At 33.6% G+C, this 123,533-nt stretch overlaps 1 protein-coding gene across 25 annotated transcripts; it reads right to left on the bottom strand.

Annotated features, from left to right (window-relative positions):
• Positions 1-15,478: 15,478 nt before the first annotated feature.
• Positions 15,479-96,164, bottom strand: LOC129968584 (fibroin heavy chain-like). 25 transcript variants are annotated; one of them, XM_056082622.1, is made up of 4 exons: positions 94,151-96,164; positions 93,851-93,946; positions 89,429-93,712; positions 15,479-17,453 (listed from the first exon to the last, which is right to left on the bottom strand). In XM_056082622.1, exons 1-4 carry the CDS (start codon positions 96,144-96,146, stop codon positions 15,586-15,588), a joined length of 8,244 nt encoding a protein of 2,747 aa, XP_055938597.1. In that variant the 5' UTR covers positions 96,147-96,164; the 3' UTR covers positions 15,479-15,585. The 25 variants fall into 25 exon arrangements, with proteins under 25 accessions (XP_055938597.1, XP_055938593.1, XP_055938594.1 ...); XM_056082618.1 differs by having other exon boundaries at positions 89,429-93,136; positions 93,173-93,946; XM_056082619.1 differs by having other exon boundaries at positions 89,429-90,442; positions 90,491-93,946.
• Between the last annotated feature and the right edge of the window lie 27,369 nt (positions 96,165-123,533).

Here is a 123,533-nt window from a genome sequence, read left to right on the forward strand (position 1 = left end):
ACCTGAATGGTCGTCATCAAAAGGAAAGGAGAGGAATAGAGGTTAAAATGGCAATGGTTATCATCTGTACAACCTCCCCCGCATCCTAATATCTTGGTCACAAACAATTCAAAGCACGAGAGAAATATCAGTAGCAACACTGAAACCGATTTGAGTTTCACTACAATAAAGAAATATATTGATGTAAAATATGGTTAAAATATTATTTTTAAAAATTGATTAAAAATGGAAAAACGATTATTCGACAAAAAAACTGGTATAATCTAAACGATTTTTTTTTAATTTTAAGGTAATGTTGATCATGTCTATATGATAATTTTTTGAATTTAATAAACGCTGGATCAAGTTTAAATGGATCAAATATTCATTAGACCCTATAGCAGGAATTATTTGTTTAAACTATGTTGTTTCTATGACTGATGACATTTCTCATTTGACTCAAACATTTGATATAAGTTTAAAACAAGATTCAATGCACCATTTAAAGCATGCTGAAGACCATGCGACCATAGGCAGATGTGTTTCTTGAAATTCATAATTGTAGGAATATGCTCCTATTTTATCTAAAGGGCTCAGTAAAAAAACATATAGTAATAAGAGAGTATTGTTGAATTATTTTAAATTCCCAACTAATACTTCTATTAAATAATATTTATATACTTTTCTGAAATTTATACCCAATTAAACTTAAAAATTTTACCAAAAATTCTGGATAGTACATTTTTTATTTCATTTTTTTCAATTTCTACGATAAAAAAATTATGGATATTTCAGTTATATATTAATTCAGAAATGAACTTAAAATCCAGTAATTATAACAAAGAATAAAAAATACAATTCTTGTTCTCACTGAAACCCTATACGAAAGAGGGGAAAAAATCATCGTGAGAAAATTTCAACATTTTCAAATGGCAAGACCGCCTTTTTTTTAATTGGAATATGCTTTCCATAGCAAAAAGGAATAAATAGAGTTGGAACGGTACCTGTAGCTCGAAAATCACCGGCACTAGATAGTCTAACAAGAAAAGAGAAAAACAATAACAGCAGGGAATCAACAAAGAAAAACATTTTATTGTGTTTCAAAAATTCTTTACTTGACCTAATTCAACCACGATGAAACACTGCAAGCTGCAGATGGTGCCTAGAACCAAAGTACTTGCCATGGCGAAAGGAATCTGTTGAACTTCGAGTCCCTTTTAGGCACACCATAGTTGTTTTCTCTTTTCTTCTTAGTTTGTCTAGAGCTGGTGATTTTTCATGAAATAGATACCGTTCTAACGCTATTTATTGTTTTTCTCCTGTGGGGAACATATTCCAATAAAAAAAATTAGTGTTGCAATTTGAAAATTTTGAAATTGCGTGACTGTAACCATAGCTGTTTCAGTTTAACTGTTGTTTTTCGTACGATTCTTGATCGCATACTTCAAAATACCTTGAATCATACCGTTCCTGTGAATGGTATGAAAATTACTGTCTTATATATATAGGGATAGTTTTTTTTTTTATAATCATTCTGTAAGTTAAAATAAAAGGAAAAGAAATACTGAGATCGAATCAAGTTTAATTTAAATATCGAATATCTGCATCCACAGCATGATTTTATCACATACGTAAGAAAGCTATTTACGAATTGATATTTTTATTCGGAAGCAATTTATATCAGCTATTGTATCAGAACTTATTTATGAAGCATCTTCTGAGTAAATACAGTGTTCTGTACTAAAACAAAAGAGCATTATAGCAACAAAATAAGCTGATGTCTTTTAGAAATGTTTCCTTTTACGAACTTAACAGCCTTTCAACGACAGAAACCTCTATAGCCGAGAAGATGGGCACAAGAAATATCCCATTTCTCTTGATGCTCGGTATTTCAAGATAAAAGATCTGTTGGATGTATTTGCATTTATTATGTGAGGAGAGTTTTGTAAATATGCTTTCCAAAATATATTTATCTTGTCATGACAGGCTTTGTTCCCTGCGTTCGTTTCGTATTATCATGCTTAGCTGCACCTGAACATCGTGAGAAGTATAAGTTGTTTGTTTATTTAGATGCCTAGATACTGGTGCTTCGTATACTAGTTCTTTTTATATTTTGTCTGAAGTATAATGTACTTTTATGCCATATAATGTCAGTTTCGAAATATCATCCTTAGATTTATTTAAGCGTAATATTTAGAATATTATAGTATGTTTTTTTAAATATTTGATAAACAGTTCAAACACTTTTTGAATTTAAATCGCAGTTTATCTAGATGTAGACTTTTTTTATTGAGTTCATTTCTAGTTTTGCTATTTTGGTAAATGTTCTTAAATACAGTTTGAAACTCGTCTATTAAAAAAAAATCATTGTATTTATACATTGAAAAGAATTCTAAATATAAATTCTGTATAAAGTGTTTTTGTGTCACATACGAAGTGTAAGTGTGTCACATGCCGAATTTCATTGATTTAAGTTAAACAGTTTGTTAGTTTTTGATTTTATAGGAATGTGAATGTACAAACCGATTGACAGTGAACCTTTTTTACAGATTTAACTCAAAATTTGACAAGAATCTCTATTTTTGATGTTAAGCTTGTTACCGTATTTAATTTATCTAGCTCAGTAAGTTCTGAAGCAATCGAGTTCACTTGCATTTGATGTGCCAGGCAGTCAGATTTTCTATGAATCTATTTCGGTTAAAATTTGATATAAAACTACAAATTTGATATCAAGAATTTTGAAAATTTTGTAAAGAACTTAAGAATTTTGTTGCTGTTGTCGTTCGCATGCAGACAGACAGAATTTCAAAAAATGTGTTTTTTGGATTCAGGTTGGTCTGAAACCAGGAGCTTTATCAAACTTTCGATTTTGAATTTGGTGACTCGTATAAGAGAAAGTTTTAAAAAATTAATTTTAAAAGACCATAAATAATTCTTAAATTATAAGGTAAAAGTAGAAAGCCAATATTTAATCTTTAAAAAAAATGCTTTATTAAATACCAATGCATTTCTCAGATATTGCCTAACATTGCCCTTACTTAGCAAAATATTTAAAATTTTATTGTATGATAAATGTTTAAAATACATAGAATTTTATTCTAGAACATTATTTTGTTTTTATTTCCAACTAAAATATTTTATAAAATTTTTCTTTTTATTAGTTCGTCCTTAAAAAATTTATTTACGAAATCTGTACTTGGTTTGAGATCTAAGTTTAAAATATTAATTTTTACCATAAAAATTTAATAATTCAGAGTATCTTCTAATGTTAAAACTTTGATTCAAAGCATCTTTCTTCTTTTTCCTTCTTTTATCATTGAAATTTCATCGAAAATATAAATGCTTTAGGGAACAGCATTAAAACATTATTTTTTCCCATTAATGCACTATTTTATCTTACACCTTATATACTGAATAAATAAATACATTCAGAAAATCCTTTCATTCGAAATGAGAGTTGAAAAATAAATCAAAGATTCTTTGGAATTAAAATTTAAATATTTTAAAAAGAATCGTTCATCTGGAATAAGCTGAAATTATATGGTAGAAATATTACTTTGTATTATTTCCTAGGTACAAAAGAAAAATAGAGAAATAAAAGAACGGTTAAGAAAATCGAAATACCTAAGATAACTGATTAAAAAAGAATTATGACCTTATGAGAAAGAATTATATTAATATTAAAGGTGAATTCGAGACCCTTTTTTAATGTCATGATTATAATAATTTAAAATCAAAAATTTGATTTGAATGTAACATTTTTAGAGAATAAAATAAGAATTAATGAAGTTCAAATGATTAAATTCGGTATAGATGAAAATCAAAAAAATTATAAGGTCGAAAATATTGCCAAAATATCAAATACAAAACATACAAAAGTGATAATTGATACTATATAAATACAAGAAGTTGACAATTGATACTATATAAATAGAAGAAAAATTCAATGTTTTTAATAAAATTAGATGAATAATCATACCAATATTTTTTTGTTTCAAAATTAAATACCTTTTTAAGCAGTAACGGAAAATGCCATAAACATTTATAGTGTTTTCCGTTACTTTTACTTTGTTGTATACAAAGAGAAAATATAATATTCATCAAAATATTCGAGCTAGACACAAGTGTGACTCAAAAATGTTTTGAGCTAGACAAATGAAATTTTATAAATGGTCTACGCTTGACTTGGCACAAAATGTGTCGATTTTTATCAAATTTTAAAAGAAATTCATTCGCAGAAGATCTGTCTGGCTGTTTGAGTACAAGTAAACACCATAATTACAAAATGTAAAGGACTATGTAGATAAAATTTGTACTGGTTTAGCATCTAAATTAAAGATTCATATCAAACATTAAACTAAATCCATAAGGAGGTTGACCGTCTGCATTTTTGTAAGCATTTAACTTTTACAATAATTCAAAAGCGCAATACCTTAGATAAATGAAATTTGGCATGCAGTTTCAATGTCTAAAGTGTAAATCGTATCCAAATTATGATCCAAATCTATAAATACAGACAGATATGAGGGTTACTACATATCTGTATTTATAACCTACTACTTCAATAACGCAAAGACTACGTAAATGAAATTTGGAATACCATTTTTTACATAAATTGCAGTTCCTTATCAAATTTTAAATAATGAACTTCTGTTGGTCTTTAAGTTCTCATGCATATAAACGCGATAATTCAAGAAAACAAGACTTAAACAAATGAAATTTGCTATTTATTATTAAAATTGTATTAGGTATCAAATTTTAAATTGAATTGGTCCACAAAAAAGGAGTCTAAAAAACATATTCCGCTTTCTTTAGTAGACAACGAAGCGCAAAATTCTCACTTGCGAGACACTGGAAATAAAAATCTGAGCATTAGGATTCATAATCTTGAGAAAGGTACATAATTTTATGCTAGGGTGGTGAATAATATCTTTAATAAAGAGTATATGAGAAAATATTAGAGATACTACACCCGTTGGTTTTTATTTTGGTATGTAACAAAAAAAACTGACATTGTGAGAAAAAACGCAAATAATCAATATCTGTTATTTAAAAAAATATTTTCTTGATCCACGCCAAATAGTATAAATATAAGTGACCAATTTTTACAACAATGACATATTTTTGTCCTCTTGCAAAACAGATGAATTTCGGAGAACTTAATGTAGAAAATCCAAATGCCAACGTAGTGACAGGACAGTCACCAGAAAAGGCATGACTAACCACCTGGACTTTCGAAGATTTAATTTTCAAAATGGGTTTTCATATAGAATTTATAGAATAGACTAATAGAGACGATCTGCTTCATTTTATCTATATTTTTCACTTGAATATAATCCTCAGAATTCACAGAAAAAAAACATTTAATTTCCTTATTTCCTCATTTATCTTTTGACTGAAGATTACTTTTATTTTATAGTTCTTTTTTTTAATTTTATATTAAAACCTTACACATATAAGGGGACAGTGGACTTTGAAAAAAGCAAAAATGGATGAAAAATGACCTATTATTTTTATTATCTCATCATCAAAATCTATTTTTAATTTCAATTTAATTAGTGTCATAAAATGTATTGTTCAATAAAATGAATATTTTAAAAGCACGGTGAAAAATATTCATTTTAATGACTTTTCACAAAATGATATAGTTAAATTTAAATATCTTAGAAATGCTCCAGGTTTCCTAAGGAAATTAAATAAAATTGATAATGAAGATTTGAGATAAACATTAAAAGAAAATTGAGTATGCATTTTGTGTTTCGGGAGTTTTAAGATAGTTAAAAGTCAATTTTAGTTCAGAAGAAAAAAAATCTTATGAAAATTCTGTAAGTGTGCATAAAAATATTTCAAAAAATTTGCATTTTATTAGAATTATAAACACAGTTTTGTTCCAAATAAATTTATATTGAGTAATAATAAGAAGAAAATGAAATCGACTGGAATATATATATAAATGATGCATTAGTTTTTTTAAATAAAATATTTCGTTTTAAAAAGTTTTTAAAGAAATTTTACGCATTTATATTTTAATAGCTATGCATAAATAATTTCATAACCCTAAAAGAATAATTCGCAAAAGTGTCTAATAGAGTCCATCGTCCCCCTTAATTTTATTTCCCCGCCGCAAGCTATACATTTTAATTTAGAAGTGGCAAAAATATCCTTTCGAATTCCAGTTGCATATTCCATAAAATATTCAAACTCAGGATCGACGGTTAGTTTTGAATGCAAATAATTATTTTGTCTCTGCATTTAAAGGCACGCGGTATTCCCAATCTCGATTAACGGAAGTCCTCAGAGAATCCATTAAAACTGGTCTTTGACCATTCATCTATAATTAACTATGGAAGATTAAAAGAAAGCATTAAACAAACTCCAATAAATATTGGAGTGATTAATACTGCGCACTCGAGCAGGTGAATTGCACAAAAATTTATTAAAGAGATGATTGAAAATCTTATTATGAGTCCATTTCGCTTTAAAGCAGAGAAAAAGAAATATAATTTGTAGGCGGATAGCACTTTAATGATTGTGTTTGGTTGCAAGTATCGGATCTTTAGCGCCATTTTAAATTAATGCAATTTGAAAGATTTTTGCATTATGTGCGGAAGAATTAATAATGGATTTTGTATTCAGATGTCGAAATTTGTGGAATTTTCTGGAAGGGTTCAAAAAAAAAATAACAATTTTTTTTAAATATAGATAATTATAAAGATTCAATTTCTAAACAAAATATGAAATACATATTTAATTTTAGATACATTTCGTATGCATTGATAAGTTCTGAAAATTGTACTATTCTAAGCAATTGAACTGACAGGCCAGTTACGAAACATTCAAAATAGCATTCTATCCTTTAAGCCACAAGTAGCTATATTTTCTGTAAAAACACGTTTTATGTCTTGCAAGCCCCAATGTGCCATGGCCCCAGTGGTAGGGACAGCTTAAAAAAATTCATGAAGATAAAGATATATGTGATGGTGAAAAATTTCAGTATTTCCTGCAATCAACACAAAAGCGATCGCCAACAAGGCAGTTAATAGAATCTTTCTCACCAATAGGACAAAATAATGAGAAAGCTGTCAAATGCGTAAAACAGTGCTACGGAAGAGATGATTTGCTGATCGAAATTTTCATCAGACAACTTCTTTCGGTTGTCATAAATAATGCGAATCCTTAAGGTCAAAAGTATTCTTTAGTTAGACTGAACTTTAAGACAGCTCAGAACAATAAAATCATTAGGAGTTGCGAAAAATAACTTTTCAGCTCTATTGCTTTTTATCCCCTTGCAGAAGAATCTTGCTTCCCAAACGATTTATTGAGAGTTTACGAACACAATCAAACTGAATTAATTACAGCAGAAAGTTTAGGGTGTGGTGGGCTCATCTTTTGAACTTTCATAAAAAAGAAATCGAATCGGTACAAAAATTGATTACTGCGCGTTCTTCTTTCAATTTAGAAAAACATAATAAAAAATGATGAATCATCATGTTCGTGTAAAAGTAAATAAGCCATATCGTTTTGATTTATTTAGTAATTCGAGAAGGAATTCGTATCCAGTTGATTAAAAAAAATAGGAAATGTGCCTTCTCTGCGATAAATCGCATGACTCAAGATAGTAGGTTTGCAAAGATTTAACATATGAAAAAAAGGAGATTCTTTAACCGAGGAATTTGTTTCCGATGTTTAAATTCTAAACACAGATCTATTGTTCGCAAATAATTAATTATTCTAAACGCAGTGGGAAACATTAGTCTATCATGTGTCAAGTTCGGAACAAAAGTAAGAATAATTTTTTTTTCTTACATTTAGAATTTTGAATTTCAGGCCTAGAAATACCAAAACTAATATTGCGATTGTTTATCACTGAATTACTGCTTTTCTTACTGTTTAATGTAAATGGTGTTCTTGTATTGTTTGCCACCGGATTCCAAAACCCTCTTCGCATGCGTTATGATGGGTTTAATTCGACAAAATAGAGGTGATAGGATACATGAAAGGAGTAGATGTTTACACTTTACAATACAGTAAATTCTAGAAATGTGCACTTCGTTCCACGTACCACCCCTTAATGAGGTAGTATCGTCGAAAGGTGGTCGTTTCGTATTTTCGTATCGAACAAAGTGCCGATTTTATCATTTAACCTATTAGACATTCTCACCGCGCAGACACGAATATATTTTTGGATATTATTCGTAACAATATATTTTATATGTCTATACTGGTTATAAACCTACAGCAACCCTCATTAAATATTACATTTTTTTTTATATTGAATGTTCGATGTCAAGTAACTGAGCAATTAAAATGTCACGTAACTTCATAATCATGATTCCTTCGAACAATCACATGTTAAAGTCGTGTTATTTTAATGAACGTATACTCTCTTCTTTTTGTACATGAACTTTTTCAATGGCAAGTAATCCCATGACATCATAGCGCTATTAAAACTGCAATTATCTGGCTCATCCTAATTCTAACTTTCACAGTATTACAAATTCACTTTTAATTGTCTTGTAAAATACACAGATATTGAACAGAATTCTCCTTTCCAAGAATTTGAATGTCAGGTGAACAAAATAATTTATTGTTGGAAATTAGGCAAAAAAAAAGAGAAATATTTAAGAATTTTTCCAATAATTAAAAAAATTTGCACGGCTATTAAATTGATATCATTAAAAAGTTTTTTTTAAAACGGTTTAATTTTAAAACTATTTTTGTGTAATAATAATATCGTAAATTATCGCGAAATACCGCAATCTTAAATTCATTTTTAATTAATTAAAATTTCAAAAAAATGTTTCCATGATTGGCATTTTCACTCTCCAAGATATGTGTGTTCCAACTCATATACAGGCATACTTACATTTATTTTTATTGTTAGTAGAGATATAGTTGCGTTTATGAAAAAATGAATACCAATGCGAAATATACAAATAAATACGAAAAATAGAAACTAAAATTGGAACCTATGCGAAATATAGAGAAAAATATGAAAAATAGAGACCAAACAATGATACTCCCTAGCAGATTTGGCCAAAATTTAACGCACATATACAATTTAAAGATAAATCTTGAAATAGCTCTTTGAATTTTCAAGTCAATGTGTTTACATGCATACGGACAGACAAATAAGCTCTTCTTCGATGGATCTGTCAAAGTTTTGATAAAAATTTACGAACTTGGTTTAAATTACTTGGTAGTAAAAAGATAGACAGACATGATTCCACAAATGTGTTTTCCAGATTCAGAAATCTCAGAAAAGTCTGAAAGGTGGGTTAAAATCTCGTCATTTGACAATTATATTATTTTCTCTTTGTATATGGAAAAAGCAATCAAAATAATTCACGAATTCTCAATGCTAAGCTTATCTCTAATCAATTAAATATTCCCAAATTGCCTTTCACCCAATATCTTCATAAACCCTTTAACTCACAAATGATAAAAAGTTGTAGCAAATATTTTTTAGATGCAGAGACTAAGTAGGACATGTAAAATATATTTACGAGTTCTTAGAAATTTCATTTTATTAATAATTTTTTTCATTAGTTCATAGAAATTTATTTTAGTTTTACCCAGAAATCTGTGTACAAAGGCATGCTTATATACTTATGTAAAGCATTTGGAATTCTACTATATCTTCTATAATTTTTCCTCAACAATTTCTTTCATAATTTATAGCATTACAATGATAAATTGAGGGTATCATAATTTGTTTTTAGATCGAGTAGCAACTGAGACACCATTTGTCCTCCGAATTCATAATCAAAACCATTGTCTGCTTATTCTGTGTTATTAATATTCAATTTTATGATCATATATCCAAAATTAATTTAATGTAAATAGTTGTTATATAAGTCCTAATTTATTTTGATAACAAATTAAGAAATTTCCGGAGATCTCTTTTATTGACTTATGAAGTATCGATGTTATTGTTAATATTTTCTTTAAGCAAATTTTTTGTACTTTTATTTATTTTGAGTATACCGTGCATATTATTCTGTGTATATTATTTATTTTGTGTAAACAGTTACCGAGAATATTCTAATTTGATTTTCCACTTTTTTTGAACGAAAGTTCGATCACTTTCGAAATTTTTTCTAACAATTCTAACTTTTGTCTCTTCAATGTTATCGCTACCTTTTCCATCTGTTACGATGTGAAACTAAAATCTCGAAAGAAAAAACTCTACCTTTTCTTTCGTTTAGAATGGTTCTCGGACATTTGTATTGACGTCGTTTCACAGTTCAACATAGCTGTTTATTTCTTTTAATCTTCCTAAAGACTTTAGTTTTGGAGAAACTTTTTGAATGTGAGTTTTGTCTGCGACGGAAATTCTACTTCGACTTTTAGGACAGGCATTTTTCTTTACTGTAGAGTCGAAGTATGGGAATTTGCTTTCTCAACTGTTTTAATAAGACAAAGATATCCCCTCAAAGAGAAACGAAATGTGATATTTTTAAAATTTTTATTTAATCTGTTCGAATGTTTAAATATTTAAAGGAAAACTTTGTTTTGAGAATAAGTAAAAAATATATAACTTAATGTCTTTGGCTCAGTAATTTACTGAAAGGCATATTATTAAAGGTTGAAGGAATAACTTATCACCATGAAATTTTTTTCGCCATTTTTTTTAATAAATCTATTTTGAATTTTACGAATATATGAATTAACTGAATCAAATTTACAAACGTGGTATTCCATTAATAAAATTAGTAAAAAAACAATTTGTCTTTCTTTCTTAGCCGTTTTAACCTTTTAGATGGAAGAAATTTATGCTATGTTTTAAATTAATAAGATAAAACGATTAAATGATTTCGAAAAATGAAAGAAATTTCCGCTAATTTACTTAAAAATTCGGAAGATTACTGTCATTTTATTCACCCAGTTGTTACTTCCTCGGTAAAGAATTTGCAAGTATTTTTAATTTAATATGTTTATTTCATTATGATAATCTCTATCGAAAATATGTTTAATGGTTAAATAAATTTAACAAAATGCAGGCAAATATTGTGAACATTCTTTTACAACATGTTTTCAAAACAGACATATATACTTTGATGTAGCTAAATTTAGTGAATGCACTATAAATCACCTGGCTAAGAAAATTGTTTAACTGTATATTAGGTTTATTTAACGGTAAAATATCTGTTTTTTGCAATCTAATTCATTTGGCTTCGACTATTTCACTAATGGAATTTTTCAAAAAACAAAAGTATGTGATGGAATACCTTTTTAGCTACAGTAAAAGAGCATTCCCAAGTATACATTAAACTTGTTAAACAAATGAGTCCCTACTTTTTTAAATCCTTATTTAGTATGATAATTATGCAATCGAGGAATTTAATTTTTTTTTCTTCTCTATAACTTTTCTAAAACTATACATCAAGTACAATACAAGCAAGTACATCTAAATTTTGATTGGACTGATTATAAAAATTTCTTCATGTAAAGATGATTAAATATAGTTATTCATAGAATATTCTTATATATAGCATGTAGGAAAATAATGACTACATTTGAAAAAACAATTTCGGACGTGCGGGGAGAGGAGGAATTATTTCCAGTAGCTCCAATGTAAAAAAAATGCACTTAATGATAAGAACATGTCCCTAAACATGAATACTGACATATCAAATTCAAGATCTAACTGTTTTTCAGTAAAATGCATTGGTTTGTAAGTTCAATAACTCATACATAAATAAGTTCATGGGGGTTCATAAGGTTAATAAGTTCATCAAACGTTTAATAGGGAGGCGGGGGTGGAGAATAAGTTCATCTAACTCTTTGTTTTCTTGTAGTAGTTTGTGTTTTCATGTGTGAGTTTTTTTAATATATTACTAAACATTGAATGAATAAATAAGTTTGTGCACGGATTAATAAAATTTTATTTCTGTTTTCTTTAAAACAACATAATCATATCTATTCCGCCTTTTATATCTTCTATTAAAAAATTTACTCCGGATTAATAGTAAAATTAGTAATAGTAGTAGTACGGATTAATAGTAATAGTGCACGCTCTCTTATTCGCCTCAGAGTCGAAACCTATCTAAATTCCTGTTCGTTGGTGCAATCGTTATTAAAAAAAATTTTAAGTAAGTAATTACACACAGAGATATCGATTGTTGGCGAAAATATCGAATATCTTTTTATTAATTATTCTGCATTTCTGTAAAGCGTATTTTAAAAAATAGTTTATATTCAGTTTCTACATTTATTTTACATAGCCGCCACTACATAAGCATGCATTCATTACAATTCGATAAAAAAATTGAATGCATCGTTTATCATGAATGCATTCACACTGATTACATTTAGAGACACATGAGTGTGAAATATCTGAAATTAATATAAAATGTCCTAATATACCAAAATCGGGTAATAAACGGTCTTCGAAATAAGAGCGACAAAAAGGAACGCTCAATGGTAAATTTTTTCATGAAAATTACTCTCCTGAAGATAATGGGATCCATAATATTCTTCAGGGTGCAGCTGCCAAAGATAAGTAATCCTAATGCTTTTCTTTCTGAAAAAATTTTCGTAGTCGAAAAAAATATATTTATATATATTTATTTTGTTTGTTTTAAGGTTGATTCCGTTTTTAAAATAGTTGGGAAAGTATATTTTTTCCAATGCTATTTTCAAATTTTCTGAAATTAAACTATTCATTTAAAATCTCATATTTCTTCAGAATATAAAACTAACGAATGTTTGTGACAGTTTTGAATTATTTTTATACGTTGCTTGTTTTCAAAGAATTTGAAAAAAAAAAAAGAAAGGGGGGGGGGGGGAATGCAAAGCCGTCGCCGATTTTGTTAAGTTTCAACTTGAGAATCAAGCAGATGAGGGCATTTTTTTTCTGTGTCCACATTTTTAACTTTTGATGCTTTTCCCATTGATATAATTGGAGGAATTTCATTAGAAAACTAAGGAAATATGTAATTTAATGAACAGAACTATATAAGGGCTCAAAATTATTAAAATTAATATTAGTCCATCAATATTAGAAAAAAAAATGTTAAGAAAGCCATTATGACCAAATTACCTAGAATATTTAATTGAAATTTTTTTAACCATTAATTCTAATGAATCAACGTCGTGAAAGCAGATTTGACTCTACTAATACTAAAAGAAAATGTGCGAATGTGTTGGCGCAATATAGGACATCCAGTTTCACTCTTAACTACCAAATTTTGTGAGTATATTTTGGATTGCGAGAATGTCTCCCAGTGTAATTTTTAAATAAAGGAATAAGCAGCGTTTGTGTATTGCGTTTTTCAGAGATAAAACAAAACGGAATTTTACAGTATTTAAATTTTTAAAATATTTATTCTTTTCAAAACAAATGCTTAAATATTTATGTGTAGTTATAACTGACTTTTAAAGATGTGTTTAAGAATATGCAGTAACATATTTCCATTGTTGTAATTAAAGCTCAAAGTATTTTCAATGTTATTATGAATATTTAATATTCGTTGCAGTGTGTATTTCTTTTATTATTATTATTATTTTCCTTTGTTATATTTTCTTATTTCGAATCACATGAACTTCTATTTTAAATTTTGTAAATATTTGATAAAAATTGCTATTTATTGAATAGTTAAATAAAAATAAATTTTTCTAGGTAATGAGCATTACTTTTTGAGACAATGAAATATTATATTTATATATATGTATAACAAAAATTTTTAATTACTGAATTCCAAATGTTTTCATTTATAAAAATATAGTTACTGTGATTAAAAGTCTAAATTTCATAGCTGAAAAATCCCACACATATCACACTCGATTATTCTGACCCGCTTTGAGACACTATGATAAATCCGAATGAATGAACGTGGCGACATCATATGCGAGAACTATGGTTCAATCCTAATGACCATTACTAGCCTCTAAATAACTTCTCTCGGAGAAGGCACTTTCCTGCATTGATAGAAGGTAGGGACCGTCACAACATTTCTGCACCCACCAGGACGACGAGAAAAAACCACCTTCTCATCTACACATCTGAAATGCATACTTTATGCATACATCCTTTCAGATGTCTTGAAAGAATAGCTGTGTCACCTTTCCGCTCTTAATAAGTTTAATCTGTCCTTGCAAACAGAGCAATTAGAGTTTGCAAGTCAAGAATTATAAACATGAAATTTTATTCAAAATAGTGAAGGATATCGACATAATTCAATATAATATTGATATGATGTTGATATATTTTACGGAACGAAGTGCATCACTTATACATTACGCAAGTGCATCACTTATTATATTACGCGAGTACAGTTAGAGAATTCAGATGCGTGTTGTTAAATGTATTTTGCGTAGATTAGTGAAAAATTGAAAGTAAGAAATTTCGGAATGGAACTCATTTCTATCTGAATTGTTTCCATTTGCATGATAAATTTGAAACGAAAAAGCAATTACAGAAAAAAAAAGACAATTTCAACTGGAAGTATTTTGGATAAAATTTTGACATGAAGAAATGAACGTCCATTCATTTAAGCTTTATTTCAGGATTTAAAAAGGACTTTCGTCTTATTGTTTTTATGTCGAAGAATCGTGATCAATAAATGATTAAATAAATGTGTCATAGGAATTACATATATTTTTCATTAAAAAGATTTTAAATAAACTGATTCGAAAACGGTCATTGTTCATTTAAAGGGGAAAAAAATTGGGAATTAGAAAACTCGAAAAATATCTATATTAGGGAAATTTCCTAAAAGAAATAGATTTGTTGATATGAACCAACCAGATGTTTAGAATGTTTAAAAAAATGAATACATCCTTTGCAGGCCGACAGATTATCTTCAGCTTAATAATTTTAGAAATTTCAGCTAATCAAACTCTCATATTTTTAGCCCTCACTTTCTGAAAATGATAATCCGTCTGATCACAGGTATTTTAAATATAATTCTTCCGGAATATATGAATTCACTCAGAATCGCAAACCTCTGCACTGATAGTTAAACGGGCAAATAAATCTCAAATTTTTCAAATCTTTTTCCCGATTTTTTCCTTTTTATTCCTTCGACGCTTACACAGCAGTGCGTTCTCAGTTCGATGCAAAACAACGTATTATAACTATAACATGTGATATTACCTAGATAGCTCTAATGGATCTTGTAATATTGGCTGATTATGCCAAAATGAGCACAAAATTTCTCATGCATGAACCAGTTTCTGATAATATACTTTTTTAAGAACAAATATATTCTACGATACAAATTCTTCAAAAGAGTCCGACGAACATCTAGAATTTATTTACATTTTTGTTTTATATTTTTAAAATGATCCTGTGAAAAATATATTCTGTAAAACTGAGATGTAAGTTTTCAGCAAAAAAATAAATTACATGAAAGAAATGCAAAAGAAAGATAGAATCCATGGAAGTGACAAAGAATTCAGCTGAAAAGAAATCTTTTCCCTGGACACTAAAATAAAAAGATAGATAAAGTAAAATTGTTTTAAATGTACTAAAAATTCACACAAAAACAAAAGGTTTTTGGCATAAGAAATTTATTTGCATTTAATAAATGTAATGATAAAACGGTTAACAATTTTCCGAAGAACATTGTGATTTTATTTAGTAAGAGGCATTTATCTGATTTAACCAAGAATAGGCGCCATTGCCTGTCTGACAGTAGCCAGAGATGCATCAGCTCCATTTGGGTTAACAGGACCAATGGAGCAATTATTTATTATATGAACAAGAATAGAAATCAATTCCAGCAAACCTTGGATTACAACGTCATTAGCAGAGGCACCATAAGCAGAAGCGCTAACTTGGGAGATAATATTTGATGCTACATCGGATAGAGCGGACGAACCACCATATACAATAGGTCCAATGTTAGACACTATTCTATTTACCGCTTCAGGGGATGCCAGACCACTCAGTGCACTACTATACGCACCAGCTTCTGTTGCTGCACCAGCCGTTCCATATCCATATCCACCGTAATTTGCAGTACCAACTCCACTAGAAGACGAGACACTTGAAGATGCTGAAGCTCCAGCCGCAGCTGATGCACCAGCGCCAGCTGCCGCTGCGCCACCGTATCCAGCTCCTCCTCCAAGATCGTAAGTTCTTATAGTTTGGGTTACCGAAGAAGAGGCGCTTGAGGCAGCAGATGACGCTGTACTTTCATTAATCGCACCAGATTCCGCAAGAAGTTTTCCCATGTTATACGACAGAGCCTGAACAAAAGCAGCCTGGTCGCTAGCACTCTGTGCCATGGAAGCAGCCATTCTGGCCATTTCGTTAGACAAGTAGTTAGCCGTATTAGCATCCAAGCCCAAGCTTTGAGCTGCAGTAGCAGCCATTGAGGATGCAGTCGCTTGAGCAGAAGAGGAAGTTACAGTTTCAGAGGTTAAAACACCCGAGGATAGTAAATTCTTGGTAAACTCTTGAGCAAAGGCATCTCCAATGACATTACCAGTTCCTGCACCAGCTCCTGCGCCAGCACCATATCCGACGCCGCTTCCAGCTCCGAAACCAGCACCGTAACCTCCTCCGTATCCGGCTCCAAAACCAACACCTGATCCAGAGCCAGTTCCCGCTCCAGTTCCATAACCGCTTCCAGATCCCGCTCCAGCACTTGATCCAGCTCCAGAACCAGCACCATAGCCACTTCCATAACCGGCTCCAGAACCTGATCCAGCTCCGGCTCCTACCCCAGATCCAGCACCTGCACCAGATCCAGCTCCTGCTCCAGATCCGGCTCCAGTGCCATAACCACTTCCAGATCCCACACCAGCACCAGCACCCGATCCAGATCCTGAACCAGCACCAAAACCTCCACCATATCCAGCTCCGGCTCCAGCACCTGATCCCGCACCATAACCTGCTCCAGCTCCCGCACCTGATCCAGTGCCTGATCCAGATCCTGCTCCTGCACCTGATCCCGCACCATAACCTGCTCCAGCTCCCGCACCTGATCCAGCGCCTGATCCAGATCCTGCTCCTGCACCTGATCCAGCGCCAGCTCCTGCACCTGATCCAGCGCCAGCTCCAGCACCATAACCGCTTCCAGATCCCGCTCCGGCTCCAGCACCTGATCCCGCACCATAACCTGCTCCAGCTCCAGCACCATAACCGCTTCCAGATCCTGCTCCGGCTCCAGCACCTGATCCCGCACCATAACCTGCTCCAGCTCCAGCACCATAACCGCTTCCAGATCCAGATCCTGCTCCTGCACCTGATCCCGCACCATAACCTGCTCCAGCTCCCGCACCTGATCCAGCGCCTGATCCAGATCCTGCTCCTGCACCTGATCCAGCGCCAGCTCCAGCACCATAACCGCTGCCAGATCCCGCTCCGGCTCCAGCACCTGATCCCGCACCATAACCTGCTCCAGCTCCAGCACCATAACCGCTTCCAGATCCTGCTCCGGCTCCAGCACCTGATCCCGCACCATAACCTGCTCCAGCTCCAGCACCATAACCGCTTCCATATCCTGCTCCGGCTCCAGCACCTGATCCAGCGCCTGATCCAGATCCTGCTCCTGCACCTGATCCAACTCCAGAACCAGCACCATATCCGCTTCCGTAACCGGCTCCAGAACCAGACCCTGCTCCGGCACCGGCACCCGATCCATATCCAGATCCTGCTCCAGCGCCAGATCCAGCTCCAGCACCTGAACCAACTCCATAGCCACTTCCGTAACCAGACCCAGCTCCAGTACCGGCACCTGATCCGTATCCAGATCCCGCCCCTGATCCAGATCCAGCTCCCGCTCCAGCACCTGATCCAGATCCAGCTCCCGCTCCAGCACCTGATCCAGATCCAGCTCCCGCTCCAGCACCTGATCCAGCACCAGCTCCTGCTCCCGATCCAGCTCCAGCACCTAATCCTGCTCCGTAGCCTGCACCTGATCCTGCTCCGTATCCTGCACCTGATCCAGCACCGGCTCCGACACCATAACCGCTTCCGTATCCACCTCCGGCACCTGATCCAGCTCCAGAACCACTTCCGTAACCGGCTCCAGCACCTGATCCTGCTCCGTAGCCTGCACCTGATCCTGCTCCGTATCCTGCACCTGATCCAGAACCGGCTCCTGCTGCCGATCCAGCTCCAGCACCTGATCCTGCTCCGTAGCCTGCACCTGATCCTGCTCCGTATCCTGCACCTGATCCAGCACCGGCTCCGGCACCATAGCCGCTTCCGTATCCAGCTCCGGCACCTGATCCAGCTCCAGAACCACTTCCGTAACCGGTTCCAGAACCTGACCCAGCTCCGGCTCCTGCACCCGATCCGTATCCAGCTCCCGCTCCCGATCCAGATCCAGCTCCAGTTCCTGATCCAGCTCCAGCACCTGATCCAGCTCCGGCTCCTGCACCTGATCCCGCGCCCGCACCTAATCCAGCTCCGGCTCCTGCACCTGATCCAGCTCCAGCTCCTGATCCAGCGCCAAATCCGTATCCAGCTCCAGCTCCGGCTCCTGATCCAGATCCAGCTCCGGCACCCGATCCGTATCCAGCTCCAGCGCCATATCCGTATCCAGCACCAGCACCCGACCCAGATCCGGCTCCTGCTCCCGATCCAGCTCCAGCACCTGATCCCGTGCCGGCTCCAACACCATATCCACTTCCTGATCCCGCTCCGGCACCCAATCCGTAACCATATCCAGCTCCTGCTCCCGATCCAGCTCCAGCACCTGATCCTGCTCCGTAGCCTACACCTGATCCTGCTCCGTATCCTGCGCCTGATCCAACACCGGCTCCGGCACCATAACCGCTTCCGTATCCCGATCCTGCACCTGATCCAGCACCAGAACCACTTCCGTAACCAGCTCCTGAACCTGACCCAGCTCCAGCTCCTGCACCCGATCCGTATCCAGCTCCCGCTCCAGCACCTGATCCAACGCCAGATCCGTATCCAGCACCAGCACCTGATCCATATCCGGCTCCTGCACCCGATCCAGCACCTGAACCAGCTCCTGCTCCTGCACCAGATCCAGCACCATAACCGCTTCCAGATCCCGCTCCAGCACCGGATCCAGCTCCAGAACCACTTCCGTAACCGGCTCCTGAACCTGACCCAGCTCCGGCTCCGGCTCCCGATCCGTATCCAGCACCTGATCCAGATCCCGCTCCTGCACCTGATCCAGCTCCAGCACCTGAACCTGCTCCGGCTCCTGAACCTGATCCAGCTCCATAACCGCTTCCTGATCCCGATCCGTAACCAGCTCCAGCTCCTGATCCATATCCAGCTCCTGCTCCCGATCCAGCTCCAGCACCCGATCCAGCACCTGATCCTGAACCAACACCAATTCCGGATCCTAAACCAGCGCCATAGCCACTTCCGAAACCGGCTCCAGAACCTGAACCAGCTCCTGCTCCCGCACCTGATCCAGCGCCATATCCGGCTCCAGTACCGAACCCTCTTCCGTATCCAGCTCCCGCACCTACGCCCGTTCCAGCTCCAGCTCCTGCACCTGATCCAGCGCCGGCTCCAGTACCATAACCGCTTCCTGATCCAGCTCCAGAACCACTTCCGATACCGGCTCCTGCACCTGATCCAGCGCCGGCTCCAGTACCATAACCGCTTCCTGATCCAGCTCCAGAACCACTTCCGATACCGGCTCCTGCACCTGATCCCGCTCCGTAACCGCTACCAGATCCCGATCCTGCACCTGATCCAGCTCCATATCCGGCTCCAGCACCTAATCCTCTTCCGTATCCAGCTCCAGCACCTGATCCTGAACCAACACCAATTCCGTATCCTGAACCAGCACCATAGGAACTTCCAAAACCGGCTCCAGAACCTGATCCAGCTCCCGCACCTACGCCCGATCCAGCTCCGGCCCCTGCACCTGATCCAGCGCCGGCTCCAGTACCATATCCACTTCCAGTTCCCGCTCCGGCACCTGATCCAGCTCCAGAACCACTTCCGTTACCGGCTCCAGAACCTGACCCAGCTCCGGCTCCTGCTCCCGATCCTGATCCTGATCCAGATCCAGCTCCAGCTCCTGATCCTGCGCCAGATCCGTATCCAGCACCAGCACCCGACCCAGATCCGGATCCTGCTCCCGTTCCAGCTCCAGCACCTGAACCAGCTCCGGCACCTGCACCTGATCCAGTGCCATATCCGGCTGCAGCACCTAATCCTCTTCCATATCCAGCTCCAGCACCTGTTCCAGCACCATAACCGCTTCCATATCCCGATCCAGCACCTGATCCTGAACCAGCTCCTGTTCCGGATCCTGAACCAGCACCTGATCCAGCGCCATATCCGGCTCCAGTGCCAAATCCTGTTCCGTATCCAGCTCCAGCTCCTGCGCCTGATCCAGCTCCGGCTCCAACACCATATCCACTTCCTGATCCCGCTCCGGCACCCAATCCATATCCAGCTCCTGCTCCCGATCCAGCTCCAGCACCTAATCCTGCTCCGTAGCCTACACCTGATCCTGCTCCGTAGCCTACACCTGATCCTGCTCCGTATCCTGCACCTGATCCAACTCCGGCTCCGGCACCATAACCGCTTCCGTATCCCGATCCTGCACCTGATCCAGCACCAGAACCACTTCCGTAACCAGCTCCTGTACCTGATCCAGCGCCAGATCCGTAACCAGCTGCAGCACCTGATCCATATCCGGCTCCTGCACCCGCTCCAGCACCTGAACCAGCTCCTGCTCCTGCGCCAGATCCAGCACCATAACCGCTTCCAGATCCCGCTCCAGCACCGGATCCAGCTCCAGAACCACTTCCGTAACTGGCTCCTGAACCTGACCCAACTCCGGCTCCGGCTCCCGATCCGTATCCAGCACCTGATCCAGCGCCAGATCCGTATCCAGCTCCAGCACCTGAGCCAGATCCTGCTCCTGCACCCGATCCAGCTCCAGCACCTGAGCCAGATCCCGCTCCTGCACCCGATCCAGCTCCAGCACCTGATCCAGCTCCGGCTCCTGAACCTGATCCACCTCCATAACCGCTTCCTGATCCCGATCCGTAACCAGCTCCAGCTCCTGATCCAGATCCTGAGCCAGCTCCTGATCCAGCTCCTGCTCCCGATCCAGCTCCAGCACCTGAACCTGCTCCGTATCCTGCACCTGATCCAGCACCAGCTCCGGCACCATAACCACTTCCGTATCCCGATCCAGCACCTAATCCTGAACCAATACCAATTCCGGAACCTGAACCAGCTCCATAGCCACTTCCGTAACCGGCTCCAGAACCTCTCCCAGTTCCAGCTCCAGCTCCCGCTCCTGATCCAGCGCCATATCCGGCTCCAGTACCGAATCCTCTTCCGTATCCAGCTCCCGCCCCTGCGCCTGATCCCGCTCCGGCTCCTGCACCTGATCCAGCACCAAAACCACTTCCGTAACCAGCTCCTGAACCTGACCCAGCTCCGGCTCCGGCACCTGATCCGAATCCAGTTCCCGCTCCAGCACCTGATCCAGCGCCAGATCCGTATCCAGCTCCAGCACCTGATCCATATCCGGCTCCTGCACCCGATCCAGCACCTGAACCAGCTCCTGCTCCTGCGCCAGATCCAGCACCATAACCGCTTCCAGATCCCGCTCCAGCACCGGATCCAGCTCCAGAATCACTTCCGTAACCGGCTCCTGAACCTGACCCAGCTCCGGCTCCGGCTCCCGATCCGTATCCAGCACCTGATCCAGCGCCAGATCCGTATCCAGCTCCAGCACCTGAGCCAGATCCTGCTCCTGCACCCGATGCAGCTCCAGCACCTGAGCCAGATCCCGCTCCTGCACCCGATCCAGCTCCAGCACCTGAACCAGCTCCGGCTCCTGAACCGGATCCAGCTCCATAACCGCTTCCTGATCCCGATCCGTAACCAGCTCCAGCTCCTGATCCAGATCCTGCGCCAGCTCCTGATCCAGCTCCAGAACCTGATCCATATCCAGCTCCTTCTCCCGATCCAGCTCCAGCACCTGAACCTGCTCCGTATCCTGCACCTGATCCAGCACCAGCTCCGGCACCATAACCGCTTCCGTATCCCGATCCAGCACCTAATCCTGAACCAATACCAATTCCGGAACCTGAACCAGCTCCATAGCCACTTCCGTAACCGGCTCCAGAACCTCTCCCAGTTCCAGCTCCAGCTCCAGTACCGAATCCTCTTCCGTATCCAGCTCCCGCACCTGCGCCTGATCCAGCTCCGGCTCCTGCACCTGATCCAGCACCAAAACCACTTCCGTAACCAGACCCTGAACCTGACCCAGCTCCGGCTCCGGCACCCGATCCGAATCCAGCTCCCGCTCCAGCACCTGATCCAGCGCCAGATCCGTATCCAGCCCCAGCACCTGATCCAGCACCAAAACCACTTCCGTAACCAGACCCTGAACCTGACCCAGCTCCGGCTCCGGCACCCGATCCGAATCCAGCTCCCGCTCCAGCACCTGATCCAGCGCCAGATCCGTATCCAGCCCCAGCACCTGATCCATATCCGGCTCCTGCACCCGATCCAGCACCTGAACCAACTCCGGCACCTGCACCTGATCCAGCACCATAACCGCTTCCAGATCCCGCACCAGCACCGGATCCAGCTCCAGAACCACTTCCGTAACCGGTTCCTGAACCTGATCCAGCTCCGGCTCCGGCACCTGATCCAGCACCGTAACCGCTACCAGATCCCGATCCAGTACCTGATCCTGCTCCGTATCCTGCTCCGGCACCTGATCCAGCTCCAGAACCTGACCCAGCTCCGGCTCCTGCACCCGATCCGTATCCACCGCCCGCTCCTGATCCAGATCCAGCTCCTGATCCAGCGCCAGATCCGTATCCAGCTCCAGCACTTGATCCAGATCCCGCTCCGGCACCCGATCCAGCACCTGAACCAGCTCCGGCTCCTGAACCTGATCCAGCACCATAACCGCTTCCTGATCCCGATCCGTAACCAGCTCCAGCTCCTGATCCAGATCCAGCTCCAGCTCCTGATCCAAATCCAGCTCCAGAACCAGCACCGTAACCACTTCCGGCTCCCGCACCTGATCCAGCTCCAGCTCCGGCTCCTGCTCCAGATCCAAATCCCACTCCAGCACCTGCTCCAGCTCCAGCTCCCGAACCAGCACCATATCCTCTTCCAAATCCAGCTCCGGCTCCAGCACCTGCACCAACTCCCGCACCGTATCCAGCTCCAGCTCCTACTCCCGAACCTGCTCCTGCTCCCGAACCTGCTCCTGATCCTGCGGCTGATCCAGCTCCAGCTCCATATCCAGCGCCTGATCCAGCACCGTTACCGATTCCGTACCCCCCTCCATATCCAGCTCCAGCTCCGGCTCCGGCACCAGCACCGGCTCCTGCTCCTGCTCCTGCGCCAGCGCCATATCCGTATGAAGATACAGAATTTTTTTCGTCATTATACACTACTTGCATGATTTGCGACATTTCCGTTCTGAAAGTTTGATCTACTTGTCCAGTCACTTGGAGCATTGCGCTAGTCAAACAGTTGTCAACGCTGCTTGTCAAAGACGGAGAAGCTCCATTCGGGGAAGCTACTGCTGTTTCAGCTATGGATCCAGCCACACCCATCCTTATTGTTTTAAGTTTGCTTTCTGTTACTCTGTTTCCCATTTTATTTCTCTGCATTTTGGCCGTTTCTAAGACTAGGTTCAGATCCTCATTTTGTTCATATGAGAACACACCGCTTTGTTTCAAACACCCTATAAAGTTTGAGATCACTTCTACTGTAGCGTCATTTTGTCCTAGGGCCGAAAACCCTTGAAGGAATAAAATGAAGAAAAAGAACGTTAATCGAGAAAACTGATGCATCTTGGAATATCAGATGATGTCTCTCGAACGAGTGATTTAATTGAGAATTTGTACCCTTTTTATATTAGTAAAATCGTGATCGATGTTCTTGAAACGTGACAAAATCGATCGTTAAAAGGCATCGAAGGCGTCGCCGTATTTGAACAGCTGTTCATTCCGCCAGAAGCATTTTTTCTGTTGTTTTCGTTTTCTGAGCAATTTTACATTTTGTCTTTATATATTTTTATGACGCATTCCTTCTGTCACGATACTAGGTGCTATTAAAATTTTATCTTCTTTTTTCAATTGAACTTTGAATGTTTTAATTATTGAAATCTTTCTTTTTACAGTTGCTATTTTCAAAAATAATTTACATTTAAATACTTCAATTCAATGCAGATTAGTTTTCAACCGGTTTAAAATCTATTCTAAAATGTTTTGCTACAAGTGAAAAGTAATGTGCTATAGGAATTGTTCAATGGGTCCCATATATTGCCAAAGTTGTCATGATCCATTCGCATTCTAGTTATATCTCTGCTGTGAGATTAGGATTGTTTTCTTATAGTTCACATCATCAGTGTAATGCTCAAAATCAGTATAATACTCAAAATAACCATGTTGTATCCAAAATCGGTTTATTGAATCTTCATAACAATGACTTAAAATAGTATTTAATAGTAAATTCATTATGTCTTGCATATTTTTGGTACATGTTTTTCATTTATTTCATCTGTTGCACCTAAGTTCATGCTATGACATCATGAAAAGTTTTTATACCCTCTCCGGTTATAACCTCTCTCTCTGTCTCTTTATGCATATTATATATACGAAGAGGATTACATTGTTGAATGAGTAAAATGTTCGATTGAGATCACAGATGGGTAAAAGAGATAAGAAATTTTGACGTTGGGGTACATTTCTTTGTAACTGTTAAATTATTGCAAATAAGAAGAAATTCTTTTCTTACCTCGCCAAAATACGAGATAGAAGTCGTCTGACATTAATATCATGGATTCGAAATTAGATTTTATGAAAGAATCATCATATATTCAGATATGTAGGCATATGTCATGTAGGCTGGCTTGAACTTGTTGAGGATCGAGCATTCTATCGTTTGTGAAGTATAGAAGTTTCGTGAGAGAAAGTCGGGTTATAGGTCGGGTCTTCTTTCAATGTTTCAAAATTTTGAGCCCCACTCCTAAGTAGTTTTTTTATTTCTTCAGAAGTGGGAAATTGGTTTAATTAAATTACCTACCTATAGAATTTGTAATTTTGTCATTGTTGTGACTTTAGCTATTTTTTCATTAAATGTTTATAAAGAGAAATTAAAGAGACTCTGCTTCCGCTTGCCAGCTAACTTATAGGAGATTTTTATTGCAAGAGCATTTTTTAAATTGTCTAATTTCTTATGGATCTATATTTTTTTGCAAGGTAATGTTTATAGTGTTTATAGGGGATAAAAGTCTCATCAGAATTTTTTTTATAATTTAAAAAGTAATTTTTTAATAATAATAACTATGATCTCAATCGTGATCTCAATTCTTAATTCCAGTTCTATAATCTGATTTTAAATGCCTTCGCCAATCTTAGATGCTTGCAATATTTCAGAACTCTTGAAATTCACAATTATTTAAAATACCTTTGTTTATTTAAAGATAAAGTCATGGTAAATCGTGAAATCTTTTTTCCGTAGATTTCACAATGTAGAAATATTCTAGAAGATTTTTCGATAGTTCTATTTTAGTAAATTTTATGTTTAAATCGTGACAAGACGCTCAGAATCCTGTGTTTGTGTAAACGATAACGACGCCAAATCAGATTCCAGTGTCATCTTTCCAGAATATTGACAATGCGTTTTTCCAGCTGCATATTTTGTGTATGACATAAGATATGCATATGATTCTGTATAGAAAATGAAAAACATTCTTAATGGCACTAATAAAATCAAGGAAAACGGAATAATTTCTTGCGTCGTGGATGAATTTCACATGAATATTGATGACATTAGTATGTTCAGATATTGTTTGTTAAGCTGGATCTTTTTTTATAATAGCACTCGTATTTCTGGAAAAAAAATGCCAGCCCTTTATCCAACATTGTGAACCCCGTAGATTGCCGAATCAGTGTGATGGAACAAGCAACTAATATTTCGATTTTAACTCATATATTTTTTCTATTAGCAGGAATCTTGGGCTCTACAAGGCTTGAATTCAAGATAGTTTCCCTTCTGTACTTCTTTGAATTCTTTAGATTTTTGCATTGAACTACAAGGTAAGTGTTGAATCTACAGTTATTGATAAAAACAAATTTAGAAGGAAAAAATAATATATTTCGCTTCAGTGCATTTGTGAGTTTTAAACAACAGTTTTCTTTGCACATTAAAATTAAATTTCATAAAACATTCTCGTGTTCAACGTTTGCTGAAGACTTGAACTTTTGCACATTTGTTACTGAGTGTGACAAAAATTATAAAAGTCCTCGGTACTGAGACAAAAATAAATTATCAATAACAAATCATAAAAAAATTATTAAAATATAAATTTGTCATATAATTGAATTTATTGTTCAAGAAGAACTATAATGCAATCTCGGTCTTGGCCTTTTATTTAGAAATAAAAATAGCTTTATTAATCAAAATGCTTTCTTAATTATTTTTTATGATAAATAAAATTTGGTATATGATTTTATTAATAAAATTGCCCATGTGTATAACATTTTGGAGAAAATTTATCCTAAGTTTGTTCGTCAGTCAACTTACCCATACACAGTGAATGCAATAGCTGAAAAAACATAAATAGCTTAGGTGATTACATTAAATAATGTGATCTTAACACCAGAAATGCAAGTCTGCTTTTAAATTTTTAAACTAATATCATTAAAAGATTTGATTTTCTGTTAGTTAATTTCACATGTACGCATGACTGTGATAGTTTAAAAATACAATTAGCCATGAAAATGAAATTTGTTTGCTATCTTGATGCCATGATTTTAGATCTGAATCAAAAATTTTATTCAGTCGATCAGCAAGAAGCGGCGAAAATCTGTAGGATACATAGTTTGAAACTTTCCATTATCCACAAATATATGAGAAAATCAAAAAGGGACGCTCTCGCTGGTTGAAGTTTTAAACATGTCTAAGCTAAACATGTGTTGCTTGTCCTGAATTTTCTCCTTTTCACAAAGAAATGGCATAATGATGAGAAAATAAAAGATTAAGTAATGAATACTAAGAATCGACTTTTTAAAACTGATTTTTTTAAACTTTTGAATCCAGAGATATATCGTCTTGTTTACAAATATTTATTTCATAAGCTAAACACTTTTTACCCACAATTTCGAAAAGTTTTAGTTTAAAATTTGGGAGGAGATAGTTTCCTCCCTAAAATATATCAGTAATATAAATACTTCACTTATATGCTACACTTTTATTAATATAAATACTTCGTTTGATTGTAGATAGCATTTGAATTGAGACAGTTTGCCTATTTCCACTTATTGCTATACTATAGTCATCGCTTTTACATAAGTCAGTGTCCCGTAATTATAGTGCAAGGTGTATTACAATATCCATGCTATTCTCAGAACTCTTTACAAATAGTTTTCGAATACTTTTAAATGTGTCTTACTTGAATGAACTTATCCATTGATATTAATTGGTTAAACTATAAAAGTAAACTTTCAATCACAAATTTTCATTGCAAAGATTGTAATAATCCTTTTAAGACTGTACAATATGTATGAAGTTTAAAGAAATAAAACAGATTGAAAAAATGAACATGAATCATCTTTTTCTGTTTCGAGCATAATTAAAATTACAGGAAAAAGTTTTATTTTCTTATCTGATTTTATTTATTTTCTATATTGTAATTTTTTATGTATTTTGCTTTTCAACAGACATATTCCAAATCTTTTTTCTCTTTCCTGCTGTTATTTTGCTTGGACTAAATACAATTGCATCTTTTTTTAGTTTGATTCATTGATCCATAATAATTTTTATTTGAAATTTCATAATCTTTGTATTTTTGATTAGTTTCTTATATATATATATATATATATATGTATATATATATATATATATATATATATATATATATATATATATATATATATATATATATATATATATATATATATATATATATATATATATATATATATATATATATATATATATATATATATATATATATATATATATATATATATATATATATATTTCTAGATAGATAGATAGGTGATAGATGGAGAGACAGATAGATAGATAGATATATGCTATGGGCACACACTTTATTTAAATAAATATTTAAAATTTCGGGAAGTATGAATTTTCCTGATAATTTCTTTTGTATATTTTCTCATAGTTCTTTATATATTCTCATATAGTGTTTTCCTCCATAAATAAAATAAAAAATGACTTAATTAAAAGTTGAAATAGAATAGAACTTTTGTTTGTTTGCTGTGAAGACTTCAAATATTTACTCGAAAGTTTCCAAACATTTTTTTTGCTGTAAATGTGTCTCTACTTGGTTTCTTCAACATTAATTTCACAAAATCAAGCAATAAAATTAATATTTTAGTTTTTAAAAAAACTCTGCTTCTTTTCTCGGACAATATCTTTGATTTTCTGGAGCCATTGGATTGTTCGAAAGAAGAATTTTCAAGAAATATCTGCACCTTTGGAAAAAAGTTCCGGAAACTCTTATTCAAATATAAAACTAAGACTAAGAAAGGCCAACATAGTGATAAAAAAACGAATATTATAGCGAAGAATTTTTAGCGAAGAATTTTATACAGGGACACGAATTGTCTTCATAAATTTTCATGTTTTATCTACTTATAAAAGGCTTCAGACAAATAAATACACTATCGTCATATATTATTTTTTAAAAATATTCCAAATTTAAATATATCTGCCTTCCTCTTAGTAATATCTGGCTGATTTCTTGCATTTGATTGTAGTTCGTCGTAAAACGTTTAACGTTTTGTTACTTGTATTTGCAAATTATCCATTATCATTTTTAGCAGTCTTTAATAGTATGGAATATGCTTATTGAATTTCAGTAGGCATACTCGTAATCTTTTCTATTACTTTACATAATATTCAACGACAGACAAACAGAGGCAAATTCTTTATAAAACTTTATTTTGCACCGAACTGAAAGGCAGACAGCTACATTTATTAAGAAACATGAAAGCTAAAGAATGGGTCTATATCTGTTTTGCTCGAATCTGAATAGACTTTTTTTTTTAACACAAGTATAGATTTGGAAAATTTAAGTTATTTTGTGTATATATCTTAAAATTCTCTCAAAATGGTACCTCCTCTTTTTTATTGCAAAACTTTCCATTCATATTAACATTTTTAAATTTTTCTTTTCTTATTTTTAATTTTTCAGAATTGGAAAGATTATAATTTGATAGATAGCAAACGATAATTTTAATTTTTTTAAATAGAACAAATGTTCTTCTTTTCCCCTTTAAAATAATAATCTATTTTTCATCGCAATTGTTTAAATATATTCAAGTTCCTTTGAATGTTACAAAATTTTATCCAGTTTTTCAACAGATAAAATTTTGGCATATGCAATTCTATATCAAATGTCCTGTAATGTGTCTAAATGAAAGATTTGAAAAATACGAAATTTCAAACTTTAATCGAAATTATATATTTTATATTAATACTGTCCATTTATCCATAGAGTTTCGTTTATTTTTAAATTAAAACTTTTGATTGATTTCTCAATTGAGCATAAATTTTTACATATTTTCTTTTTAAGTATTATTTCTCCTATTTATTTCGTTTTTATATAAACAATAGCTTTCATAGGGTTTTTGAAAAAGAAAATGTATTTTTTTCCTTTTAAAAACGAAATGTTAACCTTCTATACTCATTAATACTATCTATCTTACTATGCCATCTTAACCTTCTTGACAATATATTATACTTAACGAAAAAAAAAGTGCCGTTTTAAAAAAAATGGTTATTTATGCATCCGTTTAATATACCATGAAAATAGCTGCGACTGAGTTTATAAATGGTGAAATTCACTGTGAGGATTGCGTGTTAAAAGTAACATTATTGTTATCTTGAATACTTTTATGAGAATAGAAGATTTGAAAATCACTCTATTAGGAACCATTATGATATTTAGAATAGTAGAGAAACATTTAAGGAAAATGTATTATTTCCCACTTCCACTCATCCATTTCTTCGCTATATAATAATCTACCAATAGTTTGTAGTGGATGGGCTGCTAGATTTAATTTATTTATTTCCATTATTAATTTTATTAATGTTCATTATTTAATTAATTTTATTTTCATTTCATAATTTTTTTTTCTCAGATAATAGTGTCTTTTATGAAACAAATAGAGATGATTTTCCCCATTCCACTACTACAACTTCCCATTCATCAACAGTTTTAAGTTTACATTTTTTTTTTCAATAATCTAAGCTAGCACGAATATAACATATCCCCCTCCCTCAATTTATTTCATAGTGCATCTAGTTTCAGAATGGGATTTCTCTGCTTTATATAATGTACATTAAAAGAGAGAATCTCTTGAATGAAATTCGGAAATCAGTACTATATCATTTTCACAATATGAGATAATATGTGCAATTGATTTTTATATATTTCTATACCTATTTATCTTTTAAGGAGAGTGGAAGATCTCATTGCATTTTTGCGAATTATTCACTTGCAGTTATGATATTTTATATGCATATGTATAAAAATATAAATAAGTAAATTTCTTAAGAACTTTTTAAAACACAAAGTATTTTTTAATTAAAAATTGTTTAAAAGTTTCGAAAACTCCAAAATGTTCTAGGTGACCTAATTTTTTTTATTTTATCTGCTGTTTTTTTTTTTTTTTTTTTTTTTTTTTATTTTTTCTTTATTATCTGATAAAAATTTATTTGGAATAGAAATCGATATGTTTTTTTAATTCCACTTTTAAAAAAAACAAATCAATGTTAATTTATTTTTATATGTTAATTTTTTTTAAATCTTTTTATGCATACCTACTGAATATTTATAAGAGTTTTATTTTTTTTAAATCAAATTGACTTTTAACTTTTCACTACGTAAATAAACTCAAAACTAAAACTGCGTACCTAGTTTTCATTTTATGTTTAATCGGAATCTCCGCTGGAATCTGTTTAAAAAAAGTTTTGTAGTACGAGTTTTTAAAAAAAAAGTTTTGAAAGTTCGATTTTTTTTAAAATTTCATATAGTATTTCACAATGAATATTTCATCAATATTATGTATATATTGACCTCTGGTAAGTAATGGATTTTTTTTAATTTTTAAAATATTAGTGTATATTAATAATATAAAGCCTCTCATTTATTCATTTATTAAGTCAATATTGAAAGTTAAATTGTGTTATCTTCATTTAATTCCAAAATTATATTATTTAAGAAAATAAATAATTACTATTCGAGACATGTAGTAACTTCCATGATATGATTAATTTGTATTTTTTCCTAATATACAATTTTTAATAACAAATTGCAATAATAAAAAAATGGCAAAATCTTTATTTCCATATCTTTAATTATTCTTTTTTTGAAATTTTTGAATTTTTATTTTAATTAATTAAAAAATAAAGGAAATTTCGTAGTTTCTCTTTTACAATTGTCGAAAACATTTGGGAGCAAAAGCTATTTGGACATTAACTGAAAATTCAAAAAAATATTTTTTTTAATTACAGAAGTTTTTTGCTTTAGACGTTTTTGATCGTTAATAAATATTTAAAAACCTTTTATCTTGTTTCACAATAATTTTTCATTTTTAAAACAAAATTCAAATAGTTTTTGCTTTTTCTGCTCATTTAACATCCTGGTTTTTTTTTCCATTTTTGGTAATTACGATAATATCCTTCGGTTCATTTTTTCATGTTAAGTAAGTTTCAGTATAAAGCATGCGTTTCGTGGAACTTTTGAAATTTTGTTTTGCTTATGATTAAGGGAGAATCATTAAATAATTTTTTTTAAGTGCGTTCATTTTTGCTCCTTTCATGATATAATTTCATATATAAAAGTAGAAACGCAGAAATAGTGAAATGCGTAGCATAATGAGCAGAACGTGATAAATCTTCCAAAATAGTAAGATTTATATATCCATTAAAATTTAAAGATTAAAAACATCTTGCTGAGGAAGCCCTTAAACGCAAGCTGAGCAAAACATTTAGTTCAAATTTTTAGCAATCATTGATCCCGCTGAGCTAAAAGATCCAAAGACGACTAGTATCATATAATGCTGAAGTGACTGATTTTCTGAAAGACGGACAACGAATCAGAAACCGGAACTTGCGCGGTTAATATAAGATTTCTGATTACTTTAGCATTAACTTTCATTAAAGCATGAGTTTCGATAGAATTCAAAACAGTATTATAGAACTTGCTTATTATTACAAGATGACTATATCAGATGTTATGTAACGTAAAAAGTGGGAAGGTGAATTATCTGTAGTTAATTTTTTTTTTAATTAGATCCAGTTCTGTTTATGAATAGTTTAAAAATTAGCTAATGTGGTGCTTTTTTTCCAGATTCATACACTTTCAAATGCCTTCTCACTTAATCGAAATCTGAAGTGACTTTTCAGTTCTGACTACTTCCAGGTAAATTCATGTAGATACTTATCGCATGGTATTTTTGTTGAAATGATGAAATTAGAAGTTTGAAAATAAATGAATTTGTTTTTCATGATTTTCTTATAAATATTTTTTCTAGAATTCCATAGATAACGCAGACGTAGTTTAAAGACCCTATGTTATCCATTGCAAGATTGAAAAAAAAAACGCAATATATATATATATATATATTTCTTTTATAATATCCAGAGATTATGTAATAATTATGTTTATCAGGTAATATTCATCTCCCTCTCTCTCTCTCGCTCTCTCTCTCTCTCTCTATATATATATATACAAATATATATATTAAATATAATGTGTGTATGTGTTTGGCCTGTGTGTTTTGGCGTCCTATCAAAAAATTTGTTTGACTTGGAACTATCAAATTTGGCTGATATATTTTGGAAGATAAGAAAGTGCACCTCAACGTTATTTTTTCAAAATATTTATTAAAAATTAAGTGAAATTTAGAACATTTTTCCATTATAACATCTAGAAATATTATTACACAAAATTGATTTTTACACAGATATAAAAAAAAATTTTAATGTCTTTTTAATTCTTTTCATTTAATGTTCGAACAATTTCTTCATAGTTATTTTTTTTTCCCTTTTTGGATTCAGATTTTTTTCTTCTTTTTTGGTAAAGTTTCTGGCTATAGATTCTATTGTTAAACTGACATGCAGAATATTTTATTCCCTCAGAAATTTCATTATTGAAAGCTAAGAAAGTATTCTACCTAATATTTGTGTTGTTCATTTGAGGAATAAGAAGGTGAAGTTGCAATACGAGTAATGTTATTGGATAAATGAATTTGATCATTACTTTTCAATAGCGATTTGATGTCATATGACCATTAGGAATGCTGTTGTTTACCTTAAATAAAAAAAGGTATAAGTCTATTACAGCAACACTACTTCAAAGTCTAAGACAATTTAATTCTTAGAAATGTTATCTTTCTTGGATACAGACAATGAACATTAATTCACAAAAGAGTAAATTACTTTTAAACACAGCGAATATTCCCGTCGAAAGAGCTGGTCAACAAATACGTATAAATGCTTCAACTACTATGTTATATGTATAAAATTATCATTATTCGTTATCTTATTTTGAGATACGATAAATACTTTTGAATTACATTGCTCAAAACAATTAAAGGATATTGTATAATGGCATAAGCAAAGTCTTTTTGCATGAAATGGAAGAAGAGAGTTACAAATGCATTTTTTTCCCAAACTTTGCAGTATGCATATTTTGAGTCTGACGTCGAAGGCGACGCTTTAGCAGCAGCGAATTTGGTTTGCCTTTCAAGTTAATGTAAGACAAAGCAGAAAAGCATGATCGACATTCAGTAAGCTCGTTGTTTCGATGCGTGCGATGTCTCAAAGAAGTCATTTAATCGAGTCAGAAACTTGGTGTTGACCGGTTAGAGGGGGGCCAACACAAGCTAAAATAGAAGAAGCCATTGAAATGTCACAAAGTGTAATTTCCAATATCTGGAACCGTTTTGGGAGACTGAAAATGTAGATCGAAGCTCAGGTCAAGGGCGTAGACGTGCAACAACGCTCGATGAAGTCCTTTATTTAATGCTAACGGCTCGGAGACACCGAAATATGAATGCCACACTTCTTCACCAACACCTCCGCTCGGCTACTGGCACCACAGTTTTGACACAAATTGTCCGAAACCGCCTTAACGCTGCAAATCTGTATGCTCGCCGACCAATGGTGTGTGTCGCGTTAACACACAACACAACACCGCTTGGTGCCCCTGCAACTATAATCCTCTGGTTATTTAAACCATGTAATGAGCATGAAGTGGGAGAGGCATGGAAAGACGCTCTTATTCCATCCATCCCTGTGACTATTGTTCGACGTTTGACATTTATTGATTGAAATTTGGTTAGGGGATTTTAATATTGGATGGAGAAAAAGCCGAAAGCAATGAGCTGTTTGAAATAAAAATGGGAAGTAGCTTTGGAATGAAATAAGGGGTACAGACTACTAGACAATCATGATTAAAAATGTTGATATGTAAAATCATTGATATTAAACATTTCTAGAAGATTTTTGAGCATCCAAAAACATGAATGAATGAAATCATCATTATGTATAAGTTTTTATTCTGATTTTTTAAATAAATGTCTTTTTATGGATTTCTCTGTGTTTGTCATTATTAATGTTTCATTTGTTATTTTATTTATGGATGTACTGACACATTTTGATTCTCAAAAACGTTTTAGCTGCTCCGTGGATATTAATACACAAAAACAATTCGAAATTCATTTGCGACGAAAACGTTTTATGTCTTAATGATAATCCATATATTTAACAAATATATTTTGTTGCATTTTGATTATTTTAAAATAATTAGATCTCTATTTTTTTTTAAAAAATTGAGTCCTTTAGTACAAGTACACTGTATCTCGCAAATAAAGGTTTGGTTTCTTCTTCAGAGCATGAGATTACTTTTTCAAATTTGAAAAAAAATTGAGGATGTCATCTTCATTCAAAGCATTTAAATCAGACATTTCCTAATAAATGCATTCCTACTTATTCTCTTATATTTATTATTAATATTTTATTTTTCTCATAAAAATAAATTTTGGATTGAAAAAATACTTGTTTATACTAATTTTAATATTCCTTTATTTATTAGCTCTCACTGATTTAGAATGTTGAGACTTTTAAGTAAGATGGTGTAAATATTTAATGTATATTAAATCAATCACGTGTCATAAATAATAGTATCGTGTCAAACAAAAAATAAAAGATTAAAACCAACAAGCTTTTTCTAAAGACTTATTATTTGTCTATTTTGTTTTCCATTGCAACTCTGATTTAAATGAATAAACATGAATTACATCTGAAGTATGAATTTATATACATCATTGACATACAATGAATTTATTACACATTTGCAATATATTCAATATTATGAAATAATACAACAGAGTAAAATCTAAAATTTCCAAGCAAGCTCAATACAATAAGAGATTTTTATTACGTTGTAATAAATTGCTTGGAAATTTTTGGAAAATAGAAGTGCTCATATCACATATCGAATATCCAACGGAAAAATAAATTCTTTAAGTTTAAAAGAAACTACAGCCTGCTGGACCATTCAGTATATTGCATCCAAATTTTTAAAAATGTAAAAATAATTGATAAAACTCAAACAATATTGAACAGCAATAATAAAATCCTTTTCTGAAAGTGTAAAATTCATTTCAGAAATGTAGAGAAATCTAAAATATCTCTTCCAATTTCTACAATTTTCTATGTTAATTGAAAAATTAAATCAAGTAATTTTTTTGTTGTTTTTTTTGCGTCATCAGTAAATGTTTGAAATGAAAGTCTATTCTAAAAATGGAATTTGCAATAGAATGTTTCATATAAAGCATTGATAGCTTGGTATGTCAGCTAATTTGAAACAAAATGCTTAAGAAATAAAAGAGCCTCGCCTATTAAAACAATTATGCATTAGTTTGTAATGATTAAACTAGAATCCGCTGATAAAATATTTGAGATATTCTATGAGAATTCTTTATTAAAGATATTCTATGGATATGATGAACGGTTTTGGAATATGATATTTTTCTAAACATTCGACTGTAGATTTTAAGGTTTAGCATTGAGATATAAATTTCTTTTACACGTTTCTATTCCAGAATTTCTTATAATTTTTTTGTAAGTTTATAAAATAAAATTTCTGAAGCATTTTTAATGAAATTTAAGACATAACTTCAAATATCACACTTCTTCATTTAGTCTCTTAAGTTTTCATTTCAAAATCTTTTCATTTTATTAAGATATTGACACTAAATGTTTTCTCAAACCATATATAACATTTATAAAACCAGCAATTAGAATTCGCACCGTTAGTAAATAAGTAAACGATAGTTCACTCATTTAAATAGCGAAAAGGAAATCAGAGCTCAATTTTTTTTGGTGAGTTAAATGAATAGAATTTGATGGCCAATAATTCTTCTGCTTTTTTTTTAACTTTGTCAGATGAGCTTCACAAAATAAGAAAAAAATATATCGTCTATATTTTCCAATTTGACGTAATCAAAAATTGGGAATCCTTACAAAGAAAACTGAAAACATTTTCGAGAGTAAAAACTTAGAATTCTTGAGTGAAAAATATTTTATGTTTTTACAGAAATTTTTGACAGTGAAATCATAATTAGGTGCAGTTTGCCATAATTAAGATTAGCATGTAATATTTTAAACAAGTTTCACTTTTGAAACATTGCAAACCGTTAATATCTGTGTTGAGTTCATTTTGTGTTCCTTTTCTATGAGCAGGACAGAATTTTGTTCTCAAAATCATTTTTCGTAGCTTTCCGAATATTAAGAAGGATATTAATAAAATACCTTAAAATATTGAAAACTTCAAATTCCTCCAAGCGCGTTATAGCATAATATTATTTTTTAAATAGATATTTTAACTCTTCACAACAATTTTATCTGTAATTTAGTTGAAAGTACAATTTTCAATCGAAACTATATTCGAATAATAATTTCCATAGGCATTTTTATCTATTCAAAGTTTTATGAACATATACAGATACAATTAATTAGAGAAATTTATGAGTTATAGCTGTATATGATATGAATGAAATATGAATATGATCGAAAACGATTTTGTGACAATGCTGACAATATAATTAAATATTTATGGAGGAATCCACAATATCAGTAACAAGACGAATATTGAAAGAAGCAATAAAAGTATGAAGAATTTTTTTTCATATATTGGTAATTTTTTTGATAAAAAAATAATGAAAAATTAAAATCATTTTCAATTATACATTTAAAAATCTGAATACGTAACAACAATCATCTAGATCTTCTTATTAGAGATTGCAATACCGGGATACCGAATACCGGTATTTTGAACCATTTGCACAATTTTGTAAAACCGATATTCACAAGTATATTTTTCGGTAGTTACTAGATATTTTTAAAATTGTCTCCACTATATGTTCAGTTATCGCCAACATAGCAAAATAGTGTACGTTTTAGTTTTTATGACTCCCTAACGGGCGAAATTAATTTGCTAATTAATTGTTTAAATCTAAATTAGCGAAACATGGATTATCCCTGAAAGAAGATATTGTATCCATAACGATTGTTGGAGCAACACTTATGAAAAATGTGGAAAGTTGATTGGTGCAAATCAGCAATTGTGCTATGCTCATGGAACTCAATCAGGAGTAATAGATGTATTATACCAAAAAAAGAAAGCACACAAGAATCCAAATACTGTGGATTTAGAAACTTCGGATTCCAACTTTGAAGAGAATAAGAGTGAGAGTGATATTGACAATGAAGATAATGACGATGTAATTGTTGAAGAAGATATTGCTAATGAGGATGAAATATTAATTCATCAAGAATTACTTCCTATAATTTATAAAGTTCGAAAAATTGTTAAGATATTGAAACGTTTCCCCTATAAAAAATGACTTATTACTAAAATATATACTAACTGAAAATAAAACAGAATATAAGTTAATATTAGATTCTAAAACACGTTGGAACATTTTAATCCTAATGATGGAACGATTTTTGAAACTCAGAAATCCACTCCAAAAAGCAATAATCGACTTAAACCTGTAAATTAATTTATCAGATAGTAAATTCGACATAATATCCACAACTGTATCCGTTCTACTTCCATTAAAAATGACTACTGATGCATTATGTCGGAGAGATTCTAATTTATTAACAGCTAATGCAACAATCAATTTCATGTTGCAGTCACTGAAAGAACAGCACACATCACTATCTGAAGAATTATATATTACATTGAAAAATCGCACAGAAGAAAGGCATACTGAAATAGAAAATGTCTTACGGTATTTACATAATTATAATGGTTTTAAAAATGAAAATGAAAAAGAAGAAAAGAAAAGAACCAATTCAAATCTGATTAAGTTTATAGTAAATTTTCTTAAAATTCTTTACCCACAAACCTATACACATTGAAAAGGATTCGATTCAGTTATCGAAGATTATGATGACACTAATGTCGATAGTGAAAAGGAATTGAACAAAAATTAGAATCTTAAACAACTCTTGAACAAAAATTAGAAATAGCAATAAATAAATAAAAATTTCAAAGAACCAACATACAAGACAAAAATTAGCTATATCCAAATCCATCCGACGAGAAATCGATTTATTTGAAGATGAGGGATTTAGAGGTAAATACTTGGGTAAAATTATATCGCGCATTGCTAACAGTACCACCAACTAGCGTAGATGCCGAAAGTGCGTTTTCGACAGCTGGTAATTTTTGCACAAAATTACGTTCCAAGTTTAATGACAGTACAATTAATGCAATATATTTTTAAAGATCCATTTCAAAAAATTGTAATAGTACCACAGACTGAATTGTGATATTTTCAATTTTTTGTGATTTAAATAAATAAGATGTTCCTTTACATTTTTGTGATTCTTTATATACTGTTATAATTTATAAGTTACAAATTATTTTGTGTGATATTTACACTCTCTAATAAAACAAAGAAACACCTGCGTTTTCTTTCTTTTTTAAAAAATTTCTAATGCCGGTATTAAAACCGGTATCCCGGTATTAAGATCTAAAAAATACCGAATACCGGCATTGAAATTTTGGTCCGATATTGCAATCCCTACTTCTAATCTATGATAACTGACAGTTAGTCATAGATTAGAAACTTTTAAAGAGCAAAAATTTTAAAACAAACCAGACCACATCCAGGACTTTCTATGATTATTCATGATTAAGAAGTTTAAATATACATGATTTAATAAAATTATATTAAAACCATTTAATAGTATATAACAGTTTTTCATTGTTTTCAATCAGAGATAATGATGTGTTAAACATTTGTTTTTCCCCAGAAGATTTGTAATCTTTTAATAACAGCTAAAAAAACTACATTTTTTGGTCGATATTCCATTTTATAAACATTTTTTTCATACCGTCTTTTTAACAGTCAATGTAAATTTCAATCATTATGCAACTTTTATTGCTAAAAATGAGTTGCTGAAGAAACAAAACGGATCCCAAAAAAATGTGCCTTTTTTTCAAATATGTGCAAATAAGAAATTAAGTCTACTACTTATAATATAATATGCAAATACATTTACTAATAGTAAGCAGTTTTTTTATTTTTATTTTTCTGCTTATTTATTTTCAGGTTTTAAATCATAATCATTTCAAAAAATAAATAGCCTAACTTGATCAAAGAATTTTTTTTGGTGAATTTAAATTTCAGAGCAGATAGCCACTTGTTTTCTCTGTCAATAAGTTTTTGCTTCCGTGCACGAATCGCGCAGGTGTTATCTGATCGAGATCACTCAGGTGATACGCAACAGTGTTACATGCTACAAATTAAATATATGAGTCTATTTTCGTGTGAATTTTACGAGTCAAGCGTGATAAAGGGGCAATAAACGTATGTTTACAGTAAATGAGATTAATGTTGCAGAACATCCATTGCTGACGACAACGGACGAACAACATTTCACCTGTGCATTCGAAATTGAATAAGAAATGAGCGTTGCAGATTTACGACTCCCATAAAAGTAAAAAGGATGAAATATTTTATCGAACTTTATGAATAGCGCATACATATTAATGATTGAGTTGCTCAAAAATATCCATCTGTTTGTTAAGCTTTCCTTTCAGAAAAAGAAATCTTTTCATTAGATTTGTGAGCCCCGTAGATTTTTAAAGTATGGAAATGCGAGACATTCTTAGAACCAATTTTTTAGAATAAAATTTTTCGATGCTTTGATGTCTGTCCTATTTCTATAGCATCCACGTATAAAAATAGACATCAACCAACCAAAAGCCAGGCAGCTAGCAGACTTTGTGGAATACTCAGCCAAAGACTTTTATCGTTTTTTCTTTTTAAATTTTGACAGAATTTTGCAAGCAAGAATTGCTAGTAGGAATTTTAAAACATTGATAGAAGAAAAAAATTAAAAAAGAAAAAAGTTTTTCATGTAAGCAGAAAATTTAAAAAGAGCATTAATATTATATTTTGCCATTGCATTCACTCTTTCTTTTTCTTTTTATTGATTCCTTTATATTCATTATGTTAAAGCTACAAAGATCGCATGGTAAAAGTTGAAGAGAGTGAATCCAATACTAACTTTTAAAAAATTACCTAAAAATAATTTTTTTTTTATTTCGAACTATTTACTAAAACGTAAATTTTAAGGAAATAAAAAAAGAATAAATAAAGAAACATATTTGCGATTACTATTAATATTTTTTCTTCACAGCTCTTTACTCTGCTTGCGTGTGACAAGGAAGCCGGGGAAAGTCGATAACGAAGTCCACTCTTACTGTTTGGCCAGATTCAGATGCCTTCGGTATATTCGGTATCGGTCTTTGAGATAGTCACTAGAAACGTGTTTCAACAAGGATGGATGACTCAGTTACATATTTTCAAGCCATTAGATCATGTCGATATAATCCTTTGCATCGAAGTTAATCTTTGGAATTTTAAACTTCCTGACTCCACTTCTACTTTCAATACTTGCTTTTAAAACACGTCGTAAATTACATTCTCTTTGAATTTGGTGTTCATCACTTAGCATGGACAAAAGGATGACATCATGCTCATCATGGATTTTCTGAAGCAGCAATACACCCAATTCTTTGAATATAATTAGGTATATAACGTTCTTGACATCATCAGAAAAATAACGTGAATACGAGATGAGGTTAAACGGATGTTTAGAACCATAAATACATAAAGGTGTTAACTTAATATTAAACCAAATAAACACATACACTTTCACAATGCAAGCAACCAGAGCCTAAAGATATATTTTAAGGATCTGATTGGTTTGATTTTCCCTGTAAAGAACACTGTTTTTCTTCAGCGCTGTCATTGTCACCAGTCACCGTTTCTGACACAATATTATTTTTTATTTTTTGTCCATGCTTGTTTAACTTAACTATTCTCTGTACTTCTTTATTTTTTCTTGCTTCTTTCTTCCTCAAAGTCGGTACTTCCTACAGTTTTATCAGTACTTCCTAAAACCATTTTCCTGTTTGAGCGTTGATCGTTTGGAAACTTTTGTACCATCGCTGGCACTTTTTTCATTTATACAAGTACAAGTATTAAAGTTTACACACTTACAGGCAGCAATATCAAATAAACGTTTAGCGTCTCTAAATTTTGTGAGGTTGGAATCAACCTAATATGACCTTTTTCTACTTTTATACTTTAATAAATTCATTTTATCATTTGTAAAATTCTTTTGCTAGGAACAACAGGAATAGAAGCACTTGACCATGTTTATTCTATTTGGGAACTAAAGTGTTATATGGTGCACTTACAGAAGAATCCTTCTCAGAAGCAATTTTGAAGTTATGCCTAATTTAACAGAAGCTCTTCATAACAGATTCATAAGTAGCAGTTCAACTTCAAGCAAATCACTAAATTTCCCAAAAATTGGACATTCTGACCTTTGTTATGTCTTTACTACTTTAGTCTGAACCATTTTTACTCACAACAAATCTTACAAACTAACAAATCAGTTAAGTAATAGACGAAGCGGAGACGCGAACTCAATTGATCCCGGCAAAGTTACTGACTTGACACTAGCTCTGAGCACGTCACCAGACGCTGACAAATCACCTCCTCCCCTCAATAATATCAGCTCCGGTGATGACTCGGCGTTCTGGATGCAATTGTAAAATTATTTTATATTTATTTTTATTCATATTATAACGCCTATTTAAAACTTTTTATTTCATAATCTAGACACGTAAGAATCGTTAAAAAAAGTTCCAAAAAGTGTGTTTTTATGAAACTTTGACGTCCTTTCGTCACCTCAAGAGGCATTCCAATATTTTTCATATTTTTAATTTATCTTCATTATACCAAAAGGCAAATTTTCGGTGCTATAACAATCAAAAATTGAGTATTTCCTAAAAAAAAACATTGAAAATCTAGCAAAAACTTCAGTTTTATGAAATTTTGACGTCCTTGCGGTACCTAAAGACGTACTTCAATAATTTTGTATTTTTTAATTTATCTTATCTACATCAAAAGACTCGTCATCTGACCGTGGTTCAAAATTACGAGGTCCGTCCCAAAATAGCCCTAGTATTGCTTCAAACGGGACGTTAATATAACCAAACCAAACCTACATCAAAAGACAACTTTTCTGCACTATTACAAATTAAAAATCAAAAATTGTTTTTTTCGTTCCACCCTACTGACGAGTCTTAGTATTCTCGGATATTATACTGCTGCCATCCTATTGCCACTTTTCATTAGTTCGGTAAAAGAGAGGGAACCCATTTGAACAATCCAGTGAGTACCTTTTGGCAACATCATTAGATACTCATGGCTAATATCACTGTTTTCTAATTCATTAGTTTCCTCTTTTGATGGTTTAATTGCATCTTCCACATTCAGAATTGCCTAGCTCAGTGATTCTCATCCTGTGGGACGCGCCCCCCTAGGAGGCGCGAGCACACTAGGGGGGGGGGCGCGAAAATATCCAAGAGAAAATATTATTTTAAAAAATTGTTTAACTGACTGACAGGAAAGCACACACACATAGAAAACAAAATACATTTCGACATATTTAATAACTTATTAAAGTAAAATAACTTACTAAATCAAAACTCACTTAATCAAAACATAGTAAATTAAAAACAAATTTAATAATTATTAGTGACTTCCTTAGGTCTGTATTGCAGAGCAAAGTTTTTCGAAGGGAGGCTTAGTATTAGAAATAGCCACTCTCAGTTCTGTTTCTATATTTTGTCTTCAAAGAAGCCACAGCAGAAAATCCAGTTTCACAAAGGTAAGATGTTGAATTTTAATAGAATGTGAAATGTCCTTGTCTTTAGTGCAGAAAAATCATCCTTACTCCTGCCCAAAATTCAAATAGTGATTTATTGCTAAATTGTGTTTTAGTTTCGCCACTTGTCGTGAAGTCTATGAATTTTTCTTCCTCAGCAATTGAGAGTCCTTCGGGAATGTTACGAAATGGATCCCTAATCCACTCGTAATTTGCTATCAGTTTGTCGTCAGCAGAAAAATACTTCTTAAAATTCTTTGCCAGCATGGCTAAAGAATTTTCAATGGTTACAAAAACAGCTTTTACTTGTTCTTCTTCAAGTTTTAGTACAATCATCCATATTTGCAAACATTGTTAGGTTTTTTGCTTTAAATTTCTGCTCCACAATACCAATTTTCTGCAAAAAGCATTAACTTTATCACTCGTATCCAACATATGTGTATTTGCTCTTTGGAGTTGAAGATTCAAGTTATTTAATTTCTCAAATATGTCGACCAAGTACCTCAATTTCATCACAAATAAACCATCGTGAAAATTCTCGGCCTCCTGTCTGTTTTCTTCTTCTAGGAAAATAGCGATTTCTTCTCTTAATTCATAAACACGTTGCAAAAATTTCCCATGCACTGAATCCTTGTTTTTACAAAGCGCGGAAAAGAATCTCGATTTCAGGGGTCTCATTTTTATATAATTTACTAAGGTTACAACCATAGTTAACACAATATTCAAACCAGGATTCATTTCGAAGCCAAAGCTTCTCTGTAGATCATGCAATGTGTGCACTGAGGCGAATTTTGTTTTACAATTGCTTGTATACCTTGGAATCTACAGGACATTGAACGAGCACCATCGGTGCATATTCCGACGCAATTTTTCCATTCTATGTTTGCCTTGTTCATAAAATAATTTAAAATAGCAAATAATATGAGCGCTGCTGTTTTGAGTTCTATTGATTTGCAGAAAAGTAGTTATTCTACTATTGACATATTATCACAATTTCGTACATAGGTAATTAAATGAGCATCTTTATTACTATCTGTTGCTTCTTCAAGCTGTATTGAAAACAATTTGTCAAGCAACTTCGAGAAAAGCTGACACTGTACATCTTCAGCTATATTGCCAAATCGACGAGCAACAGTATCATTTGAAAGAGGTATAGGCTACAATTGTTTTGAAAAATTATCTCCAAACCTAGTTTCTACAATCTCAATTGCTGCTGGCAAAATAAGCTCTTCACCAATGGCGTGAGGTTTTTTACATCTGGCTATTTTATATGAACTTTGTAAGATGCAATTAAAGCTTTTTTATTCACAAAGTTTCTCTAAAAAATGATTTTAATTTTAATTCGAAGAATTCTCTGGGTTTGTTGACGTACTCACTATGAAGCGTTTCCAAATGTCGTTTAAGTTTATTAGGTTTCATGATGTCTGCTGCCAACATTTTTGCGTTATCTAACATTTTCCTTCTTCCTATGAGAAAACATTTGTTCCGCGCATGCTCGAGACGGCATCGGTCGTGTGAATTCCCTTCCAAAAACATTGCTTTTTTTTTCACTTCTGTTTTGTCATGCCTCTGTTTTATATCTTTTATAATTCGAAAAAATGTATTCCCAGTTTCCACATTTAGCTCACCCCGTCTAGGTTGACTTTCATTAGCGAATTTTTCTACTTTCATATTCTTTTAACGTTATCTCCCTGTTTGGCTTTCATTCCAAATATAATATTTAAATTTTCTCCGCTTTCATTTCCTTCATCTGTTCACCGCTCGCTTGCCCAAAATGCAAGATGTGGTTTCTCGCCAACGTTGGCTCGCTTTTACTCTTGTTTTAGCAGTTAGTTAAAAATAATTTAAAAACAGAATCCAAAATACTCAATATACATTCTATTATAAGCGGGGGGCGCGATGATAATTATGATTGAAAACTGGGCCACGAATACTGAAAGGTTAAGAAACGCTGGCCTAGCTCGATAAATGATTACTGTAGGGTTAATTTTTACAACCCTTTTAATATGTAAATCTTTTCTCAATAGGATATTGTTTTCAATCTCTTTTGAGTTTATTTACTCTTCATTCCCAATTTCTCTGAGTAAACCTGCTTTGCTAATATTTTTTTATATTTCTAATTCTGATTTTTAATTTAACCTGGTCTATGGCAAATTATAGGGTTTTCTTAAACATTCCTTTATCACTCTCATCTTTTGGATATATTACCCTAGTAGCACATAAATACTGTACAATATTGTGAGACATATGAGAGTAAATCAAAAAAAGGTGGTAAAAGTATACCAAAACATAATTCTAGAAGTAATTTTTCACGAGCTTAAAATAAACACAAGTAACTTTCACCAATGATAAACGCGTTCCTCCTACAGGAATGAGTTGTCTTTTTCGAAACTTCAAAATTACTCAAAAATAAGTCATTCAATTCTAAAATTTATTACAATCCAAAACAGGTCAGTATTACAGTCCAAAATCTAAGAAAAAGTTTGGAATACAAGTAAGTTGGGGGAGAAAATGCGTGCAAATACGCATCTTTTCCATTAATTTACAATTGAATTTTAATGCAAGCACATATAAATGAAAATGTATTCCAGCAATTGCAAAACTTTTTTCTCGCATCATTGTCCATATTACTTGAAATCTGCGTTGTAACTTCTAGGTTATTGTCTCTATTAGGTTTTGGACTATCACGTTAATAATGAGGGATTTTTATGAATTTTTTTGTGAAAATTGTAGTTAAAAATTTTCTTTTATACAGGGTGTCTATAAATGATGGACCCGATTTTAAAAAATCATATTTTCAAAAGTTCTCGACGGAATAAAATAATTAATACTTAAAAATAACGAGAAAAGCACGAAGTTTTTTTTTGTTACCAACAGATAGTTTTTTTAACCTTATAAATGTTCGGTATGGGACCCTTTTGTCACACGGCATACGTCCAATCGATAATCTAGTTCATTCCACACATTTTGTAACATGTTTCTGGTAATGTTTTGTAATGTTGCAGAAATGCGTTGTTTCAATTCTGGGAGTGTTGGCTGTACGAAAACACGGTCTTTCACGTAACCCCATAGAAAGAAATCGCATGGGGTTAGGTCAGGAGATCTTGGTGGCCATGTTAATAACGTTAAATCATCGTCACCCGCACGGCCTATCCATCTTTGTGGAAGCACATTGTTTAAGTAACTACGAACCGTCAAAGATCAATGAGGAGGTGCTCCATCTTGTTGGAAGATAAAATCGGGACTGTCCTCAAGCAGTTGCGGAAATAACCAAATTTCCAGCATGTCGAGATAATTGTCACCTGTGACAGTTTTTTCATCGAAGAAAAAAGGCCCATAAATTTTTTCACATGACATTGCACAGAAAACGTTTACTTTGGGTGACTCTCTTATAAACTGTTGAAATTGATGAGGATTTTCACTTCCCCACACTCTCACATTGTGACGATTAACATGTCCTGATAAATGGAATGTCAATTCATCTGAAAATACCAATTTTTTGGCAAAATTTGGATTTTGTAATTCCATTAGCATGCGTTCACAAAAGTCTAACCGACACACTTTATCATTCTCTGTTATTTGTTGCAACAACTGTAAACGATACGGTTTAAACTGTAATTTTGTACGCAAAACTTTCCATACCGATTGATGTGGCATTCCTAATTCTCGGCCGGCAACTCTCGTCGACTTCCGCGGGCTGCGAACAAAACTCTCCCTCACCTTCTCCACTGCGTCGTTCGTAAGGCTTGGCCGGCCGCTGCTTTTCTTTTTGCACAAGCAACCTGTTTCTTTAAACTGCTTGTATCATCGCAAAATGCTTTTGTTAGTTGGTGATTCTTTACCGTATTGAATTTTAAAAGCAGGTTGAACAGTAGTAGTCGAAAAAACCCTTGCGTACTCCAACACACAAAAACTCTTCTCACTCAATGTCGCCATTTTGGGCTTCTTACTCTCAGCGATCGTAAATGTGCTGTCATCTGTTAGTAACAAAAAAAACTTCGTGCTTTTCTCTTTATTTTTACGCATTAATTATTTTATTCCGTCGAGAACTTTTGAAAATATGATTTTTTAAAATCGGGTCCATCATTTATAGACACCCTGTAGAAAAACCTGGTTGCAACGGTCACAGGGGTACAATATTTATAGCAAGGATAAATATATCCTTCCCTTTCTTGTTTTGCAATAATTTTTTTTATTTTATTGCTCAGTTTTTAAACTATTTCAAACAGTTAATATATCTTTACAATTCTAATTAATCTAAAACACAGATTTAAATGACCCTAGATGAATTGATAGCAACTCTACAAATTGCTATTTCAGTATTTGATGACATTAAAATATTCAGTTGTATTTTGTGTTTCCCTATACAGACACTTACATAGTAATTATTGATCGGACAATTTCTTAAAAACACGCCTTATTATGCCTATTACATATTGTAAAATTGGTGACACTTCAGCCGTACTTCTTGATACTTGCGCCAACCATAAAGATCACTCTGTCATTGACAGTGCAACAGTAATGAAACAATGTAATAGTAACACTTTCCATATCTTGTAAGATGTCATTGTTGCTATAAGAATTATGCTTCCATAGTAATTTTGCAATTTATCGTTGTAGTGATAGCTCATTTTTCTCTACTCATTCATTTTCCTTTTGTACATTTTTTGTTACTAAGAATCCAGGTAAACTAACTGGTCACCAAAAATGGCGAGCAGATAACAATGTCACAAGCGTTCAATTTAAGAAAGCATAGACAGTCATAGTCAGGTATTTAAATTAAACCAAAGGGGTTATTTCTTTGAAATAAATATCAGAAAGATTTAGAAATATAGGAAAATGAGCTCTGCACTATTTCTAATATTTTTAGAATAATGAATCCAATTTTAGATTTTAAAAAATAGCAATAACGAAGTCCATGGCATTATATCTAATCGTAACAGTGAACCTTATTTTAATAGAAATCCAATTACTCAAAAGAAATTGTAAGAACTGTCTCGAATTCAGTTAATGCAAATTTCTATCACAACAAAGTGAGTAGTTTTTTCAATTTATTATCTTTGACGAAAATAATAGTGTACATAATGTCAATAACGGTGAGGGAAAACGTTTATTTTCTTTTTATGAAGTCATAGATGGAATCTGCCTTTCCCTTTGGTGAAGAGAAAAATACTATTTGTTTTAGATATTTTATTTCTAAATACCTTATTAAACCTATGTTAAGAGTTAATATCTGCAGTTGTCTTAAAGATTGACGTAAACGTTGCAAACTTGCGATTAATTCGTACCATGTACTAACCGAATTTATTGTTGTTGTTTTTTAATTTTTGAAGAAAATATCTTGAAGACATACTTTTAAATATAAGAAATATTATTAAATTAGCATTCATTTATTTCTTGGCATTATATTGACGACGGGGCGAAGCGAGCGCTTTGAACTCTATTGTAAACGAAGCAAGTGTGAGTGGTTGTTTTTATGTGTCAGCATTTCTGTTTTTTCTTGGATTCTAATTTTTTACATTCTCTTACGACCTATTTCATCCTCATCTATTCTTTTTAAATTCGATCAACAAACATGAATGATTTTATATTGCTTTCATTTGTATGCTAATGATCATCACCTCTTATTCGCTATAATTTCACACTCTTACAAATACATTTTTAGTCTATGCATGTGACAGCTCGTTGGATTCTAATTTTTTACATTCTCTTACATCCTGCTTCATCTTCATTGTTCTAACTCGTTTTGAAATTTGATCATACAATATTAAATATGAAATATAAAGATTTAAACAGTTATATTTTTTTCATGTGCATGCTCATGCACTTGATTCTCACGGAATCTCTTATTTTTTATGACTTTACCCTCTTATTATTAATTTTTAGCCTTTGCATGTGACAGCTAGTTGGATTCTAATTTCTTATATTCTCTTACACCCTACCTCATCCTCATCTTTCCAACTCTTTAGAAACTGGATATGGGAAGGGAATAACGGCGAGGGAAATTTTTTATTTTTTATTTTTTCGAGTCACGAGTGGTGTCTCTACCTTCCCCTTCCGATAAGCCGAAAGTATTTTTTTTTTTCACAAATCTAAATAGTTTTGAATCTAATTTTAATTCCGAACAGAGTGTAAAGAGAGCCGTTTGATGAAGATTTGTGAAATCGGCAATGACATCTTCGATATTGTTATGTAATAAACAATAAAAGTAAAGCAAGTAATCGTGCGTTTGGAAAATATCGAATGTGCGTCAACTTCATGGTGACAGTAGTTTCATATTCCCAGCTGCGCATCCAGAACTTTGTATGTGAAAGTAAGATATAAAATTTTATTCCACCTATAAAGATGGCAAAGGCGAGATTTTTGCCATAAAGTACGAATAAGAAATGAATATTGATTAGTTCTGTATGATCCAGGATATATATTTGTTTGTCAAGCTGAACCGTTTTCCCCCATCATGCGTCTCAATTCTCAAAATTATAGAGACCATTGATGCAACTTTGTGAACCCCGTAGACTCTGATTGAATCACCACGAAACAAACTTTATGACTTTATTTTTTTCTCGCTTCTGTGGTGAAATTTTACTGTGCTTCGGCATCTCCTCAAGAACCGTGCAAAAATGGTGGTTTAGAATAATATTTTTGAAAAGTATTGAAAATGTTAAAATAAATATTCGTTCAGTGAGCCATTGCATAATAAACTCTTAACCAAAGTGTTTTTTTCGGATGAGTTTCAGCACTTAAATTGAAATTATTATGATAAAGTTTATAGACATGCATATGACTTGTAAAATTCGATATGCAAAATACTTGTTTCATCGGCAACACCAAGGCTGATACCAAGAGCTACCAAAGAAGAACATTCATTTCAGGCATGCGCACAAAATTCAACATCGTGACTATTGAGCAAAGAATAGCACAAATATCGTAATTCTTAAGGAAGCCGTAATTAGTAAAATAAAGTATATTCAGTAATTCTTTTACCTCGATAAATTGCAGCATATCCGATTGAAGAGAAAATAAAAAAGTTTGGCAAAAATATACCAAAACATAATTTCGGAAGTAATTTTTCACGAGCTTAAAATAAAGACAACTAACTTCACCAATGATGAACGCTTTCTCCTACATGATTGAGTTTTTTTCTCCACAATTGCTCAAAAATGAATCACTCAGTTCTAAAATTTATTACATAGAAATTCTACTACAGAAAAATAAAAAAATATGTGTAAAAGGAATACTAAAATTATATATTTTAGTAACATTACATAACATAATATATTTATAATTATTCTTCCGATGAGACAACCATTTGCCATTGTACCGTTGGGGTCACGTGATATTCTTGAAGTAGGTGTGGTCTTTCATCGAGAGCAGTAGTTGACCTCGTGTGAACGCTGCTTTACAGACATTATTGAGTCACGGAATTTTAATCTAAAACAAAGGTTCATTTAAGTAGTGAACAGATCAAGTATAATAATATGGCCTAAAAGTATATCGTAATATATATTATATACACTAAAATAATATGGTCTAAAAGTATATCGTAATTTGATACTTACAAATACTTTGTTGGGGTGAAATTAATCACAAATAATATTCCTGGCAAACCAACTAGTTTCCAAAAATGCTAATTATATATTAATCTATTTATGCATCTTAACAACCTTTTTTGTTCGCTTCTTGAAACCAGTATTATTTATTTGGCTTAAAATATTGAGAGCTGCATTAAAATATGTTTCATTTTGTTTAAAATTATGTTGTATTTGAAATTATATTCACTTTAATATTAGAAGTGAGTGTAGCCGTGACCTCCGAGAGATAAGGCCTGCTGGCTGTTGTAATGATTCATCACGGCTAGGCGGACGCTCCGAGATTAACATAACGCGTTGCGATGTATAGCGTTATGCTTCCTCGACAATTTTCGTCAATTCTCTAAATTATTAAATGATTGCATAGATACTAATTTAAAAATACTACTTTGTATTTTAAAAATTGGCATTTAAATAATTACAATTGCGGTTTGAGAATTTCCGATATTGAATATCACAATTTCTTGACAACTTTCGTTATTAAAAACACATTCACCGAATTATTAAATAGGTGCATAATAATTGCTGATTTATGAATTATTTATTTTTTGTTTGTGTAAAATAGATGTTTACATTAAATTTTCTTTGAAATGGAAACTTTTTAGTTCTCTGGAATTTTATTTTTTTAAAAAGGAAGCTAATTAATAGTAAAAAATTTACATGTAGGAAATAAAAATTGCTGTAAACAAAAAATTTGATTATTAACATAATGAGATTATTCCTTCATTTTTTTATGTTTTATATGAATATTGGATTTAAAAATTTTTATTAGAAATGTTTGTTAAAAAAATATAGCTAATCTATGAGCTGTACTTATATAAAGAAATAACATATTTAAGTTAATAAATATGAATGAATTAAGAAATTATAAAATATGAACCAAATGTAGACACATTTTAGTAGACATTTATTTATTTCAACATAATAGCAAGAAAAAAATGCAATTATTCAGAACGCGTACATATATAAAACAGAAATACTATTAAAATGTGATTAATAAACAATTATTTTTATGTACTGTATAAAAAATACAATTATTTAGAATACATATATACAAAAAAGAAATATGTTAGTAAACATTTATTTATTTCAACATAATAGCAAGAAAAAAATGCAATTATTCAGAACGCGTACATATATAAAACAGAAATACTATTAAAATGTGATTAATAAACAATTATTTTTCTGTACTGTATAAAAAATACAATTATTTAGAATACATATATACAAAAAAGAAATATGTTAGTAAACATTTATTTATTTCAACATAATAGCAAGAAAAAAATGCAATTATTCAGAACGCGTACATATATAAAACAGAAATACTATTAAAATGTGATTAATAAACAATTATTTTTATGTACTGTATAAAAAATACAATTATTTAGAATACATATATACAAAAAAGAAATACGTTAGTAAACATTTATTTATTTCAACATAATAGCAAGAAAAAAATGCAATTATTCAGAACGCGTACATATATAAAACAGAAATACTATTAAAATGTGATTAATAAACAATTATTTTTATGTACTATATAAAAAAGGTTCATTGCTATATAAAATAGGTATTATACAAAAAAGGTTCATTAAAGGTACTATATAAAAAAGGCGTTCAGGTTTTCACTTCAGCAAATGCAATTGCTCAAGAAAAAATTCAAAGAAAAATTTACATTTGTCAGTAAATACATTTTCTGAATTTTTGATGATAGATTTAATAATATTAATTTTGACATTCAATGAACTTTATAATCTATCGCAGGGATCCTTTTCATAATAATAAATAATATCATAATAATCAAGAATGATTTAAATATCATTATATTTTTTTCATGAGCATGCGCATGCACATGAGCATCACTAATACCTCCAAATCGTGATGGTTTACACCATTAAATTTTTAGTCCATGCATATGACAGCTCGTTAGATTCTAATTTTTTGCATTCTCTTACATCCTGCCTCATTTTCATCGTTCTAATGCGTTTTGAAATTCTATCATGAAATATGATTGATTTAAGCTGCATAATTTTATGAGCATGCTCATGCACATGTTCATCACGAAAACTCTTATTCGGCGATGATTTTACTCTCTAACTCTTAATTTTTTTAAATTATGCATGTGACAGCTCGTTAGATTTTAATTCTTTATATTCTCTTAACCTTACTTTATTCTCATCTTTCCGCATCTTTTGAAATTGAATATGGGGAGGGAATAACAGTGAGGAAATTTTTATTTTTTATTTTATCGAGTCACAAAGGGGATATCCCTTCCCATTTCGGCTAGCCGAAAAATTTTATATTTGCACAAATCTAAATATTGCTGAATCTAATTTTAATACCGAACACAGTGTAAATAAATATTTTTGATGGAAATTGATAGAATCGGTGATGTCACCTTCGTTGTTGTTCTGTAATACGCAATAAAAAAAGCGGGCAATCGTGGGTTTGCAAAAACTGAATGTACGTCAACCTCATGACAACAGTGATTTCATATCTTCAGCTGTATATTCAGAACTTTGTATAAGAAGAACTTTGTATATAGGTGTATAGAACCTTATTTCACCTATAAAAAAGAAAAAAGCGAGGTTTTTGACATAAAGTATAATAAGAAATGAATATTGGTGACTTTTTAGGATCTAGAATATGCATTTGTTTGTTAAGATGATTTCTTTTTCATCAGCATATGTTTCAATTCTGAATTACTAAAACCGTTAAATCAACTTGTTGAACCCCATAGAATCTCATCGAATGAACACTGAAATAGACGTGAGTAGTCACTGGTGAGTCTTAATATACCAACCAGGAAAATCTGCAGAACATGATGCCACTGTTCTGCAGATGTCAGCTGTTGAATGGTGGAAAATCGATTTCCCACAAAGGTCTTTAGCATGTTAGGGTCTTTTTGTATCCTTGCTAAAACGATTGTTGAATCACTCCACAGGTACGTTGGAGGTGAATCCAACTGTAAAACAATCACAACTCGTTTCTTCAGCTGTGACAAGAGAACGGCGGCACACCGCTCAAGCCGCGGTATTGTGGCATACACTTTTCACAGGTGATACTCTGCTTTTGCTCGTCACAAGTTTCAAAGTTTCACTGTTTGTATGCCATTTGACGAAAAAGAACGACAGTATATCACTGCCCCTTAACACTTTTCTGAAGCGTCGGCAAAACCGTGTAATTCAATCCTTGTCGCATGCGGGTGCACAATACACCTTTCAATACAGATACTGTTTTATACTCTCGAATTCCTCAAGGAAGTGGTGCCATTTTTTGGCTCTTTCAGGTGGTAACTCATTCATCCAGTCAATTTTAAGACTCCAAAGGCATGAAGATCTCGGCTTTTGCGACGACTGGACCAAGTAGTCCCAGTGGGTCGAAAAGGCTAGCAATAGTTGAAAGAACACATTTCTTGTTGTAAGAATTCTTTAAATCAACTGCAACTAAGAAAACAAAGAAGTCCTCTAGTGACTTCCAGGACACACCTAACGTCTTTGTCTCGATGAAATTTTCAAAGTCATATCCTCCATCGATATTTGAAGCCAATTTTAAGTGGCTGCTAGACCACTTGTGAATCTGCATTCCTCCTTTCGCCAGTATACCAGAAAGTTGATTCTTCAGTTCCTTAACTTCCTCTAATGAAGATGTACCACAAAGAACGTCATCCATGTAAAAGTTCTGTCTAAGAATTGGTGCAGCTAAGGGAAATCTCTTCTCTTCATCTTTAGACAGTTGCAACAGTACTCTTGTTGCTAAAAGGAAGCACTCACTGTCCCATAAGTCAATGTTTTAAGCTAAAGTTTTTACCCGATCATCAAGATTTTCTTTTCATAAAATTATCATCAATGGTTGCTGACTCTCGTGCATGAGTATCATACGATACATCATTTTCACATCGGCGGTAAAGGCATAAGGATGTTCTCTAAATTTTATCATGATTGCAAATAAGTCATCTTGCACGTCTTCCGTTATATTGCAACGAATTGAGCTACAATCCATTCATTTGTTGGATTCGACGCATTAAAGACCACCCTCAATTTAGTGGTACTTTTTTGTGGCCGATATACGCCATGATGTGGCATATAATAACTTATCTCTGAATTGTCCTTCTCAGTGATTATCTCTTTCATGTGTCCGAAATGTTCATATTCGTGTATGAAATCTCTATATAACTTTAGGTATTGATGATCTCTCTCTAACCTAATACACAGTGCATCCAATCGTTTTGAAAGCTATGTCCCTTGATTAACCTAAACATTTCGGATCATCTTTAAGGAGCATTTTAACTATGTACCGGCCCTCAACATCCCGTGAATGCGTTTTGACGAAATATTCCTCACACAAAACTGCCTCTTTATTTTTGGTTCGCTCTAAATCAACATTTTCTAATTCCCAAAATTTTCTTAAGGTATCATTTAAATACCTTTCTTTAATTAATCCACAATGTACTTTTAACTCACTATTTACACAACTATTACTACCTGATGCCACGAACCCAAACACTTTATTTTGGAAAATAACATTAGAGTTTTGAGAATAAATTTGCCCGCTGTGTAATAATTCATAGAAAATTTCCGCATCTAATAAACAATCAATGGGACCTGGAACATAAAAAGTATCATCTGCTAAATTAATGTTCTCAGGAATTTTTCCTTCTACATTTAAAAATTTAACTGGAGTTAAATCGGTAATTTTCTCTACTACTAACATATTTATTTCCCTTTTGAAACTATTATCGGAATTTGAAATTACCGTACTTAACGCAATTTTTAACACACATGGAAAAATCATTTAAACACGTTACTAGAATATTTACTTTTTCTTTTTTCAATCCCAATTTGTCTGCACATTGCCAGCTCATAAGATGAGTCATCGATCCGCCTTCTAATAAACATCTGGCCTCCTGCCAAAACCATATGCATCTCGAATGAAACATTTAACAGTGCTCAAAAAGACTGTTTTACGGTGTCTGTAAAGTTGAGGAGACAGAGGAGTGAAATACTTTCGCATTCTCATTAAGCGATGACCCTGAACTATTGGCCGTCTCTATTTGATACGCAGTAATAGAATCACTTTCATTTTGATAATTTATTTAATGTCTCGGGAAATGGAGAAGAGTATGATGCTTCCGGTTGCATACTTTACAAGTTTTTGCCTTACATCTTATAGCTGAACAATTTTCTTTTAAACAAAGAAAGCAAAGGTGCTGTTTTTTAACTATCTCAACTCTTTCGTCAACTGGAAGTTGTTTAAATTTTGTACAAAAGGGCATTGTGTGATTTTCAAACCAGAATGAAATGACATCGGAACACTTAGACTCATTAACATCGGACAAAAAAACACTTATTTTTATGACTCTTTTTTTCGAATCTGTTTTTAATGAATTTATTTTGTTTAAAAGCTGAATTTGACTCATTTTTATTCGAACCTTTTGATAATACAAACAAATCCAACTCACGACCTAAATTTTGTGGTTTGCACCAATCTGCCCCTTGTTTAATGCTGATATAACTCATTAATTCCTGATCAAAGGAATTAAATATTTTATCTGATACTATTAATTGGCACAAATCATTAAATTCACTTACGTTTCTCAATTGACAGTAGTATTCAAACATAGAGGCAACTCTAGATGCAAATTGAACATAGTTTTCTGTAGCTGATTTTTGAGCTTTTCGAAATTGATATATACTTTCTTGAGGAGTAGGTTGAAATTGCTTTAACACTAACTCTTTCATCTTTTCATAATTTTCCAGTTTCTCCTCCTTAACGTAAACCATTAAATTTTCCACTCTTTCTCCCAAAATACTTAATAAAATTTCGGCTTTAAATTCTTCTGAAACATTTTTAGTTTTGAAAGCATTTTCTGTTTACTGAAAGAACAAATTGAATGTTTCTGTTTTAGAAGGGGCAGGAATCGTTAAAGTTTTTCACTTTTAATTAAGTTTTCTATACTAAAAGACTCGATATCTATCTTTTTTACTTGTTCTGGAGCCATTTTATTCTTAGCATATGTTAGCTCAAGCTCTTTATTAAGCTGCTCTAGTTTAACTTTTTCTAATTCTAATTTAAGTTTTTCTTGTTCAATTTGAGATTTTTCGTAATCTTTTTTAGATTTCTTTTCTTCTAAAACAAAATTACTTACACTCTGAATAAATTCTTTATCTGTTTTGAAAACGTCACTACTCTCAATTATTGTTCTTAAATTAAAATTTAAGGATTCATTGGTACCTCTAACCCTAACTCTTCAGCGACAAGCACAAGCTCGTCTTTTTTTAAGATTTTTAAGCAAAGACATTTTACAAGTATATTAGTTTGAAAACGAAACTACGAACCAAAGGAACTGCTCTCACCTGGAATTGGATACTGCATTCTTGGTTGGCACTCGCAATCACTCAAAAACACAATTCTTCACCAAATAAACCTCCGGTTTAGATTACTCTCGTACTTTTTACATTTGGAACGAACCATCGTTCTTACGCACTTAGAACACATGCTTTTTTCACTCCTGCTCGCAGTGGCCATGTTTTCTCACTGCACAAAACTCACAACACACACTTTATTATAACTCTCTCTGCCGATAGCTACAAAAACTCAGAAGATGGCGTTGGCGTCGCAACATTGACAATCCAGCTCTACTTAGTTATGGAAAAATCAAAACAATACAAAAAACTCTAAACAGACTCCAGTAAATATTGAAAGAGTGATTTATGTTTCGCACATGACCAGGTTAATTACACAAAAAGAGATAACTGAAGATCTTTATTATGAGTTTCATTTCGCTTCAAAGCAGGAAGTTGTGATTTGTAGGCGCAAAGCATTTTAATGATTGTGTTTGGATGCAAGTACCGGATCTTTAGTGCCATTTTTAATTAATGTAATTTGTTATTTGAAAGATGTTTTGAATAAGAAAGATTTTGCATTTTACGGAAGAATTTAATGATGGGTTATGTATTCCGTATAAAGGTATTTGTGGAATTTTCTGGAAGGGTTCAAAGTGAATGGCAATTTTTGAAATATAGATAATTATTTCAAAACTTCTAAGCAAAATATGAAATGTATACTTAATTTTAGTTATTAGATACGTTTCGTATGCATTGATAAGTTCTGCGAATTGTACTATTCTAAGCAATTGAATAGAACGAATTTACGAAACATTCAAAATAACATTCTAACTTTTAAGCCACAAGTAGTTAGAGTTTCTGTAAAAACACGTTTTATGCCTTGCGATCCCCAATGGTGGGGGCAGTTTAAAAAAATTCTTGAAGATGAAGGTATTGTAGATGATGACAAATTTCAGTATTTGTTGCAATCAATACAAAAGTGTTCGCCAACAAGGTAGTTCGGAGAAAATTTCTCGCCAACAAGAAAAAATCATGAAGAAGCTGTCAAATGATTAAACGGGCGCTACGGAAGAGATGATTTGCTGATCGAAGTTTACATCAGAGAACTTGTTTCGGTTGTCATAAATAATGCGAATCATCAAGGTCAAAAGTAAACTGAATTAATTTCAGCAGAAAGTTTAGGAAGTGATGAACTCATCTCTTGAATTTTCATAAAAAGGAAATCGAATCGGTACAAAAATTGATTACTGCTGGTTCTTCTTTCAATTTAGAAAAACATAATAAAAAATGATGAATCATCATGTTCGTGAAAAAGCAAATAGGCCATCTATCTCGTTTTGATTTATTTAGTAATTCGAAAAGAAATTCGTATCCGATTGATTCAAAAAATAGGAATTGCGCTCTTCGCGGCAAATCGCATATAATCAAGAGTGTGGATTCGCGAAGGTTTTAACATACGAAAAAAAGAAGGAGATTCTTTTAAATAGCGGAATTCGTTTCCGATGCTTAAATTCTAAGCCCAAAAATGTTGCTCGTTTTTGTTAACAATATAATTAATTGTTCTAAATGAAATGGGAAACATTTGCAACACGAATGATGAATATGCGAAAAATAAAACTAATAAAAAAAGTTCGGGAGAAAAATTGTTACAGACAGCTCTTTCAGTAACTCAATATAATTACGTCAAGTTTATCTACAAACATTAGTTCAAATTCGTGGAAACAGTGAAACTAAAATAATTCGTTGTCTCTATGATAGAGGGTCTCAAAGATCCTGCATATCAAAATACGCTGCAGAAAGAATGAATTATGAAGTCATCAGTGTGGAATCTATTTTGTGTTCTTTATTTAGAACGTTGTAAAAGCGTGTTTGGTGTTAAGAAGGCGGAAAACCATAAAAAGCACTTGGTTCGCTTAAATACTGGTTTCCATTGTAATTTTGAAGTGTGAGATCAGGAAATGATTTTTACCAATATTTCTAAAGTAAAATTGTCACCTTATGTGAAAGAACTTAAATCTATTAGAATATTTTTAAATGATGTAGCGCATATGATGACCAATTATTGTACCAGTCATCTCCATTAGAGTCTCATTTGTTAATTGGGGTTGACGTCGCAAGTAAACTGCTCACAGGTCAGATAAAGCAACTTACCAGGGGAGGGAAAGAGGTTGAAAATTAAATTCGGGATGAGATTTATATAATGGTAGTATACATTTAGAATATTCATTCACGAAATATTAAAGTGCAATAGCCAGTCAATTTCGAGAAAATGGCCCTCAAACTTTCAATTTGGCTTGTACACTAATAATGCGCAGCCGCTGGTTTTTATTTGTTTTTTTTCTCTTAATTATTTCAAATTAATTTAACAATTTACGAACAGTTTTAATGAATATGTTTGATTTTTATTTTTGGGCAAAAATAAATATTTCTTCGGTAAAATCCTAGATGGGCCCACCTCTTGGCGAGTTATTTGAAATCTCGCCAAGTTGACTACTAATTGAATATTTGTTATTATTATTATTTTTCAATTAAAAAACGATACTTGAAGGCCAGAAATAATAATAAATAAAATAAAATAAATATAATAAAAAATAAATGTAATAAATAAAATAATTAAATAATAATATAATAAAATAAATAAATAATAATAAAAATAAAATAAATAAATAAATAAAATATAATAAAATAAATTTGAATAAAAAAACTCCGTCTAGGTTGCCACATTGGCGACGTTATCGCCACTCGTTTGGCGAGAATTCAAAAAGACGCCAAGAGGGGGCTGTGCTAGGATCCACCCCTTCTCCTAATTCTTGGATTATAAGTTAATTTTGAAAAGAAAAAAATTATAAATATGATTGCTATTTTTTTTTTTCAATATTCAGAATTACTTAAATTAAACTAACAATATAGAGATTCATTAACGTGATACATATCTTTGCATCGAAAAAATGAATGTATTTTCTCTTAATACATAAGTTATCACTTATTTTTTAAAAGAAAAATAATTATGTTCATTTATATAGTTTTTGAATTATAATTATAATTTAATTTTTTAAGTGTTAAAATATTTATAAATATAATTTTAACCATAAAAAATATTTCAAGATAACTATTTTGATCTTAAAATCATTAAGAGTTTTACATTTTTATATTTTTATAAAGATGAATTATTTGTTATATCTCAATGAAGCTGAATTTATATCGGGAATCAAAGAAAGCAGCTGAAATTAATAAAAGTATATCAGTAGACATTAAAACATAAATAATAGAAAAGAAAGAGTAGAAAGCAGATGCTAAACTATGGAATTCAGAGGCAGATGGTTTAAAATTTTTAGTAGCATACGATAAAATTGTGTAATGTTTCTCCTGTGAATAATCATTATTTATTAATTGTGCAAGATGTCAAAATATATCTTGTTTGAAATGTTTTTAGGATACTTACCATTATGTATCTTTCACATAATAAAAATTAAGGAAATAATTTTGTGATATCAGTAATTTAATTAACATTTATTATCATTTAAGTTATATTTGCAATTATTTTCCCTGCTGAAAAATAAAATTATGATTTAAGTATTTAGTGAATGAACATTCATTTTTGATTGATAAAAAAGTTGCATATTAATTAAAACAGTCTGTAATTTTATTTACATAATTTTTTTAAAGAAAAATGCATTCATACCTATTTATTTTTTAAATTATAATTCAGATATTAAGAGAAAATACATTTATGTGGTAAATTAACTCCACAAGAGGGAGCTCTGCATTCTTCCGATGATAGCCAGCTACCAGAGGGCAGAGTTCGCAGAGGAGAGCAGAGAGAGGTCAGCCGAGAAGTGTGTAAGCGGAATTCGAAAAGATATGATCCTCTGAAAACGACCGAACCTGTAATCCTTGCGTAGAATTCATCTGCACAAACCCAATGTACCACGCGTAGGTGGGAAAGATTCTTTGAACAACATCAACTGTCCATCTAACATTACAAATTACAAATTCTCAATTGTAAAAATCATCATAATTATCCTTTCAAGAAATAGAACGATTTAGCTAATCCAAGTGGATTGATTCATTGAAATCCATCACACCCACAACCATGAGAGCTCGGAGCCGGTGAATAGCAGATTCTAAAGGTACGGTGATGCTTCTGTTTTATATTTATTCTGCCTGTCTTATTTCTGAAAATGAGTGTTTTAAACAATTTAAAGAAGTGTGATGTAAAAATAATTGCCGAAGAACTCGGTAAATCTGTGCCAGAAAATGCTAAAATTTTGGAACTTAAAAATAATTGAAAAAGCAATCATTGCCTAGTGAGCAAATAAACATGCTTTTTAGTGTTGAAAATGTAATAAAAAGTATTAAAACACTAACAATTTCTGTACCTGAGAAACCCGAGACATTGCATTTGTTTTTTACTTCCTTAGAGAAAGCATTCATTACTAAAGATGTTCCTAAGGGCTTAGAAGCCGAGATATTAATTAATTTGGAAGGGGTTAAAGCTAAAAATGTTTTAACGTATGCAACTTAGGAAGAATTGTCGGATTATGAAAAATTAAAAAAATTAATTTTAGCTCAATTTCAGCCGACTTCTCGAGAATGCTTTAATTATTTCAAAAATGCTCAAATGAATCACATGTACAATTTGAATCACGATTAACTGCAATATTTGAATATTATTGTCAAATAAGAGAAATAAAAAAGGATTGAAAAAAAATTTGTGTCTAATTGTTGCGGATAAATTGTATGAAACATTGGATTTCAGAACGAAAGAACACAGGCATCCGTGGAGGAAAAACATGGTTTCCGCCAACTCTGGTCGTGAATATGATTTATTTATTTATATCAACTCGTGGCAAATCCTTATCTGAAGTAATTCTAAAGTACATATTAATGAAACGAAAACATCAAGGCTGCAAAAGCAAGCGATGAAAAGTGAGTCACTCATTCCGTCGAAACAAAAAACAAAATGTTAAACCGGAAAGGATTTGTTATGTCTGCGGGGGAAAGGGGGAAAACATTTTTTTCGCTCGTAACTTTCCAAAGCGATTAAAAAAATCTAAAAATGAAAGTGAGGCAGAAAATCAATTTGTTATACTATGGGGAATTGGAAGTAAGCCAAAAAATATGCTATGCAATAAATTAGAATATATTGATATTCTTGTGGATGGAAAAAAAATAAAAATTCTAAAAGATCAGGAAATGAGCTTATAATTGTAAACAAATCATTTTTTCCTGCGAAAAAAACATCCAGAAATAGACAGTTAAAACTTGTTTTGGAAGTGAAGTTTCTGCTCTAACTGCAACTTTCTCATTTGCTTTTAATGAAGAATGTAAACCTATTGATCAATTGGTAATGGACGGAATTATCCCACCAAAGTTTCTGAATATTATTCAACAAAATGAATTGTCAAGTACCCAAAATAAACAGATAAATTATATTTCTACATGGATTGAGAGTAAACTTTCATTTTTGCTGCGTTAATTGAGGGCGAATCACTTGATGTTAGTCATATTGTTGATGATTGTTTACGAGATCAGGTTCTGCAATTGGTAAAAAAATTATGACCCACCTCGGGAGACTGACTAATTTACACTTAAATGTTGCACAAAAAGACGATATCGCTAAAGCAATAGTCTCGATGATTGCCGTTCGCAGAGCAAAAAATTGTCGATAAACAAATAGATGATTATAAATGGGTATAATCAAACATTCTTTTTCTGAATACGCATCTCCAATTCTGTTATGCAAAAAGCGGGATGGTACACATAGGTTATGCGTGGATTTCCGACAACTAAATAAAAAAGTAGTTAGATTCTTTTCCTATAGTTCAAGTGAAGGAGATTCTCTATCATTTAGGGGAAGCAAAAGTTTTCTCAACTTTAGATATTAAAAAATGGGGGTTTTTTCATGTTCCAGTTGAGGTTAAATGTAGCAAATATTTGGCATTAATTTTTCATGCAGGTTTATTCGAATTTTTAAGGATTCCATATGATTTGTACACGTCCTACTGTGTTATTAAGATTCATAAATCATGTTTTCTGAGATCTTATTAGAATAATACAATTGTAATTTATATGGATGATTTCATCATATCTTTCCGTAAGAAAACAGAGGATTTGGAAAAACAAACCTGTTTAAAAAGTAGCTCCTGAATATGGATTAGAAATTAATTTTTTTTTAAAAAAAGCAAATTTTTAAAACTAAAAGTTGAATTTTTGACTATGTTACTGAAGAGGGTACAATTCGCCCTTCATCAAATAAAACGGTTGTTGTTCAAAATTTCCCTGAAATTAAAAATATTAAACAAATGCAAAGCTTCCTTGATCTCACAGCATATTTCAGAAAATTTGTACCAAGTTATTCAAAAATTGCAAACTCCACTAAGTGATTTACTTCGTAGCGGTGTAGAATTTGAATTTGGGCCATTATAAAAACAGGCATTTCAACACCTAAAACACCTAATTCTACACCTAAAAGAACTTTTGTGTAAAAGTCCGGTATTACACATTTTCCATCGAGGGAAACGTCTTGAATTGCATACGGATGCTAGTAATCATGGTTTCGGGGCGGTTTTATTACAATGCTCAGATGATGGATATCACCACAACAAAAAAAGCTATCAATTTATGAGCTTGAGATCCTAGCGATTACAGAAGCATTTAAGAGATTTCGAAGTTATCTCTTGGGGACAAAATTTAAGATAGTCACTGATTGTGATGCTTATCAACAGCCGATGGAAAAGAAAGACCTGGCGCCTAAGATAAGGACTCAGATATGTTTACCTTATAAAAGAAGATGTCTTATACGTACAGGATAATGCAACTCATCGTTGTGCCGAAAGCGAAGGAACTAGAAATTATTCGCGGGATCCACAGCAAAGGACACTCTACTCTACAGAAGACTGTGGATTTGCGGAAAGAGACATCCATATCTCGAACACAAAAAAGAAAATAGATAAAGTCCTAAGGAATTGTGTTGAGTGCATCCTTTTTTAATTGGAAACGATACAAAGGAGAAGGTCTTTTGAATCCCATTCCTAAGGACAATACTTCTTTGAACACATACCATATTGATTTCATTGGTCACTTATCATCTACAAGCAAAAGATATCAGCACATATTTAAAGTGGCAGATACCTTCACCAAATTCGTTTGGTTCTGCCCAGTCAAAACAACATCAGCAGCAAGGGCATTGCAAAAACTCAGGATCCACAAGCTGTCTTTGGAAATCCTTCGAGAATTATTTCCGACACAGATTCTGTCTTTACTTCTAAAAACTTCGAGGGCTATTGCAAGGAACGAAGGTATTCGACATATAGAAATCACAACAGGAATGCCGATAACAAACGGCCAGATAGAAAGAATACATGTAACCCTTATTCCAGTGCTTTCAAAACTGTCAATATATGATCTTCCAAATGGTTCAAGTTCGTACCATGTATTCAACGAACCATTAACAGACTATCAGCAGATTTACTCCCTTTGAGTTGATTACAGGTGTGAAGATGCGAAACAAAACGTGAATAAGAATCAATGAAATCCTTGATGAAGAATTCCTGCACGCCATGATTCAAGAGAAATAAACTATGCGTGAGCAAGCCAAAGCAAACATCTTCAAAGTGCAAGAAGAGAACCGACGCCAATGTTAAAAGCATCGGAGAATTTCTCCAGTCTACAAATAAAAATAAACATTTTCCACTCTAAAATACCCAAGTCTCAAAGAAACTTGGTAGCAATTAAAAGAACCCAGTTAAGAGGAGGTCTGAAGCTAAGACCTAAATTCTTAGGACCTTATGAAGTGGTCAGGATAAAGCCACATGATCGTTACGACATAGTAAAAGTAGGATCTCATGAAAAAGCCTGAGGCAACTTCCACTTCAGCTGATCACATGAAGCCCTGGACTGATGCAGTTGCAACTTGAGATCAATGCGTTTTTCATTTTTTTTTCCTCCGTCACCTTCGTTTTTCCCCCCTTTTTATTCAATATCCTCTCTTTTTTTCCCCTTCATTTGTGTGTTTCAGAGTTCGGAGAACCTCACATGTCGATTTCTGAACGATGTGGTAAATTAATTCCACGGAAAGGCGCTCTGCACTCTTCCGTTGATAGCCAGCAGCCAGAGGGCAGAGTTCACAGACGAGAGAGAGTTCAGCCGAGAAGTGCGTAATCGGAACTGGAAAAGACATGATCCTCTGAAAACTGTCGAAACTGTAATTCTTGCTTAGAATTCATTTACAAATACCCAGTGTACCACGCGTAGGTGGGAAAGATCCTTTTAACAATATCAACTGTCCATCTTATACGAGAGAGAGTTCAGCCGAGAAGTGTGTAATCGGAACTGGAAAAGACATGATCCTCTGAAAACTGTCGAAACTGTAATTCTTGCTTAGAATTCATTTACAAATACCCAGTGTACCACGCGTAGGTGGGAAAGATCCTTTGAACAATATCAACTGTCTATCTTATAATAATAAAATCCTTCTTCATGATGGAATTCTCACTTGTAAAAACCATCATAATCATCCTTTGTTAATCAAGAAATAAAACGATTAAGCTAATACAAGTGCACTGATGCATTAAAACCCATCACACTTACATTTATTTTTCCATACAAAAAATGAACATATTAATTGAAACCATCTTTAAATTGTTAATTTAATTTAAGTAATTCTGAATATTTTAAAAGTTAGCATTCATATTTCTAATTATTTTTCTTCAAAAAATTAAATTATAATCCAAGAATTAGGAGACTAAATATGATGTTTTGCACAAAAATAGCCAATAAGATGTCCCTGAGACCGAAAAATACATTTTTGACATTGTTTGTCAATATGCTAATTCAAAAACGCTTTTAAGTAAAAGGCTGAAATTTGGTATATGGAAATAAGACGACATTTGTAGATTTTTATCAAATTTTGAACGAAATCCACACACAGAAATTATAGGGTTTTGAATAGAATTGAACCGGCTAACTGCAAGATGCAAAGAACTAGGTAAATAAAATTTCATACACAGGTTTTAACATCTTAAACATAAATACTATTTTAAATATAGAGACACTTTAGATACATTTTGAACCAAATTCATCAAATGTTTACTCATCTGTCAGTCTGACCTTTGCTTGCATGTAAGCGCAGTAATTCATAATCGCAATTAATGAAATTCTATATATTATCTTGTGACTACAGCTGAAATTTTGTGTCACATTTTAGTATATATTAGCCTTCAAAAAGTCATGCAAAATACATATTCTTGCACTGTATTCAGTAAAAGTCCTAGGTCAAGCTGCAGATCTATATTTCATAACTATCTTTCGGCAATGCCATGCAAGATATAGGCGGTTTTGCTCCAACTCTGCAATTTTATGCGGGAGAAGAGTTAAAACATTTGTTGGAGACAAACATTTGTTGTTTTGGCGTAACCACTCCCACAAACTTCTCTGAGTATTGAGAAACATTGTAAAGTCCGATCTTTTGCTAAATTATGGGATCTTCAATGTATCGGATTGGTGTTATTTTCTTCCAAACTTTTTATTTATTTTTCTATGCATCTTTACAACGTTCCCTTTAATAATAAAATGTTTCTTAATTTTAAAATAATACAGATAGATAGATTAAATTTGTTCTTTGATACCCATTAGGTACATATTTCTTCTGTAATTTTCTGAAATATTTACATTTTCTTATACGTTTTTATATATGTAAAGCCGATTGCCACAAAAATTTACATTCATGCTAAATTATACTTTGAAATCATTTTTTCCTTTGTATGCAATGAACGAAAGGATCTTCTCTTGTACGTAATAAATAAGCCATCCACTTTTATCTGTGAGGTACAAATGGGTTAAGCTTTCTTCTAATGTGCAAGTTAGTTTTCTTTCTTTCTTTCTTTTTTACTGTGGTTATGAGTTAGTGTAACTTCATTAACGCTGAATAATTTCTTTTAGTTTGATACAATACTGATTTTATTGAAAAGGGCATGTTGTTGTTGCTACTATTTTCTTTCGGCTTTTTTTCCATTTTGTATTTTTAAATATTTTATTATGTTAGTTCTATTAGTATTCAATTTTAATCTGATTGTAGACAGTATAAAAGGCTGTTGGTAAACAGTATGAAAGACTTTGGAAGATCCTATCAGAAAAATATTTTCTCGCTTTTGTATTCAGCTGTAGAAGATTCTCCCTTTGAATGAAAGACTTTAAAGTTCTTAAATGGAAATATTTTTAAAAGACAAGAAATTATTTTATTAGTATAATATTCTTTCATGTTTCCTCAAGAATTCTCCATGAATAATTCCTAGATGCGTAGCCGGCACCAATTATTACTGAATTAAAATATCAACTTAGCAGAAACATATTTCCATCATTTATATGAAACCAGCTTTGATACCAGGGTTTTAATTTCCCATACACAAAGTATTGTAAGCACTAAAATATTTTAACTTTAATTTGTGATGAATCTCCATGTTTCACTGTGTCTCAGCATCACTGTGTCTCAACACACATTTTTGGAATCTCTTTCTCTCTTTGTATGAAATAACTAAAAAATTCGTTGAACTACAGAAAAAATTTCGTATGCGATTTTTATATAGAATTTATTATTTTTAGCAACGTGTCAGCAACATCCAATCCCAGGTAGTTTTCATGTCTGAGTTTAAGTGAATTCAAAAAGACGCCAAGAGGGGGCTGTGCTAGGATCCACCCCTTCTCCTAATTCTTGGATTATAAGTTAATTTTGAAAAGAAAAAAATTATAAATATGATTGCTATTTTTTTTTCAATATTCAGAATTACTTAAATTAAACTAACAATATAGAGATTCATTAACGTGATACATATCTTTGCATCGAAAAAATAAATGTATTTTCTCTTAATACATAAGTTATCACTTATTTTTTAAAAGAAAAATAATTATGTTCATTTATATGGTTTTTGAATTATAATTATAATTTAATTTTTTAAGTGTTAAAATATTTATAAATATAATTTTAACCATAAAAAATATTTCAAGATAACTATTTTGATCTTAAAATCATTAAGAGTTTTACATTTTTATATTTTTATAAGGATGAATTATTTGTTATATCTCAATGAAGCTGAATTTATATCGGGAATCAAAGAAAGCAGCTGAAATTAATAAAATTATATCAGTAGACATTAAAACATAAATAATAGAAAAGAAAGAGTAGAAAGCAGATGCTAAACTATGGAATTCAGAGGCAGATGGTTTAAAATTTTTAGTAGCATACGATAAAATTGTGCGCTGCCCGATTTTCTGAAAGAAAAGCATAATTTTGTAGGATAAATATAATACATTTTTTAATCGATTCTTTTAATGTTTCTCCTGTGAATAATCATTATTTATTAATTGTGCAAGATGTCAAAATATATTTTGTTTGAAATGTTTTTAGGATACTTACTATTATGTATCTTTCACATAATAAAAATTAAGGAAATAATTTTGTGATATCAGTAATTTAATTAACATTTATTATCCTTTAAGTTATATTTGCAATTATTTTCCCTGCTGAAAAATAAAATTATGATTTAAGTATTTAGTGAATGAACATTCATTTTTGATTGATAAAAAAGTTGCATATTAATTAAAACAGTCTGTAATTTTATTTACATAATTTTTTTAAAAAAAAAAGCATTCATACCTATTTATTTTTTAAATTATAATTCAGATATTAAGAAAAAATACATTTATGTGGTAAATTAACTCCACAAGAGGGAGCTCTGCATTCTTCCGATGATAGCCAGCTACCAGAGGGCAGAGTTCGCAGAGGAGAGCAGAGAGAGGTCAGCTGAGAAGTGTGTAAGCGGAATTCGAAAAGATATGATCCTCTGAAAACGACCGAACCTGTAATCCTTGCGTAGAATTCATCTGCACAAACCCAATGTACCACGCGTAGGTGGGAAAGATTCTTTGAACAACATCAACTGTCCATCTAACATTACAAATTCTCAATTGTAAAAATCATCATAATTATCCTTTCAAGAAATAGAACGATTTAGCTAATCCAAGTGGATTGATTCATTGAAATCCATCACACCCACAACCATGAGAGCTCGGAGCCGGTGAATAGCAGATTCTAAAGGTACGGTGATGCTTCTATTTTATATTTATTCTGCCTGTCTTATTTCTGAAATTGAGTGTTTTAAACAATTTAAAGAAGTGTGATGTAAAAATAATTGCCGAAGAACTCGGTAAATCTGTGCCAGAAAATGCTAAAATTTTGGAACTTAAAAATAATTGAAAAAGCAATCATTGCCTAGTGAGCAAATAAACATGCTTTTTAGTGTTGAAAATGTAATAAAAAGTATTAAAACACTAACAATTTCTGTACCTGAGAAACCCGAGACATTGCATTTGTTTTTTACTTCCTTAGAGAAAGCATTCATTACTAAAGATGTTCCTAAGGGCTTAGAAGCCGAGATATTAATTAATTTGGAAGGGGTTAAAGCTAAAAATGTTTTAACGTATGCAACTTAGGAAGAATTGTCGGATTATGAAAAATTAAAAAAATTAATTTTAGCTCAATTTCAGCCGACTTCTCGAGAATGCTTTAATTATTTCAAAAATGCTCAAATGAATCACATGTACAATTTGAATCACGATTAACTGCAATATTTGAATATTATTGTCAAATAAGAGAAATAAAAAAGGATTTAAAAAAATTTGTGATCTAATTGTTGCGGATAAATTGTATGAAACATTGGATTTCAGAACGAAAGAACACAGGCATCCGTGAAGGAAAAACATGGTTTCCGCCAACTCTGGTCGTGAATATGATTTATTTATTTATATCAACTCGTGGCAAATCCTTATCTGAAGTAATTCTAAAGTACATATTAATGAAACGAAAACATCAAGGCTGCAAAAGCAAGCGATGAAAAGTGAGTCACTCATTCCGTCGAAACAAAAAACAAAATGTTAAACCGGAAAGGATTTGTTATGTCTGCGGGGGAAAGGGGGAAAACCTTTTTTTCGCTCGTAACTTTCCAAAGCGATTAGAAAAATCTAAAAATGAAAGTGAGGCAGAAAATCAGTTTGTTATACTATGGGGAATTGGAAATAAGCCAAAAAATATGCTATGCAATAAATTAGAATATATTGATATTCTTGTGGATTCTAAATAAAAATTCTAAAAGATCAGGAAGTGAGCTTATAATTGTAAACAAATCATTTTTTCCTGCGAAAAAAACATCCAGAAATAGACAGTTAAAACTTGTTTTGGAAGTGAAGTTTCTGCTCTAACTGCAACTTTCTCATTTGCTTTTAATGAAGAATGTAAACCTATTGATCAATTGGTAATGGACGGAATTATCCCACCAAAGTTTCTGAATATTATTCAACAAAATGAATTGTCAAGTACCCAAAATAAACAGATAAATTATATTTCTACAGGGATTGAGAGTAAACTTTCATTTTTGCTGCGTTAATTGAGGGCGAATCACTTGATGTTAGTCATATTGTTGATGATTGTTTACGAGATCAGGTTCTGCAATTGGTAAAAAAATTATGACCCACCTCGGGAGACTGACTAATTTACACTTAAATGTTGCACAAAAAGACGATATCGCTAAAGCAATAGTCTCGATGATTGCCGTTCGCAGAGCAAAAAATTGTCGATAAACAAATAGATGATTACAAATGGGTATAATCAAACATTCTTTTTCTGAATACGCATCTCCAATTCTGTTATGCAAAAAGCGGGATGGTACACATAGGTTATGCGTGGATTTCCGACAACTAAATAAAAAAGTAGTTAGATTCTTTTCCTATAGTTCAAGTGAAGGAGATTCTCTATCATTTAGGGGAAGCAAAAGTTTTCTCAACTTTAGATATTAAAAAATGGGGGTTTTTTCATGTTCCAGTTGAGGTTAAATGTAGCAAATATTTGGCATTAATTTTTCATGCAGGTTTATTCGAATTTTTAAGGATTCCATATGATTTGTACACGTCCTACTGTGTTATTAAGATTCATAAATCATGTTTTCTGAGATCTTATTAGAATAATACAATTGTAATTTATATGGATGATTTCATCATATCTTTCCGTAAGAAAACAGAGGATTTGGAAAAACAAACCTGTTTAAAAAGTAGCTCCTGAATATGGATTAGAAATTAATTTTTTTTAAAAAAAAGCAAATTTTTAAAACTAAAAGTTGAATTTTTGACTATGTTACTGAAGAGGGTACAATTCGCCCTTCATCAAATAAAACGGTTGTTGTTCAAAATTTCCCTGAAATTAAAAATATTAAACAAATGCAAAGCTTCCTTGATCTCACAGCATATTTCAGAAAATTTGTACCAAGTTATTCAAAAATTGCAAACTCCACTAAGTGATTTACTTCGTAGCGGTGTAGAATTTGAATTTGGGCCATTATAAAAACAGACATTTCAACACCTAAAACACCTAATTCTACACCTAAAAGAACTTTTGTGTAAAAGTCCGGTATTACACATTTTCCATCGAGGGAAACGTCTTGAATTGCATACGGATGCTAGTAATCATGGTTTCGGGGCGGTTTTAATACAATGCTCAGATGATGGATATCTCCACAACAAAAAAAGCTATCAATTTATGAGCTTGAGATCCTAGCGATTACAGAAGCATTTAAGAGATTTCGAAGTTATCTCTTGGGGACAAAATTTAAGATAGTCACTGATTGTGATGCTTATCAACAGCCGATGGAAAAGAAAGACCTGGCGCCTAAGATAAGGACTCAGATATGTTTACCTTATAAAAGAAGATGTCTTATACGTACAGGATAATGCAACTCATCGTTGTGCCGAAAGCGAAGGAACTAGAAATTATTCGCGGGATCCACAGCAAAGGACACTCTACTCTACAGAAGACTGTGGATTTGCGGAAAGAGACATCCATATCTCGAACACAAAAAAGAAAATAGATAAAGTCCTAAGGAATTGTGTTGAGTGCATCCTTTTTTAATTGGAAACGATACAAAGGAGAAGGTCTTTTGAATCCCATTCCTAAGGACAATACTTCTTTGAACACATACCATATTGATTTCATTGGTCACTTATCATCTACAAGCAAAAGATATCAGCACATATTTAAAGTGGCAGATACCTTCACCAAATTCGTTTGGTTCTGCCCAGTCAAAACAACATCAGCAGCAAGGGCATTGCAAAAACTCAGGATCCACAAGATGTCTTTGGAAATCCTTCGAGAATTATTTCCGACACAGATTCTGTCTTTACTTCTAAAAACTTCGAGGGCTATTGCAAGGAACGAAGGTATTCGACATATAGAAATCACAACAGGAATGCCGATAACAAACGGCCAGATAGAAAGAATACATGTAACCCTTATTCCAGTGCTTTCAAAACTGTCAATATACGATCTTCCAAATGGTTCAAGTTCGTACCATGTATTCAACGAACCATTAACAGACTATCAGCAGATTTACTCCCTTTGAGTTGATTACAGGTGTGAAGATGCGAAACAAAACGTGCCTAAGAATCAATGAAATCCTTGATGAAGAATTCCTGCACGCCATGATTCAAGAGAAATAAACTATGCGTGAGCAAGCCAAAGCAAACATCTTCAAAGTGCAAGAAGAGAACCGACGCCAATGTTAAAAGCATCGGAGAATTTCTCCAATCTACAAATAAAAATAAACATTTTCCACTCTAAAATACCCAAGTCTCAAAGAAACTTGGTAGCAATTAAAAGAACCCAGTTAAGAGGAGGTCTGAAGCTAAGACCTAAATTCTTAGGACCTTATGAAGTGGTCAGGATAAAGCCACATGATCGTTACGACATAGTAAAAGTAGGATCTCATGAAAAAGCCTGAGGCAACTTCCACTTCAGCTGATCACATGAAGCCCTGGACTGATGCAGTTGCAACTTGAGATCAATGCGTTTTTCATTTTTTTTCCTCCGTCACCTTCGTTTTTCCCCCTTTTTATTCAATATCCTCTCTTTTTTTCCCCTTCATTTGTGTGTTTCAGAGTTCGGAGAACCTCACATGTCGATTTCTGAACGATGTGGTAAATTAATTCCACGGGAAGGCGCTCTGCACTCTTCCGTTGATAGCCAGCAGCCAGAGGGCAGAGTTCACAGACGAGAGAGAGTTCAGCCGAGAAGTGTGTAATCGGAACTGGAAAAGACATGATCCTCTGAAAACTGTCGAAACTGTAATTCTTGCTTAGAATTCATTTACAAATACCCAGTGTACCACGCGTAGGTGGGAAAGATCCTTTGAAGAATATCAACTGTCCATCTTATAATAATAAAATCCTTCTTCATGATGGAATTCTCACTTGTAAAAATCATCATAATCATCCTTTGTTAATCAAGAAATAAAACGATTAAGCTAATACAAGTGCACTGATGCATTAAAACCCATCACACTTACATTTATTTTTCCATACAAAAAATGAACATATTAATTGAAACCATCTTTAAATTGTTAATTTAATTTAAGTAATTCTGAATATTTTAAAAGTTAGCATTCATATTTCTAATTATTTTTCTTCAAAAAATTAAATTATAATCCAAGAATTAGGAGACTAAATATGATGTTTTGCACAAAAATAGCCAATAAGATGTCCCTGAAACCGAAAAATACATTTTTGACATTGATTGTCAATATGCTAATTCAAAAACGCTTTTAAGTAAAAGGCTGAAATTTGGTATATGGAAATAAGACGAAATTTGTAGATTTTTATCAAATTTTGAACGAAATCCACACACAGAAATTATAGGGTTTTGAATAGAATTGAACCGGCTAACTGCAAGATGCAAAGAACTAGGTAAATAAAATTTCATACACAGGTTTTAACATCTTAAACATAAATACTATTTTAAATATAGAGACACTTTAGATACATTTTGAACCAAATTCATCAAATGTTTACTCATCTGTCAGTCTGACCTTTGCTTGCATGTAAGCGCAGTAATTCATAATCGCAATTAATGAAATTCTATATATTATCTTGTGACTACAGCTGAAATTTTATGTCACATTTTAGTATATATTAGCCTTCAAAAAGTCATGCAAAATACATATTCTTGCACTGTATTCAGTAAAAGTCCTAGGTCAAGCTACAGATCTATATTTCATAACTATCTTTCGGCAATGCCATGCAAGATATAGGCGGTTTTGCTCCAACTCTGCAATTTTATGCGGGAGAAGAGTTAAAACATTTGTTGGAGACAAACATTTGTTGTTTTGGCGTAACCACTCCCACAAACTTCTCTGAGTATTGAGAAACATTGTAAAGTCCGATCTTTTGCTAAATTATGGGATCTTCAATGTATCGGATTGGTGTTATTTTCTTCCAAACTTTTTATTTATTTTTCTATGCATCTTTACAACGTTCCCTTTAATAATAAAATGTTTCTTAATTTTAAAATAATACAGATAGATAGATTAAATTTGTTCTTTGATGCCCATTAGGTACATATTTCTTCTGTAATTTTCTTAAATATTTACATTTTCTTATACGTTTTTATATATGTAAAGCCGATTGCCACAAAAATTTACATTCATGCTAAATTATACTTTGAAATCATTTTTTCCTTTGTATGCAATAAACGAAAGGATCTTCTCTTGTACGTAATAAATAAGCCATCCACTTTTATCTGTGAGGTACAAATGGGTTAAGCTTTCTTCTAATGTGCAAGTTAGTTTTCTTTCTTTCTTTCTTTTTTACTGTGGTTATGAGTTAGTGTAACTTCATTAACGCTGAATAATTTCTTTTAGTTTGATACAATACTGATTTTATTGAAAAGGGCATGTTGTTGTTGCTACTATTTTCTTTCGGCTTTTTTTCCATTTTGTATTTTTAAATATTTTATTATGTTAGTTCTATTATTATTCAATTTTAATCTGATTGTAGACAGTATAAAAGGCTGTTGGTAAACAGTATGAAAAACTTTGGAAGATCCTATCAGAAAAATATTTTTCTCGCTTTTGTATTCAGCTGTAGAAGATTCTCCCTTTGAATGAAAGACTTTAAAGTTCTTAAATGGAAATATTTTTAAAAGACAAGAAATTATTTTATTAGTATAATATTTATTCTTTCATGTTTCCTCAAGAATTCTCCATGAATAATTCCTAGATGCGTAGCCGGCACCAATTATTACTGAAATATCAACTTAGCAGAAACATATTTCCATCATTTATATGAAACCAGCTTTGATACCAGGGTTTTAATTTCCCATACACAAAGTATTGTAAGCACTAAAATATTTTAACTTTAATTTGTGATGAATCTCCATGTTTCACTGTGTCTCAGCATCACTGTGTCTCAACACACATTTTTGGAATCTCTTTCTCTCTTTGTATGAAATAACTAAAAAATTCGTTGAACTACAGAAAAAATTTCGTATGCGATTTTTATATAGAATTATTATTATTATTTTTAGCAACGTGTCAGCAACATCCAATCCCAGGTAGTTTTCATGTCTGAGTTTAAGTGAAAACAATAACTACAAAATTTAAAACGCAGGTGGAAAAAATTAAGGAGACTTAGTATCTAAAAAGTAAACCAAGTCAAATTCGTGAAGGGGCTAACCATCTACATTCGCACGATAATTCAAAAATGCCCTTACCTAAAGAAATGGTCCCACGATGGGAGGGGAGACCTCGTAATTGAGGATGAGAAGTCTCCGGCATGGTGGTTGGTTCTCTCCAGCCTTGTGGGTACACGAAAAAGTGAGTGTCTGGCTCCTCCCATCAATGACGGGACTTACTTCCTTAAGGAAGGAGTGTACCCTAGTCAGTGATGGTCCTTCTGTCTCAACCACAGTTCCCGCCAGTGTTACTGTTGTGGCGGTCCGGTCATTCAAATTTTACAATGCCATCTCTGGCTTCCCGAAGGACCATCAGTGATGGTCCTTCGGTCTCAACCACAGTTCCCGCCAGTGTTACTGTTGTGGCGGTCCGGTCATTCAAGTTTTTCCGTGTGCCATCTCTGGCAGGTCGGTGTAGCCAGTTTGTTGTGACCTAAAGAAATGAAATTTCATGCACAATTTTATCATCTTAAGTGTAGATTTTTCTCAACTACAGAACCAAATCTGTTAAATCGTCGATCTGTGCTTTCTCGTGCATGTAAACGCGATTATACGAAAACACGACGATTTTAAATAAATGAAATTTGATAAATCTTTACTAAAATTGTTATTTCGAATTTTAGTTTCGATCGGGTGAAAAAAAAAATCGAAAATGCGCATTCGGTTTTCGTTACTGCATTACGAAACACAAAATGCTGGTTTGCAAGGCAGGAAGATAATATCAATATAGTACCTTGAAATCTTGATGGTCAAATTTATTGAAGACACATTCCTTAATTAACTTTGAATGTAAGAAAAAAAATTTAAAAAATTATGTACTTGATTTAACACGTTGATGGACAGTACAACCTTGGTGGCAGTGCCTGCTGAGACACTACTAAAATCCTACACTGCCTATAGGCGTAGCGTCGCAACGCATAAATATAAAATTATGTGATATGACAGAACGGATTAAGCCGTTTAAGTCGTATGGCGTTCTGCCGTATTATTTTCATGAGCTTGACGCCTGTGGGCGTACTTTCCATTAACGTGTTAATATTAGACTTCCTGTATATTTTGTGATTGGTTAACTTGGAAAGAAGCAATTCAATTGTAATGGACTCAAGGCGAGGTTTTTTTAGGGGGAGGGAGGAGAGGAGAGGGTCGAAATGATGAAGCATCAGAAAATGTACTCTGATGCGGAGAAATAGTTTTAAAATTATTTTGTACGGGTAAAGAATCTGATAAGAATGGTAAGAAATCATGCATATTCCACATATTTATTTTTCGATGAGGCATGGTTCACTGGAAAAAAACTTAGCTTTATCTTAGTCAATACTAAAATTATTATATATATATATATATATATATATATATATATATATATATATATATATATATATGTAGTGTACGGAGCGTCCCCCTGGCGGCGTTAACGGTATGGAGCGTCATCCTAGCGGCATTCGCGGTACGGAGTGTCATCCTAACGGCGCTCGCGTCGTCTCTCAACAGCCAATAAGAAGCTATCTGATTCCCGCTCTAAGAACTGTGTTCGGTACTGTACTAGCGTCCCTCGATGTAAAGCGGCCCAGCCGTTCGTCCAGTTCATTAAATTTGTTTATGTTAAATTAGTGTGTGATTCTCTTAATATGAGCCATCTCTACGCATTAATCTCAACCGGGCTTTCCCCTAGGGCCCGTGAGAGATATTTAATTTGATATATAATCCGATTAGTAGAGGCATGTTTTTCGAGCCAGGGTTAACATACCTCTACATGTGGGGGCTCGGTCCGGAGTGCAATGACCTCGGAAATAGAAAAATAATCTTCGATCCTGTAAGAAGCTGGGAATTTCACCATTAGTTTTCGTCGAATTATCTTCGGATCGGCAGTGGCCGACAAAATATTTCAAGAAAAGTCTTCGGATCGGCAGTGGCCGACAAAATATTTCAAGAAAATCTTCGCTTCGGCAGTGGCCGACAAAATGTGAAGTTTCTGCATATTATCTCAACGGATATAATTGAAGAAGAACAGGTAGGAGAATTTTCTATATCATTTTGATTAAAGAATCTTGCAAGCATTTATTTTAAGATTTGTATATTTGTGAATGACTTTTTCAAGAAAAAGAAACTGCTTGAATGTGTTTATTTTAGAAATTTCTGTTTTGAAGAAATATGAGCATTATTATTATTATCGTTATTATATTAGCATTTGTTATTAGGAAAAATAAAGGCATATTCAAAATGTTTAAAATACAAAAAAGAAAGATTTAATTATTGTCGCTGAAGCAATAGGTGAGGTAATTCCAGAAAAAACAAATATTGTGAAGCTTAAACAAATTATAGAAAATAGCCAAGCGGCTAAAGATGATTTGGAATTTGTTAAAGACATTATCATTTCAACTGTAGAGGAACGCGGAAAAATAGAGGCCGAACGAGCGCGTGAAGAGGCAGAAAAAGCGCGTGAAAAGGAAAGACAGTTTGAATTAGAAAAATTAAAACTAACTTTAGCTCATGAAGAAAGTATGAGAAACGTTCAAGCGACCGGAATAAGTAGTCCTAACGGACCTCCTCAAGAAAATCATGCTGAGTCCATCGAACAAATAATTAAAAGCATCCGCACATTAACAATGCCAATACCAACTAAATCAGAAAATTTCAATTTGTTTTTCAATATTTTGGAACGTGCTTTCGAAACAAAACAGGTTAAAACTGAATACAAAGCCGAAGTCCTTCTAAATTTGTTAGGCGAGAAATGCCGACATGTTTTGTTATACGCGAACGAAAGCGAAATAAAAGATTATGACAAAATCAAAAGAATAGTGTTAAGAGAATTCCAACCATCTGCTAAAGAATGTTGGGATAACTTTCAAGCCGCCAAAAGATTTAAAGGGGAAAATCACGTGCAATTCGTCTCAAGATTAAAAGCAAATTTAGAATATTATTTGGAACTAAGAAAAGTGAAAGATTTCGCGACCCTTTGTGAACTAATTGTAACCGATAAATTAACCAGCACTCTTGACAAGGACACATCCGAGCACATTTTGATCAAACAAGGCTCAGACTGGTTAAAACCGCTGATGTTAGCAAAAGAAATAGACATTTACTTTCGCGCAAGAAATAAAAGTTTGTTTTGGGAAGAGAGTAGATATACACATGACTACAGCTCAAGGCCGCGCGTCATTAATTCCCGCCAAAATAATGATCATGTACACGGTGGAAATATTGATAGGAAAACTTGTTTTAAATGTAATTCTACATCGCATTTAATAAAATTCTGTCCCCAAAATGTTGATGCTAGACAACATAACAATCAGGGAAGATCCCATAACTCAAATCCTGTAAACTCCATGTTAAAATCAAATGAAATTCCACAAGAATTAATAATCGCTGAGTTGGAATACGCAGATATTATTGTAAGCGACGTTCCTATTAAAGCTTTGGTTGATAGCGGAAGCGTATTAATGATTATTAATCCTAATTATGTAAAGAAATTAAATTATGTAGGCCGTAGCACAAAAATTAAATTAGCGAACAGTTCAATTGTCAGTCTTCCGTTAGTGGCGATAGATATTAGTCATGTTAATAAAAAGTCAGAAGTGAAAAGAGTTTTAGCAGCTGCTGATACTAATATTTCTTTTGAATGCATTTTACCATCTAATAGTTATTTAGATCTTAAAAATACTTTTCCCAATAAAAAAGATAATAATTCAACTTCTCTCCTAAATGAAAATAAAAGTATTACTGCTGGTTCGAAAATAAATGCTGACTCTGAATTTTATTTACAGAGTGATGATATATCTTTGAATAAAGATAAATCTGTTGATGTTAATTTAATAACTGATACTTGTTTTGAACAGAGTTTTTCTGATGTGAATTCTGAATGGTTAGTGAAGGAAGTATGCACAAATGTTTTAAATGTTTATTCTGAAAATGATTTTGATATAGGGTATTTATCTGATAAAAAATTGAAACATCGTGTAATTAATTTAATTTCAAATTACTCTCCAAATAAAATCCGAACTACAGATTTGCAAATGTCTATTATTTTAACTGATGACATCCCTGTGACTTCACCGGTTCGTAGACTTGCTCCCATAGAAAAACAACAAGTTACAAAACAAATCGAGGAATGGCTTGCCCAGGGTATCATCGAAAAAAGCTATTCTGATTATGCGTCTCCAATTGTCTTAGTGAAACGTAAAAATCGCGAACCCAGACTGTGTATTGATTTCCGTTCTTTGAACAAAAAAACAATCAAAGATAAATTTCCTCTACCAAATATAGAAGATATTTTTGATAAGTTACACTCAGGCAAAATTTTCTCCACATTGGATCTCAAAAATGCTTACTTTCATATTGATTTGACTCCTGGCAGCAGAAAGTACACGGCTTTTATTAGCCATGAAGGATTATTCCAGTTTAAAAAATGTTGTTTCGGACTTACGAATGCACCTGCTATGTTTCAACGTTACATTCAAGTAATTTTTCAAGAATTAATACATGACGGAACTTTAATTGTTTACTTGGATGATATTATTATCCCCTCTCAAACCATTTCTGAAGGTATTCAAAAATTGGAACGCGTTTTACACTTAGCCTCTGAATTTGGCCTACAGTTAAATATAAAAAAGTGTCAGTTTCTGAAAGAAAAAATTAACTTTCTTGGTCAAGTTATCGAAAATGGACAAATTAGGCCATCAACTGAAAAAACTTCAGCCGTACTAAATTTTCCACAACCACGTAATGAAAAACAAATCCAAAGTTTCTTGGGTTTAACGGGATATTTTCGGAAGTACATTAAAGATTATGCTTTAATAGCTAGACCTCTAAGCGATTTACTTAGAAATGGTGTAAAATTTGAATTCGGTCCCTCTCAAATAAAAGCGTTTGAGACCCTTAAAAGAGCATTATCGCAAGATCCAGTTTTACATCTGTACAAACCAGGTTCCAAACTGGAACTCCATACAGATGCTTCCAAATTAGGTTACGGTGGAATCCTTCTTCAAGCTGACGACGATGATAATTTACATCCCATAGCTTATATGAGTAAAAAAACAACACCTCAGGAAGAAAATCTATCGAGCTATGAACTAGAAGTTTTAGCTGTTATTAAAGCATTAACGAAATTCCGTACTTACATTTTAGGAACTAAAATTAAAATTGTCACTGACTGCTCTGCGTTCAAACAGACTATTACTAAAAAAGAATTAATTCCTAAAATAGCGCGTTGGGTTTTATTCCTCGAAGATTTCGATTATGAGATAGTACATCGCTCAGGTAGTCAAATGCGTCACGTTGATTCACTTAGTAGATACCCAACAGTCATGACTGCACTTTGTGATGATTTAACAGCGCGAGTGCAAGCGGCACAGATGTAAGATGAATACATAAAAAAATTGAAAGAATTATGTAAAGATAACAACCAAGTTGATTTCGTGGTACAAAATAACATTATGTATAAATGTCAGGACTACCGTCGTTTGCTTGTAATACCTGATCTAATGAAACACGAAATAATTAAGAACGCGCATTCAAAAGGGCACTTCGCCGTGGAGAAAACTAAAAACATTATTGAACGTGACTATTTTTTCCCGAATATGCAAAAAAGTATTGAATCGGTAATACAGAACTGTGTCGAATGCATCCTAATCAACCGGAAGCGTGGTAAACCTGAAGGGTTCTTACATCCTATTCCGAAGGAAAACTTTCCTCTAAGTACTTACCATGTTAACTTTATTGGACCCTTAGTGTCAACCAATAAAAATTATAATCATATTCTTACTATAATAGATGCATTCTCAAAGTTTGTTTGGTTATATCCTGTTAAAGGTGTAACTGCAAATGATGCAATTACGAAACTGCAATTGCAGGAAGCAGTGTTCGGAAATCCTATGCGCATCATCACGGATAAAGGTTCCGCATTTACCTCCAAGGAATTTACAAACTATTGCGCGAATCAAAATATTAATCACATTCAAATCACCACAGGAATACCTCGAGGAAATGGACAAGTGGAAAGGGTTCATGGAACTCTTATCCCCCTGCTTGCTAAACTGTCCATCAATGATCCCACGAAATGGTACACTCATGTTCAAGCAGCACAACGTGTATTTAACTCTACTGCTTCACGGAGTACAAAATTTACTCCTTTCGAACTCATGATCGGTGTGCAAATGAGGCATAAAAATGACCAGAAAATTCTCGATATCCTACAGGAAGAATATGAGCAAATGGTCATCGACAACCGCGAGGACATCCGCGAAGAAGCGCGACAGAATATCTTGCGCCTCCAAGAAGAGAATAAAAGAGCTTACAACAAGCGCAGGAAGAAAGCTACTCAATATAATCCAGGTGACTTAGTGGCCATACAGAGGACCCAATTCGGCAGTGGTTTGAAGCTTCGCCCGAAGTTCCATGGTCCCTATCGCATCACAGCGAAGAAGCCACACGAGAGGTACCTAGTGGAGAAAGTGGGAATCCACGAAGGCCCCAACCATACCTCTACAGCAGTAGATTATATGAAGCCTTGGTCTACAACTGCATAAAGCATCTACTTTATAAAATGTAAAATGTTTGCAAAAATCTAAAATTTTCTTTTTTGAGTTTTTTCAGATTCTTTCTCAGATTGACGAGGACGTCAAGATCATCAGGACGGCCGATTGTAGTGTACGGAGCGTCCCCCTGGCGGCGTTAACGGTATGGAGCGTCATCCTAGCGGCGTTCGCGGTACGGAGTGTCATCCTAACGGCGCTCGCGTCGTCTCTCAACAGCCAATAAGAAGCTATCTGATTCCCGCTCTAAGAACTGTGTTCGGTACTGTACTAGCGTTCCTCGATGTAAAGCGGCCCAGCCGTTCGTCCAGTTCATTAAATTTGTTTATGTTAAATTAGTGTGTGATTCTCTTAATATGAGCCATCTCTACGCATTAATCTCAACCGGACTTTCCCCTAGGGCCCGTGAGAGATATTTAATTTGATATATAATCCGATTAGTAGAGGCATGTTTTTCGAGCCAGGGTTAACATACCTCTATATATATATATATATATATATATATATATATATATATATATATATATATATATATATATATATATATATATATATATATATATATATATATATATATGGCTTTAGGATGGTTCTCATACATTTGTATTGACGTCGTTTAACAGTTCAACATAGCTGTTTATTTCTTTTAATCTTCCTAAAGACTTTAATTTTGGAAGAAATTTTTTAATTGAGTTTTGTCTGCGACGGAAATTCTTCTTCGACTTTTAGGAAAGGCATTTTTCTTTACTGTAGTGTCGAAGCATGAAAATCTGCTTTCTCAACTATTTTAATAAGACAAAGATATCCCCTCAAAAAGAAACGGAATGTGATATTTTTAAAATTTTAATTTTTTTAGTGTTTTTAAGTGTTTAAATATTTGAAAGAAAATTTTGTTTTGAGAATAAGTATAAAATATATAATAATGTGTCTGGCTTAGTAATTTTCTGAAATGCATGTTATTAAAGGTTGGAGGAATAACTTAAATTTTCTTTGCGATTTTTTTAATGACTCTATTTTGAATTTTTCGAATATATGAATTAACTGATTAAAATTTACGAGCGTGGTATTCCATTAATAAAATTACTAAAAAAACAGTTTGTCTTTTTTTCTTAGCCATTTTAACCTTTTAGATGGAAGAAATTTATGCTCTGTTTTAAATTAATAAGATAAAACGATTAAATGATTTCGAAAAATGAAGGAAATTTCCGCTAATTCACTTAAAAATTCGGAAGATTACTGCTATTTTATTCACCCAGTTGTTACTTACTTTGTAAAGAATTTGCAAGTATTTTTAATTTAATATGTTTATTTCACTATGATAATCTCTATCGAAAATATGTTTAATGGTTAAATAAATATAACAAAATGTAAGCAACTATTGTCAACATTCTTTTACAACATGTTTTCAAAACAGAATACATACTTTTATGTAGCTAAATTTAGTGAATGCACTAGAAATCACCTGGCTGAGAAAATTGTTTAACTTCATATTAGGTTTATTTAACGGTAAAATAACTGTTTTTTGCAATCTAATTCATTTGGCTTCGATTATTTCACTAATGGAATTTTTCAAAAAATAAAAGTATGTGATGAAGTAGCTTTTTAGCTACAGTAAAAGAGCATTCCCAAGTATACATTAAACTTGTTAAATAAATGAGTCCCTACTTTTTAAAATCCTTATTTAGTATGATAATTTTGCAGTCGAGGAATTTAATTTTTTTTCTTCTCTATAACTTTTTTAAAATTATATAATTGGAAGTACATCTAAATTTTGATTGGACTGATTATAAAAATTTCTTCATAAAAAGATGATTAAATATAGTTATTCATAGAATATTCTTATATATAGCATTAAAGAAAATAATGACTACATTTGGAGAAAAAATTCAGGGTGGCTTGGAAGGTGGAATTGTTTGCAGTAGCTTCGAGATATAAAAAAAAAATCACTTAATGATAAGAACATGTTCCTAAACATGAATAGTGACATTTCAAATTCAAGATCTAACTGTTTTTCAGTAAAATGATTGGTTTTTAAGTTCAAGAACTCATACATAAATAAGTTCATGGGGGTTCAAAAGGTTAATAAGTTCATCTAACGTTTAATGGAGGGGGGGGGGGGGAATAAGTTCATCTAACGTTTAACTAGTTTATTTTTCACGTTTGCGATTCTTTAATATCTTACTAAACATTCGAGGAATAAATAAGTTTGTGCACGGATTAATAAAATTTTATTCCTGTTTTCTTTAAAAGAACATAATCTATCTATTCTACCTTATATATATCTTCTACTAAAAAAATTTACTACGGATCAATTGTAATAGTGCACGATCTCATATTCGCCTCAGATTCGAAACCTATCTGAATTCCAGTTCGTTGGTACAATCGTTATTTAAAATATTTTTAAATAAGTAACTACACACACACAGAGAGAGATCGATTGTTGGAGAAAATATCGAATACTTTTTTATTAATTATTCTACATTTCTATGAAGCTTATTTTATAAAATAGTTTAAATTCAGTTTCTACATTCATTTTATATAGCCGCCATAAGCATGCATTCATTAATTTAGTATTACTGGCCATCTAGGCAATTCGATAAAAAAAATTGAATGCATCGTTTTTCATGAATGCTTTCACATTGATTACATTTAGAGACACATGACTGTGAAATATCTGAAATTAATATAAAATGTCCGAATATACCAAAATCGGGTAACAAACGGTCTTCGAAATAAGAGCGACAAAAAGGAACGCTCAATGGTAAATTTTTTCATGAAAATTACTCTCCTGAAGATGATGGGATCCGTAATATTTTTCAGGGTGCAGCTGCCGAAGATAAGTAATCTTTATGCCTTTCTTTCTGAAAAAATTTTCGTAGTCGAAAAAAATATTTATATTTATTTATTTTGTTTTGTTTTAAGGTTGATTCCGTTTTTAAAATAGTTGGGAAAGTATATTTTTTCCAATGCTATTTTCAAATTTTCTGAAATTAAACTATTCATTTAAAATCTCATATTTCTTCAGAATATAAAACTAACGAATGTTTGTGACAGTTTTGAATTATTTTTATACGTTGCTTGTTTTCAAAGAATTTGAAAAAAAAAAGGGGGGGGGGGAAATGCAAAGCCGTCGCCGATTTTGTTAAGTTTCAACTTGAGAATCAAGCAGATGAGGGCATTTTTTTTCTGTGTCCACATTTTTAACTTTTGATGCTTTTCCCATTGATATAATTGGAGGAATTTCATTAGAAAACTAAGGAAATATGTAATTTAATGAACAGAACTATATAAGGGCTCAAAATTATTAAGATTAATATTAGTCCATCAATATTAGAAAAAAAATGTTAAGAAAGCCATTATGACCAAATTACCTAGAATATTTAATTGAAATTTTTTTAACCATTAATTCTAATGAATCAACGTCGTGAAAGCAGATTTGACTCTACTAATACTAAAAGAAAATGTGCGAATGTGTTGGCGCAATATAGGACATCCAGTTTCACTCTTAACTACCAAATTTTGTGAGTATATTTTGGATTGCGAGAATGTCTCCCAGTGTAATTTTTAAATAAAGGAATAAGCAGCGTTTGTGTATTGCGTTTTTCAGAGATAAAACAAAACGGAATTTTACAGTATTTAAATTTTTAAAATATTTATTCTTTTCAAAACAAATGCTTAAATATTTATGTGTAGTTATAACTGACTTTTAAAGATGTGTTTAAGAATATGCAGTAACATATTTCCATTGTTGTAATTAAAGCTCAAAGTATTTTCAATGTTATTATGAATATTTAATATTCGTTGCAGTGTGTATTTCTTTTATTATTATTATTATTTTCCTTTGTTATATTTTCTTATTTCGAATCACATGAACTTCTATTTTAAATTTTGTAAATATTTGATAAAAATTGCTATTTATTGAATAGTTAAATAAAAATAAATTTTTCTAGGTAATGAGCATTACTTTTTGAGACAATGAAATGTTATATTTATATATATGTATAACAAAAATTTTTAATTACTGAATTCCAAATGTTTTCATTTATAAAAATATAGTTACTGTGATTAAAAGTCTAAATTTCATAGCTGAAAAATCACACACATATCACACTCGATTATTCTGACCCGCTTTGAGACACTATGATAAATCCGAATGAATGCACGTGGCGACATCATATGCGAGAACTATGGTTCAATCCTAATGACCATTACTAGCCTCTAAATAACTTCTCTCGTAAAAGGCACTTTCCTGCATTGATAGAAGGTAGGGACCGTCACAACATTTCTGCACCCACCAGGACGACGAGAAAAAACCACCTTCTCATCTACACATCTGAAATGCATACTTTATGCATACATCCTTTCAGATGTCTTGAAAGAATAGCTGTGTCACCTTTCCGCTCTTAATAAGTTTAATCTGTCCTTGCAAACAGAGCAATTAGAGTTTGCAAGTCAAGAATTATAAACATGCTGGAAATTTTATTCAAAATAGTGAAGGATATCGACATAATTCAATATAATATTGATATGATGTTGATATATTTTACGGAACGAAGTGCATCACTTATACATTACGCAAGTGCATCACTTATTATATTACGCGAGTACAGTTAGAGAATTCAGATGCGTGTTGTTAAATGTATTTTGCGTAGATTAGTGAAAAATTGAAAGTAAGAAATTTCGGAATGGAACTCATTTCTATCTGAATTGTTTCCATTTGCATGATAAATTTGAAACGAAAAAGCAATTACAGAAAAAAAAAAGACAATTTCAACTGGAAGTATTTTGGATAAAATTTTGACATGAAGAAATGAACGTCCATTCATTTAAGCTTTATTTCAGGATTTAAAAAGGACTTTCGTCTTATTGTTTTTATGTCGAAGAATCGTGATCAATAAATGATTAAATAAATGTGTCATAGGAATTACATATATTTTTCATTAAAAAGATTTTAAATAAACTGATTCGAAAACGGTCATTGTTCATTTAAAGGGGGAAAAAATTGGGAATTAGAAAACTCGAAAAATATCTATATTAGGGAAATTTCATAAAAGAAATAGATTTGTTGATATGAACCAACCAGATGTTTAGAATGTTTAAAAAAATGAATACATCCTTTGCAGGCCGACAGATTATCTTCAGCTTAATAATTTTAGAAATTTCAGCTAATCAAACTCTCATATTTTTAGCCCTCACTTTCTGAAAATGATAATCCGTCTGATCACAGGTATTTTAAATATAATTCTTCCGGAATATATGAATTCACTCAGAATCGCAAACCTCTGCACTGATAGTTAAACGGGCAAATAAATCTCAAATTTTTCAAATCTTTTGCCCGATTTTTTCCTTTTTATTCCTTTGACGCTTACACAGCAGTGCGTTCTCAGTTCGATGCAAAACAACGTATTATAACTATAACATGTGATATTACCTAGATAGCTCTAATGGATCTTGTAATATTGGCTGATTATGCCAAAATGAGCACAAAATTTCTCATGCATGAACCAGTTTCTGATAATATACTTTTTTAAGAACAAATATATTCTACGATACAAATTCTTCAAAAGAGTCCGACGAACATCTAGAATTTATTTACATTTTTGTTTTATATTTTTAAAATGATCCTGTGAAAAATATATTCTGTAAAACTGAGATGTAAGTTTTCAGCAAAAAAATAAATTACATGAAAGAAATGCAAAAGAAAGATAGAATCCATGGAAGTGACAAAGAATTCAGCTGAAAAGAAATCTTTTCCCTGGACACTAAAATAAAAAGATAGATAAAGTAAAATTGTTTTAAATGTACTAAAAATTCACACAAAAACAAAAGGTTTTTGGCATAAGAAATTTATTTGCATTTAATAAATGTAATGATAAAACGGTTAACAATTTTCCGAAGAACATTGTGATTTTATTTAGTAAGAGGCATTTATCTGATTTAACCAAGAATAGGCGCCATTGCCTGTCTGACAGTAGCCAGAGATGCATCAGCTCCATTTGGGTTAACAGGACCAATGGAGCAATTATTTATTATATGAACAAGAATAGAAATCAATTCCAGCAAACCTTGGATTACAACGTCATTAGCAGAGGCACCATAAGCAGAAGCGCTAACTTGGGAGATAATATTTGATGCTACATCGGATAGAGCGGACGAACCACCAGATACAATAGGTCCAATGTTAGACACTATTCTATTTACCGCTTCAGGGGATGCCAGACCACTCAGTGCACTACTATACGCACCGGCTTCTGTTGCTGCACCTGCCGTTCCATATCCATATCCACCGTAATTTGCAGTACCAACTCCACTAGAAGACGAGACACTTGAAGATGCTGAAGCTCCAGCCGCAGCTGATGCACCAGCGCCAGCTGCCGCTGCGCCACCGTATCCAGCTCCTCCTCCAAGACCGTAAGTTCTTATAGTTTGGGTTACCGAAGAAGAGGCGCTTGAGGCAGCAGATGACGCTGTACTTTCATTAATTGCACCAGATTCCGCAAGAAGTTTTCCCATGTTATACGACAGAGCCTGAACAAAAGCAGCCTGGTCTCTAGCACTCTGTGCCATGGAAGCAGCCATTCTGGCCATTTCGTTAGACAAGTAGTTAGCCGTATTAGCATCCAAGCCCAAGCTTTGAGCTGCAGTAGCAGCCATTGAGGATGCAGTCGCTTGAGCAGAAGAGGAAGTTACAGTTTCAGAGGTTAAAACACCCGAGGATAGTAAATTCTTGGTAAACTCTTGAGCAAAGGCATCTCCAATGACATTACCAGTTCCTGCACCAGCTCCTGCGCCAGCACCATATCCGACGCCGCTTCCAGCTCCGAAACCAGCACCGTAACCTCCTCCGTATCCGGCTCCAAAACCAACACCTGATCCAGAGCCAGTTCCCGCTCCAGTTCCATAACCGCTTCCAGATCCCGCTCCAGCACTTGATCCAGCTCCAGACCCAGCACCATAGCCACTTCCATAACCGGCTCCAGAACCTGATCCAACTCCGGCTCCTGCACCAGATCCAGCTCCGGCTCCTGCCCCAGATCCAGCACCTGCACCAGATCCAGCTCCTGCTCCAGATCCGGCTCCAGTGCCATAACCACTTCCAGATCCCACACCAGCACCAGCACCCGATCCAGATCCTGAACCAGCACCAAACCCTCCACCATATCCAGCTCCGGCTCCAGCACCTGATCCCGTACCATAACCTGCTCCAGCTCCCGCACCTGATCCAGATCCTGCTCCTGCACCTGATCCCGCACCATAACCTGCTCCAGCTCCCGCACCTGATCCAGCGCCTGATCCAGATCCTGCTCCTGCACCTGATCCAGCGCCAGCTCCAGCACCATAACCGCTTCCAGATCCCGCTCCGGCTCCAGCACCTGATCCCGCACCATAACCTGCTCCAGCTCCAGCGCCTGATCCAGATCCTGCTCCTGCACCTGATCCAGCGCCAGCTCCAGCACCATAACCGCTTCCAGATCCCGCTCCGGCTCCAGCACCTGATCCCGCACCATAACCTGCTCCAGCTCCAGCACCATAACCGCTTCCAGATCCTGCTCCGGCTCCAGCACCTGATCCCGCACCATAACCTGCTCCAGCTCCAGCACCATAACCGCTTCCAGATCCTGCTCCGGCTCCAGCACCTGATCCCGCACCATAACCTGCTCCAGCTCCCGCACCTGATCCAGATCCTGCTACTGCACCTGATCCAACTCCAGAACCAGCACCATAGCCGCTTCCGTAACCGGCTCCAGAACCAGACCCTGCATCGGCACCGGCACCCGATCCATATCCAGATCCTGCTCCAGCGCCAGATCCAGCTCCAGCACCTGAACCAACTCCATAGCCACTTCCGTAACCAGACCCAGCTCCAGTACCGGCACCTGATCCGTATCCAGATCCCGCCCCTGATCCAGATCCAGCTCCCGCTCCAGCACCTGATCCAGATCCAGCTCCCGCTCCAGCACCTGATCCAGCACCAGCTCCTGCTCCCGATCCAGCTCCAGCACCTAATCCTGCTCCGTAGCCTGCACCTGATCCTGCTCCGTATCCTGCACCAGATCCAGCACCGGCTCCGGCACCATAACCGCTTCCGTATCCAGCTCCGGCACCTGATCCAGCTCCAGAACCACTTCCGTAACCGGTTCCAGAACCTGACCCAGCTCCGGCTCCTGCACCCGATCCGTATCCAGCGCCCGCTCCTGATCCAGATCCAGCTCCAGTTCCTGATCCAGCGCCAAATCCGTATCCAGCTCCAGCACCTGATCCAGCTCCGGCTCCTGCACCTGATCCAGCGCCCGCTCCTGCACCTGATCCAGCGCCAAATCCGTATCCAGCTCCAGCTCCGGCTCCTGATCCAGATCCAGCTCCGGCACCCGATCCGTATCCAGCTCCAGCGCCATATCCGTATCCAGCACCAGCACCCGACCCAGATCCGGCTCCTGCTCCCGATCCAGCTCCAGCACCTGAACCAGCTCCGGCACCTACACCTGATCCAGCTCCTGATCCAGTGCCATATCCGGCTCCAGTGCCAAATCCTGTACCGTATCCAGCTCCAGCTCCTGCGCCTGATCCAGCTCCGGCTCCTGCACCTGATCCCGTGCCGGCTCCAACACCATATCCACTTCCTGATCCCGCCCCGGCACCCAATCCGTAACCATCTCCAGCTCCTGATCCATATCCAGCTCCTGCTCCCGATCCAGCTCCAGCACCTGATCCTGCTCCGTAGCCTACACCTGATCCTGCTCCGTATCCTGCACCTGATCCAACACCGGCTCCGGCACCATAACCGCTTCCGTATCCCGATCCTGCACCTGATCCAGCACCAGAACCACTTCCGTAACCAGCTCCTGAACCTGACCCAGCTCCAGCTCCTGCACCCGATCCGTATCCAGCTCCCGCTCCAGCACCTGATCCAGCTCCAGATCCGTATCCAGCACCAGCACCTGATCCATATCCGGCTCCTGCACCCGATCCAGCACCTGAACCAGCTCCTGCTCCTGCACCAGATCCAGCACCATAACCGCTTCCAGATCCCGCTCCAGCACCGGATCCAGCTCCAGAACCACTTCCGTAACCGGCTCCTGAACCTGACCCAGCTCCGGCTCCGGCTCCCGATCCGTATCCAGCACCTGATCCAGATCCCGCTCCTGCACCCGATCCAGCTCCAGCACCTGAACCTGCTCCGGCTCCTGCACCTGATCCCGCTCCGTAACCGCTACCAGATCCCGATCCTGCACCTGATCCAGCTCCATATCCGGCTCCAGCACCTAATCCTCTTCCGTATCCAGCTCCAGCACCTGATCCTGAACCAACACCAATTCCGTATCCTGAACCAGCACCATAGCCACTTCCGAAACCGGCTCCAGAACCTGATCCAGCTCCCGCACCTACGCCCGATCCAGCTCCTGCCCCTGCACCTGATCCAGCGCCAGCTCCAGTACCATATCCACTTCCAGTTCCCGCTCCGGCACCTGATCCAGCTCCAGAACCACTTCCGTTACCGGCTCCAGAACCTGACCCAGCTCCGGCTCCTGCTCCCGCTCCTGATCCTGATCCAGATCCAGCTCCAGCTCCTGATCCTGCGCCAGATCCGTATCCAGCACCAGCACCCGACCCAGATCCGGATCCTGCTCCCGATCCAGCTCCAGCACCTGAACCAGCTCCGGCACCTGCACCTGATCCAGTGCCATATCCGGCTGCAGCACCTAATCCTCTTCCATATCCAGCTCCAGCACCTGTTCCAGCACCATAACCGCTTCCATATCCCAATCCAGCACCTGATCCTGAACCAGCTCCTGTTCCGGATCCTGAACCAGCACCTGATCCAGTGCCAAATCCTGTTCCGTATCCAGCTCCAGCTCCTGCGCCTGATCCAGCTCCGGCTCCTGCACCTGATCCCGTGCCGGCTCCAACACCATATCCACTTCCTGATCCCGCTCCGGCACCCAATCCATAACCAGCTCCAGCTCCTGAACCATATCTAGCTCCTGCTCCCGATCCAGCTCCAGCACCTAATCCTGCTCCGTAGCCTACACCTGATCCTGCTCCGTATCCTGCACCTGATCCAACTCCGGCTCCGGCACCATAACCGCTTCCGTATCCCGATCCTGCACCTGATCCAGCACCAGAACCACTTCCGTAACCAGCTCCTGAACCTGACCCAGCTCCAGCTCCTGCACCAGATCCGTATCCAGCTCCCGCTCCAGCACCTGATCCAGCGCCAGATCCGTATCCAGCTCCAGCACCTGATCCATATCCGGCTCCTGCACCCGATCCAGCACCTGAACCAGCTCCTGCTCCTGCGCCAGATCCAGCACCATAACCGCTTCCAGATCCCGCTCCAGCACCGGATCCAGCTCCAGAACCACTTCCGTAACCGGCTCCTGAACCTGACCCAGCTCCGGCCCCGGCTCCCGATCCGTATCCAGCACCTGATCCAGCGCCAGATCCGTATCCAGCTCCAGCACCTGAGCCAGATCCTGCTCCTGCACCCGATCCAGCTCCAGCACCTGAGCCAGATCCCGCTCCTGCACCCGATCCAGCTCCAGCACCTGAACCAGCTCCGGCTCCTGAACCTGATCCAGCTCCATAACCGCTTCCTGATCCCGATCCGTAACCAGCTCCAGATCCTGATCCAGATCCTGCGCCAGCTCCTGATCCAGCTCCAGAACCTGATCCATATCCAGCTCCTGCTCCCGATCCAGCTCCAGCACCTGAACCTGCTCCGTATCCTGCACCTGATCCAGCACCAGCTCCGGCACCATAACCGCTTCCGTATCCCGATCCAGCACCTAATCCTGAACCAATACCAATTCCGGAACCTGATCCAGCACCAAAACCACTTCCGTAACCAGCTCCTGAACCTGACCCAGCTCCGGCTCCGGCACCCGATCCGAAACCAGCTCCCGCTCCAGCACCTGATCCAGCGCCAGATCCGTATCCAGCTCCAGCACCTGATCCATATCCGGCTCCTGCACCCGATCCAGCACCTGAACCAGCTCCTGCTCCTGCGCCAGATCCAGCACCATAACCACTTCCAGATCCCGCTCCAGCACCGGATCCAGCTCCAGAACCACTTCCGTAACCGGCTCCTGAACTTGACCCAGCTCCGGCCCCGGCTCCCGATCCGTATCCAGCACCTGATCCAGCGCCAGATCCGTATCCAGTTCCAGCACCTGAGCCAGATCCTGCTCCTGCACCCGATCCAGCTCCAGCACCTGAGCCAGATCCCGCTCCTGCACCCGATCCAGCTCCAGCACCTGAACCAGCTCCGGCTCCTGAACCTGATCCAGCTCCATAAGCGCTTCCTGATCCCGATCCGTAACCAGCTCCAGCTCCTGATCCAGATCCTGCGCCAGCTCCTGATCCAGCTCCAGAACCTGATCCATATCCAGCTCCTGCTCCCGATCCAGCTCCAGCACCTGAACCTGCTCCGTATCCTGAACCTGATCCAGCACCAGCTCCGGCACCATAACCGCTTCCGTATCCCGATCCAGCACCTAATCCTGAACCAATACCAATTCCGGAACCTGAACCAGCTCCATAGCCACTTCCGTAACCGGCTCCAGAACCTCTCCCAGTTCCAGCTCCAGCTCCCGCACCTGATCCAGCGCCATATCCGGCTCCAGTACCGAATCCTCTTCCGTATCCAGCTCCGGCTCCTGCACCTGATCCAGCACCAAAACCACTTCCGTAACCAGCTCCTGAACCTGACCCAGCTCCGGCTCCGGCACCCGATCCGAATCCAGCTCCCGCTCCAGCACCTGATCCAGCGCCAGATCCGTATCCAGCGCCAGATCCGTATCCAGCTCCAGCACCTGAACCAGCTCCTGCTCCTGCGCCAGATCCAGCACCATAACCGCTTCCAGATCCCGCTCCAGCACCGGATCCAGCTCCAGAACCACTTCCGTAACCGACTCCTGAACCTGACCCAACTCCGGCTCCGGCTCCCGATCCGTATCCAGCACCTGATCCAGCGCCAGATCCGTATCCAGCTCCAGCACCTGAGCCAGATCCTGCTCCTGCACCCGATCCAGCTCCAGCACCTGAGCCAGATCCCGCTCCTGCACCCGATCCAGCTCCAGCACCTGAACCAGCTCCGGCTCCTGAACCTGATCCAGCTCCATAACCGCTTCCTGATCCCGATCCGTAACCAGCTCCAGCTCCTGATCCAGATCCTGCCCCAGCTCCTGATCCAGCTCCAGAACCTGATCCATATCCAGCTCCTGCTCCCGATCCAGCTCCAGCACCTGAACCTGCTCCGTATCCTGCACCTGATCCAGCACCAGCTCCGGCACCATAACCGCTTCCGTATCCTGATCCAACACCTAATCCTGAACCAATACCAATTCCGGAACCTGAACCAGCTCCATAGCCACTTCCGTAACCGGCTCCAGAACCTCTCCCAGTTCCAGCTCCAGCTCCAGTACCGAATCCGCTTCCGTATCCAGCTCCCGCACCTGCGCCTGATCCCGCTCCGGCTCCTGCACCTGATCCAGCACCAAAACCACTTCCGTAACCAGCTCCTGAACCTGACCCAGCTCCGGCTCCGGCACCCGATCCGAATCCAGCACCTGATCCAGCGCCAGATCCGTATCCAGCCCCAGCACCTGATCCATATCCGGCTCCTCCACCCGATCCAGCACCTGAACCTGCTCCGGCTCCTGCACCTGATCCAGCACCATAACCGCTTCCAGATCCCGCACCAGCACCGGATCCAGCTCCAGAACCACTTCCGTAACCGGTTCCTGATCCTGATCCAGCTCCGGCTCCAGCACCCGATCCGTATCCAGCTCCTGATCCCGCTCCAGCTCCGGCTCCTGCACCTGATCCAGCACCGTAACCGCTACCAGATCCCGATCCAGCACCTGATCCTGCTCCGTATCCTGCTCCGGCACCTGATCCAGCTCCAGAACCTGACCCAGCTCCGGCTCCTGCACCCGATCCGTATCCACCGCCCGCTCCTGATCCAGATCCAGCTCCTGATCCAGCGCCAGATCCGTATCCAGCTCCAGCACTTGATCCAGATCCCGCTCCGGCACCCGATCCAGCTCCGGCTCCTGAACCTGATCCAGCACCATAACCGCTTCCTGATCCCGATCCGTAACCAGCTCCAGCTCCTGATCCAGATCCAGATCCAGCTCCTGATCCAAATCCAGCTCCAGAACCAGCACCGTAACCACTTCCGGCTCCCGCACCTGATCCAGCCCCAGCTCCGGCTCCTGCTCCAGATCCAAATCCCACTCCAGCACCTGCTCCAGCGCCAGCTCCCGAACCAGCACCATATCCTCTTCCAAATCCAGCTCCGGCTCCAGCACCTGCACCAGCTCCCGCACCGTATCCACCTCCAAATCCAGCTCCAGCTCCTGCTCCCGAACCTGCTCCTGATCCTGCGGCTGATCCAACTCCAGCTCCATATCCAGCGCCTGATCCAGCACCGTTACCGATTCCGTACCCCCCTCCATATCCAGCTCCAGCTCCGGCTCCGGCACCGGCTCCTGCTCCTGCGCCAGCGCCATATCCGTATGAAGATACAGAATTTTTTTCGTCATTATACACTACCTGCATGATTTGCGACATTTCCGTTCTGAAAGTTTGATCTACTTGTCCAGTCACTTGGAGCATTGCGCTAGTCAAACAGTTGTCAACGCTGCTTGTCAAAGACGGAGAAGCTCCATTCGGGGAAGCTACTGCTGTTTCAGCTATGGATCCAGCCACACCCATCCTTATTGTTTTAAGTTTGCTTTCTGTTACTCTGTTTCCCATTTTATTTCTCTGCATTTTGGCCGTTTCTAAGACTAGGTTCAGATCCTCATTTTGTTCATATGAGAACACACCGCTTTGTTTCAAACACCCTATAAAGTTTGAGATCACTTCTACTGTAGCGTCATTTTGTCCTAGGGCCGAAAACCCTTGAAGGAATAAAATGAAGAAAAAGAACGTTAATCGAGAAAACTGATGCATCTTGGAATATCAGATGATGTCTCTCGAACGAGTGATTTAATTGAGAATTTGTACCCTTTTTATATTAGTAAAATCGTGATCGATGTTCTTGAAACGTGACAAAATCGATCGTTAAAAGGCATCGAAGGCGTCGCTGTATTTGAACAGCTGTTCATTCCGCCAGAAGCATTTTTTCTGTTGTTTTCGTTTTCTGAGCAATTTTACATTTTGTCTTTATATATTTTTATGACGCATTCCTTCTGTCACGATACTAGGTGCTATTAAAATTTTATCTTCTTTTTTCAATTGAACTTTGAATGTTTTAATTATTGAAATCTCTCTTTTTACAGTTGCTATTTTCAAAAATAATTTACATTTAAATACTTCAATTCAATGCAGATTAGTTTTCAACCGGTTTAAAATCTATTCTAAAATGTTTTGCTACAAGTGAAAAGTAATGTGCTACAGGAATTGTTCAATGGGTCCCATATATTGCCAAAGTTGTCATGATCCATTCGCATTCTAGTTATATCTCTGCTGTGAGATTAGGATTGTTTTCTTATAGTTCACATCATCAGTGTAATGCTCAAAATCAGTATAATACTCAAAATAACCATGTTGTATCCAAAATCGGTTTATTGAATCTTCATAACAATGACTTAAAATAGTATTTAATAGTAAATTCATTATGTCTTGCATATTTTTGGTACATGTTTTTCATTTATTTCATCTGTTGCAACTAAGTTCATGCTATGACATCATGAAAAGTTTTTATACCCTCTCTGGTTATAACCTCTCTCTCTGTCTCTTTATGCATATTATATATGCGAAGAGGATTACATTGTTGAATGAGTAAAATGTTCGATTGAGATCACAGATGGGTAAAAGAGATAAGAAATTTTGACGTTGGGGTACATTTCTTTGTAACTGTTAAATTATTGCAAATAAGAAGAAATTCTTTTCTTACCTCGCCAAAATACGAGATAGAAGTCGTCTGACATTAATATCTTGGATTCGAAATTAGATTTTATGAAAGAATCATCATATATTCAGATATGTAGGCATATGTCATGTGGGCTGGCTTGAACTTGTTGAGGATCGAGCATTCTATCGTTTGTGAAGTATAGAAGTTTCGTGAGAGAAAGTCGGGTTATAGGTCGTCTTTCAATGTTTCAAAATTTTGAGCCCCACTCCTAAGTAGTTTTTTTATTTCTTCAGAAGTGGGAAATTGGTTTAATTAAATTACCTACCTATAGAATTTGTAATTTTGTCATTGTTGTGACTTTAGCTATTTTTTCATTAAATGTTTATAAAGAGAAATTAAAGAGAGTCTGCTTCCGCTTGCCAGCTTACTTATAGGAGATTTTTATTGCAAGAGCATTTTTTAAATTGTCTAATTTCTTATGGATCTATATTTTTTTGCAAGGTAATGTTTATAGTGTTTATAGGGGATAAAAGTTTCATCAGAATTTTTTTTTATAATTTAAAAAGTAATTTTTTAATAATAATAACTATGATCTCAATCGTGATCTCAATTCTTAATTCCAGTTCTATAATCTGATTTTAAATGCCTTCGCCAATCTTAGATGCTTGCAATATTTCAGAACTCTTGAAATTCACAATTATTTAATATACCTTTGTTTATTTAAAGATAAAGTCATGGTAAATCGTGAAATCTTTTTTCCATAGATTTCACAATGTAGAAATATTCTAGAAGATTTTTCGATAGTTCTATTTTAGTAAATTTTATGTTTAAATCGTGACAAGACGCTCAGAATCCTGTGTTTGTGTAAACGATAACGACGCCAAATCAGATTCCAGTTGCATCTTTCCAGAATATTGACAATGCGTTTTTCCAGCTGCATATTTTGTGTATGACATAAGATATGCATATGATTCTGTATAGAAAATGAAAAACATTCTTAATGGCACTAATAAAATCAAGGAAAACGGAATAATTTCTTGCGTCGTGGATGAATTTCACATGAATATTGATGACATTAGTATGTTCAGATATTGTTTCTTAAGCTGGATCTTTTTTTATAATAGCACTCATATTTCTGGAAAAAAAATGCCAGCCCTTTATCCAACATTGTGAACCCCGTAGATTGCCGAATCAGTGTGATGGAACAAGCAACTAATATTTCGATTTTAACTCATATATTTTTTCTATTAGCAGGAATCTTGGGCTCTACAAGGCTTGAATTCAAGATAGTTTCCCTTCTGTACTTCTTTGAATTCTTTAGATTTTTGCATTGAACTACAAGGTAAGTGTTGAATCTACAGTTATTGATAAAAACAAATTTAGAAGGAAAAAATAATATATTTCGCTTCAGTGCATTTGTGAGTTTTAAACAACAGTTTTCTTTGCACATTAAAATTAAATTTCATAAAACATTCTCGTGTTCAACGTTTGCTGAAGACTTGAACTTTTGCACATTTGTTACTGAGTGTGAAAAAATTATAAAAGTCCTCGGTACTGAGACAAAAATAAATTATCAATAACAAATCATAAAAAAATTATTAAAATATAAATTTGTCATATAATTGAATTTATTGTTCAAGAAGAACTATAATGCAATCTCGGTCTTGGCCCTACTATTTAGAAATAAAAATAGCTTTATTAATCAAAATGGTTTCTTAATTATTTTTTATGATAAATAAAATTTGGTATATGATTTTATTAATAAAATTGCCCATGTGTATAAAATTTTGGAGAAAATTTATCCTAAGTTTGTTCGTCAGTCAACTTGTCCATACACAGTGAATGCAATAGCTGAAAAAACATAAATAGCTTAGGTGATTGCATTAAATAATGTGATCTTAACACCAGAAATGCAAGTCTGCTTTTAAATTTTTAAACTAATATCATTAAAAGATTTGATTTTCTGTTAGTTAATTTTACATGTACGCATGACTGTGATAGTTTAAAAATACAATTAGCCATGAATATGAAATTTGTTTGCTATCTTGATGCCATGATTTTAGATCTGAATCAAAAATTTTATTCAGTCGATCAGCAAGAAGCGGCGAAAATCTGTAGGATACATAGTTTGAAACTTTCCATTATCCACAAATATATGAGAAAATCAAAAAGGGACGCTCTCGCTGGTTGAAGTTTTAAACATGTCTAAGCTAAACATGTGGTGCTTGTCCTGAATTTTCTCCTTTTCACAAAGAAATGGCATAATGATGAGAAAATAAAAGATTAAGTAATGAATACTAAGAATCGACTTTTTAAAACTGATTTTTTAAGCTTTTGAATCGAGAGATATATCGTCTTGTTTACAAATATTTATTTTATAAGCTAAACACTTTTTACCAACAATTTCGAAAAGTTTTAGTTTAAAATTTGGGAGGAGATAGTTTCCTCCCTAAAATATATCAGTTATATAAATACTTTACTTAGATGCTACACTTTTATTAATATAAATACTTCGTTTGATTGTAGATTGCATTTGAATTGAGACAGTTTGCCTCCTTCCACTTATTGCTATACTATAGTCATCGCTTTCACATAAGTCAGTGTCCCGTAATTATAGTGCAAGGTGTATTACAATATCCATGCTATTCTCAGAACTCTTTACAAATAGTTTTCGAATACTTTTAAATGTGTCTTACTGGAATGAACTTATCCATTGATATTAATTGGTTAAACTATAAAAGTAAACTTTCAATCACAAATTTTCATTGCAAAGATTGTAATAATCCTTTTAAGACTGTACAATATGTATGAAGTTTAAAGAAATAAAACAGATTGAAAAAATGAACATGAATCATCTTTTTCTGTTTCGAGCATAATTAAAATTACAGGAAAAAGTTTTATTTTCTTATCTGATTTTATTTATTTTCTATATTGTAATTTTTATGTATTTTGCTTTTCAACAGATATATTCCAAATCTTTTTTCTCTTTCCTGCTGTTATTTTGCTTGGACTAAATACAATTGCATCTTTTTTTAGTTTGATTCATTGATTCATAATAATTTTTATTTGAAATTTCATAATATTTGTATTTTTGATTAGTTTCTTATATATATATATATATATATATTGCTAGATAGATAGATAGGTGATAGATGGAGAGACAGATAGATAGATAGATATATGCTATGGGCACACACTTTATTTAAATAAATATTTAAAATTTCCTAAAGTATGAATTTTCCTGATAATTTCTTTTGTATATTTTCTCATAGTTCTTTATATATTCACATATAGTGTTTTCCTCCATAAATAAAATAAAAAATGACTTAATTAAAAGTTGAAATAGAATAGAACTTTTGTTTGTTTGCTGTGAAGACTTCAAATATTTACTCGAAAGTTTCCAAACATTTTTTTTTTTTGCTGTAAATGTGTCTCTACTTGGTTTCTTCAACATTAATTTCACAAAATCAAGCAATAAAATTAATATTATAGTTTTTAAAAAAACTCTGCTTCTTTTCTCGGACAATATCTTTGATTTTCTTGAGCCATTGGATTGTTCGAAAGAAGAATTTTCAAGAAATATCTGCACCTTTGGAAAAAAGTTCGGGAAACTCTTATTCAAATATAAAACTAAGACTAAGAAAACCAACATAGTGATAAAAAAACGAATATTATAAAATAATATTCGAATCCATTACGGTTGATATGATTTGTTATTGAATAATCATTTGAAAATAATTCGCCAAATCTCTGTGATAGGGATTTTAACAACCTAGACACAGAGCAAATCAAATTGCTTCATTCAATTCTTGGGCATTAAAAAGATCTATCTGATTGCTCAAGTTTTTTTCTGCTATCATCTTATCAATTTTATATAATGTTTTTTTTGTAAGTTTAATATTCATATTTTTGTTTCTTTTTTAGCCGCTTTCGGTATTTCATTGAATGATTTTAAATTTACGATAAATTTAGATTTGGGAATTGTAACAGACTTTTATTTAAAATAATCTAAGTAGTTTATGAATGATATGTCGGATGATGGAGCTGGAATTCAGTTAAAGATTTGGATTTATAATAATTTGTTACTTAATTTTTAGCGAAGAATTTTATACAGGGACACGATTTGTCTTCATAAATTTTCATGTTTTATCTACTTATAAAAGGCTTCAGACAAATAAATACACTATCATCATATATTATTTTTAAAAAATATTCCAAATTTAAATATATCTGCCGTCCTCTTAGTAATATCTGGCTGATTTCTTGCATTTGATTGTTGTAGTTCGTCGTAAAACGTTTAACGTTTTGTTACTTGTATTTGCAAATTATCCATTATCATTTTTAGCAGTCTTTAATAGTATGGAATTTGGCTTATTGAATTTCAGTAGGCATACTCGTAATCTTTTCTATTACTTTACATAATATTCAACGACAGACAAACAGAGGCAAATTCTTTATAAAACTTTATTTCGCACCGAATTGAAAGGCAGACAGCTACATTTATTAAGAAACATGAAAGCTAAAGAATGGGTCTATATCTGTTTTGCTCGAATCTAAATAGACTTTTTTTTTTTTTAACACAAGTATAGATTTGGAAAATTTAAGTTATTTTGTGTATATATCTTAAAATTCTCTCAAAATGGTACCTCCTCTTTTTTATTGCAAAACTTTCCATTCATATTAACATTTTTAAATTTTTCTTTTCTTATTTTTAATTTTTCAGAATTGGAAAGATTATAATTTGATAGATAGCAAACGATAATTTTAATTTTTTTAAATAGAACAAATGTTCTTCTTTTCCCCTTTAAAATAATAATCTTTTTTTATCGCAATTGTTTAAATATATTTAAGTTCCTTTGAATGTTACGAAATTTTATCCAGTTTTTCAACAGATAAAATTTTGGCATATGCAATTCTATATCAAATGTCCTGTAATGTGTCTAAATGAAAGACTTGAAAAATACGAAAATTCAAACTTTAATCGAATTTATATATTTTATATTAATACTGTCCATTTATCCATAGAGTTTCGTTTATTTTTAAATTAAAACTTTTGATTGATTTCTCAATTGAGCATAAATTTTTACATATTTTCTTTTTAAGTATTATTTCTCCTATTTATTTCGTTTTTATATAAACAATAGCTTTCATAGGGTTTTTGAAAAAGAAAATGTATTTTTTTCCTTTTAAAAACGAAATGTTAACCTTCTATACTCATTAATACTATCTATCTTACTATGCCATCTTAACCTTCTTAACAATATATTATACTTACCGAAAAAAAAATTGCCGTTTTAAACAAAATGGTTATTTATGCATCCGTTTAATATACCATGAAAATAGCTGCGACTGAGTTTATAAATGGTGAAATTCACTGTGAGATTGCGTGTTAAAAGTAACAGTATTGTTATCTTGAATACTTTTATGAGAATAGAAGATTTGAAAATCACTCTATTAGGAACCATTATGATATTTAGAATAGTAGAGAAACATTTAAGGAAATGTATTATTTCCCACTTCCACTCATCCATTTCTTCGCTATATAATAATCTACCAATAGTTTGTAATGGATGGGCTGCTAGATTTAATTTATTTATTTCCATTATTAATTTTATTAATGTTCATTATTTAATTAATTTTATTTTCATTTCATAATTTTTTTTCTCAGATAATAGTGTCTTTTATGAAACAAATAGAGATGATTTTCCCCATTCCACTACTACAACTTCCCATTCATCAACAGTTTTAAGTTTACATTTTTTTTTTCAATAATCTAAGCTAGCACGAATATAACATATCCCCCTCCCTCAATTTATTTCATAGTGCATCTAGTTTCAGAATGGGATTTCTCTGCTTTATATAATGTACATTAAAAGGGAGAATCTCTTGAATGAAATTCGGAAATCAGTACTATATCATTTTCACAATATGAGATAATATGTGCAATTGATTTTTATATATTTCTATACCTATTTATCTTTTAAGGAGAGTGGAAGATCTCATTGCATTTTTGCGAATTATTCACTTGCAGTTATGATATTTTATATGCATATGTATAAAAATATAAATAAGTAAATTTCTTAAGAACTTTTTAAAACACAAAGTATTTTTTAATTAAAAATTGTTTCAAAGTTTCAAAAACTCCAAAATGTTCTAGGTGACCTAATTTTTTATTTTTTCTACTGTTTTTTTTTTTTTTCTTTATTATCTGATAAAATTTATTTGGAATAGAAATCGATATGTTTTTTTAATTCCACTTTAAAAAAAAAACAAATCAATGTTAATTTATTTTTATATGTTAATTATTTTTAAATCTTTTTATGCATACCTACTGAATATTTATAAAAGTTTTATTTTTTTTTAAATCAAATTGACTTTTAACTTTTCACTACGTAAATAAACTCAAAACTAAAACTGCGTACCTAGTTTTCATTTTATGTTTAATCGGAATCTCCGCTGGAATCTCTTTAAAAAAAGTTTTGTAGTACGAGTTTTTAAAAAGAAGTTTTGAAAGTTCGATTTTTTTAAAAATTTCATATAGTATTTCACAATGAATATTTCATCAATATTATGTACATATTGACCTCTGGTAAGTAATGGATTTTTTTTTAATTTATAAAATATTAGTGTATATTAATAATATAAAGCCTCTCATTTATTCATTTATTAAGTCAATATTGCAAGTTAAATTGTGTTATCTTCATTTAATTCCAAAATTATATTATTTAAGAAAATAAATAATTACTATTCGAGACATGTAGTAACTTCCATGATATGATTAATTTGCATTTTTTCCTAATATACAATTTTTAATAACAAATTGCAATAATAAAAAAATGGCAAAATCTTTATTTCCATATCTTTAATTATTCTTTTTTTGAAATTTTTGAATTTTTATTTTAATTAATTAAAAAATAAAGGAAATTTCGTAGTTTCTCTTTTACAATTGTCGAAAACATTTGGGAGCAAAAGCTATTTGAACATTAACAGAAAATTCAAAAAAATATTTTTTTTAATTACAGAAGTTTTTTGCTTTAGACGTTTTTGATCGTTAATAAATATTTAAAAACCTTTTATCTTGTTTCACAATAATTTTTCATTTTTAAAACAAAATTCAAATAGTTTTTGCTTTTTCTGCTCATTTAACATCCTGGGGGTTTTTTTTCCATTTTTGGTAATTACGATAATATCCTTCGGTTCATTTTTTCATGTTTAGTAAGTTTCAGTATAAAGCATGCGTTTCGTAGAACTTTTGAAATTTTTTTTTTTGCTTATGATTAAGGGAGAATCATTAAGTAATTTTTTTTAAGTGCGTTCATTTTTGAATACCGCTGCTCCTTTCATGATATAATTTCATATATAAAAGTAGAAACGCAGAAATAGTGAAATGCGTAGCATAATGAGCAGAACGTGATAAATCTTCCAAAATAGTAAGATTTATATATCCATTAAAATTTAAAGATTGAAAACATCTTCTGAGGAAGCCCTTAAACGCAAGCTGCGCAAAACATTTAGTTGAAATTTTTAGCAATCATTGATCCCGCTGAGCTAAAAGATCCAAAGACGACTAGTATCATATAATGCTGAAGTGACTGATTTTCTGAAAGACGGACAACGAATCAGAAACCGGAACTTGCGCGGTTAATATAAGATTTCTGATTACTTTAGCATTAACTTTCATTAAAGCATGAGTTTCGATAGAATTCAAAACAGTATTATAGAACTTGCTTATTATTAGAAGATGATTATATCAGATGTTATGTAACGTAAAAAGTGGGAAGGTGAATTATCTGTAGTTAATTTTTTTTTAATTAGATCCAGTTCTGTTTATGAATAATTTAAAAATTAGCTAATGTGGTGCTTTTTTTCCAGATTCATACACTTTCAAATTCCTTCTTACTTAATCGAAATCTGAAGTGACTTTTCAGTTCTGACTACTTCCAGGTAAATTCATGTAGATACTTATCGCATGGTATTTTTGTTGAAATGATGAAATTAGAAGTTTCAAAATAAATGAATTTGTTTTTCATGATTTTCTTATAAATATTTTTTCGAGAATTCCATAGATAACGCAAACGTAGTTTAAAGACCCTGTGTTATCCATTGCAAGATTGAAAAAAAAACGCAATATATATATATATATATATATATATATTGCGTTTATAATATCCAGAGATTATGTAATAATTATGTTTATCAGGTAATATTCATCTCCCTCTCTCTCTCTCTCTCTATATATATATATATATCTCCTATGTCATCAATATATCTATATGTCATCAATATATCTCCACCCGTTTATTAAATATAATTTAATAAACGGGTGGAGATATATTGATGACCTACTTTTGATTAACTTCGACAATACTAATATTATTACTAATTGCTATCCAAAAGATTTAATTCTAAAAGATACAAATATAAATCAACTTGAGGCTACCTTTCTAGATTTAAAAATCGAAATTGCTAATGATAAAACAATAGTTGGTATATACGATAAAAGGGATGATTTCAACTTTAAAATAACAAAACTATGTAACTACCATTCCAATCTAAACTCTAAAATTTTCAAAAATCTTATTTTCTCACAAGTTAACAGGATCAAAAGGGTTTGCAATAATAAAAATTCTTATATTGAAGCATCAAATATCCTCCTTAAAAATTTAATTAAAAATGATTTTCCTAGAAATTACTGTAATGTCAATTTTTTAATTAAACAAGGTATGGTTTGGGATTAATCTTTTGGCTTAAATAAAAATAGAAATTTACTTGCATATTGGATCACTCAATAGATGGCGCTGGGTGCCTACCTCTGTTTACATAATTTACCGTTAACTTTCAAAAACAGGAAATCACAATCGATTGTTTAAAGTTTCGTTCACTGTTGGATGGTATGTCTTGGCCTTTTCGTTTTTAATTTTAATTTTAATTTTAATGCTGTTTTTGTTTTTATTGTTATTGTTTTTATTGTATTTTTACTTTGTGGTTTTTTTCTAATTTGTTATTTTGTATTTCCTTTCTGTTAAAATGGTATATCTCTTGAGCATAATTTCGGGGGATTTTCGGGTCACGAGGAATCATTATTAGACTTAATGTCTGTATGTCCTCACAGAAAAAATCCCTTTATTTGAATCCCTGCCTGAGGGTGACCCTTGAAAAAGTCTTCAGGCCGGATTCTTTTTTAATATTTTTTAATAATTTTTTTGGTTTAATTTTTATTTGGTTTTTGTTTTTCCTATTAACTTGATTCTAATACTTTTGTATGTATATATATATATATATATATATATATATATATATATATATATATATATATATATATATATATATATATATATATATATATATATGTGTGTGTGTGTGTGTGTGTGTGTGTATGTGTTCGGCCTGTGTGTTTTGGCGTCCTATCAAAAAATTTGTTTGACTTAAAACTATCAAATTTGGCTGATATATTTTGGAAGATAAGAAAGTGCACCTCAACGTTATTTTTTCAAAATATTTATTAAAAATTAAGTGAAATTTAGAACATTTTTCCATTATAACATCTAGAAATATTATTACACAAAATTGATTTTTACACAGATATAAAAAAAAATTTTAATGTCTTTTTAATTCTTTTAATTTAATGTTCGAACAATTTCTTCATAGTTATTTTTTTTTTCACTTTTTGGATTCAGATTTTTTTCTTTTTTTTTGGTAAAGTTTCTGGCTATAGATTCTATTGTTAAACTGACATGCAGAATTATTCCCTCAGAAATTTTATCGCGCGATTTTCTTTCATTATTGAAAGCTAAGAAAGTATTCTACCTAATATTTGTGTTGTTCATTTGAGGAATAAGAAGGTGAAGTTGCAATACGAGTAATGTTATTGGATAAATGAATTTGATCATTACTTTTCAATAGCGATTTGATGTCATATGACCATTAGAAATGCTGTTGTTCACCTTAAATAAAAAAAGGTATAAGTCTATTACAGCAACACTACTTCAAAGTCTAAGACAATTTAATTCTTAGAAATGTTATCTTTCTTGGATACAGACAATGAACATTAATTCACGAAAGAGTAAATTACTTTTAAACACAGCGAATATTCCCGTCGAAAGAGCTGGTCAACAAATACGTATAAATGCTGCAACTACTATGTTATATGTATAAAATTATCATTATTCGTTATCTTATTTTGAGATACGATAAATACTTTTGAATTACATTGCTCAAAACAATTAAAGGATATTGTATAATGGCATAAGCAAAGTCTTTTTGCATGAAATGGAAGAAGAGAGTTACAAATGCATTTTTTCCCAAACTTTGCAGTATGCATATTTTGAGTCTGACGTCGAAGGCGACGCTTTAGCAGCAGCGAATTTGGTTTGGCTTTCAAGTTAATGTAAGACAAAGCAAAAAAGCATGATCGACATTCAGTAAGCTCGTTGTTTCGATGCGTGCGATGTCTCAAAGAAGTCATTTAATCGAGTCAGAAACTTGGTGTTGACCGGTTAGAGGGGGGCCAACACAAGCTAAAATAGAAGAAGCCATTGAAATGTCACAAAGTGTAATTTCCAATATCTGGAACCGTTTTGGGAGACTGAAAATGTAGATCGAAGCTCAGGTCAAGGGCGTAGACGTGCAACAACGCTCAATGAAGTCCTTTATTTAATGCTAACGGCTCGGAGACAGCGAAATATGAATGCCACTCTTCTTCAACAGCACCTCCGTTCGGCTACTGGCACCACAGTTTTGACACAAACTGTCCGAAACCGCCTTAACGCTGTAGGTGTGTATGCTCGCCGACCAATGGTGTGTGTCACGTTAACACACAACACAACACCGCTTCGTGCCCCTGCAACTATAATCCTCTGGTTATTTATACCGTGTAATGACCTTGAAGTGGAAAAGGCATGGAAAGACGCTCCTATTCCATCCATCCCTGTGACTATTGTTCGACGTTTGACATTTATTGATTGAAATTTGGTTAGGGGATTTTAATATTGGATGGAGAAAACGCCGAAAGCAATGAGCTGTTTGAAATAAAAATGGGAAGTAGCTTTGGAATGAAATTAGGGGTACAGACTACTAGACAATCATGATTAAAAATGTTGATATGTAAAATCATTGATATTAAACATTTCTAGAAGATTTTTGAGCATCCAAAAACATGAATGAATGAAATCATCATTATGTATAAGTTTTTATTCCGATTTTTTAAATAAATGTCTTTTTTATGGATTTCTCTGTGTTTGTCATTATTAATGTTTCATTTGTTATTTCATTTATGGATGTACTGACACATTTTGATTCTCAAAAACGTTTTAGCTGCTCCGTGGATACTAATACACAAAAACAATTCGAAATTCATTTGCGACGAAAACGTTTTATGTCTTAATGATAATCCATATATTTAACAAATATATTTTGTTGCATTTTGATTATTTTAAAATAATTAGATCTCTATTTTTTAAAAAAAAAATTGAGTCCTTTAGTACAGGTACACTGTATCTCGCAAATAAAGGTTTGGTTTCTTCTTCAGAGCATGAGATTACTTTTTCAAATTTGAAAAAAAATTGAGGATGTCATCTTCATTCAAAGCATTTAAATCAGACATTTCCTAATAAATGCATTCCTACTTATTCTCTTATATTTATTATTAATATTTTATTTTTCACATAAAAATAAATTTTGGATTGAAAAAATACTTGTTTATACTAATTTTAATATTCCTTTATTTATTAGCTCTCACTGATTTAGAATGTTGAGACTTTTAAGTAAGATGGTGTAAATATTTAATGTATATTAAATCAATCACGTGTCATAAATAATAGTATCGTGTCAAACAAAAAATAAAAGATTAAAACCAACAAGCTTTTTCTAAAGACTTATTATTTGTCTATTTTGTTTTCCATTGCAACTCTGATTTAAATGAATAAACATGAATTACATCTGAAGTATGAATTTATATACATCATTGACATACAATGAATTTATTACACATTTGCAATATATTCAATATTATGAAATAATACAACAGAGTAAAATCAAAAATTTCCAAGCAAGCTCAATACAATAAGAGATTTTTATTACGTTGTAATAAATTGCTTGGAAATTTTTGGAAAATAGAAGTGCTCATATCACATATCGAATATCCAACGGAAAAATAAATTCTTTAAGTTTAAAAGAAATTACAGCTTGCTGGACCATTCAGTATATTGCATCCAAATTTTTAAAAATGTAAAAATAATTGATAAAACTCAAACAATATTGAACAGCAATAATAAAATCCTTTTCTGAAAGTGTAAAATTCATTTCAGAAATGTAGAGAAATCTAAAATATCTCTTCCAATTTCTACAATTTTCTATGTTAATTGAAAAATTAAATCAAGTGATTTTTTTTTTTTTGCGTCATCAGTAAATGTTTGAAATGAAAGTCTATTCTAAAAATGGAATTTGCAATAGAATGTTTCATATAAAGCATTGATAGCTTGGTATGTCAGCTAATTTGAAACAAAATGCTTAAGAAATATATAGGGCCTCGCCTATTAAAACAATTATGCATTAGTTTGTAATGATTAAACTAGAATCCGCTGATAAAATATTTGAGATATTCTATGAGAATTCTTTATTAGAGATATTCTACGGATATGATGAACGGTTTTGGAATATGATATTTTTCTAAACATTCGACTGTAGATTTTAAGGTTTAGCATTGAGATATAAATTTCTTTTACACGTTTCTATTCCAGAATTTCTTATAATTTTTTGTAAGTTTATAAAATAAAATTTCTGAAGCATTTTTAGTGAAATTTAAGACATAACTTCAAATATCACACTTCTTAATTTAGTCTCTAAAGTTTTCATTTCAAAATCTTTTCATTTTATTAAGATATTGACACTAAATGTTTTCTCAAACCATATATAACATTTATAAAACCAGCAATTAGAATTCGCACCGTTAGTAAATAAGTAAACGATAGTTCACTCATTTAAATAGCGAAAAGGAAATCAGAGCTCAAATTTTTTTGGTGAGTTAAATGAATAGAATTTGATGGCCAATAATTCTTCTGCTTTTTTTTTTTAACTTAGTCAGATGAGCTTCACAAAATAAGAAAAAAATATATCGTCTATATTTTCTAATTTGACGTAATCAAAAATTGGGAATCCTTACAAAGAAAACTGAAAACATTTTCGAGAGTAAAAACTTAGAATTCTTGAGTGAAAAATATTTTATGTTTTTACAGAAATATTTGACAGTGAAATCATAATTAGGTGCAGTTTGCCATATTTAAGATTAGCATGTAATATTTTAAACAAGTTTCACTTTTGAAACATTGCAAACCGTTAATATCTGTGTTGAGTTCATTTTGTGTTCCTTTTCTATGAGCAGGACAGAATTTTGTTCTCAAAATCATTTTTCGTAGCTTTCCGAATATTAAGAAGGATATTAATAAAATACCTTAAAATATTGAAAACTTCAAATTCCTCCAAACGCGTTATAGCATAATATTAATTTTTAAATAGATATTTTAACTCTTCACAACAATTTTTATCTGTAATTTAGTTGAAAGTACAATTTTCAATCGAAACTATATTCGAATAATAATTTCCGTTTAAAAATTTGCAAAATTCATTTGCAGTAATGATGTGCGATAGGCATTTTTATCTATTCAAAGTTTTATGAACATATACAGATACAATTAATTAGAGAAAATTATGAGTTATAGCTGTATATGATATGAATGAAATATGAATATGATCGAAAACGATTTTGTGACAATGCTGACAATATAATTAAATATTTATGGAGGAATCCACAATATCAGTAACAAGACGAATATTGAAAGAAGCAATAAAGGTATGAAGAATTTTTTTTCATATATTGGTAATTTTTTTGATAAAAAAATAATGAAAAATTAAAATCATTTTCAATTATACATTTAAAATTCTGAATACGTAACAACAATCATCTAGATCTTCTTATTAGAGATTGCAATACCGGGATACCGAATACCGGTATTTTGAACCATTTGCACAATTTTGTAAAACCGATATTCACAAGTATCACAAGTATATTTTTCGGTATTTACTAGATATTTTTAAAATTGTCTCCACTATATGTTCAGGGATCGCCAACATAGCAAAATAGTATACGTTTTAGTTTTTATGACTCCCTAACGGGCGAAATTAATTTGCTAATTAATTGTTTAAATCTAAATTAGCGAAACATGGATTATCCCCGAAAGAAGATATTGTATCCATAACGACTGTTGGAGCAACAGTTATGAAAAATGTGGAAAGTTGATTGGTGCAAATCAGCAATTGTGCTATACTCATGGAACTCAATCAGGAGTAATAGATGTATTATACCAAAAAAATAAAGAACACAAGAATCCAAATACTGTGGATTTAGAAAAATCGGATTCCAACTTTGAAGAGAATAAGAGTGAGAGTGATATTGACAATGAAGATAATGACAATGTAATTGTTGAAGAAGATATTGCTAATGAGGATGAAGTATTAATTCATCAAGAATTAATTCCTATAATTTATAAAGTTCGAAAAATTGTTAAGATATTGAAACTATTCCCCTATAAAAAATGACTTATTACTAAAATATATACTAACTGAAAATAAAACAGAATATAAGTTAATATTAGATTCTAAAACACGTTGGAACATTTTAATCCTAATGATGGAACGATTTTTTAAAGTCAGAAATCCACTCCAAAAAGCAATAATCGACTTAAACCTGTAAATTAATTTTTCAGATAGTGAATTCGACATAATATCCACAACTGTATCATTTCTACTTCCATTAAAACTGACTACTGATGCATTATGTCGGAGAGATTCTAATTTATTAACAGCTAATGCAACAATCAATTTCATGTTGCAGTCACTGAAAGAACAGCACACATCACTATCTGAAGAATTATATATTACAATGAAAAATCGCACAGAAGAAAGACATACTGAAATAGAAAATGTCTTACGGTATTTACATAATTATAATGGTTTTAAAAATGAAAATGAAAAAGAAGAAAAGAAAAGAACCAATTCAAATCTGATTAAGTTTATAGTAAATTTTCTTAAAATTCTTTACCCACAAACGTTTACACATTGAAAAGGATTCGATTCAGTTATCGAAGATTGTGATGACACTAATGTCGATAGTGAAAAGGAATTGAACAGAAATTAGAATCTTGAACAACTCTTGAACAAAAATTAGAAATAGCAATAAATTTTAAAAAAATTTCAAAGAACCAACATACAAGACAAAAATCAGCTATATTCAAATCCATCCGACGAGAAATCGATTTATTTGAAGATGAGGGATTTAGAGGTAAATACTTGGGAAAATTATATCGCGCATTGCTAACAGTACAACCAGCTAGCATAGATGTCGAAAGAGCGTTTTCGACAGCTGGTAATTTTTGCACAAAATTACGTTCCAAGCTTAATGACAGTACAATTAATGCAATATATTTTTTAAGATCCATTTCAAAAAATTGTAATAGTACCACAGACTGAATTGTGATATTTTCAATTTTTTGTGATTTAAATAAATAAGATGTTCCTTCACATTTTTGTGATTCTTTATATACTGTTATAATTTATAAGTTACAAATTATTTTGTGTGATATTTACACTCTCTAATAAAACAAAGAAACACCTGTGTTTTCTTTCTTTTTTAAAAAATTTCTAATACCGGTATTAAAACCGGTATCCCGGTATTAAGATCTAAAAAATACCGAATACCGGCATTGAAATTTTGGTCCGATATTGCAATCCCTACTTCTAATCTATGATAACTGACAATTAGTCATGATTAAGAAGTTTAAATATACATGATTTAATTAAATTATATGAAAACTATTTAATAGTATATAACAGTTTTTCATTGTTTTCAATCAGAGATAATGATGCGTTAAACATTTGTTTTTCCCCAGAAGATTTGTAATCTTTTAATAACAGCTAAAAAAACTACATTTTTCGGTCGATATTCCATTTTATAAACATTTTTTTCATACCGTCTTTTTAACAGTCATTGTAAATTTCAATCATTATGCAACTTTTATTGCTAAAAATGAGTTGCTGAAGAAACGAAACGCATCATAAAAAAATGTGACTTTTTTTCAAATATGTGCAAATAAGAAATTAAGTCTACTACTTATAATATAATATGCAAATACATTTACTAATAGTAAGCAGTTTTTTATTTTTATTTTTCTGCTTATTTATTTTCAGGTTTTAAATCATAATCATTTCAAAAAATAAATAGCCTAACTTGATCAAAGAATTTTTTTTGGTGAATTTAAATTTCAGAGCAGATAGCCACTTGTTTTCTCTGCCAATAAGTTTTTGCTTCCGTGCACGAATCGCGCAGGTGTTATCTGATCGAGATCACTCAGGTGATACGCAACAGTGTTACATGCTACAAATTAAATATACGAGTCTATTTTCGTGTGAATTTTACGAGTCAAGCGTGATAAAGGGGCAATAAACGTATGTTTACAGTAAATGAGATTAATGTTGCAGAACATCCATTGCTGACGACAACGGACGAACAACATTTCACCTGTGCATTCGAAATTGAATAAGAAATGAGCGTTGCAGATTTACGACTCCCATAAAAGTAAAAAGGATGAAATATTTTATCGAACTTTATGAATAGCGCATACATATTAATGATTGAGTTGCTCAAAAATAACCATCTGTTTGTTCAGCTTTCCTTTCAGAAAAAGAAATCTTTTCATTAGATTTGTGAGCCCCGTAGATTTTTAAAGTATGGAAATGCGAGACATTCTTAGAACCTATTTTTTAGAATAAAATTTTTCGATGCTTTGATGTCTGTCCTATTTCTATAGCATCCACGTATAAAAATAGACATCAACCAACCAAAAGCCAGACAGCTAGCAGACTTTGTGGAATACTCAGCCAAAGACTTTTATCGTTTTTTCTTTTTAAATTTTGACAGAATTTTGCAAGCAAGAATTGCTAGTAAGAATTTTAAAACATTGATAGAAGAAAAAAATTAAAAAAGAAAAAAGTTTTTATGTAAGCAGAAAATTTAAAAAGAGCATTAATATTATATTTTGCGATTACATTTACTCTTTCTTTTTCTTTTTATTGATTTTCATTTATATTCAATATGTTAAAGCTACAAAGATCGCATGGTAAAAGTTGAAGAGAATGAATTCAATACTAACTTCTAAAAAGTTACCTAAAAATACATTTTTTTTTATTTCGAACTATTTACTAAAACGTAAATTTTAAGGAAATAAAAAAAGAATAAATAAAGAAACATATTTGCGATTACTATTAATATTTTTTCTTCACAGCTCTTTACTCTGCTTGCGTGTGACAAGGAAGCCGGGGAAAGTCGATAACGAAGTCCACTCCTACTATTTGGCCAGATTCAGATGCCTTCGGTATATTCGTTATCGGTCTTTGAGATAGTCACTAGAAACGTGTTTTAACAAGGATGGATGACTCAGTTACATATTTTCAAGCCATTAAATCATGTCAATATAATTCTTTGCATCGAAGATAATCTTTGGAATTTTAAACTTCCTGACTCCACTTCTACTTTCAATACTTGCTTTTAAAACACGTCGTAAATTACATTCTCTTTGAATTTGATGTTCATCACTTAGCATGGACAAAAGGATGACATGATGCTCATCGTGGATTTTCTGAAGCAGCAATACACCCAATTCTTTGAATATAATTAGGTATATAACGTTCTTGACATCATCAGAAAAATAACGTGAATACGAGATGAGGTTAAACGGATGTTTAGAACCATAAATACTTGAAGGTGTTAACTTAATATTAAACCAAATAAACACATACACTTTCACAATGCAAGCAACCAGAGCCTAAAGATATATTTTAAGGATCTGATTGGTTTGATTTTCCCTGTAAAGAACACTGTTTTTCTTCAGCGCTGTCATTGTCACCAGTAACCGTTTCTGACACAATATTATTTTTTATTTTTTGTCCATGCTTGTTTAACTTAACTATTCTCTGTACTTCTTTACTTTTTCTTGCTTCTTTCTTCCTCAAAGTCGGTACTTCCTACAGTTTTATCAGTACTTCCTAAAACCATTTTTCTGTTTGAGCGTTGATCGTTTAGAAACTTTTGTACCATCGCTGGCACTTTTTTCATTTATACAAGTACAAGTATTAAAGTTTACACACTTACAGGCAGCAATATCAAATAAACGTTTAGCGTCTCTAAATTTTGTGAGGTTGGAATCAATCTAATATGACCTTTTTCTACTTTTATACTTTAATAAATTCATTTTATCATTTGTAAAATTCTTTTACTGGGAACAACAGGAAAAAAATCACTTGACCATATTTGTTCTATTTGAGAACTAATGTGTTATATGGTTCACTTACAGAAGAATCCTTCTCAGAAGCAATTTTGAAGTTATGCCTAATTTAACAGAAGCTCTTCATAACAGATTCATAAGTAGCAGTTCAACTTCAAGCAAATCACTAAATTTCCCAAAAATTGGACATTCTGACCTTTGTCATATCTACACTACTTTAGCCTGAGCCATTTTTACTCACAACAAATCTTACAAACTAACAAATCAGTTACGTAAGAGACGAAGCGGAGACGCGAACTCAATTGATCCCGGCAAAGTTACTGACTTGACACCACCTGTGAGCACGTCACCAGACGCTGACAAATCTCCTCCTCCCCTCAATAATATCAGCTCCGGTGATGACTCGGATTTCTGGATGCAATTGTAAAATTATTTTATATTTATTTTTATTCATATTATAAAGCCTATTTAAAACTTTTTATTTCATAATCTAGACACGTAAGAATCGTTGAAAAAGTTCCAAAAAGTGTGTTTTTATGAAACTTTGACGTCCTTTCGGCACCTCAAGAGGCATTCCAATATTTTTCATATTTTTAATTTATCTTCATTATACCAAAAGGCAAATTTTCGGTGCTATAACAATCAAAAATTGAGTATTTCCTAAAAAAACTTTGCAAATCTAGCAAAAACTTCAGTTTTATGGAACTTTGACGTCCTTGCGGCACCTAAAGACGTATTTCAACAATTTTGTATTTTTTAATTTATCTTATCTACATCAAAAGACTCGTCATCTGACCGTGGTTCAAAATTACGAGGTCCGTCCCAAAATAGCCCTAGTATTGCTTCAAACGGGACGTTAATATAACCAAACCAAACCTGCGTCAAAAGACAACTTTTCTGCACTATTACAAATTAAAAATCAAAAAATGGTTTTTTCGTTCCACCCTACTGCCAAGTCTTAGTATTCTCGGATATTATACTGCTGCCATCCTATTGCCACTTTTCATTATTTCGGTAAAAGAGAGGGAACCCATTTGAACAATCCAGTGAGTACCTTTTTGCAACATCATTAGATACTCATGGCTAATATCACTGTTTTCTAATTCATTAGTTTCCTCTTTTGATGGTTTAATTGCATCTTCCACATTCAGAATTGCCTAGCTCAGTGATTCTCATCCTGTGGGACGTGCCTCCCTAGGAGGCGCGAGCACACTAGAGGGGGGGCGCGAAAATATCCAAGAGAAAATATTATTTTAAAAAATTGTTTAACTGACTGACAGGAAAGCACACACACATAGAAAACAAAATACATTTCGACATATTTAATAACTTATTAAAGTAAAATAACTTACTAAATCAAAACATAGTAAATTAAAAACAAATTTAATAATTATTAGTGACTTCCTTAGGCCTGTCTTGCAGAGCAAAGTTTTTCGAAGGGAGGCTTAGTATTAGAAATAGCCACTCTCAGTTCTGTTTCTATATTTTGTCTTCAAAGAAGCCACAGCAGAAAATCCAGTTTCACAAAGGTAAGATGTTGAATGGTAATAGAATGTGAAATGTCCTTGTCTTTAGTGCAGAAAAATCATCCTTACTCCTGCCCAAAATTCAAATAGTGATTTATTGCTAAATTGTCTTTTAGTTTCGCCACTTGTTGTGAAGTCTATGAATTTTTCTTCCTCAGCAATTGAGAGTCCTTCGGGAGTCTTATGAAATGGATCCCTAATCCACTCGTAATTTGCTATCAGTTTGTCGTCAGCAGAAAAATACTTCTTAAAATTCTTTGCCAGCATGGCTAAAGAATTTTCAATGGTTACAAAAACAGCTTTTACTTGTTCTTCTTCAAGTTTTAGTACAATCATCCACATTTGCAAACATTGTTAGGTTTTTTGCTTTAAATTTCTGCTCCACAATACCAATTTTCTACAAAAAGCATTAACTTTATCACTCGTATCCAACATAAGTGTATTTGCTCCTTAGAGTTGAAGATTCAAGTTATTTAATTTCTCAAATATGTCGACCAAGTACCTCAATTTCATCACAAATAAACCATCGTGAAAATTCTGGGCCTCCTGTCTGTTTTCTTCTTCTAGGAAAATAGCGATTTCTTCTATTAATTCATAAACACGTTGCAAAAATTTCCCATGCACTGAATCCTTGTTTTTACAAAGTGCGGTAAAGATTCTCGATTTCAGGGGTCCCATTTTTATATAATTTACTAAGGTTACAACCATAGTTAACACAATATTCAAACCAGGATTCATTTCGAAGCCATAGCTTCTCTGTGGATCATGCAATGTGTGCACTGAGGCGAATTTTGTTTTACAATTGCTTGTATACCTTGGAATCTACAGGACATTGAACGAGCACCATCGGTGCATATTCCTACGCAATTTTTCCATTATATGTTTGCCTTGTTCATAAAATAATTTAAAATAGCAAATAATATGAGAGCTGCTGTTTTGAGTTCTATTGATTTGCAGAAAAGTAGTTATTCTACTATTGACATATTATCACAATTTCGTACATAGGTAATTAAATGAGCATCTTTATTACTATCTGTTGCTTCTTCAAGCTGTATTGAAAACAATTTGTCACGCAACTTCGAGAAAAGCTGACACTGTACATCTTCATCTATATTGTCAATTCGACGAGCAACAGTATCATTTGAAAGAGCTATAGGCTGCAATTGTTTTGAAAAAATTATCTCCAAACCTAGTTTCTACAATCTCAATTGCTGCTGGCAAAATAAGCTCTTCACCAATGGCGTGAGGTTTTTTACATCTGGCTATTTTATATGAACTTTGTAAGATGCAATTAAAGCTTTTTTATTCACAAAGTTTCTTTAAAAAATGATTTTAATTTTAATTCGAAGAATTCTCTGGGTTTGTTGACGTACTCACTATGAAGCGTTTCCAAATGTCATTTAAGTTTATTAGGTTTCATGCTGTCTGCGGCCAACATTTTTGCGTTATCTAACATTTTCCTTCTTCCTATGAGAAAACATTTGTTCCGCGCATGCTCGAGACGGCATCGGTCGTGTGGATTCCCTTCCAAAAACATTGCTTTTTTTTCCACTTTTGTTTAGTCATGCCTCTGTTTTATATCTTTTATAATTCGAAAAAATGTATTCCCAGTTTCCACATTTAGCTCACCCCGTCTAGGTTGACTTTCATTAACGAATTTTTCTACTTTCATATTCTTTTAACGTTATCTCCCTGTTTGGCTTTCATTCCAAATATAATATTTAAATTTTCTCCGCTTTCATTTCCTTCATCTGTTCACCGCTCGCTTGCCCAAAATACAAGATGTGGTTTCTCGCCAACGTTGGCTCGCTTTTACTCTTGTTTTAGCAGTTAGTTAAAAATAATTTAAAAACAGAATTCAAAATACTCAATAATCATTTTATTGTAAGCGGGGGGCGCGATGATAATTATGATTGAAAACTGGGCCACGAATACTGAAAGGTTACGAAACGCTGGCCTAGCTCGATAAATGATTACTGTAGGATTAATTTTTACAACCCTTTTAATATGTAAATCTTTTCGGTTGTATGACTTTTGCGTACAACCATTTGCGTGCGAATCATAAAACTGTCAATCAGTTGTCTCGTTTACAATGCGGTTATGTTACTGAGAAGGTTCAGTTCTAGAAGAGGTTACAACATCTTAAACGTTATCTAAAAGTATCATATTTGGCAAGAGTTAGCCTGATGTTTGACACAATTTCGAATACTTAACGATACGTTCATTAATATAATTTTATGCGTTTTAATACTACAGGAGAAATTTCCACTTGCTTTTTATGAAAGATGGACTGCTTTTCAATGTATATATTTAAAAATGTAAGATAAAAACATTGGGGAAAGATATTTCTGCTCATATAAATAGTGCACCCACTTCGAAATAATAATCATTTTTTCTAGATTTCAGATATAAATGCATTACTTTACATAAATATAACGTTTTGCATTAAACGAAAGAGTTTGCGTTTCATTAATTTTTGATTTATTTCTTCTTGATTCATTTATTTAATTCAATAAGTTCGTTATTTAAATATAGGCAATTAAAAATTATTTCTTAAATTTAAAGTACAATTAAATGAGGTTAGTGGAATTGGAAGGATTTGTAAGGAGGGATTTGTATTTGTTTTAAAAAAATCAGTTTCCAGAGTAGAACGCCATTCAAATTTAAACTTTTCTGTTTATCATCGTAGATTTAATTTAAATGTTGTTACATTTTTTTCAAAAATCTGTACTCTGATAAAGATAAATTATTTGTTCATTATACGACTTTGCACTTTATGTATGAAATATTTTAAGTATAAGGTGAGTAAAATAAGCAGCTTACTAAATCCGAAGTATATTAATATTTTGCTAACTAATCATTTGTACCTGCGAAAATTTGTAGGAAATATTAGCTGAATTCAAATTTAATTTTCTTCTAGTTGCACTATTCATTAAACTATAATCGAAATCTACTGTTAAATATAAAACAAAATTAAGAAAAAGGATTTTTACATTAATATATGTAGTATATGTTCTTCAGAAACTTTAATTTCATTAAAGATCGTTCTTATATGTACAAAAAGTCATTAAAAATAGTGTTGAATGAAGTTCTGGTAAAATACTCTTCAACAATATACATCTACCCCTTTATTGAAATGTTTACTTATTAGCTATGCGTTTTTTTCCATATTTTAAACAATGTAATTATTTCTAATTTCAAAAGAATTCATGGCCGTTTTAAACCTTCCTGGGGCCCTGAGATAATGCAAATCTCGAAGACCCTTTTTCCCTCCAAATTTTTTATTGATTTTAATTTAATTTTTATTCAGCAATTTTAAGTAGTAAATTTTGAAAACTGAAGTCGCAAGTCCCTTTCTAAAAAGTCCATTTCAATATTGTACAATTACAAATAAAAAAAGTGCACTGTCAAGACGTAAAATTAATTTTAAGCAAAATATCGAAAACAAAAGAAAACTTTCTATAACACTCTAAACAATATTGTAAAAGGAAGGAATATATTTCTTTAAACTGTAAAACTTCAAATTTTTTAGAATTATAAAATAGCATAACGAGTAAATGGTAATTAGGAATATTACTAGAATAAAGTCTCAAAATTAATTTATAATTTTGATTATAACTTAAATAAATTTGACTGCACGGCCCACTGTCATTAAATGAAAGTATAAAACTATTTACCTTTCTACAACTATTAAAAATTATCAAGAGCTGAGGGGTTCCTTGACAATTGCCAACTTTACCTATTTAAAAATCTTGTCCCCTCCTCCTTCCAGATTAGAATTATTTAAATTTTTTTGGAACTGTTGACATAACAGCTCCTGTATAGTAGATTCAAATCTCATGGGAATTTAATTATATTTAATAGAAATGGCTTCAAGGGCATGTTTCGATTTTCCCATTGATTCGGACGTTCTTAAGCGATTTTTTTCGTGAAAACAATGCACAATTTGCAGATATTTTGCTATGGAAAAAGTCTGGTTATCTCACAATGAGCCCATAGTTTTCAGAAGTCCAGTCGAGATCCATATAAGATTTTAAGAGCAAATGAATTTAGAACATTAGTTTCTTTATTTAAAAAAATAAAGTCAGGCTTCTTTTACTGCATTGCAGAAGAAACTCTTGCTGTAACATTAAAGAAGTTTTTAAAGAGATGTTTTATTTCTTCATAACTATATAAGTGAACATTCACTTCTATTTCTGTAATTTACTTTCATTCATAATACATGAAACTTTGATTAAATCTTCAGTATTTCTTTATAGTATTTCCATTATAGAAATTTGCAATCTTGTAATTAAAATAAAATGAATAATTTCCTATTAGTATATTGCTAAATAAAAAACTGCATTATAATACTTATGTAACAGTTATAATTTTTTTTCTCAATATAGGCTATAAGTTTGGTGAGTTTGTATTGGATTTGAAGGAATATTTCACAGAGCATTAATTCTTTAAGGCTACTATGTACAAAAAAATAATTTAAATTATTTCTTAGATCATAGTATTCAATACACTGCAATATTATAAAAATCAAATAAATAGTAAATGCGGGATAAGTTTAAAAATTGTGAAAAATGCTTTCTTACGTATTATTATTCCATTTCCAGTTGTAATGTTCCATTAAAATATCCTGAGTTTTATTTTTAATTCATAAAATAAAATAAGGACTGTTTTAGGAACTTAAATAAAAAATTACCTAATAACATACGCACACACACACAAAGGATGGGGGGAGGGTGGAAAAAATTGGCTTTTAACATGGAAGCATATATTTTAAATTTCACAGATATCTCCAAATTTTGCGCTTAAAATTATTCAAAAATTAAAGTGTGGAATATTGAGACTTTAATTTAAAAGTTTTAATTAACAAAATAAGATTTTCTTCCAAGAATAAAAGTGAATGTATATATATGCGTCTATCATTCTATTTAAAATATAGACCATTGTACATAGCGATACTAAATTTAACACACGTATATTTGGAAGAAAAAAATATGCAATTCAGTGCATTTAAAAATATTAATACAAAAAATATTGTTATGTCTTACGTAAACTATCTTAAATTTTTTTAAAAATTCATTAATTTTATTGGTTTATCAGTCTTTGCTTAATTTTATTCTGTAAAAAGAATACAGATCTTAGATAGCATGTATGTTTTATAGTCAAGATCTTCCGTTTATATTTACGTACGAAAAGATAAAGTTTTCACATAAAAGAGAATACTAGATTTTTAAATATAAGATGTATTTTTATTATATCAGGCTTCTTAAATTATTTATTTCATGTGTATTTGAATTATTTATTTGAGTTCCAGAAATTCAAAAGCTTTGAACAGATTTAATTTCAAATAGTAGTAAATTTATCACTGTTAAATTATTTTATTGATTTATGTGCTATTAATTAGCTGAAATGCACATTTAAATGATCCACTTATTTTAAAACAATGGGAATCGTTTTTGATGGTAATAGTTAAGTTCAGGTGTATTTTTTTTTTTTTTTTTAGAATGGAATTTCTATTTCGGATTTTTTTAAAGTTTATTGATTTTCATTTCATGAGAACTATATTTAGCATACTTTGATTTTGAATGAATAATGCAGAGAATTTATATGATTTGGAAGTAAAAACTATTTTTTACTGTAAATTTTTAAAAAGTTATCAAAGTTATCAAATAATTCTCTTATTTTTTGATAAATTAAAATTCTAATTAAAAATTCAAAAAATCATTTTCCTACTATCCAAAATATATATTTACCAAATTTGATAGGCAGATGGCCTGGTGTTCATAGAGCCAGCATATACACATAGAGACAAAAGTTTTTTCCCTGTGTTTAAGCATCAAAATTTAGTTAAAATACCAATACACTTTCTCGCCAGATATTCTTGCCAACAGATAACATATGTTTTAGAAAACCTAGACTAATTACTCCCTACCCCCTTTTTTCAAAGAGCTAAGCGTGATTTATTGGCTTTTTTATGAGCTGTACGCAAATGGTTGTACGCATCTGTCCCACTACCAATCTTTTCTCAATAGGTTATTGTTTTCAATCTCTTTTGAGTTTATTTACTCTTCATTCCCAATTTCTCTGAGTAAACCTGCTTTGCTAATATTTTTTTTTATATTTCTAATTCTGATTTTTAATTTAACCTGGTCTATGGCAAATTATAGGGTTTTCTTAAACATTCCTTTACCACTCTCATCTTTTGGATATATTAACTTAGTAGCACATAAATACTGTACAATATTGTGTGACATATGAGAGTAAATCAAAAAAAGGTGGTGAAAATATACCAAAACATAATTCTAGAAGTAATTTTTCAGGAGCTTAAAATAAACACAAGTAACTTTCACCAATGATAAACGTGTTCCTCCTACAGGAATGAGTTGTCTTTTTCGAAACTTCAAAATTACTCAAAAATAAGTCATTCAATTCTAAAATTTATTACAATCCAAAACAGGTCAGTATTACAGTCCAAAATCTAAGAAAAAGTTTGGAATACAAGTAAGTTGGGGGAGAAAATGCGTGCAAATACGCATCTTTTCCATTAATTTACAATTGAATTTTAATGCAAGCACATATAAATGAAAATGTATTCCAGCAATTGCAAAACTTTTTTCTCGCATCATTG

Source organism: Argiope bruennichi, chromosome 5 (assembly GCF_947563725.1).
Source record: "Argiope bruennichi chromosome 5, qqArgBrue1.1, whole genome shotgun sequence".
NCBI classification, from domain to species: Eukaryota; Metazoa; Arthropoda; class Arachnida; order Araneae; family Araneidae; genus Argiope; species Argiope bruennichi.

Coding starts and splice junctions, on each gene's coding strand:
- LOC129968584 (XM_056082615.1), bottom strand. CDS start 96,146: ATGCATCAGTTTTCTCGATTAACGTTCTTTTTCTTCATTTTATTCCTT. Junction 93,947..94,150: donor CGGATCTGGCGCTGGATCAG/GTGCTGGATACG, acceptor GCGCTGGATCAG/GTGCTGGAGCGGGAGCTGGA. Junction 17,454..89,428: donor AGGTTATGGTGCGGGATCAG/GTGCAGGAGCAG, acceptor GCGCTGGATCAG/GTGCTGGAGCCGGAGCAGGA.